The 144,179-nt window shown below is 40.3% G+C and overlaps 1 protein-coding gene, 16 non-coding genes and 2 pseudogenes across 17 annotated transcripts; all 19 read right to left on the bottom strand.

Annotated features, from left to right (window-relative positions):
• Positions 1 to 9,093: 9,093 nt before the first annotated feature.
• Positions 9,094 to 9,160, bottom strand: LOC118972093 (small nucleolar RNA SNORD109A). The gene has a single exon (XR_005060902.1). It is a non-coding gene; the product is annotated as a small nucleolar RNA SNORD109A (small nucleolar RNA).
• Positions 9,161 to 12,523: 3,363 nt separating this feature from the next.
• Positions 12,524 to 12,596, bottom strand: LOC118972067 (small nucleolar RNA SNORD115). The gene has a single exon (XR_005060876.2). It is a non-coding gene; the product is annotated as a small nucleolar RNA SNORD115 (small nucleolar RNA).
• A 47,384-nt stretch (positions 12,597 to 59,980) lies between these two features.
• LOC108405747 (uncharacterized) lies at positions 59,981 to 111,504 on the bottom strand. Its single transcript, XM_073227179.1, has 18 exons — positions 111,424 to 111,504; positions 108,776 to 108,905; positions 106,134 to 106,244; positions 98,310 to 98,420; positions 95,769 to 95,900; positions 93,118 to 93,248; positions 90,540 to 90,670; positions 85,256 to 85,366; positions 82,651 to 82,777; positions 81,832 to 81,943; positions 78,886 to 79,010; positions 77,642 to 77,734; positions 76,501 to 76,623; positions 75,178 to 75,292; positions 70,550 to 70,679; positions 67,104 to 67,234; positions 66,275 to 66,377; positions 59,981 to 65,586 (listed from the first exon to the last, which is right to left on the bottom strand). Exons 2-8 carry the CDS (start codon positions 108,889 to 108,891, stop codon positions 85,307 to 85,309), a joined length of 792 nt encoding a protein of 263 aa, XP_073083280.1. The 5' UTR covers positions 108,892 to 108,905; positions 111,424 to 111,504; the 3' UTR covers positions 59,981 to 65,586; positions 66,275 to 66,377; positions 67,104 to 67,234; positions 70,550 to 70,679; positions 75,178 to 75,292; positions 76,501 to 76,623; positions 77,642 to 77,734; positions 78,886 to 79,010; positions 81,832 to 81,943; positions 82,651 to 82,777; positions 85,256 to 85,306.
• On the bottom strand, positions 76,199 to 76,274 carry LOC118972083 (small nucleolar RNA SNORD116; annotated as a pseudogene).
• LOC118972082 (small nucleolar RNA SNORD116) lies at positions 78,593 to 78,674 on the bottom strand (annotated as a pseudogene).
• On the bottom strand, positions 82,311 to 82,404 carry LOC118972072 (small nucleolar RNA SNORD116). The gene has a single exon (XR_005060883.1). It is a non-coding gene; the product is annotated as a small nucleolar RNA SNORD116 (small nucleolar RNA).
• LOC118972068 (small nucleolar RNA SNORD116) lies at positions 84,917 to 85,009 on the bottom strand. Its single transcript, XR_005060877.1, has one exon. It is a non-coding gene; the product is annotated as a small nucleolar RNA SNORD116 (small nucleolar RNA).
• Positions 87,555 to 87,649, bottom strand: LOC118972080 (small nucleolar RNA SNORD116). The gene has a single exon (XR_005060891.2). It is a non-coding gene; the product is annotated as a small nucleolar RNA SNORD116 (small nucleolar RNA).
• On the bottom strand, positions 90,199 to 90,292 carry LOC118972069 (small nucleolar RNA SNORD116). The gene has a single exon (XR_005060878.2). It is a non-coding gene; the product is annotated as a small nucleolar RNA SNORD116 (small nucleolar RNA).
• Positions 92,797 to 92,887, bottom strand: LOC118972081 (small nucleolar RNA SNORD116). The gene has a single exon (XR_005060892.2). It is a non-coding gene; the product is annotated as a small nucleolar RNA SNORD116 (small nucleolar RNA).
• On the bottom strand, positions 95,429 to 95,523 carry LOC118972074 (small nucleolar RNA SNORD116). Its single transcript, XR_005060885.2, has one exon. It is a non-coding gene; the product is annotated as a small nucleolar RNA SNORD116 (small nucleolar RNA).
• LOC118972070 (small nucleolar RNA SNORD116) lies at positions 97,974 to 98,066 on the bottom strand. Its single transcript, XR_005060881.2, has one exon. It is a non-coding gene; the product is annotated as a small nucleolar RNA SNORD116 (small nucleolar RNA).
• On the bottom strand, positions 100,607 to 100,701 carry LOC118972079 (small nucleolar RNA SNORD116). The gene has a single exon (XR_005060890.1). It is a non-coding gene; the product is annotated as a small nucleolar RNA SNORD116 (small nucleolar RNA).
• LOC118972077 (small nucleolar RNA SNORD116) lies at positions 103,187 to 103,281 on the bottom strand. The gene has a single exon (XR_005060888.1). It is a non-coding gene; the product is annotated as a small nucleolar RNA SNORD116 (small nucleolar RNA).
• LOC118972073 (small nucleolar RNA SNORD116) lies at positions 105,795 to 105,887 on the bottom strand. The gene has a single exon (XR_005060884.1). It is a non-coding gene; the product is annotated as a small nucleolar RNA SNORD116 (small nucleolar RNA).
• Positions 108,439 to 108,532, bottom strand: LOC118972078 (small nucleolar RNA SNORD116). Its single transcript, XR_005060889.1, has one exon. It is a non-coding gene; the product is annotated as a small nucleolar RNA SNORD116 (small nucleolar RNA).
• LOC118972071 (small nucleolar RNA SNORD116) lies at positions 111,085 to 111,179 on the bottom strand. The gene has a single exon (XR_005060882.1). It is a non-coding gene; the product is annotated as a small nucleolar RNA SNORD116 (small nucleolar RNA).
• Positions 111,505 to 113,706: 2,202 nt separating the features above from the next.
• LOC118972076 (small nucleolar RNA SNORD116) lies at positions 113,707 to 113,796 on the bottom strand. The gene has a single exon (XR_005060887.1). It is a non-coding gene; the product is annotated as a small nucleolar RNA SNORD116 (small nucleolar RNA).
• A 17,205-nt stretch (positions 113,797 to 131,001) lies between these two features.
• On the bottom strand, positions 131,002 to 131,068 carry LOC118972094 (small nucleolar RNA SNORD109A). Its single transcript, XR_005060903.1, has one exon. It is a non-coding gene; the product is annotated as a small nucleolar RNA SNORD109A (small nucleolar RNA).
• Between the last annotated feature and the right edge of the window lie 13,111 nt (positions 131,069 to 144,179).

Below are 144,179 nucleotides of genomic sequence, written 5' to 3'. Positions count from 1 at the left end.
ATTCATATGGAAACACCAAAGAACCTGAATAGCCAAAGCAATCCTGAAAAAGAAGAATAAAGAAGAAAAAGAATAAACTTCAAGCTCTACTACAAAGCCATAGTAATCAAGACAATTTGATACTGGCACAAGAACAGAGCCACAGACCAGTGGAACAGATTAGAGACTCCAGAAATTAACCCAAACATATATGGTCAATTAATATTTGATAAAGGAGCCATGGACATACAATGGCAAAATGACAATCTCTTCAACAGATGGTGCTGGCAAAACTGGACAGCTACATGTAGGAGAATGAGACTGGACCATTGTCTAACCCCATATACAAAAGTAAACTCAAAATGGATCAAAGACTTCAATGTAAGTCATGAAACCATTAAACTCTTGGAAAAAACATAGGCAAAAACCTCTCAGACACAAACATGAGTGACCTCTTCTTGAACATATCTTCCCAGGCAAGGAAAACAACAGCAAAAATGAGCAAGTGGGACTATATTAAGCTGAAAATCTTCTGTACAGCAAAAGACACCATCAATAGAACAAAAAGGAACCCTACAGTATGGGAGAATATATTTGAAAATGACAGATCCGATAAAGGCTTGACGTCCAGAATATATAAAGAGCTCACATGCCTCAACAAACAAAAAACAAATAACCGAATTAAAAAATGGGCAGAGGAACTGAACAGACAGTTCTCTAAAAAAGAAATACAGATGGCCAACAGACACATGAAAAGATGCTCCACATCGCTAATTATCAGAGAAATGCAAATTAAAACTACAATGAGGTATCACCTCACACCAGTAAGGATGGCTGCCATCCAAAAGACAAACAACAACAAATGTTGGTGAGGCTGTGGAGAAAGGGGAACCCTCCTACACTGCTGGTGGGAATGTAAATTAGTTCAACCATTGTGGAAAGCAGTATGGAGGTTCATCAAAATGCTCAAAACAGACCTACCATTTGACCCAGGAATTCCACTCCTAGGAATTTACCCTAAGAATGCAGCAATCAAGTTTAGAAAGACAGATGCACCCCTATGTTTATTGCGGCACTATTTACAATAGCCAAGAATTGGAAGCAACCTAAATGTCCATCGGTAGATGAAAGGATAAAGAAGATTTGGTACATATACACAATGGAGTACTACTCAGCCATAAGAAGAGGGCAAATCCTACCATTTGCAGCAACATGGATGGAGCTGGAGGGTATTATGCTCAGTGAAATAAGCCAAGTGGAGAAAGAGAAGTACCAAATGATTTCACTCATCTGAGGAGTATAAGAACAAAGGAAAAACTGAAGGAACAAAACAGCAGCGGAATTACAAAACCCATAAATGGACTAACAGGAACCAAAGGGAAAGGGACTGGGGAGGATGGGTGGGCAGGAGGGATAAGGGGGGGGGAAGAAGAAAGGGGGTATTAAGATTAGCATGCATGGGGGTGAGGGAGAAAGGGGAGGGCTATACAACACAGAGAGGACAAGTAGTGATTCTACAACATTTTGTTATGCTGATGGACAGTGACTGTAATGTGGTTTATAGGGGGGACCTTGTATAGAGGAGAGCCTAGTAAACATAGTATTCTTCATATAAGTGTAGATTAAAGATTAAAAAAAAGAAAGAAAGATAGAAAGAAAGAAAGAAACAAAGAAACAAAGAAACAAAGAAAGAAAAGGGGGATTACTCCTTGATAGGATAAAACTAATGGTAAATCAAAGATTAACATATGCTTTAAATATCCTTAATTTTGATCACTTAAAGGGTGTCAGATGATCGGCTATGGAGGTACACTTTTCTGATAATATTCCTTTCTCTTAATAAAAAAAAAAAAGCAGTTCCTGTGTGGTGACCTCCAATGAGTTCTACACAATGGTATAAAGGGCATATCAAAGTTTGGGCAAAGGGTCTGTTTGTTTTTATACAGAAGATCAAAGCCTAATTTGGCTACCCAGAAAATGAACTAAGATACGATATGAAGAAGAACTTCCAACATCACCACTCTCTGGAAGACTCATACCAGAAGATGATCATCAAAAAACTTCCACAAAGATCCAGGTGATGCTGCACTTGTAGCTGCATCCATCCCACCGTTTCCTGGACTTGCCATTGGAATGAAGAAGGAGATATCTAAGCTGGCCTGTGCATACACTAAAACAACAAATTTGACTGGATCTATACTGTTGGAACTCAACCAAGAATTAGAAAAAGTGCAAATTGTAGCGCTCCAAAATCTTACGACTATAGACTATCTATGGTTAAAAGAACATATGGGATGTGAACAGTTCCCAGAAATTGGTTGCTTTAATTTGTCTGATTTCTCTCAGACTGTTCAAGTACAGTTGGACAATATCCATCATATCATAGACAAATTTTCACAAATGCCTAGGGTGCCTAACTGGTTTTCTTGGCTTCACTGGAGATGGCTGGTAATTATAGATCTGCTTTGGTTATGTAACTGTATTCCTATTATGTTAATATGTGTGCGCAATTTAGTTAGTAGTTTAAAACCTATACATGCTGAAGTTACTCTACAAGAAGATATGTCAAAGAAATAATCAATCCTCCCATGTTTTCTTCCATCTGCTACCTCTATAGCTTTTCATCTTCCTTCCTAATTACAACCCTTAAATAGAATTCGTGCCTCATATCGAATTTACCGATTATCATAATTCCTCCAAGTGGTAAAGATACCTCAAGACAAATGCTGGGCATAGAAGCCACAGGGCATAAATCTGCAAAGAAGTAAAAAGCTAACCTTTTCAAACAATATGGCTTCTCTCTCACTTACCAACTTTACATCTCCCTGTATGGCCCTAGAAGATGACTGGTTAGCCAGAGACGGGTAAGATTCCTCAAGGGAGGAACAACCTAAGACAGGCACAGTAGCAGGGGGGCCATCAGGTGAGAAATCGGCGAACAACAGTGGTGAAGCTTAGAACCTCACCCCCCCTGTTTTGAGAGAAAGCTTCTGCATCCGTTGATGTTTTAATGCCCTTGTCTAGCTCGGATTAGCACATAGTCTACAGGCACACATCTGATCATCTACAATTGCTCTCTTACAACACTAAACTATGTTTTCTAACTTTCTCTTGCATCTACCTACCACTTCAGCATTTTATTAAAAATTAAAATAATAATAATAATAAAGGGAGAAATGTGGGATCCACATATAAATCAAGTATAAAAATCAAACAAATATTCACATTTGACCTGATTGTTTATAGTTCATAATGCGTGATCAGAACCGAAAGTTTCTGTGATGAATGCCCTTGTACTTTTCACCATGTAAGATCTTATTCACTATGTAAGAATTCGTTCACCATGTAAGAACTTGTTCGTTATGCTTCAGAAGATTGGAGACTGACGAGAATTAGGCTTGAGATGGATTAATGATTGTGCATTGAGCATTGACCCCCCTATACAGAATTTTATTGTTGTTAACAACCATTTGATCAATAAATATGGGAGATGCCCTCTCAAGAAAAAAAAGAAATCTCATAAAAAGGAGCTGTTTAAAAATAACTTGACCTATATGTGTGGTCATAGCAGCTCTATTTATAGCCACCAACAGCTGAAAATAAGCCTAGTTTCCTTCAGTGGTTGAATGGATAAGCAAACTGTGTTGTCCCCATACCATGCATGGAATACCACTCAGCAAAAAGACACACATTATCATACACACAATAGCTTGGATGAATCTGAAAGACATTATGCTGAGGCAAAGAAGCCAGTCCCACAGGTTATGTACCCTGATTCTGTTTATACAACATTCTCAGAATGACCCAATTATAGTGACGGAGAGCAGTTCAGTAGGTGCCAGGGGCTGAGGCTAAGGGGCAGAACAGCCCAGGGAGTTTCTGGAGTGAGGGACGGTGCTGGGTCCTGATCGTGGAGAGTGTGTACATGTGTTCAGTCTCATAGAACTGCGCACACCCCAGGGAAGTCACACTTGTCGCATGTTAATTTTCAAAATAAAGCATAACAACTTTGAAAAAAATAAAAATAAAAAATAAAAAAAATAATAATAATAATAATAAAGGGAGAAATGTGGGATCCACATAAAAATCAAATGAATATTCATATTTGACCTGATTGTTTATAGTTCATAATGCATGATCAATACCGAAAGTTTCTGTGATGAATGCCCTTGTACTGTTCACCATGTAAGAATTTATTTACTATGTAAGAATTCTTTCACCATGTAAGAACTTGTTCGTTATGCTTCAGAAGATTGGAGACTGATGAGAATTAGGCTTGAGATGGATTAATGATTGTGCATTGAGCACTGACTCCCCTATACAGAATTTTCTTGTTGTTAAAAACCATTTGATCAATAAATATGAGACATACCCTCTCAAAAAAAAATAATAAAATAAAAATAAAATTAAATAAATAAATAAATAAATAAATAAATAAAAATATTACAAGCATTCCAGAAACCACCCAGGTGTCTTATTTCCATAACTGTCTCCCACAGGGTTTTCTGTCACTAAATCTATTTTCAGTTCATAGATTAGTAAATATACATCAGATATGGATGAGGCAATTTCAAAATGGAACTAACTGGCATGTATAGAACATTCAATCCACAATTATATATTTATTAATGATATGATGCTAATATAATTAAAAACACAAATGGAGTATTTAGTAAATTCTACCATACCCTGGGTCATTATAGAGATAGAAAATTATTCCAAAGTAATGAGATCAATTCAAAGTATGTTTTCTCATCATATGAAATTAAGTTAGAAGTCAGTAATAAAAACAAATAGAAAAAGCCCAGCTGTTTGGAAAACAGTGTCTTTCTAAATAATCCATACTCAAAAATAAATCAACATGGACTAGAACTAATATGTGAATTCAGCAAAGTTACAGGGTACAAAATTAATACACAGAAATCGGTAGCTTTCCTATACACTAATGATGAACAAACAGAAAGAGAAATCAGAAAAACAATTCCATTCACAACTGCATCAAAAAGAATAAAATACCTAGGAATAAACCTAACCAAGGAAGTGAAAGGCCTATACCCTGAAAACTACAAGACACTCTTAAGAGAAATTAAAGAGGACACTAACAAATGGAAACTCATCCCATGCTCCTGGCTAGGAAGAATTAGTATTTTCAAAATGGCCATCCTACCTAAAGCAATCTACAGATTCAATGCAATGCTATCAAAATACCAACAACATTCTTCAATGAACTGGAACAAATAGTTTTAAAATTCATATGGAACCACCAAAGACCCTGAATAGCCAAAGCAATCCTGAGAAGGAAGAATAAAGCAGGGGGGATCTCACTTCCCAACTTCAAGCTCTACTACAAAGCCACAGTAATCAAGACAATTTGGTACTGGCACAAAAACAGACCCACAGACCAGTGGAACAGAATAGAGAGTCCAGATATTAACCCAAACATATACATTCATTTAATATGTGATAAAGGAGCCATGGACATACAATGGGGAAATGACAGCCTCTTCAACAGTTGGTGTTGGCAAAACTGGACAGCCACATGTAAGAGAATGAAACTGGATCATTGTCTAACCCCATATACAAAAGTAAATTAGAAATGGATCAAAGACCTGAATATAAGTCATGAAACCATAAAACTCTTAGAAAAAAAAACTTAGGCAAAAATCTCTTGAACATAAATATGAGCGATTTCTTCATGAACATATCTTCCCGGGCAAGGGAAACAAAAGCAAAACTGAATAAGTGGGACTCGATCAAGCTAAAAAGCTTCTGTACAGCAAAGGACACCACCAATAGAACAAAAAGGTATCCTACAGTATGGGAGAATATATTCATAAATGACAGATCTGATAAAGGGTTGACATCCAAAATATATAAAAAGCTCATGCACCTCAACAAATAAAAAGCAAATACTCCAATCAAAAATGGTCAGAGGAACTGAACAGACAGTTCTCCAAAGAAATTTAGATGGCCAATAGGCACATGAAAAGATGCTCCACATTGCTAATCATCAGAGAAATGCAAATTAAAACCACAATGAGATATCACCTCACCCAGTAAGGATGGCCACCATCCAAAAGATAAACAACAAATTTTGGCGAGGCTGTGGAGAAAGGGGAACCCTCCTACACTGCAGGTGGGAATGTAAATTAGTTCAACCATTGTGGAAAGCAGTATGGAGGTTCATCAAAATGCTCAAAACAGACCTTCCATTTGACCCAGGAATTCCACTCCTAGGAATTTACCCTAAGAATGCAGCAGCCCAGTTTGAGAAAGACATATGCTCCCCTATGTTTATCGCTGCACTATTTACAATAGCCAAGAAATGGAAGCAACCTAAGTGTCCATCAGCAGATGAATGGATAAAGAAGATGTGGTACATATACACAATGGAATATTATTCAGCCATAAGACAAAAACAAATCCTACCATTTGCAGCAACATGCATGGAGCTAGAGGGTATTATGCTCAGTGTAATAAGCCAGGCAGAGAAAGACAAGTATCAAATGATTTCACTCATCTGTGGAGTGTAAGAACAACAACAAAATAAAAACTGAAGGAGCAAAACAGCAGCAGACTCACAGAACCCAAGAATGGACTAACAGTTACCAAAGGGAAAGGGACTGGGGAGGATTGGAGGGAAGAGAGGGATAAGGGGGGGAAGGGGGCATTACGATTAGCATGCATAATATGGGGGGGTCACGGGGAAGGCTGTATAGCTCAGAGAGGACAGGTAGTTATTCTACAGCATCTTACTATGCTGATGGACAGTGACTGCAATGGGGTATGTGGGGGGACTTGGTGATGGGGGGAGTCTGGTAAGCATAATGTTCCTGTATACATAATGTTCCTCCAATACAATGTAATTGCATATTAATGATACCAAAATAAAAATAAATAAATAAATAAATCAACATGGAAATTAGAAAACATATTTAATGAGTAAGAGAAAAGATGCAAAATAGCAAACTTGTGCCCATGCAACTGAAAAGTTCTTGCAGGGAAATTTAAAGTAAACCAATATATTAGAATGGGAGAAGAATGAAAATCAATAAATTATATTTCATAAGGAGCTAGATTTTAAAAGTCAAAATGCATAAGTTTCCAAGGAAAAATCAATGAGGTTCAGGGCAGAAATCAGCAAAATAGAGGCAGACATACAACTGGAAAAAACAACAGAATATAGTAATTTGAAATAACGGTTGACACCTTCCCAGCAAGATTAATCAAGAATGAAAGATAACAGAACATATTGATATCTAAAAGACATACAAAATAAGAAGAGCATATTACTAAGAAACTTACAATGAATTTGATGTTTCAAAAAAAACTATTCATCTGACTAGAAAAAGTCTTGAGTAACCGATGCAGTAACAAAGAGAACAAAATGATGTAATTCCATTTTTGTAAACAAAATGTCAAGTGAAAAATGAAATACATTTCCAGAAGGAGCAGCATTTGGGTGAAAAAGGCTGTCATAAGGGAGGGCCCTATTATGCTAGTCATATTCTGCTTCTGTGTCTGAGTCATGCACTATTGTAGTTTAATAATATAGGCAATTTCCTACATACGTGCTACATCAATGTGCCGTTATACTGCTGAGTGAGAGAATAGTCCCTATTGCATGATAACAAATATACAAGTAGGGTTTGTGAGAATATATACTTTTTAAGTAACAACATGCCTCATTGTTCCTGCTATCCATATGCCATCAAAGGTTTGTAAATGATTGAGGTTCCAGAGTTCATTTCAGTAACTATCAGAGCTAATTGATTTATGACTACTTTTAGTTATTACTCAACTCTTTGGAATTATCTTCTATGGTTCTAGAGGATAAAAATGAAGAAATAAACAATATGTAATAAATGAATACAAAACTAAACATTATTTGATAGGATCTGTGAAAGAACTTTGTCAAGAAAAAGTTTACCTATCCTGATGGCAATAATCACTGGGTCCCAGGTAATGCAAAATTTCAAACATAGCTTGCTGGGACATATATGGACCATTCATTTTAGTGATGCATATTTTAAGTTTTAGTAATAAATAATGATGTCATACATGGTATTTCTATATCTCTCCATTTGATACATCTAGCATAATATCCATTTTAGCCTAACACAGAAAAATTGAACTGTTTTGTGTTTCAAAAGAAATATTGCAAATTTCATCATACAAATACTTCATAGTCTTAGAGAGATTTAACAGTATTTTACATATATCTTCCCATGTTGCAAAGATTAAAGTAGAAGCAGGAATATAATGCATGTGAGCACAAAGACCTTATTAATAATGGATTCTGTTTTCTGAAATCCCAATAATTAAACAGATGAGGAAAATCTGATATTTTGACACATTTGAATTTCACCACAATAATTTTTTGATCCAATACGAAATTGCCAAAAAACAATCCTCTAAGAACCTACATTTTTTTCCACCAAAGCAGAAGAGAATTAAAATAAAATAAGAAACTATAAGGATTCAATAATGTAGGTGACCTTGGTAAGAGTCTCAATGAGGAAAACAACACGCTGTGAAAATATTATTAAATAAGCCTCTGAAAAGATGAACATAGAGACCTGAGCACCTGGCACAGATGACATGACATGAATTTCAAAGGCTCTTGGTGTAGCTACTCACCACTGTACTCCAGCCCTTCTATCTCAGCAAAACATGACAGAAAAGAAAAGCAAAGACAGTCTCAGAAAATATTCCAAAGTGAAAACAAAGAACTAAATTTAGTTGCATTGTTATTAACATAGACATGTAATATTAATTTAAGTCTAACATGAATGAAAATTTCAGTACTCATCACAGTTTCTTGTCCCTTTAATTCAATCTTTTTCATTTCTTAATTCATTGCTCAGAAATGTATTTCCTGTGTACAAGTATCTGCCTACAACTATTTGTTCAAAGTGAGCAAAATGAAGCAAGGCTTGGATCACTGATCATATCTAAAGGTACATACTGCCTTATAAGATAAGACACTAATACCCTGTTCTGAGAGGGGAAAAGCATACTAACAGAGGCAATATATTATTATGTCACTGAGGGGTCACCAAATTGAGCCGGGCTCTAAGAGTCTTATTTGTCCTGTTAAAGGGCCACTCATCTGGACCTCAGATTGACATCTGGAATGAGTCCCTCAGCATCCTCAGACAGTTGTGCTCATCATTGATCCAGACAAGCACCCTCCCAACAAATAAGCATTTCTATAGCCAGGCTTACTTTGGGCAGGCTTGAATAAAGAACAGTTTAAAAAAAAAAAGGAGGACACATTTTATTTAGTATCTGAATAATGGAACTCTTATACACACATAGCATTAAAAATGTGACCTTTGCTTGTTCTAAAAAATAAGATAAAATCTGTTGGGAAAATTAAGAAATCCCTTAATCAACCAAAATTTTAAACAATATATAAATTAGCAAAAATAATACAAAGCATGATTATATTATAAATATAAGTAGAGACATTTGTGTTGTGAATGTTGCTGATAAAGATGAAGAAATCAATAGCACACTTAGATTTCACTACAAGATCATTTTCATCCAATAAAAATAGTGAGAAAAGGAAATATGGCAATGATTGGCCCACATTATTCAGGTTACTTAAAAAAGAGATTTTGAAAAGGTAAGGAACAATAATGAGGATTCCTTGAGTCATATAGGAACATTCACAGGCAAGAATATCTATTATAATAATATTCTTCCTGGAGCCTCTGGAAGATTAAACTCAAACACTTTGAAGTACTGCTATCATTGATCATAAAACACATTGACAATTTCAAAAGCACCAGGGTAGCTGCTCACCTTTCTTCCCTGAAAATAACTTGTTTCACTTAGAAGAACAGTAACTTGTTCTAGCTTTTGACCTGCAGCAAAACATCACAAAGGAAATAGATTAGATCATACAATGTATTAAATTAATAAAAATGAAGCATAACATTGGTTCCATCCTAATTAATTGTACAAGCATCCTTTGCAACAAACATTACATCTGCTCAATCCTTTGTCACCTTTGTCAGTTCACTTATTCACTTGTTCCTTTCTGAATACTTTGCAAAGAGCCAGTAATCCTCTCTATCAAGCTGTGCTTCATTAAGTGACACAGCAGTTGTCTCCTTAACAGAAAATTCTAAAGTGGTATTTCACCCAGTAAAGGCTATGAAAATATCTTGTAATGTAAAAGATTCCTTGTGATGTGAAACAGCAAGGCACATGGTAGGGGTATTGTGAGATTATTAAGGAGGTCATCAATTAAACCAAGAATTATGAGAAGGCCACTGGGCTGGACCTTAGCAATCTCAGGTACTCATCCTACCCTTGATTCAGACAGGACCACAACCAGCCAATAAGCATTCCTCACATCGTATTAATGCTCTTAATGACTTGCCACTTGTATTCAACTTAAGGTGCAAAACAGCACAGGTGGATATTTGACTTGACTTTCAGGAATCTGGGTATAACGGTAATTCCAGAAGTGGCCTGAGGTCCTTCTCTCTGCATAATGTGATATTGCAGTGAGATCGTTTTCGATGATGATATACTTACAGAATATGACAGAACCAAAGAATCAGGAGTAAATGGTGAACTTTGGCTATAGCATTTGAAAGATTATTAAAGTATGTTAAGATCCATCTGACAAATCTATGCAATGTATACCCCTTTTGCCTGATCCATCTATACTCCCTGACCAGAGAAGATGTATGTTAATGGAGATTCATAGGATCATCTTCTTACACCAGTCTCAGATTTATCTGACTAGGGACAACTTTATTTCAATACATACATGCAAGCCAATTCTATTTCATGAATTCTTGACTTCATTAACATAAAAATATTCCCAATTATCTGGATTTTTATGAAACCCATTCTTCATTGCTCTTGTACAAAATATATTTCATTCTGGAAGCCATGCAAAGTCTCTGAGAAAAAGAAAGCATTTGTCAATTTCTTGATCTAGAGACTTCTCAACACTTGAGTTCTACTTAAAGCACAATTACTGAAAAAAACAAGTGTTAACAGCAAATAAATGAAAATAAGAAATAGATTCAATACACATAACTGATAAATAAATGTAAAATATAAACAACTACATCTGCTAAATGAACAAATTATCAGCAATTACTGGGTAGATAAAGACTCAAAATTCATTTAGAAAGTTGTTAAATATAAAATAAGCATTTATAAAGACACCAAGATACCTGAAGAGTCCAGATAAAAATTGTTATGTATTTATAAACAGAGAGGAATAAAGATGTACATATGAGGCTAAGTAAATGGTATAATATAAAATTGACTATTCATTCTCAGAACTGGACTTATGCTATGATAATGTGAATAATTCTTTTTCCCTAGACACAAGATAATAATACAACAAAATAAAAGCACAGTATGTGTGTATATATATATATATATATATATATATATATATATATGAGAATGTGACAAGATGAAACAAGAAAACGTAGCATATAATTTTACAGCAGATGACCCACATTTTAGGAGTAAATTTTTAAATCTCATTAAAAGAATGCATAGGAACTGGTGGCAAAAGTGTCTTAATATGTGAGAAATCACATAAGAAAAAATATTATAATAAAGAACAATTAGGGATTCTAGAATTTTATATAGTCATTCAAAATGCACACACATTTAGTAAAAAGACATAAGACAGAGCAAAATGGTAATGTAGAAGACCCCTAGCATTTGTGCCCCCATGAAACAATGAACTAAGGGCAATCCATGGATTAAAAATTGCACCGTGCAAGTTTGGCAATATAGCTATAAGATTGTGACACCATGGTAAAATATCTTCACCTGCTCAAATTTGCTAAATACAAAGGATTTCTGACCATGAGAATCTCAGGTATACCTGAGTTCTTCACATACCAAGGGCAGAAATATTACAGGTGTACAAAATTTGAATAACCGAGTACCTGGCCTAATGGAGATCTTCGTGGGAGCACATGTGCGAGAAGAGGAAGCAAAGAGCTGTCAGAACGACTTGCTCATTCCACTCATCCACGAGATTTCCTAAGCAGGGAAATACCGATGAAGACATGAATAACAGAAAAAACATAAAGATGAGAAAATTTAAAAAAAGTAGAATGCTGCACCCAAGACAAAGCAGGCATATTTGATTAGTAAACAGAAAACCCCGAGGATGGCCTGTACAGAAGGAAAAGCTTACCACAAGGCCCTCGAGGGCACTGCACACTGTGGCGGCCACAAGGAACCCCGGACTTGGAGGGGGCACCCGGCTGACAAGGAAAATGGGTCCCGGCAAGCCCCGTGGATATCATGGTGCAGAAAACGGATACCTGGGGGCCCAGAAGAGAGGAAAAACTAAGGGTCGGCCCAAAGAAAGAAGTGCCGCGTGGAACTGCGCCTTGGGACAGAAATTGAGGACAGGGGCAGGTCCTGGCCCCGGGGAACCCCACAGACCGGGTGGGGACCCCGGGGATCCCCTCCAGGCTCAGGCGCTGCCGCTCTCCCGGGTCAAGGGTCCGCCGCATCCTGCCCCGGGACCCTCCCCTCCACTGGGCCTCAGTGTAATCCTATTGGGAATGGTTTTTAGGTCATCTTTCTTCAAAACAATATGAGCTTTGTCACCCCACCACCACCACCACCAGGCGCCCGCCAAGCGTCCATACGCCCGCCCCGGACCGCGCTTACCGGAGAGGGTTCCCGGTCCTCCGGAGACCCAGGCTGCGGGGGTCTCTGCAGGGCCGGCGGCTGGCGGAGGGGGACGCGGGAGGCCCGGCGGTGGGAGGGGGGATGCAGCAGCGGCCCAGACGGCGACCCTCCTCCGGGTCCACGCCTGGGAGGAGAGGAGCAGGACTGTGAGAACCACCCGCTCGCCCCCTCACTCTCAGGCGCGGGGCTCACCCAGGCCACGTCGGGAGGCGGGGAACAAAGCGCCAAAGGGCCAGGGAAGGACACAGTCAACAAGGAGCCCCAGACACGGTGGAAGGCAGACCTACGTCCTTGGACTGGCGATGCAAAGATGCAGCGTGTGCCACGGGTGGGCCTGCGCGCGTGCACGGCCTGGCAGGCACGTTGGTCTTGTCCACGGAACCCCACAGGCTGGCCTGCACGGGAGGGAGGGCTGCTCACGGTGCCCTCCAGGTGGCGGCGCTACCACAGTGAACGTGCGGCTTCCGGCAAGGCGCTGGCCAACGCGGAAAATGAGGCCGGCAAGCCCCCTGGAAATCATGGTGTGGAAAACAGATACCTGGGGGCCTGGAAATCCGCCCAGCACAAGGCGTCCCGAACAACGCTCATGCATGCGAACCATCGTCTTGCCTGCTGCAGGGCGCCCCTTCCTAGCCCACCAACACTGCCAGAGGTCTGCACGTGGACAGCCATCACCACCATACACAGGCCCAGTCCTGCAACCTGGGCAAGCCCCACCTCACGAGGGACAGGCTGGCAGGGCCCTGAGGAGAGGACATCGCAATGGGCTTCTCCCTCCCAGGGTGCAGGGCGGTGGCTCCCAGGTGAGGAGCACAGCCAATGCGTCAAGGGAAGTGACCCGTGGCAGAGGGAGAGGGATCCAAGGCCAGCGAGGGGTGCCAGGCATCAAATCGAGCCCACCCTTACCCCAGGCCACAGGCTGAATGCCTGGTCCCCCCAGGAGCTGCCATTCCCTTAACAGAACCTCAAGGCTGCCTTCCACCACACAGCTTGCAGCGACGCCGTGGGTTGGGGGCCTTCCCCCACCTGCCCACCTGAGACCAGGGGCTTGCCCTCTTCCCCCAGTGTGTTTTCTGAGACTTTAGTTTGAACTCTTCTCACATCATCCCTTCAAACAATTGGAGTCTTTTCTCTAAACAAATGCGCTTCTAGTTGGCAATTACATCTGTCATTTATTTTTCCTCCTTTCTTATTCAGCTATTAATGTCATTTCACCATTTCTGGAAATCTCATCCCTGTTTGATACTCATTGGGATTTCTACCTTTTTTCTTTTCTTCTGTTTCCAAAACATCTCAAAGGTATTTTTTCTATCTGTGTGATTGTTCACTAGTCCATGTTCCTGTGTTACCCTATCAAGTGCCGAGGCAACTAGTCATCTGCGATGGCTGTGACAGTGGTATTCTTTTCCATTTCCTCTATGCATGTGCATCATTGAGAGACTAGGTTGTATCAAATGTCACTGATGAGGATCTGTTGTGTGGACAAATTGGATCACTAAAGAAAGCCTGAAACAGTAGCATGTCCTTGACCTGTGGAATCGATAGGCATAGTCCAATCACATAGTATTTACTCCATTTATCAGGTGCCTTGACCCTCTTATCCCCTTTCTCTACAAGGACAAGAATGTTCTGCTATTTCCTGTAACAGGTGTCACCCTCATCATCACTCAGTGTAGTCCTAGTCTTCTGGATCTTCAGGTCAACTTCTCCTGAAGACATCAACATCAGCATCAACTCAAGCACCTTGCTAAACAGTACTTGCTCCTGACAATGCTTTTACTTGGAGTTCAGTTTCTGCTTATGCCAGGGGTACAAATACCAGAGGGCAACATGCACTGCCTCAGTGGCAGTGGACCTATGTGGCACCTTCTCTCATGACAGTTTCTCAGAGGACAGACACAGGACCAGTATCTAAATGACATATTCCTCCCATCATATTTGAGCAAGTGGTTTATTCATCCTACTTTTGAACTAATCAAATGATTCAATGCATGAATAAATAAATAAACTCTTAAATGAAAATTTTAAATAAGTGAAGAAATAGATGATGGCACAAGTAGACACATATTTGAATAAATGATTATAACATACAGTGCCTTTTTAACTCCTGGGACTACAGGGTATACTGAGCAACAATAATTGACTTCCACACACAAGGCCTAGTATGTACATGTCTTTTATCATGTTACAACCTCAGGTTGTGGTTTGCTGAATAGATAGCTATCTACTCTCCTTCCTCATTATGGGGAACCATGTCTGCTAGATGGAACGCTGGTCTTGAGTTATTGCTCATGAAACCATAGAAAATGACACTAAGGATTCCCCTGTGAATTACTTTGTAGAAAACAGGTACCTGGAGGCCTTTATATGTGCTCAGCACCTGTTTTCCAGTGAATTTCCAATGAATGGGATATTGAAGCCAGGCCCAAGACCATCTCTTTAAAATTCTTTTGCCTGTTCTGCTAATAACCCCAGTCACCCTTATGCACATTTTTGGGGATATACAGGCCCACTCCTCTAATTTGGGCAAATGCGATGCCATGATGGACATGATCTCAGTGCTCTGAGGATTTTTCAACAGTACACTGCAAAATGTTTTTTCCTCCTAAATGTGCCAACATTTAAGGCAATGTTCCTAGAGATGGAGAACACCAAATGGGGTGGTAAAGGCACTATTTGGGGAATGCAGATAGATTCATGGCCCAATGAGAGACAGCAGACATTAGTTTGAGCCCACCCTTCCTTAATTTGACATGTTGAATCCCTCTTTTTATTCAGGGGCCATTCTTCCCCTAAATACTCACCAGTGTCCTCCATCTTCCTAGTTCCAGATTCCTCCTGGGATGAGGGACTTCCTGCATCTGTGCCTCCCAAGGCCATGTGCATGGTTTTTCCCTGGAGTGATGCTTTCGACTTCCAATGCAGACCCTAGCACTGTTCCTTTAGGATCTTTTAGTTGTTTGCTTCATCCTGTGCACAGACAGATGTAAACATAGCCCAAGTTCTATGAAGGAAAACTTTCCTCCCTTCGGAGTCTGCCATTTGAGGGCAAAGTAAAACTCTTTTATTTCCCTTGGGTGACACTCATGAAGAATCAACTTTCAACCATGTTTTAGGTTTCCAAAATGTCTCAAATTCATGTGTTGCTCAGGCAGTTCTCCCCATGTTAACTCATGTGGAGGCCCCATATCTATGAAGAAAGCATCTTCTCACTTGGGATTGCTCAGAAAATGACATCCCCCTTCACACAACATCCAACTGAAAGACACGAGAGAGAGGAATAGTGAAGGAATGGCCCTGTGAAGACACATCTATCTTAAATGAACGCCTAAGAAATGAACACATCTTGGCTACTTGGAACCCCAGAGATCTAGCTGATCCTCAAGGGATTCCCTCAAGGGATTGGTTGCTTCCTTGCTCTACAGTGGGGATGAGGAGCTGCAACTTCCTGCCCCATGATTGTCACCTACATTGTGACTTACAATGTAAAGTCTCTTCTTTGACTCTACAAGGGCAATACTGCTCATGCATGCACTTAGACTCAAATATTCTTGCCAGAGTCTGATTCTGGAATTTTTTATGCCAAGGTTTACATGAGTTTTGTCATAGACTCTTATGAACTCTTGGGTGTCCTAGATCGGTCCTATGGTGGCAGCCAAGTTCTTCCTTAGAACCACAGTCTGGGTGGACTCATTCAGGCAGCCTCTAAGGTGTAGCATTGCATCTCTTACGGGCTTTGGTTCATCCATGCTCTTTCAGTGATAATAGGACCATTCTTTCAGAATGGCTCTTTACAGAGTTTATGCAGCCTCCATTCACTGAGGAGAAGGACAGTGTACAAAGGTTTCTTGACTTTGGATAAACATTCATGTGGTGTTTACAACATGATAGAATTTCATTGGTCATTCTTTTTTACCCAGTCAAGGGGTAATACCATAGTCTTCGATACGGCCAATTGATTAATCATTCTCTTTAAGCACATGAAACTCTGGATCTAGAAAACAGATGCCAGGGCACCTGCAATTGTCATTATTTTTCTGAATATTCTTAGGCCCTATAAAGGACATCTCAGATTATGGCCAGTCATCCATTTTATTATGTTGTGAGTTTTCTTCAATGTCTCACAAACTTGACAAAACAGAGAAAACAAAAATTCAGTAATCAGTGTAAACATGTCTACTGATATATTTTAGCCAAAGAAATTCACATTAGGAGTAGCTCAGAAAAAAGTCTCACATCACTTCATTGAAATTTAAGAAAAAGTAATGTTTTCCTAATGAGAATGCCTGCTTGTAAGTCAGTCATTTATTAAGAATAATTCATAATGCTGATTTGGTGACTTTCGATGACTAGCCAATTCAAAGTGTAAATCAGGAACTTCTAACATCATTCATAACACATTCTTTGTTATATGAAATAATGGATCTGCAGCAGGAGATGGAATTCTGATATGTGTTTCTTCATGAATATACTCAGTTGTAAGTTTCAAATATTAGTCCTACAACAAACAAAAATACTGAATCTCAAATCTCCTCTTCAGTGGAATGGTTCTTAACATAATCATCAAAATTATTCAGTGACCCCAAAGTAGCCCAAAGCAGAATACCCTAAAATTATAGAAATACTGATCTCATCATTTATGAATGGGATGAATATTAAGCATTGTACTGGGAACGGGTGAATCTAAATTTTTCTTGACTTCAATCATTAATTTCAAGTTCAAATGAAAGTGTTATAAGATCACACCATGTAAGTCAGTCACTTGTTCAGAAGAAAATCCCACATCCCTATGCAGATTTGCCTCAGCAGTGCTTCTTTCTCAGTCAATTGTCTATTTAGAATGTAGCTGTGACCAAAGTAAAACAAACAATATAAATGCAGGGCTGCAAGTCTTTGTTGATTGTCTTACTCAAAGACACATTGAAAGCAAAACAGTGAAGGGCTGAGCCCTGAAGGTGCCTTACTAGTAATAATTCTAAATCCCTGAAATAAAGCTTATAGAATCATAATTTTGTTTCACTTTTCATCATATAGACAGGATTGTTTGACATGAGTTTCTTTTAAGGTCCTTATCTCAAGCCCAAAATAAAATGCCTAGAAAGGAAATAATGATTCTCTATATACTGTCCAGATTGCTACCTAGATTTATCTTCTTCAGGTCATCATCTCTCTTCAAGACAGTAAGGCCTCATTATTGACCCAAGATGCAGCACTCTTCAAGTATACATACCCTTGAACCTGAATACAATTTCCAGGCAACTATGCTACTATCACGGGCAGTAGTTTTGATATATTTAGTGCTTAGCACCTGATTCACATTAATTCTCCAAGGCTCTATAACAAATTAAATTGTGTTCTTCCTCTGTAGTCATTATATAGGCGAACAGGTATCAAAACATAGAAATAAGTCTGTAATGGAGTATGGCTCAAGTTATTTTCCTTAATAGACCAATATGGTTACCACTCAAAATAAATGACATTTTATGAAGGTTGTGGACTATTTTTCAGCCTATACAGGAATAACATGCACCCTATACAATACATGTTTCTTTGCCAAACCACTCAGATGTCAGGCAAACACAAGAGCATACCATTTATCATCCATTTTCTATATATCAAAGGACCATACTAGTGAGATTTGGAATGGTACACTATATATGAACTCTCCTAAAATGACGCAACTAAAGCCACATGAAATTCAGGATTTATAAATCAAGTATCAGGTCACTGGTAATAATATTCATTTCTAATCAGCTTCCATAATTCATAGCATGCACTTTATTATACTGAAAATAATGCATTTACACGATATTCAGGAGCTCATGCTCATATGTTCCTCATTAATATAATCAATTTTGGTTTTAATAGTGATGGAAAATTACTGAACCTTACAATCTCATCTTTGTTGTGGGGTCCTTCATTCACTGAATGTTCTTCAGTGACCCTAAAGCAACATGGCACCATTATATTTCCATTTAAGTTTGTAGAGATACTGATTTTTTTGTGTATAGAGGCTCAGATGAGTAATGAACATTGATCTGAATACTGATGAATCAAAATTTCCTTAACTGTTAATCATATCAAATTCAGGTAATAAGAAAATATTTTAGGTCTACAAGTAGGCCAGTCATTCAATAAGAAGAACACTTTGTATCTATATTCAGGTTGACTAAATGAGTAAACCTAACTGCTTTGGGGTGAATCTTCACTAGTCCAGTGATTATTTGGGATGAATCTATGATGAAATGAAGTCACTCACCCCTTATCAACGCAAAGGTGAAACTCTTAGCAGTTACATCTTACTGTAAGACACAAAGAAGAAGAGCCAGGAATAGAACCAAAATGTGCAACTCTATTGGTATTACAAATTATTTAAACAAAATTTAAAGGATGAGCATTTATCCTTCACTTACAAGCACATACATTGGGTGAGCCACAAACGTTTCTCTCTAGGTTCCATTGTCTCAATTCAAGTCTATTTCCTTGAAGGACAGGCACACATCTGACATATTAGTTTCATAGATGTACAGGACAAAACTTTTTTTTTAGTGAAATTAGTTTTGTTAGTTTGCTTTGCAGAAGTTTCAATTTGTAATTGCCAACTTTCAGCTCTTCAATTTACAATATGATTTATCTTTTTATGTCGTTTAATCTTTCCATAAATAGTGACATGCCCAACATCTATTTGTTTCCCCAAGTAGGCGCAATCATGTAGTTCAGTACTAGTAAGTATAAACTATATTTGTTGAATAACTAGTTGTTGTTCAATTTTACAAGTAAAGACTTGTGTAAATTGCTTAGCTATATATTTTGTTGCTGCAGGATTTGTTCCCAGATATCCAATTCCAAATTCTTCCTCAATTTCCTACTCACTTCTCTCTATTACTATATCATGTATTTGGTTTTTGTTCCATCCTGCTTGCATCTGAATTGCATGTTTCTACAGTTGTGCCAAGGAACTAAATGTTTGTCAGTATTTCTATATTAAGAGAGCTTGCAGTTGTGGTTCCAGTTTTTATTTACATATAAAGGTGGTATTTAATAAATCTCTTTTGGTTTGATGATGGCACCATTTTAATCCCCTTATAAAAACTTTTCATAGTGGTAAAAAACCTATTACGTAGAAGTAGAATTGAATTTACTCATATTACAAAAATAGTAATATTTAATAACACAGTCCATTTAATGATTCTGGAAACCTTAAATATGGGGTCCGGAGATTTCCAAGTTATAAATAGTATACTCATTTTTATGGGGTAATATATCTGGGGACTTTTGAGGAAACTAACCCTCATCATTTGGGTTGGGATAGATAGTTCTTCTTCAACTGTACATCCATTTTGGTTTCGTGAACCTGGACCCCAATGTCAGTATAAGATAGAGAGCAGTTGGAGTTTTGTGTTATTGCTCAGGGACTCTCAATTTGAATATAATTGTATTGAGCTTGATTGGCTAAAAATTTCCTCCCACCAGCATATTCAGTAACCAAAGGGTGATATTTAAGATTGTTTTATTTGGGTAATACTGATCAGTCTGTGGGACTTGAAGTTTTTCATTTCTTCTCAATTTAAACGACCTAGCTGCTGGGTCTGTATTATGACAAAAATAGGGAAATCATGAGCCCTTGTCCCATATTCAGGCATTTTGTAATCAACTCAACATTCCTTGAGGTTAAGATACTCTTTTTACAAAGGGCTAATACCATAAGCTTCATGACCAACTGATATGAAATAGAATAAGTATCAAATTATAATGGTTAAGATCGTTGAGATGAATGTAATAAAATAGTCTCTTTCTCCTTCTGTCTGTCCATTAGAGGAACTTCCTCTTCAGCTTGTCTATTACTTTAAGTTACTATCTTGAGAATTTAACCTTAAGGTCCTTAATGGGAATCACAGCCTGCTCAGTCATAGTTGTTGGTCTCACATGTGAAGAATCCATTCACTTGGGTTTAGTTTTCACCTTAAAGGTAGTGTATTGTCAGTAACAGCCAGGAGGACTCTTTTCTACTGTAGTGATCGCCAGTCTGTCATGGAACACTTTGATATAGATACATAAAAGGTCACCTGCTCAGTATTAATAATACACCTCTGTGGGTGATTTTTCTAGCGCTTGGCCGCTTGGTGGCAAAATCAGCTCAGAGAAAGGCACAAATTCTTTGAGTTTTATATTGGTCATGACTGTTTTCATCATATCAGATAACAGGTGAAGCTTAAACGTTAATTTCATAGATCTTCCTAATTCAAAGGAAGAAATACCATACTAGAGTATGTTAACCTTGTTTTTACTAAAACCAATTATTAGGTTTGGGGCCAGTGTAAGCCGGTGGCTTGATGCAATTCAGTCAAATAATTTCTTAGGGTATGGTTCATTCATTTTACTTGTCCAGAAGATTGGAGATGATAAAAAGTAGGAAAATTTTGAGTGTTCATAGGATATTACAAAGCTCTTGAGTTACCTCAGATATTTGATGACTTCCCCTATTGGATTATAGATGTTAAGGAATTCCAAAAGTTGAAATGATATAATTTAGTAAGGTGGTATTCACTGAAAAAGCATCAGCTTTCACTTGTGGAACCATGTCTGGCCATCTAGACATCATACACAGCATTGCCAAAAATATTTAATACCTTCTAAAGATGGAAGCAAATAAAGTATGTTTGCCACCATTTCCCAGGTAACACCAGCCTTAAAGGGCTTCCTTGACTTATCTTAGGTATTCCCTGTAAAGAATTTTTCTAACAGCACATCTTTGTATTTTTCCTGTTTTATTTAATCATATGCAAGTATTGCAAGACTCCAACATTTTCAGCATATTCCTTCTGTTTGACAGTTTGTTGGTGGCATGAGAAAGCCCCCCAAGCATATGATTGGGATAAAGGAAAAATCCCATCATGTAATTCTCATTTTCCCATAGTATTCTTCTTAGGATCCCTTGATTTTGTATTTTCTAATCTTTAGAGAGTTATATTTTTCTGAAAGTCTGAATAGGAGTTCTTGGATAGGAGAAACAGGCATTTAATTTCCCCAGTACAAAACTTAGTAGTTCTTTTCACAGCTTGGTTTGAAATTATTTTTAGGTAGTTCGCATTGTTTTCCAGCATGAGTTGTATAATAAAAAATGTCTATATCTGCTGGAGAATTTTCAATGACTCTAATAATAATCAGTAATTAATTTCATGTAATATTACAGTTCCTATCAATATTTTTAAAACAATTTTTCCAGTTGTCTACTTGCATAACAGACCCACAAACATGTATTATCAGCTTCACTTTAAACCGAAGGCAAATCTGGAGTGACATCAGTAAGATGGCAGAGTAGGAGGACCCAGGCCCAGGTTCCCTCACGGAAAACCACTGAGCAACTATACACAGATTGAAATGCCTTTATGAGAGTCCCAGACCTCAGGTCTCAGCACAATGGTGGAGAACAAAACCCCAGAAAAAACACATCAAGAACAGTTATAGAAAATGCTTCACTTTTTCCATGTTATCCCCCACCCCCAAGATGGCTCTATACCAAACAGAGAAGGACCTCTTTGTCCCCTAATTTCTCTAGGGGGTGGACAGACTATGGCATACCTTCAACTTCCGCAGTGTTTTGGGACATTTAGAGGAGCACTTATCTCTTGCCTCACGTGGAACGCTGGGGAACTGGCATTGGTAAACTACTTGGGGACAGCCGGGAACAGGGAAAAAGGAGATGGGCTCATAGTGACTGATGCTGCAGATCTTGGCAGAAGACTGTGTCCCAGCCAGCAGACTTACCCAGCAAAGGAGCTTGCCAGCAGTATTGCTAGGACAAGGAGTTCCCCCAACCCACTCTACCCAACCAGGGAGCCCAGCCTGTAGTCCCCCGACCATAGGCCCACCAGCAACTCCCCCTGCTTGGGGAGCTGACCAGCAGGCCACCTAACTACAGAGCCCAGCCAGCAGCCCTGTTCAGGCAGGATGACTAGTAAGCAGCCCCATTGAAACACGGAGCCCAGCCAGTAGCTCTGCCCAACAGAGCTAATCCAGGGGTCCCACCTAACCTAGGAGACCAGCCATAGTCACCACCAGTCAGTGGTGACTGACACCGTGCGTGAAGCAACAGGCACAGTACAGAAGTCCCAGAGGGGAAGAGAAAGAAAGAGGCAGAAGGTCTATTCAAAGAAGTAATGGCTTAAAACTTCCAAAATTTAAGGAGAGAAATGGAATTCATAAAACTCAAAAGTCCTCAAGTAGATAGAATATAAAGAGGTTTATATTAAGACAAAATATAATCAAGTTGTCAGAGTCAAAGACAGAATTTTGCAAGCAGCAGGGTATAGGCAACTCCTCACACACGAAGAAACTCCCACAAGACCATGAGTGGATTTCTCAGCATAAATCTTGAAGGGCAGGAGAGAAAGGGATGGTATATTCAAAAAACTGAAAGAAAAGAACCCCCTCCAACCAAGAATATTAAACCTGGCAAAACTGCTCTTTAGAAATGAAGGAGAGAGATTCTCAAATAAACACGTAATAAAGGAGTAACATAAAATATGAGGGGGTTTGTCACCACCAGACCTGCCTTATAAGAAGTGCTTAATGGAGTTCTTCAAGTAGAAATGAATAAATACTAAACAGAAGCACAAAAGCATATGAAAGTATAAATCCCACTCATGAACATAAATATATAGACAAACAGGATATCATAATACTGAATACTGCCACATAAATCACTTTAACCCAAGTATAGAAATTAAAAGTCAAAATTGTTAAGAGTAACTATAACCACAAAAACTATTTAATGGATTCACAATTTTAAAAACTCTGACACAAATAATATAAAGTGTGTGTGGGGCTAATAAAAGTGTGAAGCTTTTCGGGAAGGATGCTGGGCATATGATAGAATAAGAGGTCACTGTGAAAACCTCCTCCCACATAAAAAACAAGGCAGCAACTTATTCTGGAAATGACCTGAAGACTAGCTGAGCAGATCTTCCACTATTAATGACAAAGAGAAGACTACATCAAGAATTATAAAAGGGGCAAAGTCATGACTGGTGTCCAAACCCTTTCCCCACCCAGCCCATAAGTGGGAGGGAGGGAGGTACAGAAGGGTGGGTCCTGCCTGGCCCTTGGGGGTCTACACTGGGAAGATAAGCTCTCATAACATCTCCTTGAAAATCAGTGGGGCTTTACTTTGGAGGCTTTGAAAAACATCAGTAGGGCGTAACCCCAGAACAGCTGGAGGGCATGGGAGGCTTAGTCTCTGCTCTTGAAGGGCTGACGTTCTGTATCAATTGGTCTGAGACCCAATGCAGAAGCAGCAGCTTGAAAAGCCCCTGAGGTATACATGAAGGAGTTTTCTGGATTAATTTTGGGACATGTGCTGGAGGGGTAGGGCTCTCTTGGCGCCTTCTCTGGAGGAGGAGGCACTGGCACTCACCATTTTTCTTGCCCTCCCTCAGCCTAGCTGTTCAGACACCTGCAGGAGCCAGCTCTGAGGCTTTCCATCTACTGTGCCAGCACCGCTTGCCCTGTCAAAACATTCCCCTGCAGACTTGCACCATGGAACCTGCCCACCATGCAGGTGACCCTCCCAAGGGACTAGTGCTGTCGCAGGGAGAGGAAGAGCTGGCTCCGCCCAACAACACACTAGTAGTACTTCCATCTGCATTGCTGACACCTGGCCAGAGGGCTGGCCTCAGCCACCAGGCCACCTGCAGCAGTCACAGCTCAGCCACAACAGGGAGATGCATGCAGCCTACAAGTGGACACCCTGGAATGCTTGGCTCCCGTGACCAGGAGGTGTTGCACTTCTGGGTACCACAGGATGCCTAATAAGTAAGGCCACTGCTTTCAAGATCAGGAGACATAGCTGATATACCTAATACATAGAAATCAACACAGACAGCCAGAGAAAATTAGGAGGGAGAAGGATATGTTCCAAATGAAAGAATGATATAAAATGCTAGAAAAATTGCTAAATGAAACTGAGATAAGCAATCTACCTGATAAAGAGTTCAAAGTAATGGTCACAAACATACTAATGGGACTGGAGAAAAGAGTGGATAAACTCAGTGAGAAAATCAACAAAAAGAAAATATAAAAAAGAACTAGTGAGAGCTGAAAAATTCAATAACTGAAATGAAAAATACACTGGAGGGAATCAACAGCAGATGGGAGGATACAGAATAATGGATCAATATTGTAGAAGACAGGGTAGTGGAAATCAACCAAGCTGGGCAACAGAAAAGAAAATAATTTAAAAAAAACAAGATGTTAAGATATATCTGTGACAATTTCAAGTGAAATAACATTTGCATATAGAGATCACAAAATGAAAAGAGAGAGAGAAAGGGACAGAAAAATTGTTTGAAGACATAAAGAGCTGAAATCTCCCCTAACGTGGGGAGCAGACATCCAGGTCCAGAAGATAAGGAAAGCCCCAAACAAGATGAACCAGGGAGGTCTAGGAAGTCCACACCAAGACACATAATAATTAAATGTCAAAGGTTAAAGATAAAGAGAGAATCATAAAATCAGCAAGGGAAAAGAAGACAGTTATATAAAGCGAAAATCCTATAAGGCTATCAGCTAATTTTCAGCACAAACTGTACAGGCCAGAGGGAGTGGCATGATTTTCCTTTCAAAGTGCTGAAAGGGGAAAAGAAACAAAGCTACAACCAAGAGTTACCTACCCAGCAAGGTACTCAGAACTGAGAGAGAGAGAATGTCCCGCACAACGGTGAAAGGAGTTCATCACCCCTAAACGGGCCTTAAGGAAAATTTTAAAACGATTACTTTAGGTGGAAAAGAAAACACTAAAACTAGAAATAAGAAAACTAGGATAGGTAAACAAAACTTCACTGGTAAAAACAAACATAGTACAAGTAGCAGATCAATCACTTAAAAAGCTAGTATGAAATTCAAAAGACAAAAAATAGTAAAATCAATGATATACACAAGAATTAGTCCAGGGGTACACAAAATAAAAATATGTATATGACATCATATACAGAAAATGAAGAGGGGGAAAATAATAATAAATAGTGCATTTAGAATGTGTTTGAAATCAAGCAACCATCAATGTAATAATATACACAGCCATATATAAATATATGGGACAATATATATGAACCTCATGGTAAACACAAACTGAAAACCTATAATAGATACACAAGAAAAGAAAAGAAACTAATCCAAGCATAACACTAAAGAAAGTCTTCAAATCACAAGGAAAGAGAGCAAAGGAAGAAAGGAACAGGGAATTACAAAAATAACTAGAAAACAATTTTAAAAATGGCAATAAGCACATAACTATCAATAATTATTTAAACAGAAATGGATTAAATGCTCTAATCAAATGACATAGGGATGGATGAATAGAGAAAAAACAAGACCCATGCATATGCTGCTTACAAGAAACTCACTTCAGATCTAAAGACACATACAAATTGAAAGTGAAAGAATGGAAAAAGATATTCCATGCAAATGGAAGCAAACAAAAGCTGGAGAAGCAAACCTTATAGCAGACAAAATAGAATTCAAAACAATGTAACAAGAGACTAAGAAAGGCATTACATAATGATAAAGGGATCAATCCAACAAGAGGTTTTAAAAATTGTAAATATTCACCCAACAGAGGAGCATCAAAACAAATATTTAAAAACATAAAGAGAAAAATTGACAGTAATACAATAGTACAGGATTTTAAAACCCAAATTATATCAGTGGATAGATGATCCAGGCAGAAAATTGATAAGGAAACAGTAACTTCATGGAAGACACATTAGACCAGATGGACTTAACAGAAATATATAGAACACCCCATCTCAAATCAGCAGAATACACATTCTTTTCAAGTGCCATGGAACATTCTCCATGATAGATCACATATCAGGCCACAAAACAAGCCTCAATAAGTTTAAGAAGATTGAAATTGTATCAAATACCTTTTCTGTCTATAATGGTATGAAACTAGAAATCAGTTACAAGAATAAAACTGGAAAAAATACAAACACATGCAGACTAAATGACATGCTACTGAACAAAAAATAGGTCAATGAAGAAATCAGAAGAAATAAAAGAAGATATGAAGACAAATGAAAACAAATAATTTTTCAAAATCTCTGGGACTCAGCAAAATAAATTCTAGGAGGGAAGTTCATAGTGATACAGGCATGCCTCAAGAAACAAGAACAATATAGACTTAGAACTAAAGGGACTAGAAAAAGAACAAAGTGCAAAGTTAGTAGAAGGAAGGAAAAAATAAGAATCAGAGCAGAAACAAATGAAATAGAGACTAAGAAAACAATAGAAAATATCAGTGAAACCAAGAGGTGGTTCTTGAATAAGGCAAACAGTTGATACACTTTTAGTGTACTCATCAAGAAAAAAAGGATTCATATAAGTAAAATCAGAAAAAAGTATTAGAACTACTAAAGATATTAGTATTGTTCAAACTGATAAATGAACTCTGTAAAGTTGCAGTACACAAATTCAATGCACAGAAATCTGTTGTTTCATATACTAAAAATGAACAAACAGAAAAGTTACAACTGACTCCACAGAAATGTAAACAGTTAAAAAAGAATTCTATGAAAAATTATATGCCAACAAATTGGACAACATAGAAGTGGATAAACTCCTAGAAACATACAACCTTTCAAGACTGAATTTGTAAGAAACTGAAAATCTGAGCAGACCAAGTATTGGTAACAAATTGAATGGTAGTCAAAAAACTCCCAAGAAACAAAAGTCCAGAGCCAGATGGCTTCATAGGTGAATCTACTATACATTTAAAAAAAATAGCTACTTTGTATCCTTCTCAACCTATTTCAAAATATAAAAGAGGTACAAATGCTTCCAAATTCATTTTATGAGAGCAGCATTACACTGATAGCAAAATAGACAAAGATACTACAATAAAAGAAAATTTCAGACCAATATCCTTGATGAAAATAGATTTAAAAATTCTTAACAAAATATTAGCAAAGCAAAATAAAAAACACATTAAAATGATCATTCACCATGATCAAGTGGGATTTATTCAAGAGATGCCCACATGGATCAACATCTGCAAACTAAGAAATACATCACATTAACAAAAGAAAGGATAAAAACCATATGATCATCTCAATAGAAGCAGAAAAAGCATTTGACAAAACTCAATATCCATTCATAAGAAAAACTTAACAAAGTGGGTATGGAGCGATCATGACTCAACATAATAAAGTCCATATACAACAAACCAACATCTAGCATCATCTTCGATGTTGAAAAGCTGAAAGCCTTTCTTCTTAACTAGGAGCAAGACAAGAATGTCTACTGTCACCACTTTTATTCAACCTGGCAATGGAAGTCCTAGCCATAGCACTGAGATAAGAAAATGAAATAAAAAGCATCCACACTGACAAAGAAGTAGTAAAATGGTTACTAGATGTAGATGACATGATATTATATATGCAGGAAACCCTAAAGAAAAAACACCAAGAAAAAAAATTAGAACTTATAAATGAATTTAGTAGTCACATGATACAAAATCAGTACACAGAAATCCATTGCACTTCCACATACTAATAATGAACTAGCATAAAGAGAAATTAAGAAAACAATCCCATTTACAATTGCATGAAAAAGAATGAAATAGCTAAGAATAAACTTAACCAAGATGGTAGAAGACCAGTATTCTGAAAGCTGTATGAAAATTATGAAATACGTGGAAGAAAACAAAAATAAATGGAAAGATGTACCATGATCATGGTTTGGAAGAATTAAGATTGTTAAAATGTCCATACTGCCCAAAGCAAAGTGCAGAATCAGTGCAATCCTTAGCAAAATGTCAATGCCATTTTTAACAGAACTAGAATAAGGCTGAATTTTGTTTGGAACCTCAGAGATTCTGAAAATCCAAAGCAATCTTAAAAAAGAATAAAGCTGGAGCTATCATGCTCCCTGATTTCAGACTATACTACAAATCTACAGCAACCAAACAGTACAGTATGGCACAAAAGTAGACCCATAGATCAACTGAACAGAGTGCAGAGATAAGAAACAAGTCCAAACATGTCAATCGATCTATGACACAGGAGGTAAGAATATACTATAGGGAAAGGACAGTCTCTTCAATAAATGGTGTTGGGAGAACAGGACAACTATATGAAAAGAATAAAACTGGACCACTTTTTATACCACACACAAAAACTTGGGAAGGATTAAAGACCTATATGGAGGACCTGAAATCACAAAACTCCCAAAAGAAAACATAGGCAGTAAACTCTCAGACGTTGGCCTTAGCAATTTTTTTCTGGATATGTCTTCTGAGGCCAAGGAAACAAAAGTAAAAATAGACACATGAGATTACATCAAACTAAAAGGATTTTGCACAGCAAAGAAAACCAGTAACAAAATGAAAAGATAATCTAAATAGAAAACTATATTTGCAAATGATGTATCCAATAAGGGGTTAATATCCGAAATATGTAAAGAATTCATACAACTCAACACCAGAAGAAAAAGCAAATAATGAAATTTAAAAATGGACAGAGGAACTTAATATACTTTTTCTAAGGAGGACATACAGAGGGCTAACAGACTTATGAAAAGATGCTCAACATCACTAATCATCAGGGAAAAGAACAATAACCAGTGAGATATCTATTTTATCAAAAAGGGTTAGAATGGGTATTATCAAAAAGACAAGAAGTGACAAGTGTTGGAGAGGATGTGGAGAAAAGGGACCCTTGTGTACAGTTGGTGGGAATGTAAAATGGTACAGCCACTATAGAAAACAGTATGGAGTTTCTTCAAAATATTAAAAACAGAAATACTGTACAACTCAGTAATTCCTTTTCTGTGTATTTAATCAAAGAAAACAAGAAATCTAATTCAAAAAGATATATGTGCCCCTATGTTTATCGCTGCCCTATATTCAATAACCAAGATAGGGAAGCAACCTAAGTGTCCATCATTAAATGAATGGATAAAGAAGATATGGTGTATGTATATATACAATAAACTATCACTCAGCCATAAAAATGAATAAAATCTTGCCATTTGCAACAACGTGGAGGGACCTAGAAGGTATTATGCTAAGTGAAATACAAAGAAAAAGACAAATAGTATATGATTCCACTTATATGTGGAATCTAAAAAACAAAACAAATGAAGCAACAAACAAAACAAAAACAGACTCACAAAAATACAGAGAACAAACTGGTGTTTGCCATCAGGAAGAAGGTAGGGGGATGGGAAAGATAGGTGAAGGGGATAAAGAGGTAAAAACTTCCAGTTAGAAAATAAGTCATAGGAATGAAAAGTACAGTATAGGGGATATAGTCAATAATATTGTAATAACTTTGTATGGCAGAAAATGTTAAGCATTTCATAATGTGTCTAATTGTCAAATCACTATGTTGCATACCTGAAACTAATATAATATTTTATGTCAACTATTCTTCAATAAAGAAGTAGTTAAATCAGATCAAAGTCTAGTATCACATTCAATAACTGTGAGACAGTCATATTCAAGCTATTTTTTGAGGATCTGGCAAACTTAGTATCTGCATTCAAAAGGTTACAGTTGCCCAGAATAGAATTTAGACAATAAAATTCGTTTATAGCTAGTCTGGAAGCACATTGAGAAATAAATGAGTTTTAAGCAGTTGTAAAATAGTAAAGGCATGAGGTATCTGTAATAAGTCACAAGGTCAAAGCCTGAAATTTTTCTATCAGAAAAATGGGTGCTATCCTTGCATTTCCAGAGCAACAAAATCCAATAACACAGAAATGTAAGCATTTGCCTATAATACGGGTCTATTTTTGAATAAGCACACTATTAGAAGCACCCTTAATCTCATGACAGAATATGTGGAAGATTTTATTAAACTTAAAAACTAATACACATGAGGAAACAATCCGCAATTTTAAGAGTATGAAAGGTTTCTTCAGCTTATTTTGGCTACAATTTTGATACTTTGTAAAACATCTCAGGAGAGACTAGCCTTTTCATAAAAGTTAGGTATTCACAAACAATCCTCGAAATTGATGGGAGTTGTGGTTGCTGTTATTGTTTTGTTGTATGTTGTTTCATTTGTATATTAAGCTGAGTTCAAGATACAACCATATTCCCTCTGTTGGCCAACAATACCTATCAAATATTTGACTTCAGTTTGATAATATTGCAACTTATACAGGAACGCTTTATGTCCTGGGAGTCTAAGAGATTTAGTAAAACTTGATGTATCTTCTTTGCTAGCATGAAAGGTATTCACAACTCTCAGTAAATCAACCAATATTGAATTAGTATGAAAACCCAAGGTGGAGAAAATTCTTTAATTTTTCTCGTAAATGCCTAGAATTTACAGTAGGTAAATCTCTGAATTCCTGGGGAATCAATTACCACAAAAATTGAAAGCCTCCAATGGGTAAACTCAGACAAAAACCTTGTCTTCTTACCTAAAGGTGAAGAAAAGAAAGCTAAACATAAAAAAATCTAATACAGAAAAATATTTAGCAGACTCAGACGTAGATGTAAATACAGTATAAGGTTGGGTCTTACGGGTGTCAGAGGAATCACAACTTATTTCTCCGAGGTCATGTACAAATCTGTGAACAAGATCATCCTTGTCAAATTTTCCTTCCTTTCTCACAGGTAATATGGGAGAATGGAAGGTAAATATCCCTTATTTATTATGTCCAGTTTTTATAGTTCTCTAATTACTGGTTTTATATATTGTATTTGAGCTAGACATATAGATATGTTCTATACACAGCCATGGTTTTCTTTACTGTAAGCTATAAGAATGGGATTAATCTCTTTTATTGAATTGCTATAATTTGTTCTGAGGACCCATAAAGATAGATCTATTTCCTGTAATTTGGGTGTGCTTCTTCAGCACTGAATGAGACTGCTTCTCTCCAATGGCCCCTTTTGTTTCAGAAAGCAAAAATTTACCAGCCTAGATGCCTTGCATCCCAGGTGGTCCAGAAACACTACATCCACAGTAAGGAATATCATAGCCCTTTATTTACACAGCAGGTCCCTTACTAAGAGATTCACAAGCACATTGGGAGAAAGGCATATTCTTCTAAGGGAGGATCTATCTGCATGGGAACTTCAGAGGAGAAAGAACATATAGAAGGTAGGTCATTCAAAAACACCCACACTTCAGATATTTTTCTGGGTCAGAGTAAAACAAGACAGGTCAGTACATTGCATTATTCATGACTCCAGCATCCAGGAGAAAGAACAGGGAAGTATTAAGATGGGAAAAAGAAGCAGACACATAAGTTTATCCTATTTCAAGTTCTGAGGTTCCCTCATTTTTGCCTATTTCCCTCTGCCTATTAGTTTGCACAACTTGCCAATGATTTCCTGATTTCCTGGGGTGGGGAGGATCTTCTGGAGGAGGTGGTAACGTTTCAGTTAGATTGTGTTTCTTGCAGTGTTATCACTCTCTCCCAGCATTCTTTTTTCCGACATACTGACTTTTCAAGAGTCACTTACAGGCTTTCCATCAGGATATGTCTTTTTATCTGTTGGTGACCCCAGATAAGGGTGTGTTCCCCTATGAATCATTATAACTAGGCGGTGAAAATTGCAGTCGTTAAGTTTTTTTTTGTCTTATCTTTCTACATATTTTCCCAAAGCTGGGTTGCTGCCATGGATATCTGAGAAGCTATCTGTCCTTTCCATCACCCTACCTTTTCTTTTACTTGTATTTGAATTTATGGCAACAAAAGTGCCATAAAAATGAAAAGACTCAAGGATCTATTCTGGTCTGCACATGGATTTATATATGTGAATTTAGAAAATGCCTCAGTGAACTGTGGTGCAGTTCAATGGAGGACTCACTCAGCTTCTGGGTGCAGCATTAGCTTCTTCCAGTTCACCTTCTGCAGAAAAGTTCAAGGACTCCGTCAGTGGTCCCTCATGCTGAGTCTCCAAGGTACAAAGAATAGCCTGAATTGTTGGAGGACCTGTGTGTTTGGGTCCCTGAGGACTCTGCACTCCCTCATGTGCGGATTACCATTTTGTCTCCATTGTGCCCATTATTTTTATTACCTTTCTACCAATTTACTAGGCCAATCTGATGCTTTCATTCTGTGATTTGGACTTTCATCAACATTTTCAACGACTGCTTGTTCTTTTAATTGTATCTCCTTCCATCACTATGCTTTGCTCAGCTGGAACACTCTCCTATCCCCTCCCAAGAATGGCACCTATGCTGGATGTCAGCACACGATTTTTATGTCATCATGTCTCTTCAGGACCTAAGGCATTGCACTCCCCATGTATATCTGTTTGATCCTGAAAATTCTAACCAGGGTTGGTATCCTTAACTGTGCCAAAGTGTACTGGCATTTGAGAAGATTCAGTAAATTTAGTCTGGGTAGTTTTCATGTGTCCCTGGTGTAGGAGGCTAGAAAGGCATCTTCTTCAGTAGTCTTTATCAAGAGGACAGGAGTAGGACAGCAGTTAAAGATGAAAACTGTATCTCAGGGATGCTACTCCAAAAAAGTAAACAAGATTCCAGGAAACTCTTAATTGATTTTTACACTACGGGCCAACAAATATTTGGATTAGAATCCTCTGGCTGCAATTGCCAAGATACATGAATACTCATAGTCCCTAAATGATCCACAAATAAAACATATTGAAAAATCTTAAATAATATAACAGGGTTGAATTTCTTTCCTTGGGCATTTAGAAACAAGCAAATCTTGCACCATAGAAATGATACTGATGAATCACAAAGCCTTCTCAACTTCCAATTAAAACAAGCTCAGGTAAAAGGTGAAATTCTTCTGATGAGCATCCCATTATATGCATCACTCATGGAGAAGAAGAACCCATAACAATATTCATGTTGTCTGAAAGAATGAGCCTAAGTTCCCTAGAAGCAAGTCTCCACTTAGTTCAAAGGTCTATTTGGAATTTCTCAGTTACCAAAGGCAGACCTAACCTATGTAATGGTGCAAATCCTGCCAGCCAAATTTATTGCAATACACTATGTAAAAAAATAAGTGAGGCATAATTTGCAGAAGATAGACATCAGGTGAGGCTGCTCATAATTTTATTCGGTTTCGCAGATCATGGGCAAAGCATATACCTGAATCTCAAACCTCTGGCTACAGTCACCAAGGTCCTTCAGCTGTGAATAGTTCATTCATGATCCACAAAATGTCACAAAAAATCTTAGAAAAGTCAAAGTAATCTAACAGGAATGAATTTGCCTATATATGAAATTAGGTCCAACTGAATAATACACCATAGAAATAATACCAATGAATCACAAGATTTCTCAACATCAATGAAAGCACAGCTAGGTATAAAATAAAGTTCTCATGAGGCTCATATCATCTGTGTGAGTCAATCATGGAGAAAAATTAGTATAATAATATCCTGGTTTCCCTAAAGAATGAACCTAAAAATCCTAGAGGTTAGTCTTTATTAGCCCATAGTTCTATTTGGAATGACATTCTCTATAAGCATTGAGGAGGGGGATCTAAATTAACTTTCATTTTTGATAATTCTCATTCTACCTATGTTTCATATATGTTGCTACTACAGATTCCTTTTTCAACCTGGGTATGAAAACTGTGGATGATTCATTCTTGTGTTAAAGAATTGTTTAGCTCAGCTCTTTAGCTTCTTATTCCACACTGTTTAGGTATTTATTATCTAGCCCTGTGCAACCTAGAATTTGGTAAAGTAGTATTGTGCTTATTGGTACAGCTCCAACAAATGAGGTCATTCTGTGTATGGTTATTCATCTTTTCCCCAGAAGTCCCCTGTACAGACAAAGCCTATATACTCAGTCCCCTGCAATATTGGGATCATTTAATATTTCAGAGCAAAGGAAACTACCGAAGATCACTCCCCTATTGAGGCTTTCCCGCATATGCTCTGTTAGCCCCTCTATTTTCACTTCCCCAGGATCTATCTGCTTTTCACCATGTGCATATTCCAAGGTTTAGTTATACATTTAACTCTTGATGGGCACTTGTTATCACTTTTTTTTCACTACTAGGAATGATGCCATTATAAGCATTCATGTACATATATTTCAGGGCATGCATGTATGAATTTTTGTTTCCTATGTATCTGGAGTCTGTTAGTGGACACTAAGAGTATTCTAAACATACATATAATTAGGTTTTTAAAGATGTATGTATCCTGGTGAGTGTCTTTTTGAATATTCTCTTCTGTCATGGCTAATGACCTGAGTACCACTTCATATGCTCATTAGCCATGTGGGTGTCCTCCTTTGTGAGGTACCTGTTTAAATGTCTTCTTTCTCACTTTTTGACAAGGAGAAGTTTATTTTCTCTTGTGTAAGCTTTTCATTGAATATACATTTGATAAACAATAGTTTTAATTTTGATGCAAACAATTCATCAATGTTTTCCCTTTATTGGTTTTCCTGGATGGTTTCCTTATTGGTATTTCATTTTAATTATTTCCCTTCACCAAAATCATGATACCACTCTCCTATGTTACGTTCAAAAAGCTTTATTGTTTTACCTTTTGTATTGTAGGTATAGACAAAAGGGAGTTAGCACTGACACAGAAAGCAAGCTGAAAAGGGTTAAGAAACCATGAATGAAACATCTATACATCCCCATTGACACTGCTGTTCTTGAGAGAATGTTAAACTTTGCATTCTGCCTAACCACAAACATCCTGGACAACATCTGCTCCATGCAACCAAGTGGACTTTTTGCTTAGTGATAGTCTTAGCAACAATCGCCTATAGTAAATGTAGGTTACAATAGCTTTAGCCAATCATAATTCTTCCAAAACAATTCATGTAAGTCTCCTGGTAGTACCCTCTTTACCTTTAAAAACCTGAAACCCTTTCTCCTCTTCAGACATACATTTGGGGTTCCTCCAAGATCTGTGTTCCCAGGTTGCAACCCCTAAGGCCCCAAATAAATGCAACTGATTATTTTATAGCTTTGCCTTTTCTTGGTTGACAATATATAAATCTATGTTACACCTAGAAATTATTTCTCTGGTTTGAAAAAAGGAGTTTTTTTCAATTTTGATATCCAGTAGACCTAGCACCAACTACTGAACAAACCATTCTTTCTTCATTATGCAACAGTAGCACCTTTCCAATTTTAATATTTTCACACCTTTTATTCCTTTTCCATGACTTAAATGCACTAGAATATCCAGTATGGTGTTAAATAGAAAGATAACAGAAAATTCTGGTTTTATTCCCAGTTTCAGGAGGAAAATTTTCAATATATCCATTATCTAATATTTTGCAGTTGATGTATAAATATCCCTTTATTTCATTAAAGGATTTTGTTCTAGCTCCCTGAAGTTTATGAAGAGTAGGTTTTATATTTTATCAAGTGCTATTTCTTTATGTTTGAAATGATCACATAATGTTTTCCCCTTCCTTGTGTTACTATGATCAGCTATATTGTATGATTTTTAATTCCTTTTAAAAATACACTTTAGAATAGTTTTAGATTTATTTTTAAAAGTTGTAAAAATGCCATAAATAGTTTCCAAATACCCCATATCCCATTTTGCCTATTATTAACATCTTATATTAATATAGTTTGTTACATGAATCAATACTGATACATTAAAGTCTACACTTTATTCAGATTTCTGTTGTTTTTACCTAATGTCCTCCTACTCTTCCAGCGTCCCATACAAGATGGCATATTGCATTTAACTGGCAGATCTACTTAGGATCCTCTTGACTGTGACACTTTCCCAGATTTTCTTTGTTTTGATGATCTTCCCAGTTTTGGGGAGAACTGGTCAAATGTAGAGTGCTTCTCAAGTAGATTTGTTCAATTACTTTCTCATGATTATAGTAGGGTTATTGGTTTTGGAAAGGAAGACCCTAGAGGTAAAGTACTATTTTCATCATGTCAAGGATATATACTATCAACATGATTTCCCACTATTTATTTTAACCTTGATTACTTTGACCACCTAAGTTTTTGCCAGATTTATCTACTGTAATGTTACTTTTCCTATCATTTGCTATTTTCATACTGTGTTCTTTGGAGGGAAGTCAATATGCACAGTCCACATATTATCCACACATGGACATACCCTAGGAGCTAGGTAGCACCTCCTTGAAGCCAAAGTATCTACAAAGATTATTTTGAATTCTTCTGCATGAGAAATATGTCTATTCTTCCCAGTTTATCCCATTTTCATGTTGGCATGGATTCATGATGGGTTATAATCCAGTGTTATACTAGTTATTTTCAATTTTTTCCAGCTTTGACCACTGAAAGCTCTTTTGTCTGGCTCCTGTATCATTTTGACACACTTTCGTTAATGTGGGGTGGGGGGGCGTCTAGCACTTCATTACATTCTGGCATTACAAGATGCTCCAGGCCATCTTTTTCTTGCCCATTTATAGAGTCAACCAATTTTGAAAGGAACCCTGTTTTGGTTTTTTTGGAGATTGGCATTAGGAAAACAAGTTATGGGTTCTAGGTGTGTCTGTTATTACTAGATCATCGGTGCTTCTGGGCTTTTTCTGCTAACAGAGTTGTTAAGGAAATATGTATATGTATAATAAATATCCACAAATATTTATAATTCCACACCACACATTAAACCTGAGTTCACGCTAATGATTACAACTCTAATCTATTACACATGGATCATTCTAACCTTTCCTTGCTTGTCTGTAACCTTCTACTCCAACAATGAAAAACCTCATACCATCTGCCATTTACTTAATTGTTCAATTCCAGTATCACGTATGGTGGCTTTAGAGCCGTTAACCTATGTACACCCATGATAAACAACTTCAGCAAGTACAGTGCTATGTCCAGTCACTTTGCCTTTAGCCTTACAGATTCTACTAATTCTCCTAGTCACTTAGTCAGCACCTTCTCCTCCCAGTCTCACAGTGAGGTTGTTTCATACATTTGTAACACAATGGATTGTTTCACATTCTGTATTCCATCCTGGCATCCCCCAACTTCCTAACTGATTTTTTTTTTAATTCATGTATATCAAGGTTCACTCTCTGCGCTGTAAAGTTCTATGAGTTTTGGCAAATGCATAGTGTCATATATACACCATTACAGTGTCATACAGAATAAATTCATTGTGCTTTGTCTATTCAGTCCTTGCCTTCCAACTGCCAACCACAGATGTGTTTATTGTATCGTTAGTTTTGTCTTTTGCAGATTGTCATATAAATGGGAACATACTGCTGATATCCTTTTCAGACTAGCTGCTTTCTCTTAACAAAATACATTTATGATTAATTTGTGTCTTTTACAGATAGGATGCACCACAACATTTTTACCCATTCACCTGTATCTTAGTGACTGCCAATTTTTGGCAATTATGAATAAAGCTGTTATAAATATTTGTGTACTGGTTTTTGCCTGGATGTAAGTTTTCAGTTCATTTGGGTAACTACCTAGGAGCTCAGTGACTGGATATATTGTAGGACATTTAGCTTTGCATGAAACTGCCACACTGTCTTCTAATGCAGCTATTCCATTTTTTAATCTCACCAATGATGAATGATAGTTTCTGTTGCTTGCATCTTTACCAACAATTGGCATTGTCAATTCTTTGGATTCTAGCCATTCTCTAGATGTTTTTTTTGTTTAATTTGCATTTCCCAAGAACATAATAGAGAGTGCCTTTACTTATAGTTATTTGTCACTTATATATTTCTGTGGTGAGGTGTCTATTCAGGTCTTTTGCCCATTTATAAATGAGTTGTTTATTTTCTTATTGCTGAATTTTAAGAGTTCTTAATATGTTTGGATAGAAGCCCTGTATCAGATATGTTTTGAAAATATTTTCTCCCATTCTGTCTTGTCTTTTCATTAACTTAACATTATCTTTTGCCACAGCAGAGCTTTTAACTTTAATAAGGTCTAACCAAACTTTTTTCTTCATGATTTGTACTTTGGATATTGTATCTGAATACTCATCACAAAACCCAAGGTCACATAGATTTTCTTCTGCTTTTTTCTTTAAGTTTTACAGTTTTGCATTTCACATTCAGTTTCTATGGTCTATTTTAATTTCTGTGAAACATGTAAGGTCTAGCCTCTTTTTGAAAATGGACACCCCCATGTTCTAGCACCACTTGCTGAAAGAAACTATTCTTTATGCATTGAATTGCCTATGTGCTCCTGTCAGAGATTATATTTTTACATCAAAGATAATATCTGTGTGTATGTACTTCTGGATTCTCTCATTATTGATCTATGTGTTTATTCATTTGGCAATACCATGCTGTCTTGGTTAATGTAGATTTATTGTCAAAGTCTTGAAATAAGGTAGTATGTATCCTCCAAATTTGTTCTTCTTCAATATTGTGTTGGTTGACTAATTCTTTTATATTTTCACATAAACTTTAGAATCAGTTTCTTGATATCTACAAAAATCACTGTTGATATTTTGAGTAGAATTACATTGAATCTGCAGATCAAGTTGGGAAGAACTGACTATTTAACAATACTGAGTCTTACAATTCATGAATACAGCATATCTGTCCATTATTTACATCTTTGATTCCTTTCATTAGAATTTTGTACTTTCTGTACTTAGATTTTATATATATATATATATATATATATACACACACACACACATATGTATGTATGTATACTAACTATATGTATTTAGATTTATACTTTATTTCTTTTTTGGTGCAATTGTGCATGGCATTTTTAAAAATTTATTTCAATTCCAATTGTTCATAAGTGGTATATAAGAAGTAATTGAGTTTTTTATATTAACCATGTATCCTTTAACCTTGTTACACTCATTTATCTCCAGGAAGTTTAGGTTTTACTTTGCTTTGCATATTCTTTGGAATTTTCTACATAGACAATAATGTCATTTCTGAATAAAGACAGTTATCTTTCTCCCGTTTTCAAATTGTATGCCTCTTTATGCTTTTTCTTGTCTTTTTGTACCAGTTGGACTTCTAGTGTGATGTTGCTTCGGAGCAGTGCAAGAAGACATGCTTGCCTTTTTCCTGAAATTAGTGTAAAGTCTCTCACCAGTGATTGTAATGTTAGCTGTAAGGTGTTTTTGTTCCTTATCAAATTGAGAAATGCTCCCTATATTTCTAGTCTGCTAAGAGTTTTTAATCATGAATGTCTAATTTTGTCAAATGTTTTACAGCATCTATCAATATGATCATAAGATTTTTCTTCTGTATCCTTTTGATCTAATGGATTACAGTGATTAATTTTGTTAATGTTGAAAAAGACTTGCATACCTGGAATAAATTCCACTTGGTCATGGTATATAATTTTTTTCTGTATGTTGGATTCAATTTGCTGATATTTTATTAAGGATTTTTATGTCATCTCATGACAGTCATCTGTATTTTTCCTTTCTTGCAAAGTCTTTATCTGATTATGGTGTCAGGGTAATAATAATTTAATTAACTGAGCTAGCAAGTGTCTCTATTTGCTGAAAGTAGTTGTGGAGAACTGGTATTATTTCTTGCTTCAGTAAAACTATCTGGGCTTGATGCTTTCTTTTTGGAATTATTTATTAATTAAATGTCTTTAATAGATTTAGGGCTATTCAGGATATGTATTTCTCCTTATCTGAGTTTTGTTAGTTTGTGTCTTTCAAGCAACTGGTCCATTTTATCTAAGTTACCTATTTGGGGGACATAGAGTTGTCTTAAATATTCTGTAATTGTCCTTTTAATATCCATGAGATCAGAACCAATGACTTCTTTTTTTCCTGAGATTGGTTGTTCGTGTCTTGTTTTTGTTTATTTTTAATGTTATCCTACTCTTTTTATTCCTATTCTAATTATTGTTATTTATCTTCTTTTATTTACTTTAGCTTAGAGTGTTCTTTTTTAATTTTTTCGAAGGTAGTAGTTTAGACTGTGGATTTTAGATTCTTTTTTCTTCTAATGTATGAATTTAACATTAAAAATTTTCCTGTGATCTATGCTTTAGCTGCATCCCACAGATTATAAATGGCATTTTCATTTGGACTTACTTCAAAATAATTTTGCATTTCTCTAAAGACTTGTTCTTTGATGTATCTATTAGTTAGAAGTGTATTATTTAATACATATGGATTTCCCAGCTACATCTTTCTTTATTTCCAGTTTTATTGTTGTCTAAGAATTTTCTTTGTATGTTTATTTTAAATTTTGGTAAGGCCTGTTTTATGACATATAATATCTATTTTTGGTGAATGTTTCATGTGAGATTTAGAAGAATGTGTATTCTGTTGCTGGATGGATTAGTACAGAAGGATCAGTCGGATAAACTAATAGACAGTGCTGTTTATATCACCTGTATCCTTACTGTTTTCTGCCTATTTGATCAATTGTTGCTAGAGTGGTATTAAAATCTCAGCCAATAATGGTGGATTTGTCCATTTTTTCATTCAGTTATTTCAACTTTTACCTCATGTATCTTGACACTCTGTTTTTAAAAGCAGACATGTTTATGACTGATTATATGTCTTTTTAATAAATTGGGCCTTTATCATTATGCAATGCACTCTTTATGCCTGATAATCTTCCTTATTCTGAAGTCTGCCTCATCTGAAATCAATATAGTTTCTCCAGCTATAGTTTGATTAGTGGTATAGATATATGGATACATTGGTAAAGGTATATGGTATATCTTTCTCAATTCCTTTACATTTATCTTCTCTAAATATTTAATTTTAAAGTAGGTTTCTTGTGGACATTTAGTTGAAACTTGTTTTCCTTATCCATTCTGACAATATCTGTCTTTTAAGCCATTCACATTTAAAATTACGGATATCATTGAACTACTATCTTCCATGTTTATAACTGCTTTCTAGTCATCGCATTACTGTTTCTTTACCCTGTTTTACTGCCTTCTCTGCTTTTAGTTGATGCTTTAACCTGGTTTCACTTGATCTCTTTTCTTAGCATATCATTCTTTATTTTTCTACTGGTTACCCTAGAAACATTCCTCTTGTGACATTGCTGTCATTTATTTCATTGTTTATATGTCATATTAATTGCTATTTTCATTACTTTAGAAATTATTTTAGATTACTTAAGAATAATGGACATTATTTCATTTTACCTCATCTATTCATTCTCCCATATCTTTTATTAATGAAAATACAAGCTTCTGACCTGAATAATTGTTCTTCTACCTGAAGAACTTCTAACATTTCTTGGAGGGCAGGTCTATTAGCAAGAATTCCCTCTTTTCTGGTTTGTCTAAGAGTCTTTATTTCTTCTTTACTTTTGAAGGATAATTTCCCTAGATTTAGATAACTGGGTAGATTTCTTTTTCTGCAATGTTTTAAATATATCACTCTTTTTTCTTACTTCCATGATTTCTGATGAGGAGTTCACTATAATTCATTGTTATTCTCTATAGGTAAGGCATTGTTTTTTTTTCTAAGTTCTTTCAAGATTTTCTCTTCATGTTCGGTTTCTTGCAGTTGAACGTGACCTAGCCTTTAGTTTTGTCTTTTTCTTTTTCCTTTTTACACTTTTTCCTGCTTTGTGTTTTCTCAGTTTCCCGCATCTGTGATTTGGTGCTGTCATTCATTTTGGAACATCTTAGGCCATTATCACTTAGACTATTTCTTCTATTCTGTATTCTCTCCCTCTTGTCATTCTAGTATTCAATCATGTCCATTACACTTTTTGAAATTGTTCAAGTCCGTGGATGTTCTGTTCTGGTTTTCCTTTTTGTTTTCTCTTTGAACTTCATTCTGTGAAGTTTCTATTGAACTATCCTCAAGCTCACTGGTTTCTCCCTCTACTGTGTTGAGTCTAATGTCGACCCTGCTGAAGGTCATCATCAGACCCTTCAGCGGTCATCTTCTTTCAGGTGACCGTGTTTTTTATTTCTAGCATTTCCTTTTTGTTCTTACAGTTTTCATCTCTCTATTTAAATAATCCTTTTGTTCCTGCATGTGTTGGTTTTCCATAAGAGACCTTAATATATTAATCATAGTTATTTTAAATTCTGCATTTGGCAATTCCAACGTCTGTGCCCTGAGTCTGATTGCTCTTACTGCCTTGTCTCTTCAGTGTTTTTTTATTGCCACATGGCATGCGCTGTCATTTTTTTGTTTGAGTTGCTTTTGGTATTAGGAATTGAGATAAATAAGCCTTCAGTGTGAAATTTATGGTAATCTGAGTAGGAATTGTATTCTGTTTAATGTTTTCTGTTGCTAGAGATATCGGAGGTGTCACATTATTTAGTATGTTTGCTTCTGTCTCATTGCTTGGCTCTGGGCTTCCCTAACTTAGAGGGTTGCTGTTTTGCAGCTCCTTCAACTATATTTGTCTGTTGCACTGAAGCTTATTGGTGGGAAGGTAAGTTGTGGGGAAGTTGAGTAAATGATAACTTTTTAAATAAGTCTGTTTCTGCGTGTCTGTGTCTTGGGGTTATGACTTCCACGAGCATTTCTCCAGGAGTATAACTGGTTTTCTCCTTGCTCCTTTTTTCTGTATGGTGTGTTCCAGTCTATTTCCTCTAAGGACTAACCTCTATTAGTAGTTGTGTGTGTTTTCTGATTTGTGATACGGGATGACGGGATGACGAGGGAAGGCTGCAGTGAGAGGAATCCCTTCTCCCAACTGGGCTAAGACTTTGCCTGAGTCTTTCTCCTGAAGATTAGGTCTTTGTTATGGAAAGTTCTCTGGGTATATGTCACAATGGTTACTCTTTTCTTCTTCCCGAGGCAGGAGGGGGGTCTTTCTCAAATGTTTCCCATGAGAAACTTGTGAGGTTCGTGTAGTAGGCAAAGCCAACAGAAGTGTGGGAGCCCCCGGGGGCTTCTCCCTTCCACTCCAGTCCACACTCAGTCCAGCAGTTACCTGAATCCTCATTTAGGTGTGCCCGGCCATCTGTGGCTTCTGTTTCAGCTAAGCAGCTCTCACTCATGTGTCAGAGGAGGAATCTCTCTCTCTAGATTTTGGAGTCTAGCATTAAGTCTGCATGATGGTTCCAAGCATATCATTGATTTTTTTAGTTTGTCTTTTATCTTTTGTAAGGACGGAAACCATGATTTTCAAGATCTTCACAAGTCAGAATTGATACCAAAATCATGAGTGATATCTTGAATGTAAAAGAAAACCTTCATTATTTAAAATAAACCCCAAATGGTTCTCTTGCTTTCTAAAAATAGTTTTATGTAATTTCAATTTCCCGTTATTGCATTTAGGATGTTTGTATCTGTATTCATAGTAGCCATATTCTGTAAATTAATTTTTTATACTGTCATTTTCAGGTTATTAGAATTAAGCTATTCTGAGAAAATAAGAATGAAATGATATATGTTTCCTTATATACCTATAAAAATCCACTAGTGAGAATATTTATGCCTGGTGTATTATTGTTTAGAAAGATTTCATTAAGGATTCAATGTCTTTAACAGATAGAGAACAATTTATATTTTCTATTTCTTTTTGTGATCTTTTTCACTTGTGTTTTTAAGAAATTTTCTCCTTTCATTAATATTTTTTAAATAATTGACAAAAAAGTTACTCTTTAACTCTTCTTTATATTTTTAAAATTTTAAGTTAGGGAAAATTGCAATTATCTACAAAGGCAAATAAAGTATCCAGATGACTATGAACACTGTTCTATATTCCCACTTTTATGTCCCTTGTGTTTTTCCAGGTTTTGATACTGAGATGAAAAATGACACCCTTGCCTGAAGGACATCGTCTACATGTACAAAAGCAGCTGCAAATTCTACTCTATCCTGAAAGATAAGGTTACCTGTACTCAGTAAACTGCAAAAGTGGTCAAAACCTTTTTAGCTCACTCCCCACAATAAGCAACCACTACTTGACCTGACCTGCTGTCTTTTTGGTTTTGAGCAGACCAGCCCCATCCAGTCACCTCCATTTTTGCTTTGATATAACCAAAATACTGCTTATTATAAGTTTAACCAAAATTCCACCTTTTCTCAAAGTTCTATGTAATTTTGTTTCTGTCTTAAAGTAGCAAGAAGTTGAAAGTTCTCTTGAACCAAATCACCTATTTTACCTTAAAGTCAGAAAAAAACTTCCTTTAAATACTAAAGGATAAACTTGCAATTTAAAACATTGATATGGATGTTACAATATCACTTTTAAACTACCACTATCACACAACCTTTTCCTCGGTAATGACAAAGAATTCAGGTGTTATGTTCCTCCAATAATCTTCAATGTCTCCCAGTTCCAGACTATCACAAATCACCCTCAGATTTCAATTACATTACTTTCTTCCATTGTAATACCATATTTACTCACCTGATAGGCAGGGATTTATTATACAAATGGAAATGCAAATTAAACACTGTCTGGAGGGTCTAGCCCTCATGTGCCTGAGGACTCCTCTCCTCATAGAGTCCACACATAATTTGGACATCGATTTACTAATACTTTTTTATCTAAATCAAGCCCACATCAAAGATCTCAAGGAAGTGCTTGACATTTTTGTGCACAGAAATTTCTATGAATATAGGTAGGATTGTTTGGGATAAATCTAGTAATTTTTATATTTATACATCTAAACTGCTATCCAAACTTGCACTATATCTTCTAAAAGCAGAACGGAAAAGGACTAAGAACCAAAGCCCAAAACCTGAACCAGTTCTTATAATACTTCTACTCACCTATTCCAAAAACCCACTTGGCAGAGAAAGATTTGCTCAGGAGCTCAAAGCCACAAATGGACTTTATGTTTCCCTGTTTCCCTGTCATACCATACCCAAATATTTTATCAGTGAGTCCTTGAGGCTGTATATTTTATAATGGCAAATTCATGTTCTACTTTTTTGTTAGTGTCCCTTTGGATCAAAATAGTCCATACATGTTTATGCACCCAGGAAAATCAACAGGATACAAGTACTTTGTCCCAAGGCAAAATCTGACCCAGACGGCAATGTCTTTAACTCCACAGATCGGGCAGAGACCAGAGAGTGATTATGCGCACTGGTATTACAAGTACTTTGAGAGTAGTCCATGGTTTTTAAATGCTTTGTGAATAAACCGGGTTCTTGATTTCATTGGGAGCCTCAGTTAAGAATGGTCAGCAAATCAAATAATTTTTGAGTGCTCAAAAAATTACTAAAAAGGTGTCTATTATAAAAGTAAACAAAGAAAAGGGGATATCACAGGAGCTGAAGAAAATGCTGCAGCAGGCAGCCCTTACTGAGACCCAGTCCCTCAGAAATAGAGCTTTTGAGAGGTTCAAATGGGTTGTTATAGAGCACCAGATACTGCTCCAGAGTCATCATAGTTACTGAGTGAAATCTTCAGGTAAATTACATGAGAATAATCTCTGGTATTCCCAGGATGGGCACTTAGTAGAGCCAGAGGACTTCAGATGCAAAATCTAACATGAAATTATCCCCAACAGTAAGGACAAATTGGCTATTATACCCAACTGATATTGGTGGAAAAACTTTACTAAGACTATGAGAGTATCTGTGGTGTATGTCTCATTTGCCATTCTTAAACTTTAAATATGGGGCATGGACAAAGTCCAAACCTCAGGGCTCCTGTGAGGTTTCCTACTTTACTAACAAAAAAGTAGAACATAAATTTACCATTATAAAATCTTCCCAACAGATTTCATAAATACCTTCTGTAAGAGTTTTAAATGTGTATTGCAATTGCTTGCTTATTTGGGAGATGGACTAAGCCTTCTTTGCGATTTCCAGCTCTGCCGGTGGCAATATATTACCTGATTTTGTATTTCCAAACTGTGTCTTTAGTACTAGGCATAACCATTGTACAAGACTGTAATTAAAGAACTTTGCGCAGCTCCTACAGTTACATAGTAACCCTATTGTCCATATTGTTCCAATCTTCAAGAAAGAGAAACTCTTAAACTTCCATTAGCAACATTCTCAGAGATTCTCAAACTCTTATGAGTAAGGTTGTTTTAATAACAATGGACTCTACTCCTTTTGGGATTCATTTAATTTTTCCTTTTGAGTTAATACAATGACAACCTATAAATCTAGGAACATCAACTTGCATCTATACTCTGTGCTATTACACACAATCATAACTAAATATTTCAGGTGACTCAGGCAGTTCATCCAGTTGTAATTATAAAAACTTCTGCCAGTTTGTACTACAGTAATGTGGACAGGCTCTTAGAGTTCTGACTCAACTTTACTAGAATCCTCAGAGACCAGCTTACCAAAATATTTTTCTTGGCCCAGGGGAAATAACCACAGCAGCTAAACTAGTGGAAACTTCTGTTGACTTTGTTTTAGAGCAGGACCTCCTTTAAATAAAGAATTACAAATAGCCTTTTCTCAATATCCTCCTAAACAACCATTAAATTTTGGAGAACTGGTCTAAAATTTGGGAGAGAAAGACAGCCTTCATACTCTTAAATGACCCTAAAACTCATACTGTTAAAACTAGTTCAGAAATAAAATTCTATGAAGTTGACATACTAGAGGGATGTCTTTCAACTAAAGAGGCATAAATCATCTTAGGTCAATACTGGAGACCTCAAGCTGAGAAATCTTAAGAACCCATTAGAAGCAGGTGGTCTTTAGAAAGAAATGACTTCCGTCTAACGCCATCTAAGCAAGCACATGATGTTAGGTGGCTTCCACTCAAGATTCACAGAACAATACCATAAATTGTCATGTTTTAACCTGTATTCCTTTATTGTTTATTTTCTTACCTCTCTGGTTTAAGGTTACATTTAACTATGTTACTTATAAGGCATTTATTATATTGCTTTATATATTTTTTAACATTTTGATTACTCTTTAGTATGAATCTAATACCTGGTTACAATTTGTGTGTGAAGTGGTTAAAAAATATAGTCAAACTGACTGTTGGGTTTGCACACATATTCCCTTGTGAGCTATCCAATTTCTCTTGGTTCCAATTCCTTGAAATGCACCAGGAACTGAAACTCAAACAATAGATGACAAGGCAAACCCAACAACATGGAAGACAGCCAGAAATCTAAAACCCCTAGCCTGTCATATCTGGAAAGGGAGTTTCCTATGCCTACCAGAACAACACTGGAGGATCTTTTGTGGAATTCAGATTTGTAACTGAATGTCCACAGAAATAGAACGTGCATGAGTTAGTTCTATTAGCTAGTAATAGAGAGCATATAGTAGGTATCTAACTTTCATGGGTCTAATAAGACCCATAGCTTCTTTTTTGCTTTAGACCTGCTAATGATATTGATACTACAAAATTCACTGTCTGCCACTAAACTGTTCTTGATGAGAAACATTGAAACATTACCACTATGTGACAGTCTCATAGGGGTATTTTGGCTTTGAACATATCATTGGGTAGCTCTGAAAGACTGGTATTGTATTAATGAAACAGGTCTACTGGCTACATCCTGTAAACTGGGCAGGAACTTATTACTTTGGTAAAGTCTGACTTCAGTGTAGTGTCATCATCTCCCAGGTTCTGTTTTGGCCCATTAATTTCTCCTTTAAGAAGAAGAGATCCTCATATCACTTAATTCTAAAAGAAGAAAAACTGGGCCTTGATGTTAGAACTGAATCTCTAACACTCAGTGGGGATTCTATCTTCTTTCCTCAAGTTCCCCCAGTGGAAGACCCACCTTAAAGGAATTTCAAAATGTCTTCCCCTCTCTTATATACTGTTGAGACTCTACCAAGATGGGCTCTCTCTTATTATTGTAGAGTAAGGTAGTTTTGGTGATATTTTTGTGGAGCCAGCATCTGACCTATGTAATATGGTCAATGATTTTTAAATATGTTTTCTCAATGAGTCACAATATTTACTGAACACTAAGTAAAACTTTCTCCAACATTATCTCATTTAATTTTGAAAACGTCTGCTACATCTCACCTCTTCTCACCACAGAGACAACTAAGAAATATGGTGAATAAGAATTTGAGTCCAGGCAATATATCCCAGCATCCATTTCCTTAGTGAGTATGCGGTCATTACCTACCAGTATATTCTTTTACTATGATTTCAGGGACCCTCACTTTTTTTGCTCATAACTATTTCCCCACTGCCTAGAACAGTTCCTGTCTCATTCTACATGTTTCACAAGTATTTTTTAGGGTGAAGATATGAACTTAAAACATATTCCATATGGGTTCACAGAATAGTATCCTAGAATTAGGGCTCTAAATCCAGAAATTCAGAATTAGACTAATACTATGCTACTTGGTAATTATTTATTTTGGTTTCCTTATCATTGTAATGGAAGAAATTATATCTAGGTTTGCTTTAAAAATTATACAGTAGAATTATATAAAGCAGCAACCACAGGGGCTGGAATAGATTGTGTACTATAAAAATGTCTATTAGGATGATGATGATTATTATTATTCTTATAATTTTCACCTCAGTATTTTTCATCCCTGAATATAAGTGGTCTATTCCCTTACTTTGTTACACTTCAGCCTGTCTCTGGTTATTTAGTAAGTAAAAGAAGCTGTTTTATAGTTTTGTTTCTTTTTCTTCATTTTGGAGTTTTCTATCTGAATGTCTGGAGACTATATATGAAAGGGAATCATACCTATTTAATGCATAACACATCCCACCCAGAAATAGGGATTAAAAGGGGACAGGAAGAGTAGTAAATGTGTGAAGGAGTAAGCTAGTATTTTTATTGTAATAGGGATTTTGCTCAAACGCTGTGGAGGTAAGCTGTTCCACCACTAAGTCAGTGTATATCCCAAAGCACTTTCTTTACATTTAAACACTGAAATTTCTTCTCAGTTGAGTATAGATGTATATAAGAAGGAGGTATTGATACATATAAAAAATGGTACTGATAGGATAGTAGTGTCATATTTACTTCTGCATCTGTTTGCTCCTTCAATACAGAAAATAAATCAAAGAAATAATCCCTCAAAAGGAAAGAATTGTGTCAGTTTAAGCACATACAGCATTTGTTTGTAACCTTCACTCATGGCAGTTAAAAAAGATCCATCATGCCCTCAAAAATTGGATCTCATGATTTTAGCTATGAGCTCCATCCAGATCCGCCTCTCTCTTTACTGGAGGTAATGACTGAAGAAACTTCCCACAGCAGACAGGGAAAAAATCCTTTTCCTCATTCATTCATTCATTCATATTTTTGGTGATTCATTTCACAGATAAATGCTTAGCATCTCCTTTACGCCAGGTATTGTGCCAGACAGAAGAAGAGTGCAACCCCTCCTCTGGCTGCGTTCACGGGACTCAGCCTGGAGCTGGTGGCTAATGTGAAGTTGCCGATGCTTTTTCCCTATGTATCATATCCACCTGCATCTCTGACACTCACCTCAAGTAAGTTTTGTTTATTCTATACTTTGACCTTTACATATTTGTTTAAACTCATGAAAACTCACACGAGATTGAAAGAATGGCTGGCGCATATATATATGAGTGTATTTATGTATGCAATTGAACATTCCTGAATATCAGTTAGCATATATATAGCTTTTTATATGTGTATGTATTACATACATGTGGCTGTATATATAATATCTATAATTGCCCATTCCTTCTGAGATAGGGCAGACACATGGGGCAATCAACATGATTAATTTTCCAAAAAAGCTGAGATATAAATAGCATAGTAAGAACAGGAGGGATTCCGTCTTAAGGCTAAGATTCTATTTTAAAAAGTGGAGTTGAGCTACGCTGATGGACAGTGACTGTGAAGGGGTATGTGGGGGGGACTTGGTGAAGGGGGGAGCCTAGTAAACATAACGTTCTTCATGTAATTGTAGATTAATGATACCAAAAAAAAGTGGAGTTGGAAAGCAAGATTCTTAACATATTCCTTGGTAATCAGTCAACAATCTATTATAGAGCAAAACAAGCAGTCTTAACTGATATGTTCCAGTGCTTGAGGGAAGCTACCATCTTGGAGAGGAACCAGATCAATAAATTCCTTGTGTTAAGTTTATCTTACAGAATTATCTGGAGGACTGATTAGGGAGAATGACATAGTGCTTCTCACTGGAAATAGACATCCTCAGACTGCATGAAAAGCCTACATACCCCCTGGCCCTTTATCCCATTCCTGAATATACTTAAAAGAGAGAATCCCCATATTTTTAAGTGTGCCTCCTCTCTGAGGTTGCCCACACTCCCCTTTCTTCAAGTGTGTACTTTTAAATAAAGCCTTCTCACTGCTTGATTTATTGCATTTTGTCTCTGCGCTCTTCCAGTGATAAATGTCTTTGTCTCTGTTATTTCATTCTGTGTCCCAGACTTAAGCACAAGTCTTCACTCTGTCTCTGTTCTACTCCAGATAAGCAGGGAGAGGCTACCGAGATCTCTGATTTGGGCTTGGAAGTTCCCATCACCTGGGTGACCCAGATAGAACTGCAGCTGTTCAACCTTGCTCCTTAGTGGCCTTCCTGAAAATCTCCTTTCTTTGCCTTTGGGAAGTTCTCAGAACACAGTCACTCCATCCAGTGCTCTGTGGTTCCCCCATACACTGGGTAGTAGGGGCTTAGTCCCCATGCTGTGTAGATCTAAGCAGACACTAGATGCCAAGTGACCCTAGCTTTAGGAGTTGGCAAGGGATATGCCCAATGCCAAGTGGGATTTCAGTGAGATTCCCTTCCCTTCCCTCCCTCTGCTCTTTCTGGTTCTCTGCTGCCCACAAGAAAACTGTCATTCATTACTACTCTCACTTTAATGAATCCCTTCCTTACCTGTATTTGTCCTACCTGTTCATAAATTCTTTCTCAATCAAAGTCAAGAACCCTCTCTCAGGCTGAGGTCTCACCAAGCACACAGGGAGATGTCCCTGGACTGGATTGCCTGGCAACCCTTCAATTATTCAATTAGTCATTCAAAATATTGAGGTTGCATTTATTAAGTATATACCATGATCAGAAAGTATGGGAAGCACTGATATCAGAATATGAAAAGGGCGATCTCAAAAAGTTTATATTTTTTGAAAGGTGAAAGAAACATTGACTGTAATTAAAATAAAAATAACTGGATGAAATTACAAACAGGTTTAAGAATAATGTTACAACTTCTTCCTGAAGCTTTATTTAGAATAGCATTTTTCTATTTTTTCCCATTACATGCCTTTAGTTTTGTTACTGATGAATCTAATTGTCCTCCAAAACAGGGTAGAGGAAGGCCAGTCTTCCCCAGAACAGTGTGGAACATACTAAAGAAAGTTTTCTATTATCTTACTTGAGTTACGGCCAGCACAAACAGAATTTTTAGGAGAGGAATCAGAGACACAAAATACCAAGCACTGCCATTTTTAAATGTGTTAATATAACAGGCAGTTGGTACCATTTCTCCTGTGGTATACCCAGGTCACCAGTAACTGCCTTTCAAGTTGAATGTTTATATTTATACGCCTGTGACTAAAATTTAAAAATCTGTATTCTGTCTGCAATTAGAGAATGGATGACCTCCAATATTTTTCTGCAACAGGTACTTTCATTTATCTGGATGAAACTATTCCATGTTTAAATATTACCATAGCCTTTTGGCTATTCATGGCCTGGCATCACAGGGTCTATAAAAAATATAATGATGCTAAGGGTGCGGTAGCTATTCATGATGGTGCTTCCATACAGAATTAAGTGCCATTCCAAGATACCCTCTAAAAGCAGGGAACAGACTTTTATGTCTATAAAATGTAAAGAGCCTGAGGGTAAATTGGTTATCAAGCTGGGAAATCTGCAATAGCCATGTTCTTCCCAAGCCAGAATGAGACGAGAAATCTTTACTAACACCTCCAGATATGCATGCCTTTCCGGGTACACACCGAGAGATGCTCTATTTCCCACTCCTGCAGCCGGAGGCCAAGACAGAAAGAACCTATTTTCCCAAAGGTGGAGTAACAACTGAAGTATCATCACTGGTAATGGTGACTGATAATGTTTCATACTCCTTTGATTAAGGAGTTCCCTCAATCAAACTGCCTGTTAGCCTGGCACTTCAAGGAAATTGTAAATACAAATTAGAATTCCAGAGCCTAACTAGTAAAAAGCAGTTCCTAAATCACAATAGTCCACAAAGAAGGAACTCTCCACCACTACAATCACATAGCTTCCAAGGCACTTAGAAAACGTGTTCTTCCACAAATGCACGGGAAGAACAGCTGGATTAAATGAACATTGAACTCATTCCAGTCGGAAGTCTTTCCTGTTGTCTATCAGGCTATAATGCATATTTGATGGTCTGTGTGGTCAGTTGATAATATAAGGGGCAGTAATTGTTAAAATGACATATATGGTCACAAGGACTTATATAGAGTACTTGGCACACTCGTGGTGGGTGGTGGCACTTACACATTATAGTTACCTGGCCTTATTTGCAACTAACTCCCATTGTCTTTTTCTCAGGGGACATTCTTTCCCAGACTATGAGGTTCTGGGAAAATTATCAGTTTTCCAGAACTGATAATTATGGGGTACCATACCTTCACTGGGGATATAACCAGACTGCCCACAGTTCCCATTATTGGGTCAGTGAATATCTTAAATGACTCAAGTCAGGCCCAACCCGCCATCCTTGGAATTCTACATAGACAAGGGGAGAGAAAAGTTTACATTTTACTAAGATAACAAAGCAGGTACCTAAAGTTAGGACTTCAAATGGCCTTTCTGCCAATCACATAAAAAGAAAACTGACTTCAGAATTAAGCAAAGCCAGGAAACATAGACCTAACAGATGGTAAGGGAACATAAGGCCATATTCTTCCTTAGATCCTGAACTCATGGACTCTGCTGAGACTGAAGCTAGACCTATCATAGTTCTAGAAGCTTATAAATTCTCTTTTCCTTCTTTAAAGTATTGTGTTTATACCTTTCTTTGATAACTGAGAGATATGACTGATCAAGACAATTATGAAGGAAAGTAAAGAAGGGCTAACTGAGGAATTATAACATTTCTAGAGTGTTTCTTGACCAATTCTTCTTGGAAACATAATACTGCCAAAAGAAGAAAAGAGATAAAGACTGATGTGAAGGCAGGATCAAGGAGTAAGAGATGACAACCATACTCTCTTCCATATACAAATAATTGTTGGTCATATGGTATGTTATGCTGCAGAACAGAATGCTATGATGAAATAATTAAAATTTGTGTAAATTATCTGTGCAGATATACTGTAATTGAGTATAATTGTGCAAATGTAATATGAAACCATGGGATTAAAATTTCAGATGCAAAAAAAGTGAAACAAGGGTATGGATAGCATAAAGGTGTAATGATTAAGCAAACAGTTGCAATTAAGATATATCCAGGTTCAAATATTGCAGTCACTATAATGCTATTCTGAAGCATTATGTTTTAAATCTTTCCAAGATGCTTTATCTATATGAAGTCATTTAATAATCAAAAGAGCATTCTAAGCAGGCAGTATGGTTAGCCTCATTACTTAGGCACATATATATTGTACATCAAATTTGTAACAAATAGATATTTCATGGGGTAATTGGAAACTTTTAAAAATATAAAATTTACAAACATTTCAGGCCAGAATCTATCATTTTTGAGTGTGCACTCAATAAAAAACACTTATTATAGTCATTGATTATTTTATTACATGAATAAGGAATTTGTAGACATGTGTTATTTTCTTCTTTTAAACAAAGAAGTCCCTATTAAGTTATCAAATAAAAAATGTTTCTTTCAACATATAATTTAAAGATATGTAAATAACCTACACTAATCAAAACATATATGGAACATATATATTAAATGAGTGGAATGGAGGAAACACAAGTTACGTTTAAAAAGTTTGAAGTCAAATTCAACACCACAAGTCACTTAAGAAAAAGGGAAAATTATAAAATGGCAAAGGAAAATAAAAACAGCACTGCCTCCTATATAGATAATAATAGGATCATAGTATTTAGTTTAAAAAGTCATATTATATTAAAATATAACACAATAAAATGTTTTTTAAAAAAGACATTTCTGAGACTAAAAAGGACTTTCAAAAGAAATATAGTCTCTATCAAAAGTACAATCCACAAAAAGAAAAACTGAATTGATCCCATTAAGAGTAATTATCATAGCATCAAATTTTATAAAGCAAATTGCACAAAATCCATGAGATAAAAAGAAAACTATAAAGGCACATTAACACACATTATCCAGTATTTGATCAATCGGTGCAATGAAAAACAAGAGTTTAGTTATTTATCAAAATGGTTGGCTTTATTTTGCTATTGGTTTTCTATATATACCTATTTGTTTTGTTCCTTTTTTAACTTTCCTGCATTATTTTGAGTTAATCAAATTTTAAAAAATTATTATATTTTAATTCTGCTATTGGTTTTTAGCTATAGTCCTCTGCATTTTTGTATGCATACTTAAATCATCAGAGTCTACTTGGAATTAATATAGCTTTATGTAAAATATAAGAGCCATGCATTGCCATGGTTATATTCATCCTCACCCCATCCTGCATACAATTGTTGCAATATAGATTATTTTTACATATCTATACCCACAACCCAATACTTTATATTTTAATATAATTTGTCTTTCAATTATTGAAAGAAAAGATAAAAACATCTTATATTGACTAAGATATTTCCTAAATTAGTTTTTCTGTCCACTTTCTCTCTCTGCTTCCAAGACTCTAATTACATGTATGTGAATAAACACTTACCCAAAGATAACACAGATGTAGAATTAACAAATCAGGAGTCTAAAGAACTCATTCAAATATGTTCAAAATAATTAAAGGAAAAGATGCTCATAATGAATAAATAGATAGGTAATATTAGATATTAAATAGAAATAGAAATTATAAAAGTGAACCAAATGAAAATTCTAGAACTAAAAAGGAATGAAGAAAAGTGAAAAATTTAAAGTAAAATTGATAGGATCAGAAGACATACACAGCCTGTGAACCAGAGGCTGGCTCAATAGAAATTACCAAAGTAAAAAAAAAAAAAAGAAAGAAATATTTAAAAAATGAGCAGAGCATCAGTAATCTGTGTAAAGATAGAAAGTGCTCCGACATAACTATAGTTGCATTCCCAATGAGAAGGGGATTGGGTGAGGAGAGAAAGTACTGGAAATGAGAGTCGCAAATATCCCCAATTTCATGAAGAACATCAGTCTACACATCAAGAAGTTCAGTGAGCACCAGACAAGATAAACACAAAGAAATCCACATTAATATACAAAAAATACAGAGAAAACCTTGAATGTTAGGCAGAGGATACAAGATACATTAGATACACATAAATGAGATACAAGGGATGTGAATGAATTCTTATGAAAAACAACGGAGGTCAGAAAAAATGAAACACATAGTCAAGGTGCTGAAAGAAGAAAAACTGTATCCTATAATTTTTACATTCAGCAAAAGTGAAGGTAAAATATATTTTCAGATACAGGAAAGGTGAGAGAATTTGCTGTTAAATACCTCCACTGCAAGAATGTTGAAGTTCTTCAGGCTGAAGGGAAAGAATGAAATATGGAAACAAGAAGGAACAGAAGTAGAAAGGACAAATATATGGATAAATACAAATAAATACTCTCAATTTATTTAAAAAATTGTAGAAAAAATTTTAATATATATTTTATACCATATGTAGATATAAAATAAGAGAACAAAGGATAAAGGAAGACTAAATGTAATTATTTTGCTGCAAGTCTTTTACCCTTTAAATGGAGTGTACAATATTAACTGTAAGACTGTCATAAATTAAAGGTACCTATTATAATCTGTATGGGAACCCTGAAACAAAAGTACATAAAAGTAGAGCTAAAATGTAAATAGAAAGGTTGATATAGAATACTACAATATATTCAATTAATTCAATATTTAATAATTTGTCAATTAGTCAATTCTTTGTCAAAAGCATGAGGCAAAGCAGGGGAGAGGAGTGAACTAAAAGGGACAAATTGGAAAAATATAGCTAAATAGTAAGTATAAATAGAATTATGTCAGTATGTATATCTAATGTAGATGGATCAAAAGACTAAAAATTTAGGTAGTGGTAGTTAAATGATAAAACACCCATCTCTAAATGCTATCTACAGTAGAAACACAATGAATATAAAGACTCAGATACATTGAAAGGTAAAAGATGAAAAAAGATACATCAAACAAACAGTTAACTATGAGAAAGCTGGTATTACTCTCCCAGTACCAGACAAAGTAGACTTCAAGACAACAAATATATCTAAGATAAAGGGAGACATAGCAAATTAGGAAAAGAAAATTCATCAAGAAGTCATGATAGTCATAACAGTATAAATAATTAAAAATCTTCAAGTACATGAAAATCATATGAGAGAAATTTGCAATTACATGCAGAAATATTTCTGCTTTCTTAGTAACTGACAGAATAAGAAAGTAATCATTAAAGATATAGAAAATCTGACGAAAATAATAAACGAAAGGAAATCACAGGGCAATAGACCATCAAGAATACTGATGAAAAATCCTTAAAGAACTAGCAGTAAACTGAATATAGAAATACATATATAGGGTAACAGTGATCAAATGAAGTTTGAATCAGGAAAGCAATGTTGGATTAACAATAAAAAATTGATCAATGTAATCATAATGACCCCTGAAAGAATAAAGGAGAAAAAATGATTGTACCAATATGTGTAGAAAAACATTCACTAAATTTAATGCCCATTTAATGTAAAAATTATCAGCAAACTAGAAGAAAAGTTGTTCAATATGGTAAAGGCCATCTACAAAAACCTTACAGCCAATATCTTCCTTAACAGTGAGAAACTACATACTTTCTCTGAAGACTGAGAAAAAGAAAGATGTCCAGTCACATAACTTCTATTCATTATTATTCTAGATACCCCTGGCAGTTTAATAATGCAAAAAGAAGAAGGGAAGACATAAAAATTCAAAAGTAATAAAACTTTATGAACAGAGGACAGGACTATATATGTAGAAAATCCTGAAGAATATAAACAATAATACCAAGAACTAACAAGTTAACTTGCCCTAGCAAAGGATAGAGGCTTAATATAAAAAAAAAATCGGTATTATTTTTACATAATAGTAACAAAATCTGGACAAATACTTATTTAAAATATTATCACAAAACATAAATCAAAGGGATACATTTAATGATGTTCCTCTACAGAAAACTAGAAAGTATTTTTCTCCAATGAAAACTAAAGCTTTCTGTGAGAAATTAAAGATGACCTAATGGAAAATATGCTAGTTTCATGGAACAGATGACTCAATTCTGTTAAGTCAATTATCCCTAAATTGATCGACAAGTTCAATGTAATCAAAATCAATATCTCACCAGAGTTTCTCTTTTAAGAATTTGACAATGTCATTTTAAAATTTAAGTGAAAATACCAAGGACCCAGTATAGTCAGCTCCCTCCCCTACAAGAATCTTTGAAATAGAAAAACAAAGGGTTGGGCTTACCCTATCTTATTTCAGGATTTACTATGACACTTCAATGAGAAAGAATGACATAAAAAGGGAAAAACAGAGTTCAAAAGAGATGCATAATGTATAGCCAATTTATTTTCAACAAAGGCATCAGATAATTCAATAGAAAAAGAAGTCTTTTTAGCAAATTGTTTTGGAACTGGAGGAACACATGAAAAAAATGAACCTCTACCCAGACATCACACCACATTTGAACATGATTTCAGATAGATGCTATATTTGGAAGCTGTTAATATAAAGTTTCTAGAAGGAAACTTAGAAGAGTACATTTGCAAACGTGGTGTAAGCAAAGATTTAATAGTGAGTTCCTAAAGAGCACTAAAAATGAAATAATCAAATTGATACACTGAAACGCATTAAAATTAATGTCTGCTTATCAAAAATGCAAAAAGGTAGGGGAGAGTGGGGGACCGACTGTTTAATGGGTATAGGTTTTCTTTTGGGGTGCTAAAAATGGTGTGGAGTTAAGATGGTTGTACATCATTGTGACTGTATTAAATGACACTGAGTAGTATACTTTAAAATGTTCAATTTTGTGTTATGTGAATTTAATCTCAATAAAAAAAGAAAAAAGAAAGAGAATGAGAATAAGTAGCATTTAGGGATGAATGATTAGAAAACTGGGCAAATTTATAGGACACATGGCACTTAAAAGCAAGATAAAGAAAGAAAATGTAAACTATTTAGTAGGGGAGACATTTGCCATATACATATGGGGAAAGAAATGTGTATCATGATAATATAAAGAACACTTAAAAATGTAGAGTAAATAAACAACCCACTTTAAATGCAATTTTAAAATATTACAAATGATTCTCACACAGCAAAATGATTGACTAAACGGTGGTACATAAACAGAACTAAGCATCCCACCAAAACGGATGGAGGAAGATCTCTCCACATCTCCATACTGATGGAATGATTTCCACGTGGAAAAGGCAAACTATAAAAGGGCATCTATGGGGTACTACCACTCACATTAAGATGGAAGGGGCTATGAGAACTTACATGCATTTGCCCACTTGTGAACAAAGGAAAACAGAGAAGTTAAACCAGAAACCAGTGGGAATAGTTACCTCCAGAGGCTGAGGGTCTATGGAGTGGACAGATGGGATGAATGGGATCCGTGTAGTGAGGGGAGAGCGACAATTCTCACTATTCTAATTCTTGGAACCAGTGTAATGTTTCACAAATGCAAAAATAGTTAAAATCAACCATGAGGTGGGGGAACTTAAAATAGAATATAAACAGTGAGAAAGTACATGACTCTATGATTAACAGGTAGTGGATCAGGAGAAAAAAATTAATCTAAGTTTGGGGAATTGTGTTCACCTGGATACTATATAGGTAAAGAAAAAATTATATTTACATATTGTAATTTAGTTAGTGATTTTCTTTTTAAAAGGGTAAGGTATAGCAATTGCAGGATTTAGGAAACAAGAAAATATATTGTGGATAATGAAAGGTAGGTTTCTTGCTGTTGGAGCAAGGAGTTACCAGTAATGAAGGAGCGGGGATAAAATGAGCCTTGTGATTTTGGATTGTAATCAGAAATAACAGTACGGAGCTATACACACACAGATGGACAGAGAGAGAAATAAATTTGTGCATGAGTAAACATATGTGTTTCCCAACTCTGTGCACTAGTGGGGCTTAGATATAATGATATTCTAATAGTAATGAATACATGCAATACTCAGATCTTGGTTTCTAAATACTATTTTCTAATACAAAGAACCAGAGCTCCTTGTGATTCTGGGTTTGGGGAAGGAAAGCAGACGATGAGCCTAGAACGAATCATAAAATAAGGAAGTGCTCAAAAAAATTGTGTGGGAGTGTTGAAAGGACATAGGGACCAACTTTAAAAAGCTCCCAGTGGTGAAATATCGGAAACTTTTAGCAATAAAAATTAATTATTGCAATAAATGACAACCCATAGAATACAATAAATAGTATACATCCATACTGATACACAACCAAACACATAAATAAATGGGGGAAAGGACAGTTCTTCCTTGCAGTCAAGATCTAGTGAATAAATGTAGAAAGTATCATGAAAACAGGACATCAGCATTTGGCAAACACCATAATAATAATTACTGCAGGCAAGAGTCATCAGTGGGTGCTAAAATTAATGAGTGAATGAATTCGGTGAGATAAAATATTTGAATGCCTCAAAGTACTTCTTCACAAAATATTTATTAATTACAAAGATAAAAATAGTAACTTTGCAGTGGAGAAACCTGACATTCACCACCTTAACCGTATGGTCATATCTAATATAGTAAAAATAAGACATTGACATCATGCACTCCTGAATGATTCACTGAAAAGCACACACCATTATCACTGTGTTATTTTTACTAAAAGTGCATAACCCAATCTCATCACAAGAAAATATCAGATAAATCCAAATTAAGGTCTATCATACAAAATTATTCTAGCAATCTTCCAAAGTGCCCAAAAGGTTGTGAAATACAAAGAATGACAGAAGAACACTCCAAGAACAGGGGTTGGATATAGAGATAAGAAACTATTACAACTGAATCTAATATGAGATCTTGCATTGGACTGAACTAGAAAAAAGGTGGACCTGAACTAGAAAAGGGATATTAGTGAGACAATAGGCAAAATCCAAATCTTCAGACTAGTTAATAGTATTATATCGATAATAGTTCCCAGTTTTCAATAATTTTTCTGTGTATTAATGTTATAATAATAGTATAGAAGATGTTAACATTAAAACAGAGTAAAGAATATATAGGAAATCTCTGTACTGTTTTTGAAATTTTCCTGTAAGTCTAAAATTACTTCAAAATAAAACACAAAATATTGAGAAAAATTAAAAGAAATTTTACTAAAGAAGGTTTATAGCTGGCAGCTAACCTCATGAAACACTGTTTAGCTTCTCAAGTAAACAACTTATTAATTGAAGTCACAAGAAGATACCACTTCACACCCAAACAAGTCAGATTTGAAAGAATAACAACTTCCAATGTTGATAATGATGTGTAGTACAAGAAAATATCATTAGCTGAAACAGTAAAAAGTTTCCACCTCTGTAAGACTCTCTGGCAGTTTCTTATAAAGTTAAGCAAAGTCCATCTTATGATGAAGCAAATTCCATTTTTATGTAATTACGTAAGAGATCTGCTAGCACATTTAAAATAACTAAGATCTAGAAGCAACCCAGATGTCCATTAACAGGCAAATGGATAAACTGTAATATGCCCATTCAATAGAATGTTACTCTGCAACTTAAAAAAGAAATTTAAACCTACTAATATAGGAAGTGACATGGATTAATCTCAATATCATTATGATGAATGGAAGAAGCCAGACATATACTATGTGAATCTATTTAGATTAATTTCAAAAACAGGCAAATGCTGATAGAAATCAGGACACTGTTTCCTATGAGAATTAGGCTTGGATGGAAGGAGGAAGTACTGAAGGTTCTTAAATAATAAAAAGATTCCATTTCCTGAATATGTTATAGTTACATGGGTTACATGGTTATATACTTTTAAAAAAACTTATTGAATTAAACAACTAAAATCCATGCATTTATCTGTGTACAAATATAAGTATTAAATATAGTAATGAAACACCTCATATGCTGATATGAAACGATTTGCTAGAAATACTAAAATATTTGTACATTATATAAATATATAAAAGAAGTTAGAGAACATTATAAAAGTGTGTGTATGTATGTGTCTATCTATACATAGACATTTTGGGATGTGTATGTGTGTTTATGTGTATCTGTCTGAAAGGAAAACAAGAATCTATAACACAAATTGTCTTCAGGAAGAAGAAATTGCAATGGTGGTTATAGAGGACATAATTGAGAAACGAATTATTTTTCACTGAATATCCTTTTGGAAATTCTGCATTTTATAATGTATACTATGACTTAAAAATAAAATTTTATAAAGGCATCTGGGGGAAAGAAGTGTTATGATTTCCCTAACTTTATTTGAAAATACTTTAACAAAACATGAGGTGAATATGGCAAAATGCTGATAATGGTGGAACTTGGCTTCCTAGTATCTGCAAGCTAACTGTTCTTTTCTCCTTATACTCTGAATGTTTCCACTGTATTCATAATGAAAAGTGTTATAAAATTCACAATGGAGCAAATCTTTCATTACTAAGAACAAGTGAAAATGAGTGGATAACATATCTAAGAATTTATTTTAAAAAATCATTAAAGGAATACAGAAAAAAACATACATAAATCTGAACATCACACACACACACACACATACAGACAAATTATACCAAAGAGCTGTTTGGGGGAGGTGGGAGGGGGAACTGGTGATGCTAAACATTCATGAGTCATTCTTATTTCACTAAAACAGGCATAGCAAAAATAACCAAAACTGGAACGAACATGGATATCAATTGAAACAAGAACTTAAAAGAGAAATGAAAGAACATGTTGTATAGCTTCATGATACTGTGTTTGAAAATTTGCTTGGGTTGTGATTTTCCAGGAGAACAAATTAAATATGATACAAAATAAGAAACAAACAATAACCATAGAAATAAATGAGAAGATTTTTCTAGATAGTCTCAGTTCTACTCAAAACCACCAAAAACAAAGGCGAGCTCAGAGACTGAACTGATGCATATGCTTGATTGACTGTTAACACTAGAGCTTTTCAAGACATTCTAGAACACTCAGAACTATTTAATACAATCAGAAAATCTGATACTAAAGCATGACAAAATGAGAAAATTGCAGATTAATTTAACAGTATACTTGTAAAAATTCCAAATCAAATTAATATACTAATAATTTAGTAGTAAATCTAAAGAGTAAAACATTTTTTTCATCCCAAATAGTGTTTGCTCATTCAAAGAATAAAACAAAAGTGCAGTAGTAGAAAATAAATTATTTCACACTGATAAAAGTTTAATTAAAAATTAATACAGTTTGTGCAAAAAGCATTTGATTATATCTACCACCTGGTTTTGATTAGAATTCCTTAGAAATATATAAAACATAGGAGACTTTCTAACATGATATTCAAAAATATCTCAAATTTACAATTAGCATCTTATATTGATGACTGAGACAGCCTCTATCAAAATAACTTACCTATTAGGACTAAGATCTGATACTACCCCCAGCAGAGTCCTATAAACAAGATAGAACTGTAAACAAATAAATAAATTCACAGTTTGCTCATCTAAGCAAATCACTCTTCTGTCATTGATAACATCTTACACACATTGACAAACATCTAATTTAAGACAAAAACTTTTATCTAGCCTATCTAGCCTCACATTCCGTTTTCATTTAAACTATGCTTGGCAAATTTTGCCCATTCCTACCCAGATCTCTGACTTGAAAAACCCACCTTAAACCATATCATCCCAGACCCAAAGCTCTAATTTCCTAGTTTTAAAACACTACTGACCCTTGTCAAAGTGGTGTTTTCCATGGCTGGAGTAGGTTTATAAACTCAGCTTTGCTTGATTATTGCTCTTTCTGGGAGTCTTTTGGATACTAGACAAGCAACAATGTGCTGGTCAAATCCAACCATTGCAGCAAAACCTGATTAAGTCAAGGGTGGGTAATTTTAAGTGCTGTGAAAGTACCAGTCAGTAAACTTTATCAATATAACTAAACCCAGATCATTTGGAAGGAAAGAATCAAAACTATCAGTATTTACAAAGGATTTAGTACATACTTTGAAAGAATCTGAAGTAATGGGAAAGAGTAAGTTGACCACTAACCCATAAAAACAAAACAAACTTTCAGATACATAAAAATTATCAAGGAAGAAAATAAACTGAAAGAAAATACCCCATCACAAAGTTAAAATATTAACAGTAATTAAAGTTATTAAATAAAAGATAAGAAAGACATACCTTGTCCTTGTGTAGGAAGATTTATATTTTTAAAAGCCAATTCTCCCCTAAATTATTTATTAAAGTTGATGAAATTGCAGTCTAAACTGTAATTTCCACCAATGAGAAGACACATGAGACAGGAGGCAGAAGAAGAGACACAGATTCACAGAACAAAAATGGAGCCAGTCACAGATGAGAATACAGCATATGTGCAAAGGTGTGGCATTACAGATAAATGGGCAATTATTGGCAAATAATCGCAGGTAATGGCAAATAACTTGGCAACTTTAAGATTTCAAATAAAAAAAATTTCTCATGATTAACTAATTTGAATTTAAAAAAACACAAAAGAATTAGAAGTTAACATAGGTGAAGGGTTTTATGGAATCAATATAAATATCCTTCCAAAATGACATGAAACTCAGAAGCCATAGAAGCAAACATGGTTAACTTGGACATATAACAATCATACACATTCTTGTAACAAAAATGATGTTTAAAACTGTGTAAAAAATATCTGTAATACTTGACAATCCAAAGCTTATTCCCCCAATAATAAATGAGCTCTTCAAAATCACGAAGAGACTAAGACTTCCCTCCACCCTCAAAATTGGACATAAGGAGGAAATTAAAAAATACAGATGGCTAGTAAACATGAAAAAATGATCAAACTCAAAAACAAAAGAAATACAATTTAAGACAATAGTTTGGGCTATCATACTGGCAAAGATTTTAAGTATTTATAAAATCTATTATCTGTGAGGTGTGGGAAAGCTGGCAATCTCATTCATTGCCATATGAGGAAAAAATTCTTACCACAATTTTAAGGAAATCTTGTAATAATTTTCAAAATTTGAAATGTGCATATCCTTAATCCCAGTATTTCAACTGCTAAGTATTATGGTATAATAGACAAATGCAAAATAAGTGATGTATAGGGAGGCTCACTGCACAGAAATTTGGTGCTAACATAATTATCTATGAATGAGAAATGCTTAAAACAATTATATTTCATCTATAAAATAGTCATGCAGTCATTCAACAAATGACACAGACGTGCATTACTGAAATAGAAAACTGGCATTGAAAAAACTGTTAAAGGAAAGGCAATTTTCAGAAAAATGTGTACAATAGGGCCCCACTTCCAGAACCCCCCAATATAGCTTTTAAGTATGTGTGTGTGTGTGTGTGCATATCTATCCACTTAAAAAATGCACACAACTCCCTTAACAGAAGAAAACTGGGGAACAGACTGCGACTGACAAACGTACTTAATTATATATTAGATATTTAGATATGATTTGAATTTTTATAAAAGTTTACTCAGTTTCTTTTTAATATACCCTATTTAAAAAATTTACCACATGGCAAATGAAAATGATAAATGTATAGTTAATGGGATCACTAAGCAATTCCATCATTTTGAGTTTCTTGTGCAGTAATATTTCCTCTACTGAGGCTCCTGGGATTGAGTCAAGTGGCAGCAAGGAAAACAGCCACCATGCCCAAATTAAAGTCTCATCGATGATATCCCGACATGAGCATTTCTCAGTTAAGCATGTCTTATCTGCAGGAGGTGTCCACTGCAACACAGGACAGAGAGGAGTCGCCATGCATAAGGAAGACTGTATCATTGTTTTGGTGAAGCCTGTGGTAGAAGTAATGGCAGCCACAGCACCAAATCCACCTCGCCTTTGCAATCGTCACCTGTGAGGACACAGGGGGGAAAATTGGCAACGGTGAAGAACACGTGTTTTAAGGAGACTGCCAGGGGAAATGAAGTCCTCGTGCACTCCTATATGTGCCTGAACCATCTACCCGGAGTTTGCAGAGAAACGCACATCTTCAGCATCTGGGGCCATGCTGTGGCCAGAAAAAAAATGACTTTAAAACTTCCTAAAATCAAAGATGCCAAACATGAGTGCTGCACTTTCTCCTTCATTGGCTAAAAAGTTATGGACATCTCCTACCACCTCAGATCGTAATCTGTCTCTTGACTTCTGTATTTGGCTCCTTTAAGTTCTAGATCACTCATTCATTTGATGAATTATTTCAGACAAAACTACTTGACTGCTCTCCAGTCTAATAGTTTTTGAGTATTACTATATCTCAGGCACACAATTTTCTGGTAACATAATGGATCCAGCCAAGAAGGAGCTCAGTTTATTGGATAATAATAAAAGTTAGGGAAATCTTTCACATTAACAGTGAATGTACTAGTTAAAGTGAGAAAAGCTATGTAGGTATATAAGAAAAACTATCACTTAACTCATTATGCAATATGGCCCTTGGAGTCAATTAGATTGCAAAAAAAATCATTAATCTTCAGAAAATTAACATCCAATTTTTCTATACAGATGTTAGAAAGCAAGCACTATTCTGACAAAAACCTTACCTTCAGAAGATGCCCCTTGGACAACAGGCTTTTTGTTTGAAAAGTCTTGTTTCAGTGATGTATTGGTATCATTTACTCCAAAGAGTTCCCAAGAAGTCATCTTCTGAGGGAAAAACAAATGAGAAATACCACTTCCAGTGAAAAAGGCAATTCAGCTGGAAAATGAGAAGACACTCTTTGTACTTTATCATATTAATTTCTTTTGGAACCTGCTTCTCATTCAGTTATACAGCTCTGAAACTATGGTCAGCTGCTCCATGACACTACCCATTACTGTCAGCACCTTGCATTAGTGCCCTTCTTCTTGCACATTTCCAAAACCAACTGGATTGCCTGAATACTACTGAAAATTACATCTCTCTTTTTACATCATTTTTTTTTTGGTGCTTAGTTGACAGGGTTATTTACAAAATTACTCAAAATAATCTACTCCTATATCTAATCTTGATCAAAATTTGTGGAGAACCTATCCCATGCCTGGCAATCCATAAAGTGCTTGTGTCACAAAATCACTCTGAAACATCAGAACATAAGAAGTTAAAAGCCCAGTCATACAAATAAAGAACTGAAAAGTAACTTTGTAAATTGTCTTATCGAGGTAAATTTAGTTTTAGGATAGGATTGTTGAGGAAGTACCACCATTTAGGGAGACCTGTTATTACCCACAGCTGTAACTCCCAATATCTGTGCCCAATCTCATCTGGCTCTTGGATGGATTTTTAATGCTATTTAGCTACAACCAAAAGACATAAAGCTTAAGGAGAGCAAGATCTATCAACTCCTATTCATTTTAGGTCTTTTTCATATAAACATGCTCATACAGTCATACCTAAAAGGGTGTCCAGAAGACCACAGGTAGAGATGGAAAACCACCGACTGAGAAGTCGTGAGCTCATTCTGTGGAGACAACATCCAAGAGATAAGGCAAAGGCACAGAGCCCTTCTAGGCTCTATCAACACCTGACAGGAAGAAAAAAAAAAGAAAAAGAACATTTTAAGAAAAATATATGCAGATAGAAATATAAATGCATCTATATTACATATAAAATATACATAAACATGTGAAAAAATCTAATTTAAAAAGAAAATATCATGAATCATGGGTATTTTGTGCTATACAGACTGGGAAGAGTGGTGGTTACTCATTTCATTGTGTGTCATGTGTACAACCTTCACACATGCACAGCTCTCCCTTCCCTCTGAGGCCCAAAGACACAGAGAGCATCTGGCTATAGGTGCGGGGGCTAGGGGCTGCGGGAAACAGGTGAAGCGGCTAAGGAGGTACCAACTTCAAATCAGAAGATAAATTAGTCATGGGAATGGAAATCCAGCAGAGGGAACATAGCTAATAATACTGTAATTTCTTTGTATGTTGACAGATGTTAACTGTACTCATGGTGAGCATTTAGTAATGTATGGGATTGTCAAATCACTATGTTGTACATCTGAAACCAATATATTGTATATCAACTATATTTTAATTAAAAAAACAAAAAAAGCCAATCTCAATCATAGTGTGCAGTAATTTGAGAAAAATAACTACACAGGTAAGGAGTGCATAGTTTTCTAGCCTGTCACAAACTGCGTTTGGGGGCCGTTTCTCATTCTCCTCTAATGCTCTTACTCAACAGGACACACATGCTGAGGCACCAGGGACATTCTCTCGATCACATACCTCAGTTTGGCCAATGTCTTCATTCCTGAAAAGGAAATAACTATTCAAGGAATTATACCTTATGCTCTGAGCTAAGCACAGAAATGTCAAAAATCCTAGATTCTAGAGGAATGGAAACCATGGAGGATTTACTACATTATTAATGTCTATATCTGATGTGAGTATATGAGGCCTCAGGAAATAGATTAATTATTGACAAGCAACCAAAGTATCTATCAATAGATGATACACAATAGACTGTTATTCAGCCATAAAAAAAGAAAGAAGTCCTGACACTTGTGACAACATGGATAGACCTAGAGGGCATTATGCTCAGTGAAATAAGGCAGGTGGGGAAAGACAAGTACCTATGTTTTCACTTCCATGTGGAATTTAAAACAAAGCAAACAAGGTGAAGAAAACAGCAGTAGACTCATAGACACTGAGAAGTAACTGGTGGTTACCATGGGGGAGGGGGTTGAGGTGGGTGGGTGGGGAGTGTGAGGGGGATAAAGAGGCACAAAATCTCAATCATAATATAAGTTGGTCATGGGGATGGAAGGGTAGCATGGAGAATATAGTCAGTGGTTCTTCAACATCTTGCTATGTTGACAGATAGTAACAGCACTAGTTGGGATGAAGATTTAACAATGGGTGTAACTGATGAATCACTGTGTTGTATACTTGAAACCAATATACTGTATATCAACTATACTTAAAAAAAACTGGCTAGAAACAGATAAATTTGACTGAGTGGTAGTATATTTCCAAGGGATCTTCTGGAAACCTCACAGAGATAAGTACTGATGCCATTGAGAATCTCTAAATACCAAGGGTGTGTTGAGTTTTAAGTGTAACTAGAACCTTGCATTACTCCATAGTCACATCTCCTTGAGAAAACCCAGTGAGACGAACAACATTCCTGATGGAATCTAGAGAGTCAGTAGTGATGCCTCCTCTTTCATTCCTAATTTTCGTAATGTATGTCTTCTCATTTTGTTTCTTGGTAAGTTCAACTAAAGGCTTGTCAATATCACTAATCTTTGTAGAAATCCAACTTTTCATTTCATGGCTTTTCTCTATAGTTATCCTGGGTTTTATTTTTATGACATTGATTTTTGCTCAAACCCTTGTTACTTACTTCCTTGCAGTTTATTTGGTTCAATTTGTAGTTTAGTCTTTTTCTTGTTCTTAAGGTAGAAGCATAAGTTATTTATTTGATATATTTCCTCTTTTCTCATGTAGCCAGTTAAAACTATAGATTTTCCCTTAGTCATTCTTTAGCTGCTTCCTATTCAATTCTACATGTTTTCTGGTTTCTTTTATTATTTTGTCCCTGATCCATGGGTTCTGTAAAGTATGTTAATTTCCAAATATTAGGCAATTTTACAGTTTTATTTCTGCTTTGATTCCTAATTTAATTTTCCTGTGGTCATATATTCTACATTATTTCAATATTTTTAAAATTGAGTTTAGTTTTATGATTTAGCAAATGATCTATGCTGCAGAGTGTTCAAGGTGTGTTTAAAAACAATTGTGTTCTTCTATTGATTGGAATTATATATATATAAGGTCAAGTTGGTTGATAAGATTGCTCAAGTATGATATAGGCACACTGAATTTCTGGCTAACTGGTATATCAGTTACTAAGAAGAAGGTCTTAAGAGTCTAGTTATTGCCACTTAATTGTCCATTTATCTCTTCAATCATGTCAGTTTTTGCTTTATATAATTTGAGACACTGTGATTAGGTAATTATGTTTATTACACATTCCAGGTTAATTAAAACTTCTATCATTATAGGATATCCTTGTTCATTTATAGTAATATTTTATCTTAAAATCTATATTCTTTTATGTTCTTATATGGAACTGACAATCCAGCTCTCTTCTGGGAATTTTTTACATGATACAGTTTTGCCATTCTTTTATTTTCAAAGTATTTGTGTATTTGGTTGTAAAGTACATCTCTTATAAACAGTGTATAGTAGTCAATATTTTAATAGACTTGCCCAGTTTCTGTTTTTTTTAATTAAATATAATTATCACATGGTTGGATTCTGTCTGCCAATTTCCTATCTGTTATCTAGATCTTACATTTTTTTAGTTCCTCTGTTTATTCAGGGCTGCCTTCTTTTGTATTAGGTAGATATTTTTCTGTTATACAATTTAAGTTCTTTGGTTGTTCTTTTGGTATTTTAAAAATCATTTGCTTAGTACTGGTCCTAGGGATTATAAAATGAAACATAAATTATCACAATCTATTTCATATTAACACCCACTTCATTATATGGCCAGGAAGACTCAACTGAGTCTTGAACTTAGTTTCAGAGAAGTGATTCTATCAATCTTTTTGTCCAGACTTTTTGAGAGATCAACTATTGAAGTCATCATTGATTCAGGCTTGTTTATAAAAGCAACTATGAGGCTTAGATAGGTGACAGGCACTAAACAACAGGATTCCATCACCATTTGAAACAATGACCATGTTATTGAGTCATAGAGACCAGCAAAAACAATCAGTGACCCACCTATGATGGACTACTATAGAAAGACTCTCACTGTCACTACAGCATCATAAATACCTGAAAGAGTATCAGTATTCTCAGGATAAAATATTTACCTTTGCGAGAATTCACACACACCCTTAAACATGGGAGGCAGAATTATTCCCAATACTTTCCTTCAAGTCACATCTCAAGGGGAAGAAATAAACTCTTTCAAATGAAACACAGTTTCTGGTCCACATCAACCTGTGGGAACAGAATAAATATGTGGCAAGATAAGAAGTAAGCCTACCTCGAGAAGCAAGATCAAGCCCAAATAAATCTGAACTCACACCTAAAGGAACTCTAAAAAGAGTAACAAACAAAGCCCAACATTAGAAGAAGGAGGGACATAATAAAGATCAGAGAAGAAGTAAATAGAGCAGAATAAAACAATAGAAAAAAATTATTGAAAACAAGATCTGGTGGTTTACAAACAAAATAGATAAGCAAAACAGAAAAACCCCTAGCCAGACTTATCAAGAAAAAAGAGGAAACAAATAAACAAAATCAGAAATGAAAAAGAGAGGTTATAACTGACACCACATCAATTCAAAGAATTATAAAAGAATTGTATGAAAAACATATACAAATAAATTGGACAACCTGAAAGAAAAAGACAAACTCTTAGAAATGTATAACCCTCCAAGACTGACCCAAAAAGACACAGAAAATCCAAACAGACTGATTACCTGTAAAAAAATTTAACTGGTAACTCTATCCCATGCTCATGGATAGGAAGAAGTAATCTTGTCAAAATGGCTATCATGCCCAATGCAATCCCTATCAAAATGCCAGTGGCATTTTTCAATGAACTAGAGCAAATAATCTCAAAATTTGTATGGAAACACAAAATAACTCAGAAAGAATAACAAAACTGGGGTATCAAGGTATACTACAAAAGTACAGTAACCAAAACTGTATGTTACTGGAATAAGAACAGATCCATAGATCAATGCAATAGAACAGAGAGCCCAGAAATAAACCCATACATATATTTTCCATTAATATATGACAAAGGAGCCATGAATGCACAGCGGGGAACAGTCTCTTATGGACTGAGTTAAAGACCCAAATATAGGAAGTGAAACCATTAAACTCTTAGAAGAGAACATAGGCAAAAATCTTTTGAACACAAGCATGAGCAATTTTTTCTGGACACATCTCTCACAAGGGAGAGTGTATCAAACTAAAATTTTCTCTACAGTAAATGAGACCATCAAGCAAAACAAAAAGGCAACCTATAGTTTGGGGGAATATATTTGTAAATGAAATATCTGTTAAGGGGTTAACATCCAAAATATATAAAGAACTCATATGCCTCAACACTAAAACCCCCCAAATATCCTCATTAAAAAATGGGCAGAGGACCTGACAGACATTTTTCCAAAGAAGAAATACAGTTGGCCAATAGGCACATGAAAAGATGCTGCACATCATTAGTCACCAGGGAAATGCACATCAAAACCACAGTGAGATATTATCTCACACCAGTCAGAACAGCCACTATCACCCTCCTACACTGTTGGTGGGAATGTAAATTGGTGCAGTCACTGTGGAAAGCAGTATGGAGGTTTCTCAAAAAACTAAAAATAGAAATACCATATGACTCACTAATTCCATATCTCAGAATTTACCCAAAGAAAAAAAATCCATGATTCAAAAAGATATATGTACCTCTATGCTTACTGCAACATCATTTACAATAGACAAAACATGGAAGCAACCAGAGTGTCTGTCAATAGATGATGGATAAAGGTGATGTGGTACATATACACTATGGAATATTATTCAGACATTAAAAAAAGAAAGAAATCCTGCCATTTGCAACAACATGGAGGGACTAGAGGGCATTATGCTCAGTGAAATAAGCCAGGTGGACAAAGACATATACCATATGATTTCACTTACATGTGGCACCTAAAAACAAAACAAAGCAAAATGAACAAAACAGCAATAGACTCATAGACACTGAGAAGTGACTGGATGTTACCACCTGGTGGGGTTGGAGTGGGTGGGAGAAATAGGTGAAGGAGATAAAGCAGCACAAAATCTCAATCATAATATAAATTAGTCATGGGGATGAGTACAGCAGAGAGGATATAATCAACAGTTCTGTAAAATATTTCTATGTTGACAGTAATTACACTAGTTAGGGTGAGGATTTAATAATGTATGTAACTGTTAATCACTATATTGTATACATGAAACCATCATAATATTGTGTATCAACTATAGTTCAATTAAAGAAAAGAATTTCATTGGTGTTGTATAGAGCCTGTCAATTCAACAGTATGAGGTCTTCTTTAAGGCATTTGTTCTTTTCCAGAATTTTTTCACTTTCTCAGTTTTCGTGCTGATGCCTCATGCAGAAGAGTAGGCATGGGGATAATGGCAAGGCTGTTCCTCACAGTGTGGCTACAGAAGCTTGTTTCTCCTGAGAAGTGTGTATTCCTCAATACCACTGAGGCCCCAACAGTGTGGCCTGGGGACCATCACCTTGGAAATAGAATGGGAAATACTTCATGGCTCCACGTCCGACTCTTCCTCCATGCACACTCCCAGCCCCTCTAGTCACATGTCCATGGGTGTTGTGCCTCTGTGAGTCCCTCCAGCACTGCTGTGACCATACTGTGTGGAATCAGTGTAACATAACCTTGTGTATCCTTTGCAAGTTGCCAGGATCTTGAGCTCAAGCAGGTTAAGTACTCTGATTTAGAGACGATTGTTCTTTATTCGCCTATCACGGCTTTTTGTGATTTCCTTCTTCCTAAACCATTTGATTATCTTTGAAGGTAAAATGATTCTGAGGTTGAATTTACAGAAATACATATGAATATCTTATGACTAAATTGTTCAGTCAACATTTTCCTGGAATTTCAAGTATACTCAGATAGTCTGATTGCACATTTAAATTTGTCTGACAGAAAACGTTGGATAATATTTGCTCTGTTGGAGACTAAACACTAACACAATTCATATTGTTGGAATAACATCAGAAGCACTCTTAGAGAGTGATAAATAGCTTATTTAATAGGTGGGTCTATTATTGAACCCTACTATCTTGTGCCTGGCATACTAATAGACATGTTTATTTCTAATCTTTCCACAACTTTATTCTCATAGAGTGATAAGGACAAAATTCAGGTGTCATAGGAAAATGTTTATTCCTTCCCATTGAAATATTAAGGAGAGGTCCATCCTCAAAAGCCAGTGGAAATTCTGAGGTTGGTAAGCATTTTTCCCTAACAGGAAGCTGTGGATCACCGACATGGGGGCTGGTATCCACAACTTCATAGGGTGAAAAACTATGTTCCAGAGTGATGAACTCCAGATGGCTGTTTCTTTCACTTTCCGAGGAACACAGTGCCACTATAATACATAGTCTAGTTGAAAAAATCTGAACAAAATGAGTTATACAATTACTTCTGTGAAACTGAGGTCCAGCACAGATACTCACTCTAAAAATATATATATATATGGGGTCTTTAGTGGTTCCATATAATTTTAGGATTATTTCCTCTAGTTCATTGAAAAATGCCACTGGCATTTTGATAGGGACTGCACTGAATCTGTTAATTGCTTTGGGCAGGATGGCCATTTTGACAATATTAATTCTTCCTATCCATGTGCATGGCACAGAGTTCTATTTATTTTGTCTTCTTTATTTCTTTCATTGGTGTCTTATAGTTTTCAGAGTACACATTTTTCACCTCCTTGGTTAGGTTTGTTCCTAGGTCTTTTATTCTTTTTGATGCAATTGTAAATGTAATTGTTTTCCTGATTTCTCTTTTTGCTAGTTTGTTGTTAGTATGTAGGAGTGCAACATATTTCTGTATATTGATTTTATATCTGCAACTTTGCTGAATTCAGTTATTAGTTCTAATAGATTTTTGGTGGAGTCTTCAGAGTTTTCTATATACAGTATCAAGTCATTTGCAAATAGTGACAGTTTTACTCCCTCCTTACCAACTTGGATGACTTTTATCTCTTTTTCTTGTCTCATTGCCATGGCTAGGACTTCCAGCACTATGTTGAATAAAAGTGGTGAAAGTGGCATCCTTGTCTCGTTCCTCATCTTAGAGGAAAAGCTTTCAGCTTTTCACCACTGAGTATGGTGTGAGTTTGTCATATATGGGCTTTATTATGTTGAGGTACATACCCTCTATGCGTTGAGAGTTTCTAACATTAATGGATGTTGCATTTTGTCAAATTGAGATCATATGGTTTTTATCTTTCCTTTTTTTAAATTGTGTGCCACATTGATACAAATATTGTACCATCCCTGGAATAAATCCCACTTGGTCACGATAGATGATCCTTTTGATCTATTTTTGAATTTGGCTTGCTAATATTGTGATGAGGATTTTTGCATCTATATTCATCAAGGATATTGGTCTGTAATTTTCTTTTTTTTTAAATTTTCTTTGTCTGGTTTTGGTATTAGAGTGATGCTGGCCTCATAGAATGGGTTTGGAAGCATACCCTCTTCTATTTTTTGGAATACTTTAAGAAGGATGGCATTATCTCTTCTTTGAATGTCTGGTAGAATTTACCTGTGAAGCTTCTTAGTCCTGGAATTTTGTTTTCTGGGAGTTTTCTGATTACCAATTCAATTTTCTTTACTGGTAATCAGTCTGCTCAGATTATTTAGAAAAATAATGAAAGTAACCAAGCAAAAATCTTATAAAAAATTAGATGTCACCTTGAGAATCCAGTATTGTGTTGCTTCTCAGATAAGGGAGCTAATAAAAGAACAAAATTAGCTCTTCTTTGGTGAGGTGGCAAGAATTCCATGCAATTACAGTATTATTTCCAACCTGTAAACCACAGGGGAAATTAAAGGAGATGAGAAAGGAAAACTTCTGAATTGAATAAGATATTATATAGAATTAATTATATACATTCACTGATCACCTATATGATAATAATAATAAAAATACAATTGTTTCATGGAACAGAAGAGTGTAGAAAGATCTGATAAAAGTTTCTCCAATGAACCCTCAGCATCACTCATTAAAACTGGCATCTTCCTTAAGACACTTCCTTAAAAATATTAACCAAAAGAATTAGAAATACAATAATTTTTACAATTAAACATATGTAATGCAGCATATACTTGTGTCCATCATTCAAATGTCTAGAAAATTTCTCACTGGTAACAGGAAGAAAGAACTATACTAATTCCTGTGACTGGCCTAACAAGCCAATTAAAACATACTCAGAAACACTCCCACAGATAGAATCCATTCTTCAATTTCCACATATTTCCTTTATCTAAAATGTAATTGACTAATATTGCAGTAATATTGTATGGCAATAGATGGTAACTACATGTATGGTGAGCATTTCATAATGCACACCAATGTCAAATTACTATGTTGCACACCTATAACTAACAAAATATTTTATATCAAAAGAATAATAATTGATAAGTAAAGACTGATATCTTTTGAACGATCTATTTGAACTAAACACATCCCTTGGGTCTCCCTACTCATGTGCTGGTTCTTTACGGTCTGGTTACCATGAGTGTGTGGATACTGCCAGCCAGCAGTCAAAGAGTTTCCATGGTATCCCTAAATCAGATGTTTATAGACATCTGTACAGTTTATTTCCCTTAATGTATACAGTCAGAGTAGCTTCTAGATACCCCAGTCCTGGCTACAATACTACCTAACCAAGTGAACCCCCTTCACATTGTTACTTAGCACAGTCCCTGTCCTGGACCTCAGCTCACAGAAGTGATTTTGTCACTCATTTTGTTCAGATTCCAACATTTTTTGAAGTCATCATTGATCTAGGCACTTTTGTAGAAGAGACCTCAATCCTGAGCTATGTGGCAGACACTGAACACTCAGGAGTCCATCTCCCTGGGACACACTGACCCACACTATTCTATCATGGAGAACAGCCACTTCAGTCAATGACCAGCCTCATAACTGACTTGCTAGTCAGAATGTCATTATTATAGGAGTGCTACAGTGTCATAAGAAGAATGTCAGTATTTTCAGGACAAAATGCTTACTGATGCAAAATTCCTACAGGCTTTTGAGGATGAAATAGTAGGAATGTTTTCAGTAGTTTCTTTCATGTCAAGAAGAAGGTCTGAACTCTTTCATATGAAACCCAGCCAGTGCTCCATGTCCATCTGTGGAAATAGAGTAAAAATAAGGAAAGATGAGATGTATACATGTCCATTTATCAAACATGCATAAGACAGGAGGGTTTATTAGATATCTTCATATCAATGTGCCCATATTATTTTACTAGGATATTTCTGATGTTATTCAAAGGGAGAAAGCACAAAAGCCTTAGAAGTAAAAGAGACAAAATATTGGATGACTCACCAGGAAATAAATAACTCACATTATTTGGATTAATAGATACTTCACAAAACTAATTAAGCACCTGATTATAGAAAATCTAATAAAAATATCCATAAGAAGAAAATTTATTTAAAACTTGTTATTACTTTTGGAATGCATTGTTTTGCCCCACGCCAGAAAAGGTAACAGGTAGAAGTGAAGTTAGCACTTCTTTGCTATGGGGTGAGTATTCCATGCAATTCCAAAATCACTTCCATTTACAAAGCAAAGAAGAAATTGAAGAAGTTGTGAAACAAAACTTTCCTAAATGAACATTTACTGATATGAGATAATAAGGAATTAACAATAGCTACTCATTTGACTGTCTATATAACTATAAAATTATGCTTGTTCCTTTGAAATGAAAACTCCCACTGGCCCTTGAAAATGGGAGGCAGAATTATTACCAATACTTTGGTTCATTTCGTGTTTCAAGGGGAAGAAATAAAACCTTTTATATGAAACCAAGATCTTGGTCCATGTTGATATGTTAGCAATGAGTAAAATTATTGAAAGAGGAGTATACATATCCGTATGTTATTCACACCCAACATAAGAGGTTTACTATGCATACATATACAAAAATACTATTTCTCTAGTATAATCTTCTGATGTTATTTGAAAGAAAGGAAGCATAAAAATATTGTGAATAAAATACATAGTAGTCTCAGATCACCCAAGTTATTAAGGTCTCATATTGGATTAACAGACTCTTTTCAAAATCATTTGTAATCTTGTTCGCTAAAAATGAATAATAGAAACAACCCAGGGAAATATATTTATTAAAAGTTACAATATTACCTCTAGACTTCATTATTCTGGTCTTTCCCATAGAAGGAAGCTGGTACAAGTGACAAAATCAGTCGCTCACTGGAGCAATGTATCATCTTGTATCTACAAAATATATTGGGGAATTTGACAAAGGCATCATTATTCAAAGTTTTCTAATAACATGTTATAAGGACTAGGCCTAGTATTTACTTGACTGTACAATAAGAAAGATTATGTTCACTACTTGGAACAAGGTAGCAATGAACATCACATGATCTCTGTCTTGAAGTTTCCCCAAATGTACCCCTCCGCACCAGGCATTTAAACTAAGGTCTCCCTTTCATCACTAACTATGAAACCCACAAACAAAATATGAGTATTAGGCAACAAATTGACCTAGAATACCCAGAATTGGAAATATAATCATTTTATAATTTATAATGTTTAATGATTTCATGACTCAAATGTCCAGAAGGTTCCTCTCTGGGTAACAGAAAAAAATAGAACTGCTTCAATTCTTGGGACTTGAAAGGCAAGGAAATGAAATGTCACTTAAGACATTTGACAAATAAGAACTACTCTTCAATTGCCAGGTTTCTTTTACTTAAGAGATAAATAAGAAAATACTCGTATCTTTAGCTTTGATTACCTAATTGACTTCAATACACTGCTTCTCTGAGGATTTTGGCAGCTAAGAAAAATGTGTGAATGGCTCAAGGGTAGGTATAACCATGTACCACTGGTCTCCCTACTCATGTGCTGGTTCTCCAGGGCCTGGTTACTATGAGGGTGTGGACGTTGCCAGCCAGCACTCAAAGAGTTTCCATGGTATCCCTAAATTAGATGTTTATAGATACCTATACAATTCATTTCCCTTAATGTATACAATCAGAGTAGATTTTAGATACCCCAGTCCTGGCTACAGTACTACCTGACCAGCTGAACCCCCTCCACATTATTACTTAGCATGGTCTCTGTCCTGGACCTCAGCTCACAGAAGTGATTTTGTCACTCATTTTGTTCAGATTCCAACGAGATCCATTTTTGAAGTCATCATCGATCCAGGCACTTTTGCAAAAGGGACCTTGATCCTGAGCTGTGGCAGCCACTGAGCATTCAGGAATCCACTCTACTTAATCATGGAGACCAGCATTATAGACAGTGATTCAGTCCCATGGGGGACTAGGATAACCAGAGCCTCACTGTCAGAGAAATGATATCATATGCTAAGAGTAATCAATGTGCTAAGTCAATATCTTCAACAGAATGCTTACCTATGTGAGAATTACCACTGGCCCTTTCAAATGTATTCGCAGAATTATTCCTGAAATGTACCTTCATTGCTCAAGAAGAGGGAATAAACTCTCTCATATAAACCCAGTTCTTGGTCTACCTCGAACTGCAATAATAGAATAAATACATGCACATGAGAAGTAGTAATGTCCATTTATCAACCAAGAAAAGATGGCAGCATTCATTATTTATCTGAATTGAAGTACATTATTTATTTACTTAGATGTTTAAAATATTATTCCAAGCAGAGAAAGAATCGAAATGCTGTAAAAAAGAAGACAGCATGAACAACTCATCAGATTATTAATCCCTCACAGAATTTAGATTAATAGAGCCTTTGAAAAGCCATGTGAATCCCTAACTTCTTTAAAATGATAATAAGAATAAACCTGTAAAAATGTGTTGAAAATTGGGATGTTATCTGTGGAGTAAAATCATTATTATCCTTTGCAAAAGAGAAATCTGTTACCAATGACAACACATCACTTCTTTGCTGGTGAGAAATCCACGAAGCCAAATGCACCTTCCACTCAACATCACTTCCAATCCACAAAGTACAAGGAGAAATTAGGGAAGTTGAGAAACAATAATATAATGGAAGGTGAAGTGATAAAAACCTATATGACATTTACTGGATGCTTACTGGTCAAGCTGTATTACCAGAAAAGTTACGCTTACTCCTTGGGACATGATGGTACACAAATTAATTTTTTAAGACATTAGTCTCAAAGTTTCCAAGCATACACACCTCAAAACCACACATTACAACTAGTATCTCTCTTAAACACATTTGAAATACAATGATGGCATATGAAAAAAAGGCACTTAGATACACTGACCCACCCTACTTAGTCAGGAAGACCAGGCACAGCATTCAATTCCCAAGGTTCCAAGGCTGACCAGCATAGCTAGAGAGTTGGTGTTATTGGAATATTGCATCATCCCTAAGAAGAATGTCAGTATTTTCAGGACAAGATGCTTACCAATTTGAAAACCTTAATGAAGGCAATGCCGACTTGTTTTCAATATTCTTTCCCTGCAGTTGGGTCTATCTCCAGATAGTAAATGTGTTCTCAGGAGCACATGAAGCTTAAATATTTTTAAATGAATGTTTACTTAACTTCCTTAGAAACAAACCATGTGGTAAACACTCAGCCTTTCTGAGACACATGAAATGCATTTAAGTTGTCAGCCCCCAAAACCTTTTCTAAATCAAATAAACTTGAAAAAATTTTGACAGATATAAAAAAACCGAAACTCTCTTTCATATGAAACCTAGTACTTGATCCACGATGGCCATGGGAATGAAGTAAAAAGTGGAAAGAAAAGAAGTGTGTCCATTGTTATGCCAAATAGAACACAGCAATGTCCAATTTCATTATACCTTTTGGGAAAAATTTGGCATAGGAAATCAAAACAAGAAGATATATGTGTGTATGCAGGCAGCTAAATATGGGTACAATTCATTAATTTAAAATTCTTTAGTTATGTAAACCTTCCTGGATTTACACTGGATAATCACATTTCTGAAAAACAATGACTAAAAACAGAAATGTGACCTGTGACACCATGGGGTACATAACTAACACAAATGTGTCATCAGTAAAAGGAATACCTGCAGTGAAAACTGAAGGACTCTTTGCATATACCCTTCCTCACAACAGATTTCATAAAATATGGACACGATATCAGGAAGCATTTACAGAAGAAATGCACTGTCTGAGAAACAAAGACCACCAGAACATGAGGCTGCTGCCACCAAAGGTGGCTCCTCAGGGAAGGGCAGAAGATGCTCACTTTAATTGACCGCTAGGATTCACAAGCATACTTCTCTCACAGTCAAGGCAAAATTCCTACATCTGAACAAAGAAAATTCTAACAGATTAGAAAATTGCAGTGTCAAAAATTACAGGGTAAAAATCTTATTAGAGAAAGGTCACTCGCCTTGGGCTTGTGCATTGTAATAAAAAAGCCCCTTCAATGCCGTGCTTTCAAAAAATAAGAATCCTAAGTCCATCTAGACCAACGTGTCATGCACTGGTGCACAACTGGAAAACCCACCTATAGATTGGAATGCTAATGCACACATGAATTCAAACACAAGGGCATTAAAGCCATAGATCAAAGTGTCTTTGCAAGTGAGCACAGCCTCAGATTCAAAAGGGGCTAAATTCCAGCAAGGACTAACCCACTGATTCAATAAACACGAGAATCCACGTTGCCTCTTCAATTGAGAATAAGAGAAAAAAGAAATGCCTCATCACAGCACATGCCATGAACCTGATAAGGAAATCTTTTCCCTTTAGGAGACAAAGGAACTAAGAGGTGTCCCTAATGGATTCGATGGAAGCAAAGAGGCCAGCGTAAAGTTGCGAATCATAAGTCGTGTGCAACTCACCAACAGGGAACTGAGAAAGTATCTGGCTATCTGAACTCAGAATGTGCACTTCCAAAGAGGATTCCGTGTACACAGGACACACAATTCCCAGTGACTCTTTCTCAAACAAAAGGATAATTTCTACTTTTACACATTTGATGCTGCTAAAAAGGGCAAATAGAAAATGATCACTGATACAATTGTATCACACACAGAATGAGACAACAAAAAGGATGATTGTAAAACTCATAAATTATTTTGTGCAGATTTCTGAGGAATACATAAGAGGGAATCATGATCAATTCAAGCACATTCTGGGACACTGGAAAATATAACAAGACAGACTGGGCGGTTGAGCAGGTCAGCTAGTGAACCCAGACCCTTCCAGCATCCGGGATCATCCCAATGAAGCCACTGAGAGACAGGAACACAAAGTTCACTCTTACGGCCACAGCTGCGAGCCACTGGGCACATGCAGGCAAGCAGCCTTTGTGGCACCTCTACAGAACCCCAGTGCAGATGGCAGAAACAAGGTTAAATGGACACATACCTTTGTGAGCTGGGCCTCGGTTTGCCTGGGACACCTGTGTGCCGCTGGTCCTCACAGGAGAGGAACCGACTTTGCTTCTTTGCCGACAGTGAGCCTCGCATGGCACGTCCACCTGAGGAGTGTTGAGAAACCACATGCATGCTTGAGAAACCTGCCCAGGGTCTCAGGTCACAAGGCATCTGCTTATCCTGTCCCTCTGTCGCCCAGGTAGGATGGAAGGTGTGCATGAGGCCACAAGAGGGGTGGCTATTCAGGTCTGTGTGTGAGTGTGAGCATAAGAATGCTGGGGTCTCTACTCTTGAAAAAGCATAGGCTCTGCATAGATCCCTGGCCCCCCGCCTTGCCTGCAAAGGCCGGAGACTGGTGCCTTCAAAGAGAAGGATGCCACCTTTGACTTCTAGGGGCTGCCACAATAGGCAGGAATGTGCCTCTAGGAAACTGTTCCTGACCTCTCTGGCCCCTGGGTGAGAAAACGTGCTGGACCTCAGATCCGATGAGAATGACGGTAGGAAGTTCTCACTCATTTTGTTCAGATTTTCCAAGGAATGCATAAGAGGGAATCATCATCAATCCGAGCACGACCTGGGAAGCTGAACCCTTCCCAAGACAGGCTGGACGTCTCAGCAGGCAAGCTGATGGCCTGGGAGACCTGCGGCCACCTGGAGGACCCAGAACCACACCCCTGAGCAACAAGAACTGCCATCCCTCCCTGGAGTGAAACCCCACATTCCACCAGGCTCACAGAAACCAGCAGCTCTTAGGAGTTCCCCAAAGTCCTAATGCAGCCTCTCAACCTCTGGCACAGACAGGAATGCTTACCATCGCGAGACATTGCCGGGGGTGGTTCCCACCCTGGGCAACAACTCTTCGGGGCTGCTGCACACAGATGCTCACCAAAGCAGAGGAAAGTCTTTCTTGGGACTGTGAGACTCACTGGCCAATGCACCTGCCAAGTGAACAAACATCATGTGCTCCATGGGCAAAGGGACCCAGGCAATCAGGGAACCACACCCATGCAGTGTTTTCCCCAGGCAAGACTCTTGTCTGCACATCTGTCCCTTAGGAATGTCTGAATGCGGGTGTGATATCAGGGGTGCGGGCCAGTGTGAGTGTGGGTGTGCACATGAACTTGTTCATGTGCCGACATGAAGCATGCCTTGTGCACAGATGCCAGGCCTCATGGTCTACCACCAGCCGCCCCAGGCCAGTGCTCCAAATGGGAGGGTGCCAGCTTTGACCTCTCATGGCTACTGACACAGGCCACAGCACGCCTCTGTCACAGCCACAACTTCCAACCAAAGCACACCGACACCACGCACCACCACTCCCTGACTGTGGATGACCCGTCAACATGGACACTGTGCCCCATGGCCAGTGACAGGGCAGGCGAACCTCACGGAAGCCCAGCGAGCACAGGAACCAGGAATCCACCGACATACAGGCTCATAGCAATGGGAATCAACAAGGGCCTGGGAACAGCCTGTGTCCCTCTCAGGGGGTGAATAGAATGAAGGGCTTGCTCACATTTATGCTGCCTAGGCCTTCCTGCTCTCACTGGGCTATTGGGAAACTTTGAGGCAGAGAGGTGTTCACACACCTAGACCCAGGGAGACATGTGGGGAAAGCAGGGCACCTTCCCTTTAGGGATCTGGCATTCCATCACCAGCTGCTTTGGGGCCCTGAGATGCCCAGAAATGTTCCCCCACTGGGCTCGGTGGACCAAAGAAGCATCCTCAAACATGAAAGGCAGTTTTGTTGCCATGTAGCCTTAACACTAGGCATCCATGGGGGCCAGTGACTGTCAGCAAGTGTGACATTGGAAGAGCAGGTCTCAGGGCTTGCATCCAATGACCCCTCCCTTGGCTCGCTGGCACCACAAACATTCTCACAGGACACAAATCTTCATCCACACCTAAGTGGAAGAAAGACAAAAGACACATGATTTGCACCCAGAGACGTGGACAGTTTCCAAGGTGGGTGTCTGTCCTGGGACGTTTGGGTAGGATGGCTGCCTTTACAGTCTCCACCATGCACATGCCCACACCCACATCCACAGGCTTCCATGGATGTATGCAAATCCCTTCACAAGAGAATGTCAGCCACACAAGCCAGGGAAAATGGACGCTCCTCAAGCAATCCTTTCCATGTGAAATCTGAGTGCCAACGCGGTTGAGCATCAAGACCAAAGTTCAACAGGTGGTTGGCACCAGGCATGTCCAGCTGGTGCTCAAGGGCCAGTGCGTCATTTCGAGCTTCTAAGAGGAGATGCATTGAGAACAACTACTCTGGAATGAAATGTCAAGTGGCCACAGGTCATCAGGCCATTCCCACACACAAGGACCCTAAGCCTTCCCGGGTACACAGCCACAGGCAGACCCATCAGGGTCCAAAGACATGCCAGGAAAGCCTTGAAGTGTGGTGAACACAGCAGGAAAGCTGACTTCCCATGGAAGCACATGCGATCACACCGTGACCTCTCCTGTCTGTGCATGTCCCTCCCAGTCCAGGTCATCAGGCTACACAGCCTCCTGACTTCAGCACTAGGTCTGATGCACAGTCCACACAGGGGCACCCAGCACCTAGACTGGGCAAGAAGAGGATGGAAAGGAGGGCAGCTGCCACCAGAAGTGCCACTGCCACATCCATTCCCCATGGCCCCACACCCCACACCACACTCCCATTTCCCCACTGAGGCAAAAGGGAGAACAGGTATCACTCCTGGAGTGAGTCAAGGCTCTCATCAAAAACTGGTGGGATCTTCTGTCCTTCTGCTCCACACACAGAATGCAGGAGCTGTGTGTGCAGCAAGGCCCTGGCCAGCAGTTCCAAGCCCCAGGTTCATGAGGACTATGCCAATGCACACTTCCTGCAGCCTAGAAATTGGTTTCTAGCTCACCACCACAAGAGCAAGGACTGGCCACCCCACTAAGGTGCAGGGACTCATGGACACCAAAGTAACAACGTGAAGCCCCTGACCTGGATACGCCACTCTCTCCCATGCTGAGCTGCAGGGTGGTGCTTGCATGCATGTGACCTGGAGGAAGCTGTCCCTGACTCCTCGGGTCCCTGGGAGAGCTAACGTGCTGGACCTCAGTTTCGATGAGAACGACGGTAGAGGGTTCTCACTCATTTTGTTCAGATTTCCAAGGAATGCATTAGAGGGAGTCATCATCGATCCGAGCACATTCTGGGACCCTGGATAATATAACAAGCCCAGCTGGGCGGCTCAGCTGGTCAGCTAGTGAACTCAGACCCCCTCCGGCAGCCTGGATCATCCCAATGAAGCTGCTGAGAGAGATAAACACACAGTCCACTCTTACGGCCAGAGCTGCGTGCCACTGGGCAAGTGCGGGCAAGCAGCCTCCCGGGCATCCCTACCAAATCCTAGTGCCAATGGCAGAGGCTGGAGCAAAGGGGCACATACCTTTGTGAGCTGGGCCTTGGTTTGCCTGGGACTCCTGCAAGCAGCTGGTCCTCACAGGAGAGGAAGGACTTCGATTCTGCACCAACATTGAGCCTCGCATGGGATGTTCACCTGAGATTTTTGAGAAACCACATGCATGCTTGAGAAACCTGCCCAGGATCTCAGGTCACAAGATCCGCTGCTGACGGCTGCCCGTGGGAAGACTGGTATCTGCTTATCCTGTCCCTCTGTCCCTCAGGTAGGAGAGAAGGTGTGCATGAGGCCACGAGAGGAGGTCGCTGTCAGGTCTGTATGAGCGTGAGTGTGAGCGTGAGAGTGTGGGGGCCTCTATGCACAGATCCCTGGCCCCTCACCTTGCACACACAGGCCAGAGATTGGTGCCTTCAAAGAGAAGGATGCCACCTTTGACCTCTAGGGGTGGCTGCAATAGGCCACAGACTCCCTCTCGCATGCGCACCTTCTCACACGAGCACATGGACTCTACTACATGCTTTACTTGGGCTACGTGTGTGATGTCAGTGTGGACACTGGGTCCCTGCAGGCTGTCTCTCTCTCACACACACACACATACACACACACAGCTCACTCAGGTGAGCTGCACTGGAAGAACAGCCGGTGACCACAGGAACAAGGACATCCCTGACATACAGGCTGGGACCACTGAGGGAATGGCTCCTGGCCTGAGAGAGCCCAGCTGCATCTTCAGGGCCCCAAGGGGGTGCAGGTCAGGTGCTCGCTCATGATCACTAAGCCACGAGGCCCTCAAGCAAGATGGGAGGGCAGCCGGCTGAGGGTGGTCTTCGCCCGCCATGACCCGGGGAACAGCTCCAATGAACCTAGGACCCTTTCCTCTCAGGGCACATGGCATGTCTACACCCAGCAGTTTTGGGTTCCCGGACCTCGTAGGAAACATTCAGACACTCGGTTGCCTTGTCCAGTGGAGCATCCCAGTGCCCTGCCAGGCTGCGGCCCCGACTCCTCGCATCCAACTCCACCCACACGCAGTGGGGGAGGGGAGCAGAGGGAATCGGGACAGAAGGCTCAGTGGAGCTTGACTTCTCTTTGGGCCGCACCCTCGGGATTCAAATGACAACCCCGTCTTGCACATGGGTACCTACAGCAAACCCCTCACAGCCATCATCCATGAAGACCAGCGGGAGAAGGGAAATTCAGTCGATATTCTGAACCAGGAGACGCTGACATCTACCATGCTAGAGAGACAGATGTCTGTCCGTGGCAGGGCGCCGGGGGCTTCGGCACTCCGGGTCTCTCCCACGCCCATGAATTTCTGTGAGTGAGCACAAGCAGTCTGAGAGGATGGCTGTCCCCTGTGCCAGGAAACACAGGCTTTCCTTCATTAAGGCTTTGGCCAGGACACACCAAGACCCAGGGGGTCACACGGTCACATGGAATGCTCACCAAACCCACAGGACCTGGGGAGGCCAGCTGCCACTCATCACCAGTGGCCTCTTCCACCCACTTCATGGAGAGCACTCGAGCACTTTGGCTCTAGAATGGACGGGGCACGGGAACCAGTGTCAATTAGAGTCGTGCCCTACACGTGGACCCTAAGCCTTCAGTGGTAGGAAGCAAATGGCAGGCACGTCAGGGTCCAGACCACATGCTCTGACAGGGGATGCCTCAAAAGCACATGGCAGTTCCCATGGAAGCACATGTGACCCCATCATAACATGCCGTCCCTGGGCTCTTCCAGCCCCATCAAGGCCGTCAGGTACCACAGCGCCTTGACCTCAGTGCCAGGGATATCTGCACAGTGCAGGGCCAGCCACCATACGAGTGGGCTGGGTGAGCATGGAAAACAGAACAGCCAGCACATGGAGCATGCAGGGGCCCAGGATGCCCCTGGCCTCCAACCTCCCACCCACAAGTCTGCCAGCTCTCCTCCTGGGGACCTGGGGCAAGGACAGGCCTCGTGCTCTGCCTCCCCTGGCATAGAACGCTCCTGTCAGAAACCACGGAAACTTCTGCTCTTCAGCACGAATACTCGGACCTCCAGGGGCTACGCGGGAAGTGGGATGCCACCCCACACAGATCCATGCCATAGTCTTCCTGAGCCTACGCCAACGCCGCCATCTCTGACTCCCTGGACACTGATGCAAACTGGCCTCCAGGCCATCACAGCCTGGACGTCCGGGGAATGGACACCCAGCTAAGGTAGTAACACTAACGGCCCTACAACGGGAGGCTCTCCCAGGTTCCTTCCCTCGTTGTGGTGCACGAGTGTGGCCTCAGGGAAACTGTCCCTGACCTCTCTAGCCCCTGGGTGAGCAAACGTGCTGGACCCTCAGATTCAATGGGAATGACAGAAGGGAGTTCTAACTCACTTTGTTTAGATTTTCCAAGGAATGCATTATGAGGGAGTCTCATTGATCCGAGCACAACCTGGGATGCAAGGAAGTGTATCAAAGCAGGCTGGGAGGCAGTGTGGGCCCTGCAATCCCCCCCCCCGGTCCTCCAGCAGCCTGGGCAATGCAGACGCTCGCTACTGATCAAGAGGAGCTGTCAGACCACTCTGGAGGCAGAACTGTGCACATCGTGGCACATGTGCACACGAGTAGCATCTAAGGCGGCTCTGTGACATCCAAGAGTGCGTGGCAGTTCTTGGGGCCAGGGGATGCTTACTGCCTTGGGTGATCCACAGCCTTGGGGTACACCCTGGGCATGCTGCGTCCTGACACCCACATGCCTCTGGCCATGCTGAACAATGTTTGCCTTCCCTTTGCCCATGGCAGCCATCATGGCAAGTCCACCTGAGAACTGCAGAGAAATCACCTGTCAGCTGGAAAGACGTATGCGGGTTCTCAGGTAACAAGACCCATGCTAACGTTTCCCCAGGATGGACACTTGCCTCTGTTTGCCCTGTACAGCTGCCTTGGGATCACTGAATTCAGCCTGGAAGGATAGCAAGACAGTGTGTGGGGGTGTGCACGCATTTGTGGGTGGGCAGGTGGGTGGTCACAGGAGGAGCCCAGAGAACCTGAGAGCATAAGCCCTGCGTGCAGATCCCTATCCTCATGCCCTGACACCCAAGGGCAGAAGACCAAGCTGTGCCTTTGTGGGAACAATGCTGGGGTTCACATTTAGGGGCTGCTCTAATGAGCCATGTGTTCCCTCTCTCAAAGCCACTCCTAACCAAACCAAAGCCACGCTAGGTACAGCGTCTTCCTGCATGGCACCCTGATGGTGGATCTGAAGCCAATCAAGATTCTGTGTGTCCCTGCCAGATGTCCCAAGTGAACTGCACTTGAGGCTGAGACAATGCCCAATGCAGTGACGCAACCATGGGCATCAGAGCTGGCACCCCTGGCAACCTGCAACTGGGCAGAAGCAGCCCATCCCTTCTGAAGGGGCCAAGTGACTTTAGGACAGGTGCCCATGTACCCTACCAGAGAGAGCACACCTAGTCCTGAGAGGAAAGGCAGGAAAGCAACAGGTGGACTGGAGCCACCCTGACTATCTATAAGCCGATTCTTCCAAGGGCATGTTCCCATGTGGGGATCTGGCATTTCTAACCCTGCTATGTTTCAGGCTGCTGACATCCATGGCAACATGCACATAACTGGCTGCCTCTCACAAACTTCCCCTCTCACATCCCATGAGAATCTTCACCAAGAAGTGGCCTCAAAGGGTCAGCACACAAGGAGGGTCAAGGGCATCAGGGAGGATGGCCATTATGGATCGGGTGGCTGCGTGAGCCCAGTGCACAGGATTCAACAAGGCACCATGACGTGGTGACAACACTGACCACCTCCAGGAGCACAAACACCTCACCCAGGATGACTAAGGGGAGCCGACCCAGTGAACACATCCACGGCACAAGGAGATGAGACTTCGACCTCAGGAGAAATCTGTCCACACCGTGCTTCTGAGATTCCAGCACTCACAGCGTCTGGCTTGCACAAAGGCACCCACTCATGACCCTATGCCACACTGAGCAGCCACCAATGCCAGGAGAGGCTGAACCTCCTGGAGTCACACCTTCACCTGGGAAGCTTTTTTTCCCATGGTTGCAAAGGCCCAAAGGGCCTGTTCCTCTAAGTCCTCTGGATCAGGATGGCACAGTGGCTGGCTGTTTGAGGCCCTAAGCAAGAGGACTGTTTGTCCACCACTAGCCTGGAATAGAGACATTGCGTGAGCAGTGCTCATTTCCCATAAGGCCACACAAATGCACCCTGCATGGCCCCATCTGGCAGCCCCAACAGGGCCCAGACACATCTCTCAGAAGCCGAGGACTACACCGCGTTCAATCCAGACTGTGCATGCTATGAAAGCCCATGCAAAGATACTGCAACCTACCCTCTCCATGTGTTGCCTCCACGCTCTGCCCTTTGTGCCCAGGATGGCAGCTACTATAGGCTGCGGGTAGTGGCACCAGTTTGGGGATGCAGTCCATATTTGCCCAGCTAGTACTGGCATTTGGTGGCCAGGCGAAACATGGGAGCTCTATATGCTGCAGCCCTGCCAACTAATGTGTCTGTTCTCTACCACCAAACCCAGGGGCCGCTCACATTTCCTCACCAGGACAATAGCCAAGGACAGGGATTGCTGTGCCCAGCCAGAGGCTCTAATCAGAAGCCATTGGAAGCTTCTGCCCTTCAGTGCCTACATAGCCATCCAAGGAGTGCATTTAAAAGAGCAACCAGGCCAACACACATCCATGCCATGAGCTCTCTGGGACTCTGCCAAGGCCACACTAACTGACTCCTGGATCTAAGGTGTGAGCTGGCCACAGTGCCCCCAACATGGAGCACTTCAACCAAGACACCACCCTGGGGCCCAAGAACACCAAACTGATGCATCCACATTACTGGCCCAAAGAAGGGAGGCTCCCCAATGCTGATGCGCTAGGTTGGCATCTGCACACCTGTAGCCATGGGGAAGCCATCCCTCTCTCCTGCTTGCCCTGGGTGAGACAAAGTGCTGGACCTCAGATCCAATGAGAATGATGGTAGGGAGTTCTCACTCATTTTGTTCAGATTTTCCAAGGAATGCATAAGAGGGAGTCATCATCGATCCAAGAACTTTCTGGGATGCTGGAGCCTTTGCAAGGCAGGCTGGGCATCTCAACAGGCTAGCCAATGGCTCGGAAGACCTACAGAAGCCTGAAGGACCCAGAAACATGCCCCTGAGCAAGAACAACCACCATCCATCCCTGGAGTGGAATCCCACATTTCACCGGTTTCACGGGAAAAAGCGCCTCTTAGGCAGTACCCTGAATCCTAATGCAACCTCTCAATCTTGGGGCACAGAGGTGAATACTTACCATCATGAGATATTGCCGGGGGTGGTTCCCATTCTGGGTGACAACTCTTTGGGGCTGCTGCACACAGATGCTTACTGAAGTAGAGGAAGGTCTTCTTTCTTTGTGACTGCAAGACTCACTGGCCAATGCACCTGCCAAGTGAACAAACATCACGTGCTCCATGGGCAAAGGGACCCAGGTCATCAGGAACCACACCCATGCAGGGTTTTCCCTGGGTGAGACTCCTGTCTGTACATCTGTCTGTAGGAATGTCTGAAGGTGGGTGTGACATCATGGGTATGGGCCAGTGGGAGCATGTGTGCGAGCATGAGGATGTTCTTGTGCTGACAGGAGGCAGCCCTGTGCACAGATGCCAGGTCTCATAGTCTGCCACAAGCTGCCACAGACCAGTGCTCTAAATGGGAGGATGTTACCTTTGAAATCTTGTGGATACTGACACAGGCCATGGCACACCTCTGTCACAGCCACACCTTCCGACCAAAGCACACTGACAACACGCACCACCACTCCCTGACTGTGGATGACAGTTCAACGTGGACACTGATCCCTCTGTCCTGTCACAGGGCAGGTGAACCTCATGGAAACCAGAGAGCACAGGAACCAAGAATTCACTGACATACAGGGTCGTAACACTGGGCATCAACAAGAGCCCGGGAACAGGCTGTGTACCTCACAGGGGGCCAATAGACTGAAGGCTGTGCTCACACTCATGCTGAACAGGGCTTCTTGCCCTCATTGGGCCAGTGGGAAACCTGGAAAAGGGGGGAGGTGTTCACACTCTTAGACCCAGGGAGACATGCAGGGAGAGCAGGGCATCTTCCCTTCAGGGATCTGGCTTTCCTTAAGCCAGCCACTTTGCAGCCCAGGAATGCAAAGAAATGTTCCCCTACCGGGCTCCATGGACCAAAGCAGCATCCCCATGCATGGAAGGCAAGTCTTCCTCCACGTAGCCTCAACACTAGGCATCCACGGGGGCCAGTGACTGTCAGGAGGCACTGCCATCACCAAATGCAATACTGCAAGGGTCTGCCATGGGTCATGTGTCTAACGACCCCTCCCTCAGCCCACTACCACCACAATCTCACAAGTCACAATGCTTCCTCCACACCTAAGTGGAAGAACAAGGCAATACAAATCACCCATGTCCAGAGATGTGGACAGTTTCCAATTTTCTAAGGTGGGTGTCTGTCCACGGCAGTGAGCCTTCTACAGCAGCCTTCACAGTTTTCACCACAGCCACAGGTTTCCATGGATGCATGCAAACCCCTCCACGAGAGAACATCAGACACATGAGCCAGGGAAAATGGATGCTCCTTGAGCTATGCTTTCCACGTGAAATCATGAAATCTGAGTGCCAATGTGGGTGAGTGTCAAGACCAAAGTTCAACTGGTGGTCAGCACCAGCCATGTCCAGCTGGTGCTCGAGGGCCAGTACACTGTTTAGAGACACTAAGAAGAGGTGTGTTGAATACCACTACTCTGGAATGAAATGTCAAGTGACCACAGGTCATCAGCCCATTGTCACACACAGGGACCCTAAGCCTTCCCTGGTATACAGCCACAGGCAGTTCAGGTTCCATAGACATGCCAGGAAAGCCTCAAAGAGTGGTGGACACAACAGGAGAGCTTACATCCCATGGAAGCACATGCAATCACACCGTGACCTCCCCTGTCTGTGCACATCCCTCCCAGTTGAGATTACCAGGCTAAACAGTCTGACTTCAGTGCTGTGTCCACCTGGGAACCCGGCCCCTAAACTGGGCAAGCAGGGGACAGAAGGAGAGCAGCTGCCACCGGAAGTGCCACTGCCATGTTCATTGCCCATGGCTCCACACCCCACAGCACACTACCATTTCCCCACGGAGGCAAAGGGGAGCTCAGGTATCACTCCTGGAGTGAGCCAGGGATCTCATCAGAACCAGTGGAAGCTTCTGTCCTTCTGCTCCCACACAAAAACCGCAGGGGCTGTGTGTGCAGCAGGGCCCTGGCCAGCAGTTCCAAGCCCTGGGCTCATGAGGACTATGCCAGTGCACGCTCCCTGCAGCCTAGAAATCTGTTTCTGGCTGGCCTCCTCACCAGCAAGGACAGGCCACTCCACCAAGGTCCATGGACACATGGACACCAAACTAACAACATGAAACCCCTGACCCGGATATGCAACTCTGGCCCATGCTGAACCGCAGGTTGACGCTTGCACGAGTGTGACCTGGAGGAAGCTGTCCCTGACTCCTCAGGTCCCTGGGAGAGCTAACGTGCCGGACCTCAGATCCAATGAGAACGATGGTAGATGGTTCTCACTCATTTTGTTCAGATTTCTAAGGGGCATTATGAGGGAGTCTCATCGATCCAATCACAATCTGGTAGGCAAGGAAGTGCGTCAGGGCAGGCTGGGAGGCAGTGTGGGCCCACCAATCACCTTCCGGTCCTCCAGCAGCCTATGCAGTGCTGATCAGGAGGAGCTGTTTCCACTCTGGAAGCAGCACTGGGCATATCGTGGTGCACGTGCACATGAGCAGCCTCCAAGGCGGCTCTGATGCCCAAGGGTGCGTGGCAGTTCTTGGGGCCGGGGGACACTTACCGCCTTGGGTGATACTCAGCTGTGGGGCACACCCAGGGCCATGCTGTATCACGACATCCACATGACTCTGACCATGTTGGACAAAACATTGGCCTTTCCTTTGCCCGTGGCGGCCATAACTGCAAGTCCACCTGAGAAGTGTAGAGAAATAGCTTATCAGCTGGGAAGACATACACAGGTTCTCAAGTAACAGGATCCATGCCAAAGTTTACCAGGACATGTGCCTCTGCTTGCCCTGTACAGCTGAACCTTGGGGTGACCTTGGACTAGAGGGATACCAAGGCACTGAGTGGGTGGGGTGGGCACGCGTGTGTGGCTGTGTGGGTGGGTGGTCATGGGAGGAGCCCAGAGAACCTGAGAAAGCAAGCTCTGTGTGCAGATCCCTATCCTCATACCCTGCCAACCAAGAGCAGAAGACCAACCTGTGCCTTTGGGGGAAGAAGGCCAAGGTTTACCTCTGGTCCTGCTCTAATAAGCCACGCATTCCCTCTCTCAAAAACACTCCTGAACAAAGCACAGCCACGCTAGGTACAGCCTCTTCTCCATGGTGGATCTAAAGCCAACCAAGACAATGTATGTCCCTTCCAGATGTCCCAGGTGAACTGCACTTCAGGCAGAAACAGTGCCTACCACAGCAACGCAACCATGAGAATCACAGCTGGCACCTCTGGGAACCTGCAACTGCACAGAAGCAGCCCGTCTCTTCTGAAGGGGTCGAGTGACTTCCAGCTAGTTGCCCATGTACACTACCAGAGCTAACACACGTGGCCCTCAGAGGGCAGGCAGGACATCCAACAGGAATGGGTGGACTGGAGCCACCCTAAAAGGCTACAACCCAATTCTCCCAAGGGCACATTCCCATGTGGCGACCTGGCATTTCTACCCCTGCTGTGTTTCGGGATGCAGACCTCCGTGGCAATGCCCACACAACTGGCTGCCTCAAGAAAACTCACACCCTCACATCCACAAAGCAACTTCCCCCAGAAGTGGCCTCAAAAGCTCAGAGCACAAGGAGCGCCAAGGGCATCCAGGAAGATGGCCATTACGGATCGGGAAGCTGCATGAGCCCAGTGCCCGGGTTTCAACATGGCACCCCTCCCATGATGTGGTGATAACACCAACGACCTCTAGGATCACAAACACTTCACCCAGGATGACTAGGGGGAGATGACCTAGAGATCACATCCACAGCACAAGATGAGATTTCGTCTTCATGAGGCGTCTGTCCACACTGTGCTTCTGAGACTGCAGCACTCACACTCACAGTGTCGGGCCTGCCCAAAGGTGTCCACTCACAAACCTATGCCACACAGAGAAGCCACCAGTGCTAGGAGAGGCCCACTCTCCTGGAGTTATACCTTCACCTGGGAAACTCTCATCCCCTGGGCACAAAGGTACAAAGGGCCTGCACCCCTAAGCCCTCTAGATTGGGGTGGAAGGGTGCCTGGTGGGCAGCAATGGGCCAGTATATCTCTTTGAGGCCCTAGAAAGGGGACCATTTGTCCACCACTAGCCTGGAATAGAGACACCAAGTGAGCAGTACTCATTTCCCGTAAGGCCACACACATGCACCCTGGGTGGCACCATCTGGCAGCCCCAACAGGGCCCAGACACATTCTTGGGATGCTGAGGACTGTGCTGGGTTCAATCCAGACTGTGCATTCCATGAAAGCCCGTGCAATCATAATGCAACCCATCCTCTCCATGTGTGCCCTTCACACTCTGAATTTCATGCCCAGGCTGGCAGCTGCTACAGCCTGAGAGCTGCAGTGCTAGGTTTGGGCCACAGTCCATGTTTGCCTAGCTGGCATCAGTGTTTGGTGGCTAGGTGAAATATGGGAGCTCTATCCCCAGCAGCCCTGCCACCAAATGTGTCTATTCTCTGCCTATACAAGTGCTGTTCACATTTCCTTGCATGGACAATAGCCAAGGACAGGGATTGCTCAGTGCCCGGCCAGGGGCTCTGATCAGAAGCCATTGAAAGATTCTGCCCCTCAGCCACCCAGGGTGTGCATTTTAAAGAGCAACCCGGCCAACACTCACCGATGCCATGAGCTCTCTGGGACTCTGCCAAGGCCACACTAACTGACTCCTGGCTCTGAGGTGTGAGCTGCCCGAAGTGCCCTCCAACGTGGACCAGTTTCACAAAGGCTCCACCCTGGGGCCCATGAACACCCAACTGATGAAGCAACACCACTGGTGCAAAGAAGGCAGGCTCCCCAAAGCTGATGCACTAGGTGGGCATCTGCACCCCTGTGACTGCGGGAATGCCATCCCTCTCTCCTGCTTGCCCTGGGTGAGACGCAGTGCTGGACCTCAGATCCGATGAGAATGACGGTAGGGAGTTCTCACTTATCTTGTTCAGATTTTCCAAGGAATGCATTGTGAGGGAGTCATCATCAATCCGAGCACTTTCTGAGATGCTGGAGCCTTTGCAAGGCAGGCTGGGTATCTCAGCAGGCTAGCTGATGGCCTAGAAGACCTACAGAAGCCTGTAGAACCCAGAAACATGCCCCTAAGCAAGAAGATCTGCCGTCCATCCTTGGAGTGGAACCCTGCACTCCACTGCACTCACGGGAAATAGCAGCTCTTAGGCAGTACCCCAAATCCTAATGCAATCTCAATCTTCTGGCACAGAGGTGAATGCTTACCATCGCGAGACATTGATGGGGGTGGTTTCCACCCTGGGTGACAACTCTTTGGTGCTGCTGCTCACGGACGCACACCGAAGCAGAGGAAGGTCTTCTTCCCTTGTGACAGCGAGCCTCACTTGGCCAATGCGCCTGCCAAGTGAACAAATATCACGTGCTCCATGGGCAGGGACCCAGGTCATCAGAGAACCCCACTCATGCAGCGTTTCCCCTGGGTGAGACTCCCATCTGCACATCTGTCCCTTAGGAATGTCTGAAGGAAGGTGTGATGTCATGTGCGTGGGCCAGAGTGAGCATGTGCACACACGTGTGTATGTTCATGTGCCGACAGAAAGCATGCCCTGTGCAGATGACAGACCTCACAGTCTGCCACAAGAAGCCACAGGCCAATACTCTTAACATGAGGTTGCCACCATTGACCTCTCATGTCTATTGACCCAGGCCATGGCACACCTCTGTCACAGCCACAACTTCTGACCAAAGCACACCGACACCATGCACCACAATTCCCTGACTGTGGATGACCAGTCGATGTGGACACTGTGCCCCATGGCCTGTCACAGGGCAGGCGAACCTCATGGAAGCCCAGAGAGCCCAGGAACCAGGAATCCACTGACATGCAGGCTTGCAGCAGTGAGAAAACACAAGGCCCCGGAAACAGCCCATGGCCTTCTTGCGGTGCCAACAGATCAAAGGCCATGCTTAGGCTCATGCTGACCAGGCCTTCCCACCATGACTGGGCCAGTGGGATCTCTGGAAGTGGGGGGAGGTGTTCGTGCACCTAGACCCAGGGAGACAGGCAGTGAAAGCAGGGCACCTTCCCTTTAGGGATCTGGCATTCCTTCAGCCAGCTTTTTGGGGCCCTGACATGCCAACAGATGTTCCCCCACTGGGCTCCATGGACCAAAGCAGCATCCCATACACGTAAGACAAGTCTACCACCATGTACCCTCAACACTAGGTATCTATGGGGGAGAGTGACTGTCAGGAGGCACTGCCATCACCAAGTGTGACTTTTCAAGTCAGCCTTGGGGCATGTGTCCAATGACCCCTTCCTTGGCTCACTAGCACCACAAACTATTTCACAGGACACAAATGTTTCAACCACACTTGGAGCAAAAGAATGAGATGAGATACATAACCCACGTCCAGAGATGTGGATAGTGTCTAAGGGGGGTGTCTGTTCACCAAAGTGAGCCTGGATGGCGGCCTTCACAGTATATGCCACAGCCAAGCCCAGACCACAGGCTTTCACGCATGCATGCAAACTCCTCCGCAAGAGAACATCAGCCACACCACACGAGCCAGGGAAAACAGACACTCCTCAAGCAATACTTTCATGCAAAATCTGAGTGCCAACGTGGTTGAGCATCAAGACCAAAGTTCAACCAGTGGTCAGCACCAGGCATGTTCCACTGGTGCTTGAGGGCCAGTGCACTGTTCTGAGTCACTAAGAAGAGATCCGCTGAGTACCACTACTATGGAATGAAATGCCAAGTGACAAGAGGTCATCTGCCCATTGAACCACACACAGGGACCGTAAGCTTCCCTGGTAAACAGCCACAGGCAGGCCCGTCAGGGTGCACAGACATGCTGGGAATGCCTCACAGAGTGGTCAGTGCAACAGGAGAGCTGACTACCCACAGGAGTGCATACGATCACACTGTGACTTCTCCTGTCCACTGCACAGGACATCCAGCCCCTGGACTGGGCAAGGAGAGGACAGAAGGAGGGCAGCTGCCACCAGAAGCACCACCACCACATCCATTCCCCACAACCCCACACTCCAAAGCATGCTCCCATTTCCCCACTGAGGCACAAGAGAAGAGGGATTGTTCCTAGAATGAGCACGGGCTCTCATCAGAAACTGGTGGAAGCCTCTGTCCTTCTCTTCCCACACACAGAACACAGGGGCTATGTGTGCAGCAGGGCCCTGGCCAGCAGTTCAAGGCCCAGGCTCATGAGGGCTATGCCAATGCATGCTCCCTGCAGCCTAGAAATCAGAAGTGAGCTGGCTGCCATGCCAGCAAGGACTGGCCACTGTACCAAGGTCCATGGACACATGGAAACCAAACAAACAACGTGAAGCCCCTGACCAGGAGCCTCCACTCTCTCCCATGCTGAGCTGCAGGGTGGTGCTTGCATGCGTGTGACCTGTAGGAAGCTGTCCCTGACTCCTCGGGTCCCTGGGAGAGCTAACGTGCTGGACCTCAGTTTCGATGAGAACAACGGTAGAGGGTTCTCACTCATTTTGTTCAGATTTCCAAGGAATGCATTAGAGGGAGTCATCATCGATCCAAGCACATTCTTGGACTCTGGATAATATAACAAGCCTGGCTGGGCAGCTCAGCTGGTCTTCTGTGAACTCAGACCCCCTCTGACAGCCTGGATCATCCCAACGAAGCCACTGAGAGAGGAACACACAGACCACTCTTATGGTCACAGTCATGTGATACAGGTCACATGTGGGCAAGCAGCCTCCCGGGCACCTCTACCAAATCCTAGAGCCAACAGCAGAAGCTGGGGCAAAGGGACACATACCTTCGTGAGTTGGGCTTTGGTTTTCCTGGGAATCCCATGTGCTGCTGGTCCTCACAGGAGAGAAAGGACTTCACTTCTTTGCCAACGGTGAGCCTCGCATGGCATGTCCACCTGAGAAGTGTTGAGAAACCACATGCATGCTTGAGAAACCTGCCCAGGATCTCAGGTCACAAGATTCATTGCTGACGGGTGCCCATGGGAAGACTAGCATCTGCTTATCCTGTCCCTCTGTCCCTTAGGTAGGACAGAAGTTGTGCATGAGGCTATGAGAGAAGGTGGCTGTTAAGGTCTGTGTGTGAGTGTGAGCATAAGCATGAGAATATGGGGACCTCCACCCTTGAAAAACTGTAGGATATGTATAGATCCCTGGCCACTCAACTTACCCTCAAAGGCCAGAGACTGGTGACTTCAAAGAGAAGGATGCCACCTTTGACCTCTAGGGGCTGCCACAATAGGCGGCAGACTCCCTCTCTTACATGCACTTTCTCACACAAGCATGTGGACTTTACTACACACTTTACATGGGCTGTGCCTGTGATGTCAGCATGGACATTGGGTCCCTGCAGGCTATCACACACACACACACACACACACACACACACACACACGTGAGCTGCACTGGAAGAACAGCTGGTGACCACAGGAGCAAGGTCGTCCCCGACATACAGGCTGGGACCACTGGGAATGGTTCCTTCTTCAGGGCCCCAAGGGGGTGCAGGTCAGGCACTCGCTCATGCTCATTAAGCCACTAGACCCTCAAGAAAGATGGGAGGGCAGCCGGCTGGGGGTGGTCTTCGCCTGCCATGACCCAGGGAACAAATCCAATGAAACTAGGACCCTTTCCTCTCCAGGCACATGGCATGTCTATACCCAGCGACTTTGTGTTCCCTGACCTCCTAGGAAACATTCAGACACTCGGTTGCCTTGTCCAGAGGAGCATCCCAGTGCCCTGACAGGCCACAGCCCCAACTCCTGCCATGCAACTCCACCCACACGCAGCAGGGGAGGGGAGCAGAGGGAATCGGGATGGAAGGCTCAGTGGAGCTCGACTTCTCTTTGGGCCGCACTCTCAGGATTCAAGTGAGGACCCCGCCTTGCACATAGGTACCTACAGCAAACCCTTCACAGCCATCATCCATGAAGACCAGCAGGAGAAGGGAAATTCTGTCCATATTCTGAACCAGGAGATACCGACATCTACCATGCCAGACAGACAGACGTCTGTCCGTGGCAGGGCGCCGGGGGCTTCAGCACTCTGGGTCTCTCCCACACCCATGAGTTTCTGTGAGTGAGCACAAGCGCTCTGAGAGGATGGCTGTCCCCTGTGCCAGGAAACACAGGCTCTCCTTCATTAAGGCTTTGGCCAGGACACACCAAGACCCAGGGGGTCACACGGTCACACGGAATGCTCGCCAAACCACAGGACCTGGGGAGGCCAGCTGCCACTCATCGCCAGTGGCCTCTTCCACCCACTTCAGGGAGAGCACTCGAGCGCTTTGGCTCTGGAATGGACGGGGCACGGGAACCAGTGTCAACTACAGCCGTGCCCTACACGTGGACCCTAGGCCTTCAGTGGTAGGAAGCAAATGGCAGGCACGTCAGGGTCCAGACCACATGCTCTGACAGGGGGTGCCTCAAAACCACATGGCAGTTCCCATGGAAGCACATGTGACCCCATCATAACATGCCGTCCCTGGGCTCTTCCAGCCCCATCGAGGCCGTCAGCCACCACAGTGCCTTGACCTCAGTGCCAGGGATATCTGCACAGTGCAGGGCCGGCCACCATATGAGTGGGCTGGGCAAGCATGGGAAACAGAACAGCCAGCACATGGAGTACGCTGGGGCCCAGGATGCTCTTGGCCTCCAACCTCCCACCCACAGGTCTGCCAGCTCTCCTCCTGGGGACCTGGGGCAAGGACAGGCCTCAAGCTCTGCCTTGCCTCACATTGAACACTCCTGTCAGAAACCACGGAAACTTCTGCTCTTCAGCATGAATACTCGGACCTCCAGGGGCTACACAGAAAGCAGGATGCCACCCCACACAGATCCATGCCATCGTCTTCCTGGGCCTAGGCCAACGCCGCCATCTCTGACACCTGGGACAGGGAAGCAAACTGGCCTCCAGGCCATCACAGCCTGGCCAGTGAACTGACGACTTCTGGGGGATGGACTCTCAACTCATGTAGTGAAAATACCAGCCCTACAATGGGAGGCTCTCCTAGGCTTGTTCCCTGGGTTGGGGGTGTATGGGTGAAACTGTCCCCGAACTCTCTGGCACCTGGATGAAGAAATGTGCTGGTCCTCCAATCTGATGGGAATGATGGTAAGGTGTTCTCACTCATTTTGTTCAGATTTTCCAAGGAATGCATTATGGGGGAGTCATCATCGATCTGAGCACTTTCTAGGATGCAAGAAAGTGTTTCAAGGCCACCTGGGAGGCAGTGTGAGCACGCCAATCCCCTCGTGGTCTTCCAGCAGCCAGGGCTACACCGTGGCTGGCTACTGATAAAGAGGAGCTGTCAAACCACTCTGGAAGCAACACCTTGCACACCATGGCACACATGCAATGAATAGTGTGTAAGGCAGCTCTGTGACATCCAAGAGTGCATGGCCATTCTTGGGGCCAGAGGATGCTTACGGCCTTCAGAAAGCCACAGCCATGGGGTGCACCCAGGGCAAGGTGCATCCTGACACCCATGACCTCTGGCCATGCTGGACAAAACATTGGCCTTTCCTTTGCCCATGGTGTCCAAAAGGTCATATCCACCTGAGAAGTATAGAGAAATTGCCTGAAGCTGGAAAGACATACACAGGTTCTCAGGTAACAAGATCCATGCCAACGTTTCCCCAGGGTGGGCACTTGCCTCTGCTTGCCCCGTACAGCTGAACCTTGGGGTGACTTTGGCCTGGATGGATACCAAGGCAGTGCGGGCGGGGGATGTGCACATATGCATGGGTGGTCACACAAGGAGCCCAGAGACCTGAGAAAGCAAGCCCTGTGTGCCGATCCCTAAACTCATGCCCTGCCACCCAAGGGCAGAAGACCAACCCATGCCTTTGTGGGAAGAAGGCCAAGGTTCACCTCTAGGGGCTGCTCTAATAAGCCACATGTTCCCTCTCTCATAGCCACTCCTGACCAAAGCACAGCCACATTATGTACAACCTGTCCCCAGTAGTGGATCTAAAGCCAACTGAGATACTGTGTGTCCCTGCCAGCTGCCCCAGGTGAGCTGCACTTGAGGCTGAAACAATGCCCTCTGTAGCGACACAACCATGAGCATCAGAGCTGACACCCTTGGCAACCTGCCTGGGAAGAAGCAACCTATCTCTTCTGAAGGGGCCAGCCAAGTGACTTTAGGCCAGGTGCCCGTGTACCCTACCAGAGCCAAAAAGCCCAGCCCTCAGGGGGCAGGCAAGACAACCAACAGGAACAGTGGACTGGAGCCCCCCTGACCGGCTACAGCCCGATTCTCCCAAGGGCATGTTCCCATATGGGGACATGGCATTTTCACTGCTGCTTTGTTTTGGGCTGCTGCCCTTGGAGGCAACGCCCACAGAACTGGCTGCCTCTCGCAAACTTGCCCCTTCATGTCCACAGGCATCTTCCCCAAGAAGTGGCCCCAAAAGCTCAGTGCACAAGGGGGGCCAAGGGCATCAGGGAGGATGGCCATTATGGGATTCAACGTGCCACCCCTCCCACGATGTGCTGATAGCACAGCCTTCCTCTAGGAGCACAGACACTTCACCCAGGATGACTAGAGGGAGCCGACCCAGCAAACACACCCACAGCACAAGGAGACAAAATTTCTTCCTCAGGAAATGTGTGTCCATACCATGCTGCTCAGATTGCAGCACTCATAGCCTCTGGTCTTCCCAAAGGCGTGTACTCACAACCCTATACCATGCTGAAGAGCCACTAGTGCCAGGAGAGGCTGACCCTCCTGGAGTTACACATTCACTAGGGAAGCTTTGTTCCCACAGCCACAAAGGCCGAAATGGCCTGTTCCCCTAAGCCCTCTGGATTGGGGTGGCAGGTTGGCAGCTGTGGGCCAGTATGTCTCTTTGAGGCCCTGGTAAGAGGACCGTTTGTCCACCACTAGCCTAGAATGGAGACACCGCATGAGCAGTGCTCATTTCCCATAAGACCCCACACATGCACCCTAGGCAGCACCATCTGGCAGGCCCAACATGGCCCAGACACATCCCTGGGTAGAGGAGGACTGTGCCAGGTTCAATCCAGGCTGTGCATGCCAAGGAAGCCTGTGTGGTTATCCTGCAACCCATCCTCTCCATTTGTCTACTCCATGCTCTGCCCTTTGTGCCCAGGATGGAAGCTACTACAGGCTGCGGGCTGCACCAGCAGGTTCAGGCCACAGTCCATGTTTGCCGAACTGACACCTGTATTTGTTGGCCAGTCAAAACACGGGAGCCCTAACCACGGCAGCTCTGCCTCCAAACCCAGGTCATTCACATGTCCTAACAAGGACAATAGCCAAGGACAGGGATTGCTCAAAGCCCAGCCAGGGTCTCTGATCAGAAGCCACGGGAAGCTTCTGCCCTTCAGCCGCCCAGGGAGTTCATTTCAGAGAGCAACCTGGACAACACTCACCCACGCCATGAGCTCACTGTGACTCTGCCAAGGCCACACTTTCTGACTCCTGGAGCTAAGGTGTGAGCTGGCAACTGTGCCCTCCAACATGGACCAGTTCCACCAAGGCATCACCCTGGAGCCCATGGACACCCAACTGATGCAGCAACACTACTGGCCCAAAGAAGGCAGGCTCCCAAAAGCTGACACACTAGGTGGACATCTGCACCCCTGTGACCACGGGGAAGCCATCCCTCTCTCCTGCTTGCTCTGGGTGAGACAAAGTGCTGGACCTCAGATCTGACGAGAACGACAGTAACAAGTTCTCACTCATTTTGTTCAAATTTTCCAAGGAATGCATTATGAAGGAATCATCATTGATCTGAACACTTTCTGGGATGCTGGAGCTTTCGTAAGGCAGGCTGGGTATCTCATCCGGCAAGCCGATGGCCCAGGAGACTTTCAACCACCTGAGGACATAGCACCATGCCCCTGAGCAAGAAGAACTGCCAACCATCCCTGGAGTGGAATCCCGCATTCCACTGGGCTCACAGGAAATATAAGCTCTTAGGCAGTTCTGTGAAATCCTAATACAACTGCTCAACCTTCTGGAACACACATGAATGCTTATTGTTGTGAACATAGAGGGGCATGGTTCCCATTCTGGGTGACAAGTGTTTGGGGCTGCTGCACCCAGATGCACATCGAAGTAGAGGAAGGTCTTCTTCTTTCATGACCGCAAGCCTCACTTGGCCAATGTGTCTGCCAAGTGAACAAACATCACGTGCTCCATAGGCAAAGGGACACAGGTCATCAGGGAACCACTCCCATGCAGCGTTTCCCATGGGCAAGACTCCTGTCTGCACATCTGTCCCTTAGGAATGTCTGAAAGCAGGTGTGATATAACGAGTGTGGGCCAGTGTGAGAGTGTGTGCGCATGTGAGCATGTTCTTGTGCCGACCGAGGTATGCCTCTTGCACAGATGCCAGACCTCATGGTCTGCCACCAGCAGCCACAGGCCAGTGCTCTAAATGGGAGGATGTCACCCTTGACCTCTCCTGGCTACAGAGACAGGCCACAGCACACCTCTGCCACAGCCACACCTTCTGACCACAGCACACCAACGCCTCCCTGACTGTGGATGACTGGTCAACATCGACACTGTGCCCTGTGGCTTGTCACAGGGCAGGCAAACCTCATGGAAACCAGAGGGCACAGGAACCAGGAATCTACCCACATACAGGCTCACGGCACTGGGAATCCACAAGGGCCAGGGAACAGCCCTTGTCCCTCTTGGGGGGCCAATGTACTGAAAGCTGTGCTCATGGTCACGCTGACAAGGCCTTCCTGCCCTACCAGGGCTAGCGGGACACCTGGAGAGCAGGAGAGGTGTTCACGTACCTAGACCCAGGGAGACATGCAGTGAAAGCAGGGAACCTTCCTGTCATGGGTCCGGCATTCCTTCAGCCAGTGCTTTGGAGCTCTTACATGCCAATAAATGTTCCCCCACTGGGCTCCAAGAACCAAAGCAGCATCCCCATGCATGGAAGGCAAGTCTTCTGCCATGTAGCATCAACACTAGGCATCCATGAAGGCTAATAACTGCCAGGAGGCACTGCCATCATCACCAAGTACAACATTGCAAGGGTCTGCCTCAGGTCATGTGTCCAATGACTCCCCCTCGGCTCACTAGCACCACAGTCTCACAGGCCACAAATGCTTCACCCACAACTAAGTGGAAGAATGAGACCAGATCACCACCCATGTACAGAGATGTGAACATTTCCCAATTTTTCAAGGCAGGTGTCTGTCCATGGCAGTGAGCCTCAGAAGGTGGCCTTCACAGTCTCCATGACACCCACAGGCTTCCATGGATGCATGCAAACCCCTGCATGGGATAACGTCAGCCAAATGAACCAGGGAAAATGGAGGCTCCTTGAACAATCCTTTCTATGTGAAATCTGAGTGCCAAAGCAGGTGAGCATTAGTACCAAAGTCCAATAGGTGGTTGGCACCAGGCATGTCCAGCTGGTGCCCAAGAGCCAGGGCACCGTTTCAAGCCACTAAGAAGAGATCCATTGAGTACCATTACTCTGGAATGAAATGTCAAGCAACCACAGGACATCAGCCCATTAACACATACAGGCACCCTAAGCCTTCCCTGGTACACAGCCCCAGGCAGGCCCGTCAGGGTCCACAGAAATGCTGGGAAAGCCTTGAAGAGCAGTCGACACAACAGAAGAGCTTACATCCCATGGGAGCCCATGTGATCACACTGTGACCTCCCCTGTGTGTGCACATGCCTTCCAGTACAGGTCACCAGGGTAAACAGCCTCTTGATTTCAGTGCCAGGTCTCCTGCACAGACCATGCCTGGGCACCCGGCCCCGAGAATGGGTGAGCAAAGGACGGAAGAAGAGCAGCTGCCAACAGAAGTGCCACTGCCATGTCCATTGCCCATGGCCCCACACCCCACAGCACACTACCATTTTCCCACTGAGGCAAAGGGAAGATCAGGTATCGCTCTTGGAGTGAGCCAGGGATCTCATCACAAACCAGTGGAAGCTTCTGTCCTTCTGCTCCCACACGCAAACCACAGGGGCTGTGTGTGCAGCAGGGCCATGGTCAGCAGTTCCAAGCCCCGGGACCATGAGGACTATGTCAATGCATGCTTCCTGCAGCCTAGCCTAGAGATGGGATGGGAGCTGTCCACCATGCCAGCAAGGACTGGCCACTCTACCAAGGTCCACTGACTCACAGAAACCAAACTGACATGTGAAGCCCCCGACCCAGATACACCACTCTCTCCCATGCTGAACCACATGGCGGTGGTTGCATGTGTGTGACCTGGAGGAAGCTGTCCCTGACTCCTGGGGTCCCTGGGAGAGCTAACATGCTGGACCTCAGTTTCGATGAGAACGACAGTAGAGGGTTCTCACTCATTTTGTTCAGATTTCCAAGGAATGCATTAGAGGGAGTCATCATTGATCTGAGCCCATTCTGGGACACTAGATAACATAACAAGCCAGGCTGGGTGGCTCAGCTGGTCAACTACTGAATTCAGAACCCTTCTGGCAGCCTGGATCATCCCAACAAAGCCACTGAGAGAGAGGAACATGAAGACCACTTTTACAGCCACAGTCACTTCCCCCTGGGCACGTGTGGGCAAGCAGCCTCCCGGGCACCTCTACCAAATCCTAGAGCCAACAGCAGAAGCTGGGGCAAAGGGACACATACCTTCGTGAGCTGGGCTTCAGTTTTCCTGGGAATCCCACATGCTGCTGGTCCTCACAGGAGAGGAAGGACTTCGTTTCTTTGCCAATGGTGAGCCTTGCATGGCATGTCCACCTGAGAAGTGTTGAGAAACCACATGCATTCTTGAGAAACCTGCCCAGGATCTCAGGTCACAAGATCTGCTACTGACAGGTGAAGAGGGGAAGACTGGTATCTGCTTATCCTGTCCCTCTGTCCCTCAGGTAGGTTGGAAGGTCTGTATTAGACCATGAGAGGAGGTCGCTGTTCAGGTCTGCATGCAAGTGTGAGCATGAATCTGAGAATGCAGGGGCTTCCACCCTCAAAAATGCATAAGCTATGCACAGATTCATGGCCCCTTGCCTTGCCTGCAAAGGCCAGAAACTGGGGACTTCAAAGAGAAGGATGCCACCTTTGACCTCTAGGGGTGGCTGCAATAGGCCGCAGACCCCCTCTGTCACATGCACCTTCTCTCACAAGCACGCAGACTCTACTACATGCTTTAGTCAGGCTATGTGTGTAATGTCGGTGTGGACGTTGGGTCCCTGCAGGCTGTGACTCACACACACACACACACATACACACTCAGTTGAGCTGCACTGGAAGAACAGCCAGCGACCACAGGAACAAGGACATCTCTGACATACAGGCTGGGACCATTGAGGGAATGGTTCCAGGCCTGAGAGAGTCCAGCTGCATCTTCAGTGCCCCATGGGGGTCCAGGTCAGGCACTTGCTCATGCTAAGCCACTAGGCCCTCAAGCAACACAGGACGACAGCCGACTACACATTGTGCTTGCCCACCATGTCCCGGGGAACAGCTCCAATGAACCTAGGACCCTTTCCTCTCCAGGCACATGGCATGTCTACACCCAGCAACTTTGGGTTCCCTGACCTCCTAGGAAACATTCAGATACGTGGTTGCCTTGTCCAAAGGAGCATCCGAGTGCCCAGCAAGGTCGCGACCCCGACTCCTGCCATGCAACTCTTACCCACATGCAGCAGGAGAGGCAAGCATAGGGAAATGGGACGGAAGGCTCAGTGGAGCTTGACTTCTCTTTGGGCAGCACCCTCAGGATTCAAGTGAGGACCCCACCTTGCGCATGGGTACCTACAGCAAACCCTTCACAGCCATCATCCATGAAGACCAGTGGGAGAAGGGAAATTCTGTCCATATTCTGAACCAGGAGACGCCGACATTAACCATGCTAGACAGACAGATGTCTGTCAATTGCAGGGCGCCTGCGGCCTCTGCACTCCGGGTCTCTCCCATGTGCATGAGTTTCAACGAGTCAGCGCCAGCTCTCTGAGAGAATTGTGTCCCCTGTGCCAGGAAACACAGGCTCTCCTTTATTAAGGCTTTGGCCTGGATACACCAAGTCCTGGGGGACACATGGTCACAGGACATATGACCAAACCCACAGACCTGGGGAAGCCAGCTGCCACTCATCGCCAGTGGCCTCTTCCACCCACTGCATAGAGAGCGCTCAAGCGCTTTGGCTCTGGAATGGACGGGGCACGGGAACCAGTGTCGACTAGAGCCATGCCCTACACGTGGACCCTAGGCCTTCAGTGGTAGGAAGCAAATGGCAGGCATGTCAGGGTCTAGACCACATGCTCTGACAGGGGGTGCCTCAAAACCACACGGCAGTTCCCATGGAAGCACATGTGACCCCATCATAACATGCCGTCCCTGGGCTCTTCCAGCCCCATAGAGGCCGTCAGCCACCACAGTGCCTTGACCTCAGTGCCAGGGATATCTGCACAGTGCAGGGCCGGCCACCGTACGAGTGGGCTGGGAGAGGATGGGAAACAGAACAGCCAGCACATGGACCACATCAGGGCCCAGGACTCCCTCACTTCCAACCTCCCACCTCATGGGCTCCCAGCTCTCCTCCTCGGGACCAGTGGCAAGGACAGGCCTCGTGCTCTGCCTCCCCTGGCATAGAACGCTCCCGTCAGAAACCACGGAAACTTCTGCTCTTCAGCACGAATACTCAGACCTCCAGGGGCTACGCGGGAAGCGGAATGCCACCCCACACAGATCCATGCCATCTTCTTCCTGGGCCTAGGCCAATGCCACCATCTCTGACTCCCTGGACACTGATGCAAACTGGCCTCCAGGCCATCACAGCCTGGACGTCCGGGGAATGGACACCCAGCTAAGGTGGTAAAACTAACGGCCCTACAACGGGAGGCTCTTCCAGGCTCCTTCCCTGGTTGTGGTGCATGAGTGTGGCCTCAGGGAAACTGTCCCTGACCTCTCTGGCCCCTGGGTTAACAAACGTGCTGGACCCTCAGATTCGATGAGAACAACAGTAAGGAGTTCTCACTCATTTTGTTCAGATTTTCCAAGGAATGCATTATTAGGAGTCTTATCGATCCGAGCACAATGTGGGATGCAAGGAAGTGTATCAAGGCAGGCTGGGAGGCAGTGAGGGCCTGCCAGTCCCCTCCCGGCCCTCCAGCAGCCTGGGCAATGCAGACGCTCGCTACTGATCAAGAGGAGCTGTCAGACCACTCTGGAGGCAGCACTGCACACATCGTGGCACACATGAACACGAGTAGCATCTTAGGCAGATTTGTGACAAGAGTGTGTGGCAGCTCTTGGGGCCAGGGGATGCTTACTGCCTTGCGTGATCCACAGCCACAGGGCGCACCCAGGGCAAGCAGCATCCCAACACCCACATGGCTTTCTCCATGCTGTTCAAAATGTTCGCCTTTCCTTTGCCTGTGGCGACCATAACGGCAAGTCCACCTGAGAAGTGTAGAGAAACCGCCTGTCAGCTGGAAAGATGTATGCATGTTCTCAGGTAACATAATCCATGCCAAAGTTTCCCCAGGGGTGGACATGTGTCTCTGCTTGCCCTGTACAGCTAAACCTGGGGAGACTTTGGACTAGAGGGATACCAAGGCAGTGGGTTAGGGTGTATACACATATGTGTGGGTGTGTCAGTGGGTGGTCAAGGGAGGAGCCCAGAGAACCTGAGAAAGCAAGCCTTGCACACAGATCCCTATCCTTATGCCCTGCCGGGCGGATGACCAACCTGTGTCTTCATGGGAAGAAGGCCAAGCTTCACCTCCAGGCGCTGTTCTGATAAGCCACACATTGCCTCTCTCACAGCCACTCCTGACCTAAGCACAGGCACACTGGGTACATCCTCTTCCTGATGGTGGATCTAAACCGACTGAGACACTCTGTGTCCCTGCCAGATGCCCCAGTGGAACTGCAGTTGAGGCAGAGAGGGCGCCCACTGCACTGACACAACCATGGGAATCAGAGCTGGCACCCCTGGGAACCAGCATGGGGCAGAAGCAGCCCATCTCTTCTGAAGTGGTCTAGTGACTTCAGGCCAGGTGCCCATGTACCCTACTGGAGCCAACAAGCCCAGCCTTCAGAGGGCAGGCAGGACAGCCAACAGGAATGGGTGGACTGGAGCCACCCTGACCGGCTACAGCCCGATTCTTCCTAGGTCATGTTCCCATGTGGGGACCTGGCATTTCCACCCCTGCCCCCCAACCCCCCACTATGTTTTGGGCTGCTGACATCTGTGGCAACACCCACACAACTGCTACGTCTCGCAAACTTGCCCCCTCACATCCACAAGGCGTCGTCTCCAAGAAATGGCCTCAAAACAGTTCGCAAGGAGGGCCGAGGGCATCAGGGGGACGGCCACCAGGGATCAGGAGGCTGCAGGAGCCCAGTGCTCAGGATGCCACGTGGCACCTCTCTCGTGACACGATGACAACACAGACCACCTCTAGGAGCACAAACACTTCACCCAGGATGACAAGGGCTTGCTGACCAAGCGAACACATCCACCACACAAGGAGATAAGATTTCGTCCTTGGGGGACGTCTGTCCACACAACAGTTCTGAGACTGTAGCACTCACGGCCTCTGACCTGCCGAAAGCTGTCCACTCACAACCCTATGCCACATTGAGAAGCCACCAATGCCAGGAGAGGCTGTCCCTCCTGGAGTTACACCTTCTCCTGAGAAGCTCTCCTCCCATGGGGACAAAGTCTCAAAGGGCTTGTTCTTCTAAGTCCTCTGGATTGGGGTGGCCGGCTGGCAGCCGTGGGCCAGTGCATCTCTTCAAGGCCCTAGCAAGAGGACCGTTTGTCCACCACTACCCTGGAATGGGGACACCAAGTGAGCAGTGCTCATTTCCTGTAAGACCCCACACATGCACCCCCTGGGTGGCACCATCTGACATCCCCATCATGACCCAGACGCATCCCTGGGAAGCCGAGGACTGCACCAGGTTCAATCCAGACTGTGCATGCCATGGAAGCCTGTGCAACCACACTGCAACCCATCCTCTTGACATGTCCACTCCATGCTCTGCCCTTTGTGCCCAGCAGCTGCTACAGGCTGTGGAATCACATTTATGCCACAGTCCATGTCTGCCCACCTGGCACCTGCATTTGGTGGCCAGGTAAAACACAAGAGGTCTATCTGCTGCAGTCCTACTGCCAAATGCATCTGTTCTCTGCCTTGAACCCCAGGGGCTATTCACATTTCCTTGCCTGGACAGTAGCCAAGCACAGGGATTGCTTAGTGCCCAGCCAGGGTCTCTGATCAGAAGCCAGTGGAATCTTCTGCCTTCAGCGCCTACACCACCACCCTGGGAGGATGTTTCAAAGAGCAACCCGGCCGGCACACATCCATGCCATGAGCTCTCGGGGATTCTGCCAAGGCCACACTCTTGGTCTCCTGGATCTAAGGTGTGAGCTGGCCACAGTGCCTACCAACGTGGACCAGTTCCACCAAGGCCCCACCCCGGGCCCACAGACACCCAACTGATGCAGCAACACTACTGACCCAAAGAAGGCAGGCTCCCCAAAGCTGATGAGCTAGGTGGGTGTTTGCACCCCTGTGACTGCGGGGATGCCATCCCTCTCTCCTGCTTGCCCTGGGTGAGACACAGTGCTGGACCTCAGATCCGATGAGAATGACGGTAGGGAGTTCTCACTCATTTTGTTCAGATTTTCCAAGGAATGCATTGTGAGGGAGTCATCATCGATCCGAGCACTTTCTGAGATGCTGGAGCCTTTGCAAGGCAGGCTGGGCATCTCAGCAGGCATGCTGATGGCCTGGGAGACTTACAGACACCTGGAGGACCCAGAAACACACCCCTGAGTAAGAACCATCATCCATCCCTGGAGTGAAACCCCGCACTCCACAGGGCTCACAGGAACAAGCAGTTCTTAGGAGTTCCCCAAAATCCTAATGCAACTACTCAACCTTCTGTCACAGAGGGGAATGCTTACCATTGCGAGATATTGATGGGGGTGGTTCCCATGCTGGGCAACAACTCTTCAGGGCTGCTGCACATGGACACTCATCAAAGAAGAGGAAGGTCTTCCTCCTTCATGACAGCGAGCCTTGTTTGGCCAATGCATCTGCCAAGTGAAGAAACATCACGTGCTCCATGGGCAAAGGGACCCAGGTCATCAGGGAACCACACCCATGCAGCGATTCCCCTGGGTGAGACTCCTGTCTGCACGTCTGTCCCTTAGGAATGTCTGAAGGCAGATGTGATAGCATGGGTGCGGGCCAGTGTGACCATGGGTGCGTGTGGGAGCATGTTAGTGTGCCAACATGAGGCAGCCCCGTGCACAGATGCCAGACCTCATGGTCTGCCACCATCAGCCAGAGGCCAATGTTCTTAACAGGAGGGTGCCACTGCTGACCTCTCTTTCCTACTGACACAGGCCACGGCACGCCTCCCTCACAGCCACACCTTCTGACCAAAGCACACCAACCCCATGCACCACCACTCCCTGACTGTGAATGACTGTCAACATGGACACTGTGCCCCACGGCCTGTGACAGGGCAACCGAACCCTCACGGGAGCCCAGAGAGCACAGGAACCAGGAATCCATCGAGATTCAGGCTCATGGCACCGGGAATGCACAAGCGTCTGGTAACAGCCTGTATCCCTCACAGGGGGCCAAGGACTGAAGGCCTTGCTCATGCTTATGCTGACCAGGCCTTCCTGCCCTCACTGGGCCATTGGGAAACCTAGAGGTGGGAGGTATTCACATCCCTAGACCCAGGTAGACACTCAGGGAAAGCAGGGCACCTTCCCTGTCAGGGATCTGGCAGTCCTTCAGGCAGCCACTTTGGGGCCCTGAGATACCAAGAAACGTTACCCCACTGGACTCTGTGGACCAAAGGAGCATCCCCAAACATGCAAGGCAATTCTGCCACCATGAAGCCTCAACACTAGGCATCCATGGGGGCCAGTGACTCTCAGGAGGCACTACCATTACCAAGTGTGACTTTGAAAGAGTGGGGCCTCTGGGCATGCGTCCAATGACCCCTCCCTTGGCTCACTGGCACCACAAACAATCTCACAGGACACAAATGCTTCATCCACACCCAAGCGAAAGACTGAGACCAGATAGATCACCTGCATCCAAAGACGTGGACACTTTCTAAGGCAGGCGTCTGTCCATGGCAGTGAGTCTGGGACAGCAGCCCTCAGTCTCTGCCATGCCACTCCACAGGTTTCCACAGACACATGCAATCGCCGCCACGAGAAAACGTCAGCCACATGAGCCAGGGTAAACAGACGGTCCTCGAGCAGTCCTTTCCATGTGAAATCGTGAAATCCGAGTGCCAACGCGGTGGAGCATCAGGACCAAAGTATAACAGGTGGTCAGCACCAGGCATGTCCAGATGGTGCTCGAGGACCAGTGCAGTGTTTCAAGCCACTAAGAAGAAATCTGTTGAGTACCATTACTCTGGAATGAAATGTCAAGTGACCACAGGTCATCAGCCCAACGCCACACACAGGGACCCTACGCCTTCCCTGGAACACAGCCACAGGCAGGCCCATCAGGGTCCATAGAAATGCTGGGAAAGCCTTGAAGAGCGGGAGACACAGCAGGAGAGCTTACATCCCATGGGAGCACATGCAATCACACTGTGACCTCTCCTGTATGTGCACATCTATCCCAGTCCACGCCACCAGGTTAAACAGTCTCACGATTTCAGTGCCAGGTCTCCTGCAGTTCACGCCTGGGCAACCGGCCCCTAGACTGGGCGAGCAGGAGACAGAAGGGGGGCAGCTGCCACCAGATGTGCCACCACCATGTCCATTGCCCATGGCCCCACACCCCACAGCACACTACCATTTTCCCACTGAGGCAAAGGGGAGATCAGGTATCGCTCCTGGAGTAAGCCAGGGATCTCATCACAAACCAGTGGAAGCTTCTGTCCTTCTGCTCCCACACGCAAACCACAGGGGCTGTGTGTGCAGCAGGGCCATGGCCAGCAGTTCCAAGCCCCAGGCTCATGAGGACTATGCCAATGCACACTCCCTGCAGCCTAGCCTAGAAATCGGATGGGAGTTGGTCGCCATGCCAGCCAGGACTGGCCACTCCACAAAGGTCCACAGACTCATGGACACCAAACTAACAACATGAAGCCCCTGACCCGGATACGCCACTCTCTCCCATGCTGAGCTGCAGGGCAGTGCTTGCATGCATTTGATCTGGAGGAAGCTGTCCCTGACTCCTCGGGTCCCTGGGAGAGCTAACGTGCTGGACCTCAGTTTCGATGAGAACGGTAGAGGGTTCTCACTCATTTTGTTCAGATTTCCAAGGAATGCATAAGAGGGAGTCATCATCGATCCAAGCACATTCTGGGACCCTGGATAATATAACAAGCCAGGCTGGGTGCTCAGCCCATCAGCTAGTGAACTCAGACCCCCTGTGGCAGCCTGGATCATCCCAACGAAGCCACTGAAAGAGGAACATGCAGTCCAGTCTTACAGCCCCAGCTGCGTCCCCCTGGGCACGTGCTGGAAAGCAGCCTCTCTGGCACCTCTACCAAATCCTAGAGTCAACAGCAGAAGGTGGGGCAAAGGGACGCTTACCTTCATGAGCTGAGCCTCGGTTTGCGTGAGACTCCTGTGTGCTGCTGGTCCTCACAGGAGAGGAAGGACTTCGCTTCTTTGTCAGTGGTGAGCCTCGCATGGCACGTCCACCTGAGAAGTGTTGAGAAACCACATGCATGCTTGAGAAACCTGCCCAGGATCTCATGCCACAAGATCTGCTGCTGATGGGTGCCCATGGGAAGACTGGCATCTACTTATCCTGTCCCTCTGTCCCTCAGGTAGGATGGAAGGTGTGCATGAGGCCATGAGAGAAGGTCGCTGTTCAGGTCTGTGTGAATGTGAGTGTAAGCATGAGAATGTGGAGGCCTCTACCTTTGAAAAAGCATAGGCTACACACAGATCCTAGCCCCTCAACTTGCCTGCAAAGGCCAGAGACTGACGACTTCAATGAGGATACCACCTTTAACCTCTAGGGGCTGCTGCAATAGGCTGCAGACTCCCTCTCTCACACGCACTTTCCCACACGAGCACGAGGACTCTACTACACACTTTACTCAGACTGTGCCTGTGATGTCAGCATGAACATTGGGTCCCTGCAGGCTGTGACACACACACACACACACACACACAGGTGAGCTGCACTGGAAGAATAGCCGGCCACCACAGAAACAAGGTCGTCGCCGACATACAGGCTGCGACCACTGAGGGAATGGCTCCTGGCCTGAGAGAGCCTGGCCCCTTCTTCAGGGCCCCAAGGGGGTGCAGGTCAGGCGCTTGCTCATGATCACTAAGCCATGAGGCCCTCAAGCAAGAGGGGAGGGCAGCCGGCTGACCAGGGGAACAGCTCCACTGAAACTAGGACCCTCTCCTCTCCAGGCATGTGGCATGTCCACACCCAGCGGCTTTGCGTTCCCGGACCTCCAAGGAAATGTTCAGACACATAGTGTCTTTCTCTAAAGGAGTGTCTTCTTGGCTTCCACTACCTCTCTTACACATAACCAGTTGAAACCACTGAGCCAGTTGACAAGTCCATCTACTACTGTAGTATTACCACACATGTCATTGTTGGTTTGCGGACCATGTAATGCACCACATTATCTCTATGAAAGCTTACATCTAATTGAAAACTTGATGCAAATAATGTTTTCTGTCATTAGCAAAGAAAAAGTTTTTTCATTTGTCCACACCCTTTTGGGACTCCTATGCCCCACCCCCACCCATCGTTGTGTATAAATGGGACTTCTCTTCCTTTACAATGAGAAGACTTAATTCCAAGTCCAGTTAAGAAGAGTAGAGAATTGAAATTCACTCTGAGAAGGAAACACAGTTCTCAGGTATAAAGATCCATGCCAATGTTTTCCTTACGTTAAATCTTTCATATGCTTATTTCTGCCTCTATCCCTCATTTATATCTGATGGGAGGCACCAAGAATGAAGGAATCAATGCAAGTATGTGTACGTGTTCCTATGCAGATAACTCAGCACCTGAAAAAACGTGTCTTGTTCATAGATCCCTGACTTCAAGTCCTGCTACTCAACAGCAGATTAGTGACTACAAAAGCTGGGATGTTCTTTTGACCACTAGGGCTACTGAAATGGGCCATCAAGTCATATCTCATAACCACACTTTCTGACCAGAGCACACATACTCCATGTACACCTTTTTTTTAACCATGGATCTGATGTTAATGTCGACACTGTATCCATGCACTGTCACTGGTTATCTTTTTTTTTTTTTTATTGAAGGGTAGTTGACACACAGTATTACATTAGTTTCAGGTGTACAACACAGTGATTTAACATTTATATACATGATAATTCTAGGTACCAGCTATCACCATACCAAGTTGTTACAATATTTTGACTATATTCCTTATGCTATACATTACATCCTAGTTACTTTTTTATTTTACAATTGGAAGTGTGTACCTTTTTTTTTTTTTTGTGAGGGCATCTCTCATATTTATTGATCAAATGGTTGTTAACCACAATAAAATTCTGTATAGGGGGGTCAATGCTCAATGCACAATCATTAATCCACCCCAAGCCTAATTTTCGTCAGTCTCCAATCTTCTGAAGCATAATGAACAAGTTCTTACATGGAGAACAAATTCTTACATAGTGAATAAGTTACATGGTGAACATTACAAGGGCAGTCATCACAGAGGCCTTTGGTTTTGATCATGCATTATGAACTATAAACAGTTCAAATATGAATATTCATTTGATTTTTATACTTGATTTATATGTGGATACCACATTTCTCTCTTTATTATTATTAATTTTTAATAAAATGCTGAAGTAGTAGGTAGATACAAGATAAAGGTAGAAAACATAGTTTAGTGTTGTAAGAGAGCAAATGTAGATGATCAGGTGTGTGCCTGTAGACTGTGTTAATCCAAGCTAGACAAGGGCAATAAAACATCCACGTATGCAGAAGATCTCTCTCAGAACGGGGGGGGGGGGGGCGGAGGTTCTAAGCCTCACCTCTGTTGAGCCCCATTTTCTCACCTGATATTTTCTCACCTGATGGCCCCCCTGCGACTGTGCCTGTCTTAGGTTGTTCCTCCCTTGAGGAATCTTACCCGTCTCTGGCTAACCAGTCATCTCCTGGGGCCATAGAGGGAAATGTTAAGTTGGTAAGTGAGAGAGAAGCCTTATTGTTTGAAAAGGTTAGCTTTTTACTTCTTTGCATATTTTATGCCCTGTGGCTTCTATGCCCAGCATTTGTCTTGAGGTGTCTTTACCACTTGGAAGAATTATGATACTCGGTAAATTCGATATGAGGCACGAATTCTACTTAAGGGTTATAATTAGGAAGGAAGAAGAAAAGCTATAGAAGTAGCAGGTGGAAGAAAACCTGGGAAGATTGATTACTTCTTTGACATACCTTCTTGTAGAGTAAATTCAGCATGTATAGGTTTTAAACTACTAATTAAATTGCACACACACATTAACATAATAGGAGTACAGTTACATAAACAAAGCATACCTGTAATTACCAGCCATCTCCAGTGGAACCAAGAAAACCAGTTAGGCACCTTAGGCATTTGTGAAAACTTATCTATAATATGGTGAATATTGTCCAACTGAACTTGAACAGTCTGAGAGAAATCAGACAAATTAAAACAACCCATTCCTGGGGACTGTTCACATCCCATATGTTCTTTTAACAGTAGATAGTCTGTAGTTGTAAGATTTTGGAGCACTACAATTTGCACTTCTCCTAATTCTTGGTTGAGATCCAACAGTTTAGATCCTGTCAAATTTGTTGTTTTGCTGTATGCACAGGCCAGCTTAGATATCTCCTTTTTCATTCCCATGGCAAGTCCAGGAACTGGTGGGATGAGTGCATCTACACCTGTAGCAGCGCATGGATCTTTGTTGGGGTTTTTTGATGGTCATCTTCTGGCATGAGTCTTCCCGAGAGTGCTGATGTCAGAAGTTCTTTTTCATATCGTATCTTAGTTCATTTTCGGGGTAGCCAAATTAGGCTTTGATCCTCTGTATAAACACAAAGAGACCCTTTGCCTACACTTTTATATCCCCTTTATATCATTGTGTAGAACTCATTGGAGGTCACAACACAGGAACTGCTTTTTTTTTTATCATTAATCTACACTTACATGACGCATATTTTGTTTACTATGATCTCCCCTATACCAGGTCCCCCCTATATACTCCTTTACAGCCACTGTCCATCAGCATAGCAAAATGTTGTAGAATCACTACTTGTCTTCTCTGTGTTGTACAGCCCTCCCTTTTCTCCCACCCCCCCATGCATGCTAATTTTAATACCCCCCTTTTTCTCCCCCTCCCTTATCCCTCCCTGCCCACCCATCCTCCCCAGTCCCTTTCCCTTTGGTACCTGTTAGTCCATTCTTGAGTTCTGTGATTCTGCTGCTGTTTTGTTCCTTCAGTTTTTCCTTTGTTCTTATACTCCACAGATGAGTGAAATCATTTGGTATTTCTCTTTCTCTGCTTGGCTTGTTTCACTGAGCATAATATCTTCCAGCTCCATCCATGTTGCTGCAAATGGTAGGATTTGCCCTCTTCTTATGGCTGAGTAGTATTCCATTGTGTATATGTACCACATCTTCTTTATCTATTCATCTGTCGATGGACATTTAGGTTGCTTCCACTTCTTGGCTATTGTAAATAGTGCTGCGATAAACATAGGGGTGCATTGGTCTTTCTCATACTTGATTGCTGCATTCTTAGGGTAAATTCCTAGGAGTGCAGTTCCTGGGTCAAATGGTAAGTCTATTTTGAGCATTTTGATGTACCTCCATACTGCTTTCCACAATGGTTGAACTAATTTACATTCCCACCAGCAGTGTAGGAGGGTTCCCCTTTCTCCACAGCCTCGCCAACATTTGTTGTTGTTTGCCTTTTGGATGGCAGCCATCCTTACTGGTGTGAGGTGATACCTCATTGTAGTTTTAATTTGCATTTCTCTGATAATTAGTGATGTGGAGCATCTTTTCATGTGTCTGCTGGCCATCTGAATTTCTTCTTTGGAGAACTGTCTTTTCAGTTCCTCTGCCCATTTTTTAATTGGGTTATTTGTTTTTTGTTTGTTGAGGCGGGTGAGCTCTTTATATATTCTGGACGTCAAGCCTTTATCGGATCTGTCATTTTCAAATATATTCTCCCATATTGTAGGGTTCCTTTTTGTTCTATTGATGGTGTCTTTTGCTGTACAGAAGCTTTTCAGCTTAATGTAGTCCCACTTGTTCATTTTTGCTGTTGTTTTCCTTGCCTAGGGAGATATGTTCAAGAAGAGGTCACTCATGTTTATGTCTAAGAGGTTTTTGCCTATGTTTTTTTCCAAGAGTTTAATGGTTTCATGACTTACTTTCAGGTCTTTGATCCATTTTGAGTTTACTTTTGTATATGGGGTTAGGCAATAGTCCAGTTTCATTCTCCTACATGTAGCTGTCCAGTTTTGCCAGCACCATCTGTTGAAGAGACTGTCATTTTGCCATTGTATGTCCATGGCTCCTTTATCAAATGTTAATTGACCATATATGTCTGGGTTAATGTCTGGATTCTCTAGTCTGTTCCATTGGTCTGTGGCTCTGTTCTTGTGCCAGTACCAAATTGTCTTGATTACTGTAGCTTTGTAGTAGAGCTTGAAGTTGGGGAGTGAGATCCCCCCTACTTTATTCTTCTTTCTAAGGATTGCTTTGGTTATTTGGGGTCTTTGGTGATTCCATATGAATTTTTGAATTATTTGTTCCAGTTCATTGATGAATGTTGCTGGTAGTTTCATAGGGATTGCATCAAATTTGTATATTGCTTTGGGCAGGATGGCCATTTTGAAGATATTAATTCTTCCTAGCCACGAGCATGGGATGCGTTTCCATCTGTTAGTGTCCCCTTTAATTTCTCTTAAGAGTGACTTGTAGTTTTCAGAGTATAAGTCTTTCACTTCTTTGGTTAGGTTTATTCCTAGGTATTTAATTTTTTTTGATGCAATTGTGAATGGAGTTGTTTTCCTGATTTCTCTTTCTGTTGGTTCATTGTTAGTGTATAGGAAAGCCACAAATTTCTGTGTGTTGATTTTGTATCCTGCAACTTTGTTGTATTCCGATATCAGTTCTAGTAGTTTTGGGGTGGAGTCTTTAGGGTTTTTTATGTACAGTATCATGTCATCTGCAAATAGTGACAGTTTAACTTCTTCTTTACCAATATGGATTCCTTGTATTTTTTTGTTTTGTCTGATTGCCGTGGCTAGGACCTCCAGTACTATGTTAACAGTCGGGAGAGTGGGCATCCCTGTCTAGTTCCCGATCTCAGAGGAAATGCTTTCAGCTTCTCGCTGTTCAGTATGATGTTAGCTATGGGTTTATGATATATGGCCTTTATTATGTTGAGGTACTTGCCCTCTATTCCCATTTTGCTGAGAGTTTTTATCATGAATGGATGTTGAACTTTGTCAAATGCTTTTTCAGCATCTATGGAGATGATCATGTGGTTTTTGTCTTTCCTTTTGTTGATGTGGTGAATGATGTTGATGGACTTTCGAATGTTGTGCCATCCTTGCATCCCTGGGATGAAACCCACTTGGTCATGGTGTACGATCCTTTTGATGTATTTTTGAATTCGGTTTGCTAATATTTTGTTGAGTATTTTTGCATCTACGTTCATCAGGGATATTGGTCTGTAGTTTTCTTTTTTGGTGGGGTCTTTGCCTGGTTTTGGTATTAGGGTGATGTTAGCTTCATAGAATGAGTTTGGGAGTATCCCCTCCTCTTCTATTTTTTGGAAAACTTTAGGGAGAATGGGTATTATGTCTTCCCTGTATGTCTGATAAAATTCTGAGGTAAATCCATCTGGCCCTGGGGTTTTGTTCTTTGGTAGTTTTTTTGATTACCACTTCAATTTCATTGCTGGTAATTGGTCTGTTTAGTTTTCTGTTTCTTTGTGGGTCAGTCTTGGAAGATTGTATTTTTCTAGGAAGTTGTCCATTTCTCCTAGGTTTCCCAGCTTGTTAGCATATAGGTTTTCATAGTACTCTCTAATAATTCTTTGTATTTCTGTGGGGTCCATCGTGATTTTTCCTTTCTCGTTTCTGATACTGTTGATTTGTGTTGACTCTCTTTTCCTCTTAAGAAGTCTGGCTAGAGGCTTGTCTATTTTGTTTATTTTCTCGAAGAACCAGCTCTTGGTTTCATTGATTTTTGCTATTGTTTTATTCTTCTCAATTTTATTTATTTCTTCTCTGATCTTTATTATGTCCCTTCTTCTGCTGACCTTAGGCCTCATTTGTTCTTCTCTTTCCAATTTCGATAATCTTGACATTAGACCTTTCATTTGGGATTTTTCTTCCTTTTTTAAATATGCTTGGATTGCTATATACTTTCCTCTTAAGACTGCTTTTGCTGTGTCCCACAGAAGTTGGGGCTCAGTGTTGTTGTTGTTGTTTGTTTCCATATATTTGTGGATCTCCATTTTGATTTGGTCATTGATCCATTGATTATTTAAGAGCATGTTGTTAACCCTCCATGTGTTTATGAGCCTTTTTGCTTTCTTTGTACAGTTTATTTCTAGTTTTATGCCTTTGTGGTCTGAAAAGTTGGTTGGTAGGATTTCAATCTTTTGGAATTTACTGAGGCTCTTTTTGTGGCCTAGTATGTGGTCTATTCTGGAGAATGTTCCATGTGCACTTGAGAAGAATGTGTATCCTGTTGCTTTTGGATGTAGAGTTCTGTAGATGTCTATTAGGTCCACCTGTTCTAGTGTGTTGTTCACTGCCTCTGTGTCCTTACTTATTTTCTGTCTGGTGGATCTGTCCTTTGGAGTCAGTGGTGTGTTGAAGTCTCCCAAAATGAATGTATTGCATTCTATTTCCTCCTTTAGTTCTGTTAATATTTGTTTCAGGTATGTTGGTGCTCCTGTATTGGGTGCATATATATTTATAATGGTTATATCCTCTTGTTGGACTGAGCCCTTTATCATTATGTAATGTCCTTCTCTGTCTTCTGTTACTTTCTTTATTTTGAAGTCTGTCTTGTCTGATACCAGAATTGCAACACCTGCTTTCTTCTCTTTGTTGTTTGCCTGAAATATCTTTTTCCATCCCTTGACTTTAAGTCTGTGCATGTCTTTGGGTTTGAGGTGAGTCTCTTGTAAGCAGCATATGGATGGATCTTGCTTTTTTATCCATTCTATTACTCTGTGTCTTTTGATTGGTGCATTCAGTCCATTTACATTTAGGGTGATTATTGAAAGGTATGAACTTATTGCCATTTCGGGCTTTAAGTTTGTGGTTACCAAAGGTTCACGGTTTGCTTCTTTACTATCTTACTGTCTAACTTAACTTGCTTGTTGAGCTATTATACACACGGTCTGATGATTCTTTATTTCTCTCTCTTCTTATTCCTCCTCCTCCATTCTTCATATGTTGGGTGTTTTGTTCTGTGCTCTTTTTAGGAGTGCTCCCATCTAGAGCAGTCCCTGTAAGATGCCCTGTAGAGGTGGTTTGTGGGAGGCAAATTCCCTCAACTTTTGCTTGTCTGGGTATTGTTTAATCCCTCCTTCATATTTAAATGATTTTCTTGCTGAATACAGTAGTCTTGGTTTGAGGCCCTTCTGTTTCATTGCATTAAGTATATCATGCCATTCTCTTCTGGCCTGTAGGGTTTCTGTTGAGAAGTCTGATGATAGCCTGATGGGTTTTCCTTTGTAGGTAACCTTTTTTTTCTCTCTGGCTGCCTTTAATACTTTGTGCTTGTCTTTGATCTTTGCCATTTTAATTATTATGTGTCTTGGTGTTGCCCTCCTTGGATCCCTTGTCATGGGAGTTCTGTGTACCTCTGTGGTCTGAGAGGCCATTTCTTCCCCTAGTTTGGGGAAGTTTTCAGCAATTATTTCTTCAAAGACACTTTCTATCCCTTTTTCTCTCTTCTTCTTCTTCTGGTATTCCTATAATGCGTATATTTTTCCTTTTTGATTGGTCACTCAGCTCTCTTAGGATTCTTTCATTCCTGGAGATCCTTTTATCTCTCTCTGCATCAGCTTCTCTGCATTCCTGTTCTCTGTTTTCTAGTCCATTAATGGTCTCTTACATTTTGTCCATTCTGTTTTGAAGTCCTTCCAGAGCTTGTTTTATTTCTGTATTCTCCTTCCTTAGTTCTTGCATATTTCTCTGCAAGTCCATCAGCATGGTTATGACTTTTGTTTTGAATTTTGAATTCTTTTTCAGGAAGACTGGCTAAATCTATCTCCCCAGGTTCCTTCTCAGGGGAAGATGTAGCAGATGCCGAAGCTGTCTGGGTTAGTCTTGTCTGGATCATATTTTTTTTGCCTTTTCATGTTGACAGGTGCTATTGACTGTCAGCTGGGAGGGCCAAACTTTTCACTTGCTACTGGCCTTTCTTTACTGGGACAACTGTGACCCCTAGTGGCTTGTGTTGGGTAATTGCGTGTAGGCTGGGTCTTTGTGTCTTGCCGGGCTGAAGTGTAGGAATTTTCCTTTCTGCCTTTCTGTGGGCGTGTCTTGCCTTAGACTGTTTCTCTGCTTTTCTTAGCGCTGGGAGGGGTAATGGACTGGGGGGGGGGTGCTGTTTGGCTGTTTACCTCTGTGAGGGGTCTCAGAGCTGTTGCCCAGGGGGTTAGTGCATCCAGTTTTCCCTGTAATTTCCAGCCACTGGGCTGTGACCTGTGTTGTTTCCATCTAGCTGTTAAATCCCTGTCCCTTTAAGACTTTCAAAGAGCAGTCTTTTCTTTGTCACAGGGGCATCAGCTTTGGCACCCGCTCAGGGGTTTTGCTGCCCTATTTCCCTAGTTTCCAGCCCTCCACTCATGCACTGTGTCTGCGCTCTGGTGCGGGTGGCTGGGGCTTGGTGTTTAGCAGTCCTGGGCTCCCTTTCCATCCCTCCGGGAGCTGGGGGGAGGTGTGCTGGGGTCCCGCTGGCCGGGGCTTGTATCTTACCCCTTTCACCAGGGGCTGGGCTCTCGCACGTGTCGATGTAGTCAGGCTGTTGTCCTGTGTCTTCTGGTCTCTCCTTTAGGATTAGTTGTATTTGTTGTATTTTCAAAAATATATATGTTTTTGGGAGGAGATTCCCACTGTCCTACTCACGCCGCCATGTTGGCTCCGCCTCTGTCAGTGGTTATCTTAACTTGACATAACCTCAGGGAACAGTGAAACAATGAAATCTCCAACATAAAGGCTGGCATTTGAGTAGCTGGCTACTACAATAGAAATGGCCTACTTAATCTAAAGTGGCAAAGATTGCAGCTCAGGGGCTCTTTCATGCTAACTAAACCATCATTCCCTTAGCAGGTCAACAGGACACCTCACAAAAAGTTGTGGTTTCAGTCACCACGACTGAGGGGAATCTCATCTGAAATTAGCACCCATTCCCATCCATGGTCCTCATTTTTGGTTTCCCATGGTTTCCTTCTGTGGAAACAATCAACAACTCAGCTGTCTTGTCCAAAATACAATCCTCATGCCTGGAAGACAAATCCCTCATGAAGTAACTTAAAACACTGCCCACATGGGAAGCACAGTGAGTGTCAGGAAGAACAACCATAAAAGATTTCAACTTGTCATGAGTCAGTCATGGGATATGACCCTCCTTTCCCACTAGTAATACCACAAGAATCCTCACCGAACTCAAACACTTCATGTAGGCAGGCAAGAGGAAGAATTAAAATAGAACACATCTTATTTGAAACCAACATGTTGTGTATCAATAATACTTTAATTTAAAAAGTAGAACACATCTTCCCACAGGAAGTCATGGATGTTTTCCAAGGTGGACATCTGGCCATTGCAGTGTGCCTGGGATCATAGCCTCACCACCTCCATGCCCTCTGGTTTCCAGGGATGTACCTAAGACCCTCTGAAGTAGATGTGAGCCACCTGTGCCAGGAAAGGTGGGTCCCCTTGGGGTACAATTTCATCTTGGAAGTTCCAGGCCCAGGTGGCCAAGGGTAAAGGGAATGTTTGCCTAAGCAATCTGGAGCAGGCATTGCCAGCTGGTAGCTGTGGGCCAGTGCACTAGGAAAAGAACTACTGAGCATCACTTCTCTGGAAAGGATGTACAAACTAAATAAACCTCAACTACCACAGCACCATATACATGGACCCTGAAACCTTATATGGCAGCTACCATTGGCTGTCCCCATCAGAGCCCAGGGAAATTGCTGGGGAAAAGCCAATGACAGCAGTTGGACAACACAAGACATTTTTTCACATGGAAACCCATAGAATCACATTATGATCTGTCCTTTACCTGCCCTTCCCTTCCTGTCCCGGCCAATGTCCACCACATCTTGACTTCATCAATAGATACATATAGCACAGTTCATGTTTGGCCACAAAGCATGCAGATTGTGTGGTCAGGTCAAACAGAAGAGGTTCCAAATGCAGCACCACAGCCTAATGCCTCTGCCAACCATCCCAGTATCACGGAGTGTGCACTGGAGTAGCAATTTAAATTTTCTTCAAGATGTATTCCTTCTAATTCAGAATTTGGCTGAATGGTGCAAGAGGCTTAGCTTTAAGCTAGTATTTGCCCTTGACATGCCTTCCTCTCTAAGTCGAATCATTTCTAGCTTTTGATTTAAAGTGAGAGACATGCAACTCTTCCTTTTATTGAACACTTAGAGGCCACTCTAAAGTTACCAATTGGCCTAATTTTAATATTGTTGTGTTTCAGAGAATAGGGAAGCCCCAGGAGAGGGAGAGAGATGGGGAGCAGCCAGTTGGTGAAGCAGTCAGAACACACACATTCATCAATTGAGTTTGCAGTCTTATATGGGCATGGTTCATAGTGTCTCAAAACAGTTACAATAGTAACATCAAAGATCACTGATCACAGATCACCAAAACAAATATAATAATAATGAAAATGTTTGAAATATTGGCAAGAATTACTAAAATGTGACCAAGACATGAAGTCAGCAAATGCTGTTGGAAAATGGTGCCAATAGACTTGTTCAAAGCAGTGTTGCCACAAACCTTCGATTTGTAAAAAATGCAGTATCTGTGAAGCTCAATAAAGTGAAGCATAATAAAACAACATATGCCTATGTAGGATTCTTGCTTATAACAAAAAATATAATAAAGATAAATATTCTTAAAATAAGACATGTTTTTATGGCACTGATAATTATGCTATATACTGATTTTTTAAATACTGATTCTGATCTATTAATATGGACTAAGAGATTTTTCAAATACCGTATTTTAGAAAGATTTCAAACTCTAAGTCAAGTCAGTCCTCCAGAAAACTTTCAACTATATGAAAATGTGTGTATATGCATATTTGTATGTGTGTTCAAATATAGAATATGTGTCATAAACAATTTATTGAGTCTAGCATAGCAGTTTTCCTTTTGGGAAACTAGGCTAGAAAGTAGAGAAAAGTGATTTTTATTTTACAATCTTCTTTGTTGCTAAAACAAAATGTAATTTTTCCTATAAGCATTAGAAAACTATCTTTTTTAGGAAGCACATGAATACAAATAAATTTTTAAAAATTAAGAGCTATCAAAATGTGGTCAAGGAATACTCGTTCTGGATAGGATGGAGTGCATTTACTCCATCCTGTTCCTTCCTCTAATTAAAACTAAAAAACCTAGAAAAAATATATAAAGCAACTGACAAATTTTGAAAGGGTGAGGAAAGAAGGCAGATTGACTAGGGATGTGGGTCTTGAAGAACAACCCAGATGTGCGTTTTTTTGACCCTTTTTTAGACCTCTTACATAGCCTACCCTGGTAGCTACAGCATCCCACACCTGAAAATGTCAATGGAGAAAGTCAAAGAAATAATGAACGAGAGAAAGAAAAAATTGCTCTCACTAGACAAAGGTCTATGGGCAATGGACAGCCCTGTAGGAAAGAAGACTGCTTACTCTATATGCCCTACTCTGAATAAAGGCCATGGACCTCTCCTATCATCCACCACGTACACCAGCAAAGACTGTGGGCAGGGGCCCATTTCCCATCCACACCCTGCAGTGACAAGACCCTTTCCCACCAAATGCCACCTAATGACCAAGTTCACTCGGCACTGATACAGGCAATGGCAGTACGGCTCTCCTTTAAATCAGCTGCTGTGCTCACGTACTTTTCTTATTGAAAAGTGTGGATGCCAGAAAGAAGTGACATAGTAATTTGAGAGTGGAAATAAAATAACTATCATACCAAAATTCTATATTCAGAGAAAACATTTTCCAGTAATAGAGATGAAATAAAGACATTCTCAGATGAAAAAAAGAGGGAGAGAGAACTTGTTGCCAGGACACATGTTGTAAATAAATTGCTGAAGAATGTTTTTCAGACAAAAGAGAAATCATAACAGAAGAAAATGTGGATATTCAGGAATGAAGAGCAGCCACAAGGGAAAACATCTAAGTAAATATAATAAATACTTCCTCCTTTGAGTTTCTCAATGTTTTATAGCTCAAGGCAAAAATCTATCATTGTTTGATGATGTTCACAAAGTATACAGAGAGAATATTTAATTTAAAACAATTATATTATGAAGGATAGATTAAGATTTATTCACTGAGTTAAAGTAAAAAATATTGAAAAACAGAGATAACCTTAACATATATGTAGATAGATATCACAATCCAAAGATCAGAAGTATTTATATATACTAGCAATGTACAATTGGAAATCTAAGTTTAAAACAACACTTAAAAAAGCTCCAATGATAATGAACTACTAGGTATATAAATTTACAGAAAAATATATAGAAAATCTTTTATACTGAAAACTAAGAAATGTTGATGAAAGCAATCAGAGATAACCTAAATGGAAAGAAATAGACTGATTTTTCAAATATAGATATATCAGAAACTTTAACAAAGAAGATATATAGATCACAAATAAGCACCAGAAAGGAAGTTCAACACCATTTGTCATTAGGGTGAAACATACCTTATAAGGATGGCTAAAACAAAAAGTAATGAATATCCCAAGTTCTGATAAGGATGCAGAGCAATAAGATGTTCTATTCATCCCTGGATGGAATGTAGTCTGGCTCAGATACTCAGGAAAACAACATGACAGTTTCTTTTAAGTTAAACATACACTCACCATGCAATATAGCAAACCCAATCCTGAGTACTTACTTGATAGCAAGGGTTGACTAAATATGTCCCAGTGGCTAATCACCACTATTGTAAGTAGTTTGACTGGAACATGGCCACACCCATTCATTTGTGCTACAGTGGCCAAGATGAGTAGCCCAGGACAGAAACTATATGATCCACAAATATAAATGTGTGTTATTTGGCATGTCAAGAAAAAGTGTATTGATCTGGCTATAGAGAAAACAGGTTCACACAGAAACCCATAGATGATTCTTCACTGCAGCTTTATTTATAAACAAAAGCTGGAAACAATGCAAATGCCATCCAAAGAAGGAATGGATAAGTAACTACTGGCATATCCAGAGAATGGAATATTATTCAGCAATAAAAAGAAACTACCCATGCAAGCAACAACATCAGTGTATCTCAAGGAAATTATGCTGCGTGGAACAGCCTCAAGAGTTACAAACTGTATTTTTTTATTCCCCAAAGACAAAACTATAGGGATAGAAAAAATAGCAATTACCAGGGGTTAAGGGTAGGGAGAGTGGATGACTATGAAGGCACAAGGGAGTTTGGGAGTATTAAAGGACAATTCTGTAACTTGGTCATGGTCATAGCTACATGAATTTACATGTGTTAAAATTCAAATAAATGTACACCAAAGGAAAAAGAGGTAAAATTTACTGTATAGTGACTTTTAAAAAAGATTTTTAATATCAAAGGAAACTACCAGAATAAAATACTTTCAATATTTAAAACTTCTGAGTTGTTTAGCACATTATCATGAGAAAAATGGATAAGTAAATAAACACATGGAAAAATACACAAATATGTAAAAATATGCATATATAAACAATTACTCTCTGATATGATTTAATGAAATGCCTGCATTAAAAAGAGAATGCCCTTGACCTACCCTAAGGCCATCAATCACCAAGCGCCGAGTAACATTCAAGATCCCTATATCTAGTTCATCGTAGATACAGCAAAGTGTATCCATTAAATTATACAGTTCAATAAATCTGCAACTTCCAAACACAGCAATTAATCAACATACTGATCAAGAAAGAAACATCACCAGTATCCCAGAAACCACCCAGGTATCTTGTTTCCATGACTATCTTCCACAGATATCATTATCTTCCTTGATTTATGTGTCAATTCCTTAACCAACATACTGTCTTCTTTAATATAGCTTTATAGAAAGCCTTAAAATAAGACAGTGTGAGTTCTCTGACTTTAGAAATTTCTCAGAATCTCTTTTGCTATTTTGGTTCTTTTGCCTTCGATATGAATTTTAGAATTGCTTCGTTGATATCTACAAAGAAGTCTACAGTGATTTTTATTTGGAGTGCAGTGAATCTACACATGAAATTGGGGTAACCAACAAGACGCTGAGACTTCTAAGTCACAAACATGTTAAATGCATTTATTTAAGTCTTCTTTGATAGCTTTCATCATTTTTTTGCAGTTTTCATCATAAGGATACTGCACGTTTTATTAGATTTATACTGAGACAACTCATTTTTGTGCTATTATAAATAGTTTTCATTTCAAATTCCAGATGTTCAGTGCTAGCATATAGTAATATGGTTGACTTTTGCATATGACCTTATATTTACAAACCTGCCAAACTCAGTTTTTAGTTTAGGAGTATTAATATAGATTCCTTGGGATTTTCTAACACAGACAATCATGTGTGCAAGAAAATTTTTGTTTCTTAAATTCTGATCTTTATGTAATTTTCTTTCTTCTTCTGGACCTATTACACAGGTTATGACTTTGCAGAACAATATAAATAGAAGTGATAGGACATATATCATCGTCTTGTCCCTAATCTTAGAGAGAAAGCACTTCTTAAAATGCACTTGGTTCTGCATTTTTAATACTTGCCATTTACAGCATGAATATTATATGCTGATATACTTCTTTACATTGAGGCAGTAGCCATATGCCACAAATCTGCTTACACACTGACATGTGCAGATACACAAGTAGGTATTTGTAGGATACTATTCATTAGACCAAAATATGTTCTAGTGTTCCTGTCACTCATATTCATCCTCAAATGTTTTTTAATGATTGGAGTGTAGAGACCATCTCAGTATCTGGTAGGGCTCTTTTCCCCCCTGATGTTACAACTATTAGTGTTCACAGCTATTTTATTCATTGTTATTGAGCACATTTGAATTACTCTGTTAGGTTCTGGAGAAATGAATACATATAATAAAATATATACATAAATAAGTGTAAAAAGAACACAAAAATAATTACTACTTGAAATCATTTGTGATAAGAACTTTTTCAAGGAACAACACAGTTTATCTATTCCTAAAGTATTAAACACCAGGTCCAGGTAGCACAAAACTTTCTATATAGTCAAGTTAAGGAATACACAGATAAGATATTTTTCTTATCAATAGATGTTTTAACTTTAACAACAAATAATGATTAATGATTTAATGTATGAAATTTCATTATCTCCCCACTTGATTAACCCAACCTAATATCCTTTGTGAGGCCAACATAGCATGGAAAATTGAATAATTTTGTGTTTCAGAAAAATGAAATGCTTCATTATTCCTTATCATGTAAAACCTTCATGGCCTTATAAAGATCTTGTGGAAGTTAACATAATTTTCCATGTCAAAAAATTGAGAAACCGAATTAAATCTCAATGATGAGAAGAGCAGCAATAGTGATCCATAATGATCTTATGGATCTGACCAAAATGATCTATGACAATCTTAGTTACAGGGTCAGCATTATGAAATCATAATTTGTTGAGGAAATTCCCAGATTAATTTCACTAAATGATATTTCATTGCAATATGAAACTGTAAAACAAATCAACAATTTTCCAAAATTCTATATTCACCATTCCACATGGAGTCCTCAGGATACGACATGAAGCACATGACATGAATTTAAAGGATCTTAATGTAGCTACTCACTGCTGATTCTCTGAAGACTTCATTCCAGCCATTCTAACTCAGAAAAACACAACAGAAAGACAAGAAAAAATAAAGTCTTAGAACACACTCAACAGTAAAAAGCACTAAAATTGATCCCATTGTCAAGAGTTAATATGTAGGCATGCAGTGTTCCCTTCTTTCAGCCTAACACTAATGAGTCTGCAGTACCCATCAGTCGCTTAATTCAATCTTCCTTCTGCTTCCTCACTCATTACTCAAGAACATATTTCCAATACACAATTATCTATCTACAACTCTGTTCAAAGTGAGCAAAATGAAGCAAGTCTAGGTCACAGCATATCTAAAGTTGTATATTGCCTCATAAGGGAGGATCCTAATGCCTTGCTCCAAAAGGGAGAAGAGGCATGCTCACAACAGTATTTTGTTGTCGCTGAGGGGTCACCAAATTGAGCCGGGCTCTGAGAGTCTTATTTGTCCTGCTAAAGGGCCACTCATCTGGACCTCAGATTGACATCTGGAATGAGTCCCTCAGCATCCTCAGACAGTTGTGCTCATCATTGATCCAGACGAGCACCCTCCCAACAAATAAGCATTTCTATAGCCAGGCTTATCTACTGCCTTTTGAATAAAGAACAAAAATTGTACAGTAGATATTTTGTTTCATATCTGAGTAAATAGACTCTCATATAAATTGCACAAAAGGCACATGACCTTGGGGTGTTCTAATAAAATTAAATGAAATCTATTGGGAAAAAGTCAAAAATTTCAAGGAATAATGGGGTAACATTTGTAAATGAGGTAGCAAAGAAGGATTTGATTATAGAATAAATAGGAGTAGGAACATTTATATTCTGAATATGACAGTGATAAAAAATAATTAAGTATTTTGGCATATTTAAATTTCATTACAAGATTATTTTCATACACTATAGAATAGTATCAAAAGGAGATATATCAATGATTCCAAAAAGTGATTAGGGTTACTTCAAAAAGAGATTTTTATTTAATAACAGAAAGAAGCAATAATGAAGATTCCTTTAACAAAGTGCACATATCTATGGGTGAAAAATATATCATAAAAATAATCTCCCTTGATCATCAGAAAGAATGAGCCCACAGAACTTCTAACATCACTGGCCACAACACATGCAGAGAATCTGAGAAGCACCAGAGTAGCTTCTCACCTTTGCTCCTTGAAGCGAGGTACCTTGTTCTAGCCTTTGACCTGCAGCAGAACATCACAAGGAATATAAATCAGATCAGAATATACACAAAATTCATTTTAAAATAAAGTTCAATAAGTAGTTGTATAGTACAGCTGACCCTTGGGCTAGGGGCACGGACTCCTCCCACACAGTGAAAAATCCACATTTAACTTTTTTTGACATTTCTTAATTGAAGTATAGTAGATACACAACATTATATTGGTTACAAGTATACAACATAGTGATTTGACACTTATGTACATTATTAAATGCTCACCCCAACTACCATATGATTCCACTGATATGTAGAACCTAACAACAAAACAAATAAAATGAACAAAAAAGCAGTAGACTCATAGACACTGAAAAGTGACTGGTGGTTACAATGGGGGAGGGGTTGATGTGGGTGGGCGGGATAGGTAAGGGGCGCCAAATCTCAATCATAACATAAATTAGTTAGGGGATGAAGTACAGCACAGAGAATACAGTCATTAGTTCTGTAACACCTATGTTGAAAAATCCACATACAACTTTTGATTCCCCAAAGATTAAGCTACTAATAGCCTACTGTTAACCAGAAGCCTGACAGATAACATAAAATTGATTATTACATATTTTATGTTACATGTATTACATACTATATTCTTACAATAAAGTAATTAGAGTAAAGAAAATGTGTTTTCAAATTGTCACAAATCTCCAAGAAAATTTCCAATGTATTTATTGAAAAAAATCTGCGTATAAATGGACCCACACATTTCAAAACCGTGTTGTTTAAGGGTCAACTGTATCACTTCTATTCCTTGCTACACAAATCATAGTTGCTTGGTCCTTTATCTCCTTTATCATTTCCTTTCTTCACTTATTTCGTCTCCTAATTCTTCACTCTGCAAGTAGACAATGATCCTCTGTACTATGCTATATAAATTAGTGGCATAGCAACCTTCTCTCTAAATGAGAAATTCTAAAGTTATATTCCACCAAATAAAGACTTTGAAAATGCTGTGCTGGGTAAAATGAAGGGCCCAATGACAAGGATGCTGTGAGACTTATATTCTGAAAGTAAGAGATAATGGAATAATGGCAAGTGTAAAACAACAGGTGCTAAACTTCATATGATAAATGGAAATTGTTTTTTTTACTGGAAAAGGACATTAGAAAAAGGCTGGGACACAACATTAGGGCTAGCATTCATGCACCCATTCCACACTCTCATGTACTAAGCCTGTATGTTTGTTAGCAGGCATGCACTCAAAGGAATACCATTTAACCAAAGAATTAGATATTCAGAGATTAAATGCTTAATACCTGCTAGACTGGTAGCATTCAAAGCTACCAAACCTGTAGGTTAGCATTAAAATGAAAAAGTGGAAATCAACTCTTATTTGCTTAGAATGTTAACACTGTACTGTTCAGTAACAGTGAATTTTGCTTCTTATTTTCTTCAGTTTTTTTCACAATGTACGACTGTATGATCCAGGCGCACTCACTCAGAAGGGTACCTTCTGCTTGCTTGGCTGTGAGAAAGGATAGACCCTGAAGTTACCCATCACACAGGCATTCATGACCCTAAAACATACCGAACCACTTGATTTAATCATGGAAAATTAAGATGGCAATGGTGTAGCAAGGGAGGCTACATTAGTATTAACCCCATAAGAGAAAGTTTTTCATTGTAGTTCCATGTGAACATTATGAGGAAAATCAGTATATTTCTGTGGCAATCTGTTCTACCAATCTGACCATCCTACTATCTGAGAACACAAAAGCAAAAATGTGCAATGATAAAAAATAAATCCAGCCATTGAATCAATGAGCAGTGAGTCAATGGGCTTCAACTGTGCATGTCTTGCCTTTTCAATTTACTTAATTATTTCTACAACAAAAGTTTCTACCACTATTCAGTGGAATATTCACTCTGCACAGACTTTTGTATTTATTCAAACGCAGCAAATATAATCTTAAAATTTCTGATCAGACAGTTCCTTAAAATGTAAAAGTTACCATATTCTCAACCCTAAAAGAATTAAACTTTTGTATACACAAAAGCCTCTACACTAATGCTGATAATAAAATTATTCATAATAGACAAAAAGTGGAATCAACCCAAGTACCCACTGACTGATTGATGGATAAGCAATCTGTGATACAGTCACATGATGGAATATTATCATTCATAAAAAGGTATGGAGTACTCATGATAAATGGTACAACATGGTTGAACCTTGAAATTTTTCCTATGAAAAAATTGATAATTTCAAAAAGACTTGTTCTAATGTAAATGGTTCAAAGGCAGGTACAGAAAAGGCCCACTGGTATCACACTATTCATGCACTTACTCTACATTTTCCTATTTCCTGAGCATGTATATACACTGGAAGCCACATGCTCATTTTACATATTCTTTTGTTTTAGCATTTTGACCTACTTTCAAACTTAAAGGGCAGATTCAAGAGTATCCATAATTCCTGGATAATTTTCACCTGAATTCTGTATTTGCTAGCATCTTATACTACATTCATTTGTCTTTTTTCACTTTCTCTACTTATTTTTTGAAATATGTATATTCACATATTATTATCCAATTTTGAAATTGCAGCTATGATGTACCCTTACCCCCTAAATCTTATCATTTTATTTCTTAAAAACAAGAATTTCCTGTTACATAGCCACAGAATCACTATTAAAGTTAGGCAATTAATTTGCTTTATATAATACTATAACCTATTTGATGGACTTCCTTAGAATTTTGCCAATTTTTCCTCTTAATGTCTTTTATGGAAATCCTGAATCGATGCTGTATTCAGTTTTCACATCTATTTTAGTCCAATTTAGTCTGGAACATTTTCTAAGTGACATTAGTATGTTTGAAGAGTAAATGTCAGTTTTATTTTTATAAAATATCACTTAATTTTGGTCTGATGTTTCATCATGAGTAGATTCAGGTTTATGTACTTTTGTCTGAGATACTAAAGAGGTAAGGCTGTGTTCTTAGTGCTTTTTAATCAGTGATGTCATGTGGCCCTATTACTGGTGGGTACTAGGTGATGTCTGCCAGGTTCCCTAACATAGGAAGTTATTTTCTCTTTGTAACTGGCAAGTATGCTATGGAGGAGATAATCACAGACAATAAAAGTATCCCATTTTCCTCAAATTTTTGCCAAAAAGTTTTATCATCATTTGATGGTTCCTGGTTGAAACAATTATGATTATTGCTAAATGTTCATTTATAGCCTATCATTCTTACATTTATTGCACATTGTTATTAAAGAACCTCACTTTCTACCCTATTTATCCACCCATTCCTTCACAAACTAGTTTAGTAACATTGCAAACATCTTATCATCATGAGTTTCCTCACCCTTAAAGATATTTGCCATCTCCAAACATCCCCAAATTGTACCAAGATCAAAACTAGAGGTAGCTCACTGCTATGTATCCAGCAGTCCTCTCTGACAGATTCAGCCTTACCTGTCGATGACTGTTTTCTCTTTCTGTACTTATCTTCTTCCTTCAGCATTTCAATGTTCTGGAGCACCAATAGCGAGTATCTTATGTAGTCCATTTCGCCTCAAAGTACCAGGAGATAAAAAGGCAAAGTTAGAAAGAGCATAGTAGACCACTCACATTATAAACCAGTCATATTTCTAAACATACTTTAGCCACTGTTGTGGCATAGACAGGCAAAATGTGTCACAGTTCCCTCTGCTTATCATTTTGTTAATTACACTTGCAAGACAAAATATTTTCTTTAGAAAATAATTAGAATGAATACAAATAACTAGGGAAGAGTGAACTGATTATGTAATACATATTCAAAGGAGGTAGATGGTTTAGAATATAGACCATATTGTCATAAATTATAATTTGAAACTAATATTCTAACAGGAGATTATGATATTTAAATCTGTATCGGGTGGGGAGTTCTTCATCACTCAGAGATACTAACTGGACTTCTGAATATCTGCAATATTTTTGTCTTGGTATTACCTATCATCAGGTCTATTCCAAAGTTGATTTCTTCCATTCAGTGGCCCTCCTCTTATTTGCCATTTCTCTTTGGACTTTGATCTGTGCCTCCATGGCACTCCAGTGCTCTACCTATGAAACATTTCCTGATGAACACACAGTGTCCCATCTCCTAAGCACCGGTACCCCATTTTTCTAGAGGTCATTCTTTGTAGCTTTATGCCATGGGATTCTCCACAAACCAATGTGCTGTTCATCATTTCTCCAGTTCCTGTAGTATCTGAACACTTACATTTTTTAGCTTGAGGAACTGTACTTGAAAATTCTCATGGCTCTGACCTTAAAGACACAGGGAAAATGAACATGACCTCAAAATGTACATTTTTCCCCAAAACATGGTTTTGTTCAATGTATTTAGCAAACTAAATATTTTAACTAACTTCTAAAAATTGTTACACCATAGGGTTCTGTTTTTATTTTTTTAAGTTGTGAATAATAGGATGGATTACAAAATCAAACAGCACCTATTTCCTTATCTTCAAAAAAAGAATAAATATCCTCCTCTGTATGGTTATTATGAGCACTGAGATAATCCATGAACTAATGTTTATCTCAGCATATGTACATATATTGAGAACTCAGTAAATGCTGTATATAATTAAAATATATATTTGAAACTACATATATGACCACACACACACAAATGAAACAGTACAATAATGACCAGAACTATCAACATTTTAAAAATTCTTCCTATAAAACTGGTTTATTGACTATATACAAATAAGCACATATGTATACAATTTTACACGAATGAAATAGAATATTAATGTCACAAACATAGCTGGTATTCAACTGGTGGATAAATGAACTTCAGCAAAACCTAGACTTTCATATCAAATAATTTGAACACTATTATTATCATATATACATTACCATATATGACTGAATACAATCCAATTGTATAAATGTATCACACTAATTTCTCTAGCACTATGATTTGATAAACAGGTTATTCACAATTTTACAAGTATAACTAATGTTACAGTGAGTACCCTTGAGTTTACATTTATCTCTGAACACTTCCTATTATATTCTACAGATAAATTTCTAAAAATAACATTGTCAGTCAAAATGTGCTGATTTCCATTTGATAAATAATTTCCACTGTCTTCTGGAAAGATTGTAATACTCCAGGAATCGCAAATTCTCCATGCTTTTTGTTCACAAATGAACCTGCTAATCTGATAGATGAAAAAAGTAATTGCTGATTTATTTATTGTGTGTATATTTGTATATATACACACATTTAATTGTTTCATTATATAGTTATAATAATTTTAAATTATTTCATATATATCGAATTATAAAAATTGGTAACGTGGGCATATTTGTATATGCTCTTGGCCATTCACAATGTTTTTCTTTTATGACTTGTTCATGTATGTGCTTTCCCACTTTTATACTGGGATGCTTGTCTTTTTCTAATTAATTTGAGTGAGTCTTTTATAGAATATTAACACTAAATTGGTCATGTAAGTTTCAAGTAAGCATACATATATTTTTTTAATTGACTGCAAAATAAGAAATAGCCCAAATTTAATTTTAAGTTAGCAGGTTTTAGATTTTCTTTTCCTCTTCTGTAAACCCTGCAATGTAGATAATGGGCAAACAAGAACAAACCTGGAGTACAGTTTAATTGGATTAAAGATTTTATCCATTGGCTATATATATTGTTGACTCATATTTTTTTTAAACCAGGTTAAATAACAGCGTTGGAATACAGGAATCCTATTCTGAGATGTTAAAACAATTACAACGGCTCAAATGAAGTCAAAATAGACTGAAGTCATTGCACAGGGAAGGTGGATACTACCAAGGAAGCTAAGAAACAATGTTTCAATTTAAACTGTGCTAAAGAGGAAAAGATGGCAGACAATAATCTGGACACTATTTCCTTGGGGACTTTATAGATGGAATGTGGGAGAAATACATTCAATTTTGAAATATAATTTATTGGTTATACTGGAAAGGGGTTCATATCACTCCAACCCCTTATACAATGCAAGGGTTTACCTTGTTTGGGTTATGCTGTTGCACAGTACTCCTTTATGTCACTTCTAACGAATGAGAATTAGCAAAGGAGCAAAAGTAATTTTCATGAAAATAAAATGGGGAAATCATTCTCAAATATTTTCACCATGTGGCTGAGTTAACACAATTTTTCAGGTTCTGGTTAAACCAATGCTCTAGTTCAGGGACTGGTAATCTCAAAACCACATCCTGTTATTGTAAATAAAGTTTTACTGGAACATAGTAACACTCATTCAATTACATGTTGTGTTTGGCTGCTTCCACCCAACAGCAAAGTGGATTAGCTGCCACAGAGGTGATAGGGCTTGAAAACAAACTGTTGGTTATTTGGCCTTTTATAGAAAATGTTTGTCTTTTCAGTTTAACAAAGATTCAGATGATAACTCCATGTAATTAAAACTGAATTTTAAAATATGGATGTATAGGAACGCTGAAAAAACTAGTCATCATATTTAGTTTAAATTTTCTCATGTTAAGATGACTCAGGATGTAAGAAGCTCTATTTTGCACTTTTGAATGCAAGCACAGTAATAAGGCCAGAGTTCCCGTTGGGGTGGGTGCCTGAGTTAATGGCCCTCAGTCCTCATGCTCCCTTCTTGCTTTCTCCTTTATACATCATCACCTCAAACACCACTGTCACCACTGTCCTTTCATATGGGAGGTACCTCCCGCAGGTCTCCACTGCTATGCTCTCCTGCCTCTTATGCCTAATGGCAGAATAGATAAATGACTGACAAACTAATAGACAACAAGATGCATGACTGATAGATAAGTAGACAGATGACTTATAGGTAGATCAGATATATAGAAATTACGGAAGATAAGTCAATAGATCTATAAATAGAAATTAGATAAGTATAGAATATGGGCAGAATCGATAAAGACATGATGGCATCACTTAAAGTGTCTTTTCTCAAAACTGAGCACTTCTGTTACCACAGAAAGTTATTTATCTCACATGTCTCTTGGAATACTACTTCTAAAGTTCTTATAAAATCATAGAAGCACAGTATATTTTGGTGATAGTATATATTGCAAAAACTAAAACAGCTCCCCTTTCGTGTATGATTATCATGAGAGTTGACAGGTGGGAGTCATGCCAAAGTGAAAACCATGTCATTCAAATTAAACAGATACAATTGAAAGATTAATTTCATCTTTCCCAAATTTAGAGGTTGTAACGTCCCTACGTTCCACTTATCTTCAATAAAAATATGGTGTTTCAAAAGCTGGATAAATACTGTGTTACGAGAACTCAGATCAAATGTTTACATCAGAATTCACAAAATATTCCGTATTTTTATTGTTTGGTATAATGGTAGTTATCAATTAATTAAACAAGTTATATATTTATCTTCAATTTACAACAATCTTTTTGCCTTGTTTTTTCTCTTTAACACAGTCACCCATTCAATCCCTAACTTACTCTTTCACTATAAACACCATTGGAGCAAAACCAACCATTTAAAAATATGGGCCTGTATTTCCTATTGACTATATACAAAGACTACATTTTTGTCTTTCTAAGTAAGACAAGAATATAAACAAAACAAATAGCCCTGTCAGAAGGGGCTCATTTTATCAAAACTGTGAAAAAGAAACAGAGAGTGAAAATAAAAACAAACTGTTTAGTTAAGAGTTCTTCATAAATACCCTTTGTTGAAGTATTTATCACATTCCACTTCACTAGCCAAAACTTCTGTTTTCTATACTCATACCCAAATAAGGAAATGGTTATTTTCAGTGAAGGCCAGAAAATTGTGAAACAGTATCTTTAAAGTACTAGGGTAAAAAGCCAAACCATAATCTATATTCAGTAATAATGTCCCTCAAAAAAGAGGACTAAAAAAAATGATACTGTTAGATAAAATAAAACTAAGAAAAATTATCATCAGTAGAACTGGTGCTAAAGAAGTCCTTTGGGAAGATAGATAATGATAACATAAGAAAACATGGATCTTCAGGATAGAATGAAGAACATTGAAACTGGTTAATATTCAGTAAATATGAAATATTATTTTCCCTCTTAAATAATTTAAAATAAATTATACTTAAAACAATTATACAATTGGCTATTGGATTTATAGTACATGTAGACATATTTGACAGCTCTAGCAAAAAGGAGGCAGGGACTATGGAAATGGGCATATATGGTTGTAAGAGTCTAAAGTTTATATGAAGTGATATAATATTTACTCTTAAAAGATTGAAAAAATTAATATGTACTTTTAAACCATTAGAACAACTACTAAAAATATTCAAAGTGGTAGAATTTAAAAGACAGAAGAAAATAGAATTCTGCAAAAAATTTCCAAACAATCAAAAAGAAGGCAATAAGAAGGGATAGAAAAAAATATATGGAATGGAGTTCACACTTATGAAGAAACAAATACAAATGATACACTTAAATCCTCCTTTTCAACAATGATATTAAATATAAATTGAATAAACACTCAACTGCTAAAGATTAAAACAAATCCTGGCTATTCAGTATCTCAAATGACAAAACTTTAAAGAAAAAAGATGAAAAATTAAACCATGCAAACAGTAAGAATAAGAAGGCTAGAATGGTTATACACTTCAGATAATATCAACTTCAAGAGAGTGTATTACCAGAGAAGGAGACATTTAATAATGTAAGATGGTTAATTTAAGGAAAACATAACAAACATGAATACTCATGTGACTAAAAGAGCTTCCAGTTACATGAAATGAAACCAAGAGAAATGAAAGGAGTAAGAGAAAATCCAGATCGCAGTTGGTGATTTAAACTCTATTTCAGTAATTTATAGAACAAGACAGACTATCAGTAGTAGAGGATATGAATAAAGCTCTCAACTATCTCAACCTAACAGACATTTATAAAACACTATAGCAAACAACTTTAGAATTAATGTATTTTTCTTAAGTGGCTATGGTGCATTCATCAAGATAAGCCAGAATGAGCCAAAAACCAGCCTTAAGATCATTCAGTTGATACAGAATATATTCACTGACCATAAGCAAAATTATAAATCCATACAATAAAATGTCTTTAAAGAAAAAAAAGTAAATAGTGAAGGATTTATACATTCATGTAGAGTGAAAGTTTCTCTAATTTTCCACAATTATATGTTCTTACTTAAATTTTAAACTTAAGCCTCCTTACTTGAAAGAATGAAATCACAGGATTAAAATGTAACCTTAGAATGATGGTTCCACACCTCAGGAAGAGATTTAGCAAAAGTATTTTTACTGTTATTAAAGTGCGGTACTTGAATCAAGGATAAGAAAACCAGATTTAAATATTATTAAAAAGAACACTTCAAATTTGGGAAAACAATGTTAGAGCGAAGTTAAAATTTTGACTGAGGAACAAGATTCAAAATTTTTAGAGTTTGGGGTAAACCAAGTTGATGCCACAAGAACTTACCTTTCTCCATGGGCACGCCAAATGTACAACTACACATGGAACAATTTCCTCTTAAAGACATCTAGAAACTAGTTAAGAGACTCCTACATACCAGACAAGTAAGAAAATACCTACAAGGAAACCAACAGGAAAGGCTAAGACACAGTCTTACCATAAACCTCACACCCAGCACAGCACTGTATAATGGAGGGAATCCCCAACTTATAGCTTCTACCTCAAGAGCAAAAGGCTTGGATCCCACATCTAGCACCCAACTTTTAAGATTCCTATAAAAACGGATAGGCTCACAAAACCCTGAGCTCTGAAAGCCAATGGAGCCTGTGTCCATGAGACTCACAAGGGTACAGCAAATAAAGAATTCTCAAAACTAGTGTGCAAACATTCACCAAGTCCATCATCCCAGGGATCAGCATAGAGGAAACGCAAAATTGGCCACAGTCTTTGCCTGAGAGAGATTTATTTGTGTACTTTAAAAGCCGCTGTCTAAAGGCCAGTCTTCGAATTTAGGAGGCATCTAAGGACGCGTTGCAATCTTCCTCAGAGACCAGGGAAGCCAACACACATGTCTCACAGCTTCTCCCTCCAGCCCACTCCAATAATAAAACCAAGTTACCAGTATTTCTGAAGAAGATTTTACACACATATGTGGTGCCCTAGCCTTTGTGATGGCCATTGAGGAACAGCCCCAAGATCTCCTGGCTCTAACAGTCAAGGGAGCTTGCATTACAGGCTTATGGGACTACAGAAAATAAAGAAATAGCTCTTGACAGGCACAGGAGAACCCCTGGGTGGCATGGCTACACACCCAGGCTCGCAAAAGAGGGAGCAGCCAAAACATCTATTTCCCAGTTTCTACCTGGAAGGGTAGATAGCTGTGATCCTCTTCTTTGGAACATTACTGGATCTTGGCACAACCACACTTACTGAAGCCACTAAGAACAAAGGAGGAGGATTAGATAATCACAGAAGTTTGAGAGACAACTAGAAGCTTGGGCAGGCTGACCAACCCATTTCATCTCCTACATAAGACCATTCTGTTACAATTAGAAGAGGTGGCTGTTTTAGCTAATGCACAGAAACACAGAGAGGCAAGGAGAATGAAGAAACAGAAGAATATGTTCCAAACAAACAAACAAAAAGACAAGCATCTAGAAACAGATCTTAATAGAATGAAGACAAGGGATAGAGCTGATAAAGAGTTCAAAATAATGGTGATAAAGATGCTGAGGTCATGAGAACAATGCATGAACAAAGTGAGAATTTCAACAAAGAGAAAAAAATTTTAAGTACCAAATATAAAACACAAAGTTAAAGGATACAACAAATGAACTGAAAAATTCAATAGAGGGGTTCATAAGTAGAGTAGATCAAGTAGAAGACAGGATCAGTGAAACTGAAGACAGGGCATTAGAATCCATCCAGATAAGCCAAAGCAAAACAAAACAGAAGACTGAAAAAGTGAAGACAGCTTATGGGACTTATGGACCCTATCAAACAGGGTAAGATATACACTATAAGGGTCCCAGAAGCAGAGGAGAGTGAGAAAAAGTAGAGGCCTTATTCAAAGGAATGATGGCTGAAAATGTTCCTAACATGGGAAAAAGAACAGGCATCCACATCAAAGAATCCCAGGGAATACTAAAAAAAAAAGAACCCAAAGTGACTCATACCAAGGCACAGTATATTTAACTTGTCAAAAGTTAAAGACTAGGAGAGAATCCTAAAAGCAGCAAAATAAATGCAAAGAGCTATGTATAAGGGAAATCACATAGGCTATCAAGATTTTTTCAACAGAAACCATGCAGCCCAGAAGGGAGCAGGATGACATATTCAAAGCGCTGAAAGAAAAATACTACTAACTGAGAACACTCTACCCAGCAAAGTGGTTCTTTGGAATTAAAAGGGAGATAGAGAACTTTCCAAGCAAACAAAAACTAAAACAGTTTATCATTACTACCCCAGCCTTACAAGAAATGTTAAAAGATGTTATGTTCTTCAAGAAGAAAAAAAAAAGAGATGTTACTTGGTAAGAGGAAACCATAATGAAGTATAAAACTTATTGGTAAATGAAAATATATAGTTAAATTCAGAATACTCTAATGTTGTAATGGTGATGGATAAATGACATAACTCTAGAACAAAAGTTAAAAGGCAAAAGTATTAAAAATAACTAACAGTAATTTGTTAATGTATATACAGTATAAAAAGATGAAAACTGTGACAACAAAAACATAATATGTGATGATGGGGGGAATCTAGTAACCATAATGTCACTCATGTAATTGTAGATTAATGATACCAAAATAAAAAAAAAATACATAATGCGTAAGGGTAGAAGACTGATGGTATGCATCTGAAGTTATTATCAGCTTAACATAAGCTGTTACACATAAACAGTTTTATGAAATACATAAACAGACTTTCAGCAATGACTATAAGAAAAGGACAAAATCATTATATAATGATAAAGGGGCCAATTAATCAAAAGGACATAAAAATTATAAATACTTATACATCTAACATATGAACATCTAAATATATAAATCAAATATTAACATAGCTGAAGGGAGTAATATACAACAATACAATAATAGCAGGGGATTTCAATATACTACTACCAACCAGAAACTCAATGATGAACCATCAGCCTTAAATGACACTTTAAACCAGAAGGATTTAACAGATATTTATAGAACATTTCATCCAATGGCAGTAGAATACATATTCTTCTCAACTGTCTATGGAACATTGTCCAAACTATATCATATGTTATGCCAGAAAACAAGTCTTAATAAATTTTAAAAAGACTGAAATCATACCAGGCATATTTTATGACCACATTGGTATGAAATGAGAAGTCAATTATGAGAAAAACTAAAATTCATAAATATATGGAGATTAAATAATATGTTCCTGAACGACCAATGGGTCAAAGAAGAAAACAAAAAAGAAATTTAAAAATATCTTGATACAAGTAAAATGAAAACACAACACA

The sequence above is a fragment of the Manis javanica genome, chromosome 18 (genome assembly GCF_040802235.1).
Source record: "Manis javanica isolate MJ-LG chromosome 18, MJ_LKY, whole genome shotgun sequence".
NCBI lineage: Eukaryota > Metazoa > Chordata > Mammalia > Pholidota > Manidae > Manis > Manis javanica.
This window is presented reverse-complemented; position numbering and strand designations above follow the sequence as displayed.

Excerpts from the sequence above, each read along its gene's own strand:
- LOC108405747 (XM_073227179.1), bottom strand. The coding sequence starts at position 108,891 with ATGGTCGCCACAGGCAAAGGAAAGGCGAACATTTTGAACAGCATGGAG. Across the intron at positions 93,249-95,768 it reads CCCATCAATGTCTCGCGATG|GTGGACTTGCAGTTATGGCC; the intron begins GTAAGCATTCAC and ends TACACTTCTCAG. Across the intron at positions 85,367-90,539 it reads CCCGGCAATATCTCATGATG|GTGAACATCCCATGCGAGGC; the intron begins GTAAGTATTCAC and ends CAAAAATCTCAG.